The following is a 144,179-nucleotide window of genomic DNA, read 5'->3' as shown; positions in this document are numbered from 1 at the left end:
TGAATTAAATTAGTTACAGCGAAACATGATTTATATGACATGGTATTTTTATAATATTATTTATTATTTTAAGAAAATAAATTTTAAATCGCTTTTGAATCGTATAATGGTTTTTAGAAATTCGGATAACATCTATAATTTGTATAGGTATAATTTTACGGGTTATGGGTGTTACACTTTAGCTACCCTGGTTGCGAGATTCAAGATGAATGAAGAATAAAAAATGATGCCCATCGATATGCAATCTTACAAATTGTCAGCAGCTCATTTCTACCACATCAAAGAATAAGAGGATGAGAACCCTTGGAATTTTGATGTTCATCAAATGTCAAAGCTATTTTGAAGGCGCAACAGAAAATGAAAAAAGAATTATATAAATAATGTTCGTTAGATACCTCATCGACAAAAAAATTCTCTATAAGAAAAGCCACAATTAGATTTTATTAATGTGTAGATACAAAAGAGGCTAAAATGATACTCGAGTAAGTGCAAGAAGGAGTATGTGATACGCACACTAATGGATACACAATGGAAAGATAAATCATGATATTTGGGTATTAGTGATCTACAATGAAAGGGGATTGTACTAGTTATGCTCGTAAATGTCACAAGTGCTAGATTTATAGGGATAAAATGCATGTTCCTCCGTGTCCACTTCATGTGATGACAACACCATGGCCTTTCTCAACGTGGGACATTGATGTGATCAGACAAATTTATCTAAAGGCTTTTAATGGACATCGATTCATACTCGTGGCGATTGACTACTTTATCAAATGGGTAGAGTTACTTCATATACCAATGTGACACAATCAAACATATCAAGGTTCCTAAAGAAAAAGACCATTTATAGATACGATTTTTCAGAGAGGATCATAATAGAAAATGCGCTAAACTTGAAAAAAAATGATGGACAATGTGTGCAAACAATTCAACGTAAAACACCATAACTACACTACTTACCGGCTAAAGGTAAAATGGCCAGTAGAAGTCCTAAAAAATAATATGAAAAGAATAGTGGAGAAAATAGCTTAGACCTATAAGGACTGGCATGAGAAGATGTTTTTTGCCTTGTTTACATATTGAACCTCCATGTAAACTTCGATCGGGCATCACCATTTTCATTAACATATGTGATGGAAGTTGTACTACCCATTGAAGTAGAAATCCCATAACTTCATTTTTTATCAAAAATAAAGTTGGATGATGCGGAGTGGGATCAAGCTCGAATATGACCAATTGAACTTAATTAATGAGAGGAGGCTAAATGCCATCGACCATGGCCAAATATATGAAAAACAAATGATCCATGAACATAATAAGAAAGTCTATCTGAGGGAGTTTCATGAAGGCAATCTGATTTTGAGAAAGATCTACCCATTCACAAAGATTTCTGAGGAAAATGGATGCCAAATTGAGAAAGACCTTACATCGTGAAAAATGCCTTTTCTAGGGGTGCTTTAATCTTGACTGAGATGGATGCACCAGAATTCCATAATCCAATAAACTTAGATTTTGTCAAGATATATTTTGCATGAAATAAAAAAACAAGAAAAGAACTAAAGTGGAAACCCGAAAAGGGTGCTCTAAGTAAAAAAAATTAGAGTGAAAACCTGAAAACGGTGCTCTAGATAAAAAAAAGTTAGAATGAAAACCGGAAAAAAGGTACTCTAGGTCAAAAAAAGGTTCAAGATGAAAACCCACAAAGGGCTTCTTGAAACCAATATAGGTCTCAAGTTGAAAACCCGTAAAGGGTGACTTGAGTAATGATTTAGGGTTTATACAAGGGAAAACCTGAGTAAAAATGATATTCGTTAATAAAGGTGTCAGATTATAGTTGAATTCATCTGAAATTTGAATATGGCATCTAGCATCCACATGAGACTTAATGACCTGAGAAGAATTTCACACTTTTTAGGCATTGTTAAAATCTTCGATATCCTCTCGACACAAGCTAAACTCGATCCTTTTTATAGCATTCCAGTTCAAAGGAATCTATGTCATTGATATATAGGGAACCTACTCTATCTTCTTTGTTTTTCTCATTTTTAAATGGTTTCCAAATACTTATAAAAAACTCCTTTCACGTATATAAATAAAAATGAAGTTTCTTTTCAAAAGTTAATTTTGATTTAAATCTCGATCAAAATTAAGTACACATAGTTTATTTACCTTGAAGAGAGATCATTGAGTATTATTGTACAAAAATTTCTTGAAAAGTGTAGAATTTCAAAAGCCAAAAGTGGCTCTGATATGGGCTAGTGGAAATAGATTCATTATCACCTCGAGCCACTCATGTCCCGATTCTTTGGAAAAAAGTGAACGTTCATCAAAATAGATTCGTGAAGAGATCATGACTTTATAATGATCGAAGTTATTTGCAAGACACTAGAGGTCCTAAAATATGAGAGAAAATCAAGATTAACATAAGAAGAATGAGACTTCTCTTCAAAAGATAAAATTACTAAAATGACACGCTTGCATTTTTGGCATACTCTAAGACATCACATTCATGACATTACATTCATTATGTACACAAAATAGCTTAACTTAATGAAAATGAGTTATTTTACAACCTATGTCTTTAAGTTAAATTTCAACTTAACAATAAAGGATATTGGACTAGAAGAAGACTCATAATCGAATGAAACCTAGCTTAACTCAATGATGATGAGTTATTTTCTAGTTAAAGTTTTTAGGCCAGGTTTCAACTTCACAATGAATGATACTTGACCCAGAGGCTCAGTCAAAATTGAATGCAATTCGGATTAACTTAGCGAAGAGGAGCCATTTTCTAGTAATTTCTTTTCGAAGTCAATTTCAACTCCATGACAAAGGATATTGGTTTCAAAAGCCAATTCAGAATCGACTGCAGTCTAGCTTAACTCGGCGGTGAGGAGCTAGTGTCCGGTTGAAGTTTTCAGGCAAGGTTTCAAATTTATGGCAAATGATACTTGACCCGGAAGCACATTTAAAACATAATGCAAATTGTCTTAACTTAGTGGCGGGGAGCCATCTTCCAGTCAAATCTTTTTAAAGTATTTCAACTACACAGCGGAGGATATTAGGTTTGAAAGTCATTTTAGAATTAATTGCATTCTATCTTAACTCAACGGTGAGTAGCTAGTCTCCAGTTGAAGTTTTTAGCCTAGGTTTCAACTTTACGGTGAAGGATAGTTGGCCATGAAGGACATCCAAAAATTGACTACAATTTAACTTAACTCAGCGTGAGGAGCCATATTCCATTTAAATCATCTATGTCAAATTTCAACCCCACGATGGAGGATATCTGGCTTAAAGAATGATCATCTACTACTTTAACTCAGATTTTAACTTCACAATGAAAGATATCGAGTTCAAAGAAAATACAAATCAACAAGAGTTTGTAATGATTCATCAAGAAAAGTTAAATGTCTCAACATCAGAAGAGAAAGCTTGCTTTCAAAATCCATTTATTATGGAAACAGAACAAAATTTCTTGTATTTATATCATTGTCCTATTGTCGTTACATGTTAATGTACAAAGAGGGGTATTTGTAGAAACTTATTTTCTTCTATGGATTTTGCATGTATGTTTACTACAGATATCTCAATAGGACGAGCCTAAAATATAATTTTCCTTTGCCACACATAGACACCCTGGTGGATAATACTGCTGGAAATTCCTTGTGTTCATTCATGGAAGGGTTCTATGGTTACAATCAAAAAAAGATTTACCTTTAAGATATGGAAAAAATTATGTTTGTCACCATGTGGGGCACGTTTTGCTACAAGGTGATACTGTTTGGGCTAAAGAATACAGGGACAATATACTAGAAAGCCATGGTAACATTGTTTCATGACATGATGCATAAAGAAATAGATGTTTATGTCGATGATATGATTGTTAAGGCCAAGAAAGAGGATGGACACGTACAAAATTTGAGTAAACTCTTCCAAATATTAAGAAAGTGTTAGCTAAAACTCAATCCAAGCAAGTGTACCTTCGGGGTAATGTCTGGGAAACTTTTGGGATTATAGTGAGCAAAAAAGGGGATTGAAGTAGATCCAAACAAAGTCAAATCTATTCAAGATTTAACACCCCCACAAACACAAAAAGAAGTTTGAGGATTCTTCGGGAGATTAAACTAGATTGCTCAGTTTATTTCATAATTAACCGAGAAGTGTGATCCTATTTTTTGTATTCTCCGTAAAAAAACCCAGAAATATGGAATGATGATTGCCAAGAAGCTTTTGATGCAATAAAGCAATATTTGTCAAATACTCTAGTCTTAACGCCACCTATCTCAAGCAAACCATTAATTCTTTACATGTCAATCTTCGAGAATTTAATGGGGTGTGTATTAGGGCAGCATGACCAAACTAAGAAAAAAGAGAGAGAAATTTTACTACCTTAGTAAAAAGTTCACTAATTGCAAGGCAAGGTACTCATCGATCGAAAAGTTGTGTTGTGTTTTAGTTTGGACTACTCAAAGGCTTAGGCAGTATATGTTGTATCACAATACTTGGTTGATCTCTATACTTGACCCTCTAAAATATCTAATGGTGTACCTACTTTATCTGGAAGATTGACTCGTTTATAGATTTTATTGTGTGAGTTTGACATCCAATAAGTGAGCCAAAAATTAGTTAAAGAGATTGATATAGTAGATTTCATTGTAAGCAGGGCTTCTGAAGAATATGAATCACTGAACTTCGATTTCCCATATGAGAACTTGATGGTTGTTTCAGCTGAAGAGGTATTTACTTCTGCTATTGAACATTGGAAGTTGAATTTTGATGGTGCTTCAAATGCCTTGGGACAATTTTGGTCTCACTTGGTGGAAAACACTATCCTTTCACCAATCGGTTACATTTTGATTACACAAGCAACATGGCTGAGTATGAAGCGTGTATTTTGGGTCTCAGAGCTTCCATTGAGTGTAAAGTAAAAACACTCAAAGTTTTGGGGATTCAGCTCTAGTAATATATCAACTTAGAGGTGAATGGGAAACGAAAGGTGCCAAGTCGGTGGAAAATCGTAGGTTGGTTCCGGGAGCTTATCAAAGAATTTGAAGAAGTGACATTCTATTATCTCCTCAGAGAAGATAATTAAATGGTGGATGCTCTAGCCACTTTGGCAGAAGCCTTTTAAAGTAAATAAGCATTCAAATATGATGCCCATTGAGATGCGAGCTTATGAGTATCCATCCCATTCCTATGACATAGAAGAGGAAGATGGTGTAAATCCTTGGTATTATGATATCCTACAATACATCAGATGCCAAATTTATCATGAACAAATAACTAAGAATGACAAAATAACTATTAGAATGGTGGTTGCAGGGTATGTGATTGATAGAGAGATCTTGTACAAAAAAGTCATGATCATTTTTGAGTTAATCGATCGACGGAATCGGCCAAGAGGGAGGTGAATTGGCAATTAAAATTTTGGTGGAAGCTTTTACATAAAATTAAAAGTAATTGCACAACGATTTAGAGTGGTTCGACTTTCTCAATCAAAGTCTACGTCCACTACCTTAGCTATCCACACTAAGGATTTTTCCAACAAATTCACTAATTTGTTCTTTCTTTTGAGGCCAAAGAGATAACCTTACAACTCCCTCAAGAATATACCCCAATTCTTGAGAACACTCTTTCTCAAAGAGAATATTACAAATTTGCAAACTTACAAGGAAATCCTCACAAGGTAGATTGTTTGCACAAGTCTAGAACAAAGAAAAGAACACTAAAAAATGAATACAATTGAGTACAAGTAGTGTTCTTGAAAGAAAAATGAATATTGAATGAAAAATAGGCTTGAAATGCTCAAACTTGAGGTTTGATGCTTTCTCTTTGATTCTATCTGGATTCTTGTTGATTGTTGTTTCTTGTTGTTGATCAATGGCTTCTAAGATTGTTTAAATACACCTTCAAATGATTCTGAACGTTGGGGATGCTTAGTGGAGTCAATAGAGCCGTTTAAGTGTGAAAACAATTAATTAAAGCAGTTGGGAGTGTCAGTGCATCGATGTATACCAATTGTGCATCGGTGTATCCGTGTAAAATTCAAATATTTTGACCGTTGGACCCTTAGTGCATCGGTGCACTAAGAGTGCGTCGGTGCACTAAGAGTGCATCGATGCATCAAGTGCATTCGATGTTTCAAAATAGCCAGAGTGCATCGATGCATGGCTGGTGCATCAATGCATCAAATGCATTCGATGTTTTCATAAAATCCTTAGTGCATCGATGCATGGTATGTGCATCGATGCATCAAATGCATTCGATGTTCAATTTAATTCATGGTGCATCGATGCATGGATTGGTTCATCGGTGCATCACTCTGAAAAATTGATTTTAGGCTTTATTTTGGTTCAAAATTCTTTGTGCAAATTGTTTCAAAAATCTATTAAGTATAAAACATAAGTTTATACATTTAGTAAGGTTTGAATTTGACCTTGAAAAGACTTGGAGTAATTGATTTGAAATTCGAATAATTGTGTCGAATATACTTATAAAATCATTTGTAAAATCTTAAAATTTATTTAACTTAATTTGTTATATCGAAACATCAAAATGTTTTCAACAATCTCCCCCTTTTTGATATAACAAAACATGTGTGTAATTTTAAGATTTTCTTTGAAAATAAATTTTGAAAAATTAAGTTTGAAATTACTCCCCCTTACTTTAACACTTCTTCCCTTTAAAACATTTTAACACTTAACACTTCTCCCCCTTTTGGTTAAATCAAAAAGACTTAAAAATCGATTTAAACAAGGTTTTGAAAAATATAGCCAATTGATTAAATATATATATAACTTAAGCTGCTAAGATCACAATCAAAAGAGAGATTAGCCATTAGTTCCATAACCAATATTCATAAACAAATGTGAAATGGCATAAATGGTCATAATGAAACTAGTATGTAAATGATGCAAAAATAAATTAAGCTCATAATGAAAATTTAAACCAAATATATATAAATATTAAGTTCAGAAATCCATAACACAACAATAGTTCAAACATCCAACAACCATCAAATTTAAACATCCAGAAACATCAAATCAATCCAAGTTTTAAAATCCAAGAAAACATAACAAGGAAACAAATTCACTCCATCGGAGGATCGGGAGGAGGAGGATAATGAGCTCGAACTTCAAGAGTGAGCGCGTCCATACGTTCACGCATCTCCCGCTGAAACTCAGTAATCTGAGACTCCATGGAGGCAAATCTCAGATCAAACGACTCCAAGAAGGATCAAAAATATGGTGGCATTTGATCTTCTTGCCGTGCCAGTTCCGGTGTAGGCTCATCGTCTGGAATGTGATCATCGATATCTTATATAAGTTGTTGAAACTCAGGATCATCGTCAGCAGTCGGTTCCAGAGGAGGAGGAGGAGCACGAGAAGAGCTAGGAGCAGCGCGTGAAGAGCTAGCTCCCGAGATTTTCTTACCGGGTCAAAATATCCAAATACCAGTTTCCTCGTCTTGTTTCCAATCCGTTTTCTTCAAGGAATTAAGATTGATTTGATTTTGGAGTGGGATAAGATTGTCGAGAGAGACGTTTAGACCGAGTTTGATAAAGAGGTTACTCAGAAGACATCCATAAATCAATGTTTCAACATGTTTTGAAGGAACAATGTTTATGATATCCACTAGTTGAGTAAAAATAATGTGGGGCAGATTTATTTTGATCTTATTTTTAATACAATGCATCCACCATAAATGCCTAGCACGAAGAGTGGAGTACCTACCTCCGGATGGTCTAAACCACCAAAGAGATCATCAAATGAAGAAAACGATCGTGATGAGATCATAGAGTACTAACACTGGAATTTGGAACATAGGGATATTCCACATTTTCAGTCTCATTAAATAACCCATCATCATCTAACCCAAAACGAAAAGCTATAGTCTCGGGGTCAATAATAATATATTGGCCTAAAAGATAGGATCTAATGGCTATAGTCCCACATTGAGTTTCGTTTTGAATACATACCGCATTGGAATAGAAAATGTGAACTAACTGTTGATAAACGATAGGTTGGAGCTGAAACATTTTATCAAACTTCCAAGCTTTAAGAATCAGAAGGTATTCAAAGTCAATATCTATCATAGCTTGAAGAGAATGAATACGCTCTTCCCGGATTCTATAAGATTGAAAAGAATTTCTGTACCTAGAGTAGAATTCGTCTCTACGACGCTCAGGCATGTTAAAACAATATCTTAATAGAGATGCAGGTGGAGGAGGAACGAGATTAGGAGGTTGGTTTGAACAAGAACGACTCGATGAAGTCCTAGGGCGTTTGGGATTTGACATGTTTTAAAGATTCAGAAAATGAATGTAACCTGCAATTTGAAACACATGTATGCACAATAATCAATCCAAAACTCAATTGAGTCCTCAATAATTCAAGGTTCTCTAAACCGAATCCTAATGGGCAAGGTTTTGAAAACTATTTGAAAACAATTTTTGTAAAATCATAATATGTATAGTTTTTATGAAAACAACATAATTAAATCAAAAACATCAAATTTAAAAATTAAATTTCAAATTTTCGATTTTCTTTTTATTTCGAAAATTCAAAAATTTCTTTGAAAATTTGTGAGTTTTTGATGAAATTGGTTGTAAAATCTAGTTTGTAATTATCAAACAATCAATGCCCTATAAAATGTTCATCCTAGAACTAATTAAAACTAGTCCTAAGATTAGAATATGATAAAAAGAGGTTTTTAGAAAAATACCTTGAAAATTTTGGATTGATGAGAATGAGAGATGTTGTGTTGCACGATTTAATGATAGTGGCAGGATATAGAGATGAAAAGCTTGAAGATTCCGATAATATTTTGTTGATTTTGAGCAAAAGGAGATTTTTGAATGAGAGAGGGATGAACAGCGGGGTGTTTTAAGGTTTAGACATTTGAAAGAATGAGAAAATAGGGTTTTAATACCTAAAACCCGATGGATGCATCGATGCATGGCCTTATGCATCGATGCACATTCAAGGCATGCATCGGTGCACATTCATGGTGTATCTATGCACATTCAAGGATGCATCGATGCACTGTTATATGTATCGATGCATGAAGCACAAAAATGTCAAAAATCTATTTTAAACACTCAAAATGCTAAATTAATTGGCTCTAGTGGTATTGGCAACTCATATATTGAAAATTAATCATGTTCAATCAATCAAATTAATCCTTAAACTACTTTTGAACATAAAATTAATTTTCATCAAGCAACAAAAACTCCCCCTAACTAATAGCAAAGAATGCAATCAAAAATTATTATTATAAGTAATTTTCATTTATACTTAAAAGTGATAAGATTATTTTAAACAATAAGTGAAGATAGGTCAGTTAAACCTAATTCTCTCCTAAGTGTCCAAAATCTTTCTTTGTCTAAAGATTTTGTAAAGATATCCGCTAATTGGTGCAAAGTATCAACAAATTCTAGAACTAAATCTTACTTAGCGACATGGTCTCTAATGAAGTGATGTCTAATTTCAATATGCTTAGTTCTAGAGTGTTGGATGGGATTTTTAGTGAGAGAATAGCACTAGAATTGTTACACTTGATAGGAATGGTAACTACTTCAATTCCATAATCAAAAAGTTGTTGTTTCATCCATAAAACTTGTGCACAACAACTACCAGCTGAAATATATTATGCTTCAGTGGTAGATAATGCAACACAATTTTGTTTCTTTGAAAACCAAGAAATCAACATATTTCCAAGGAATTGGTAAGTACCGGAGGTGCTTTTCTATCTAATTTGCATCTCCATAATCCGCATCAAGAAGGAATGCAGTTAAAGCTAGAGTCTCTAGGATACAAAAGTCCTAAACTAGGAGTGTCCTTAAGGTATCTAAAGATCCTCTTAACAACTAGTAAATGTGATTCCTTAGGGCATAATTGAAATCTAACACATATGCAAACACTAAGCATAATGTCCGGTCTACTTGCAGTTATATAAAGCAAAGAACCAATCATTGACCTATATAATTTAACATCCACATTTACCTCCTTCATCTATGTCAAGCTTTATTGATGACTCATGGAGTGTCATGCGGTTTCCCATTTTCCAGTCCAAACTTTTGAGCATGTCTTTGATGTACTTAGCTTGATGATGAGATGTCATCTTTTCTTTGCTTGATTTGGAGTCTCAAGAAAAATGAGCTCCCCCATCATGCTCATCTCGAATTCACTTTGCATTACTTAGAAAATTCTTGCAAAGAACATCATTAGTAAACCAAATATTATATCATCAATATAATTTAAACTACTAATAAATCTTTACCTTTATGCTTTAAAAACAATTAGTGTCAACCTTCCCTTTTGAAAAACCTTTTTCAATTAAAAAGTTTGACAATCTTTCATACCAAGCTCTAGAGCTTGTTTTAAACCATAAAGCGCTTTTGTCAATTTAAGAACATGATTTGGAAATTTTAAATCTCCAAAACCTGGTGGTTGTTCCACATACACTTCTTCCTTTATAAAATCATTTAAATGCACTTTTAACATCCATTTGATAATTTAAATTCATGAAAACATGCAAATGCTAATACATTCTAATTGCTTCCATCCTAGCTACGGGAGTGTATGTTTCATAATAGTCTGTGCCTTCTTCTTGAGTATAGCCTTGAGCAACAAGTCTAGCCTTGTTTCTCACTATATTACCACTCTCATCAAGTTTATTCCTAAATACCCATCTAGTACCTACAGTAGATTTATTACTAGGCCTTCAACTAATGTCCATACTTACTTCTCTCAATTGATTTAACTCTTCTTGCATAGCCATAATCCAATGTCATCTTTTAATGCTTCTTTAATATTCTTAGGCTCTAGCATGAGATAAATGCAACATAATTACAAATATTTCTAAGAGAAGATCAAGTTGTTACCCCTTTGGATGGATCACCTATAATCTCACCATCCTTGACATAGTTGTACTTTCTTGGGTAAGATACTTCCCTTTCTTCAATGGTTGGATTCTCGAGAGGATCTTGAGTTTCCTCATCTTTCTTCTTTCTCCTTTGATGATGGTTCTCCAATGCCATGTTCAATGTCATTTATATTTATAATACCTACATCATCATTCAAACAAGAATCATTCCTCGGAAGGGGATTATCATCGAAAAAAACATGTATAGACTCTTCTACAACTAAATATCTTTTATTAAATACTCGATAAGCTTTAGAATTTAAGGAATAACCCAGAAAATTCCTTCATCACTTTTAGCATCAAATTTGCCAAGATTGTCTTTACCGTTGTTTAAAACAAAATATTTACACCAAAAATGTGAAAATAGCTAATGTTAGGTTTTTTATTTTTAAAAATTTCGTATGGAGTTTTCTTTAAGATTGGCCTAATCATTACTCGATTTACAACATAACAAGCGGTATTTGTGGCTTCCGCCCAAAAATATTTTGGCAAATTGTTTTCACATAGCATGATTCTAGCCATTTCTTCTAAAGTTCGATTTTTCCTCTCAACAACTCCATTTTTTTGAGAGGTTCTAGATGCTGAAAAATCATGGCTAATACCATTAGAATTACAAAAATTAGTAAATCTAAGATTTTAAATTCAGTTCCATGATCACTCCTAACACTAGTTATAGAGTAACCTTTTTCGTTTTTGGATTACTTTTGAAAACGTGATGAATCTTTTTAATGCTTCATCTTTAGTAATTAAGAATAGAACCCAAGTATATCTAGAATAGTCATCTACCAAGACAAATGCATATTGTTTTCCACCCAAGCTAGTAGTCCTAGTTGGCCTAAAAAGATCTATATGGATCAATTGTAATACTCTACTAGTTGATACATCATTAATGGATTTAAAAGAAATTCACTTTTGTTTTCCTTTAGTACAAGCATCACAGATTTTATCATTATCAAATTTAAGCATAGGCAACCCTCGAACTAAATTTCCTTGAATTAGCCATTGCAAAACACTCATACTAGCATGTCCTAGTCTCCTATGCCATAACCAACTATCATGCTCATCCTTAGCAACTAGGCATAAATTAATCATATCAATAGTCTAAATGCACCATGTATATGTTTCCTATTCTATGACCAACAAGCATAATCCGATTAGATGCAATGTCAATAACTTTACAACCATTAGTTTCAAACATGACATTGAATCCTTTATCACATAATTTGAATTTGTACGGAAGAGGTATTACCTATGGTACCTATACCTTCGATGTGACCTTTTGAATTATCACCAAAAGTCAATTCTCCTCCATTTTTGGCGTTAAGCTCTATGAACGGGTAAAATAATAAATAATATTTTTATTTCTTTTTTAATAACACTGTCTACAAAATTCATGAGACCATGAACTAGTTGGAAGTGGAACATTTTTAAATACTGTATATAAATAAGCCCTTCGTAAACGACTTTTTGATGTGTGGAATCGACTCGCCAAAATTAAAATAGTGGCGAACTAACATTTTATTATGATAAATATTAATAATTATTTGAATAGTTTAATTGGATAGGAGAAACTTTTTCTTTATTAATATAGAATTATTATAGTGATAGTATTTATTTTTATAAAAAATAATTACTTAATAATTTTAATGTATTTTAATGTATCATTTTATATTTATTATTATTATTTTTATATAATTATTTGTTTAGTTATACATGTCATAGTAGATACGCCATATTACTATTTTAAAGTATTATATAGTATAATAATGTTTTATATCATTGATATTATTTTTATTTTTATAAAAAATTATTTAAAATTTTCTTATTAACTATATATATATATAACATTTAGTTTATAAACTAAATATATATTAAAAGAAATAACACTTAGGCATATGTGGTGAAGGAATCATTGTTATTCATTGAGGACTCAAGTTCGAGCATCATAGATGTCAAGGGTGTGAGCGTTCTGTAACCCCCTCAGACCGATGTGGGTAACCCGATCCGATTTGAAGTGTCACATTAGGGCCACCGGAGCGACCCACTGTAAAAATAGCGGAAAATTTAAACCTTTTATCAAAAGATGTAAACTTATAAAATTATTTATCAATATTAAAAAATAAAACAGATTTTCAGACTCGTATATATGAAACAAAATACAAATACATGCCCCCTAATTACATGCACCATACTCTGCAAGCAATGCCGGAAGAACTCCTTTACTGAAGTCGATAGCTGCACTGGTATAATTCTTTTAACCTGCATTGGTGAGTAATAGAGTGAGCTTCGGAAAGCTCAGTAATACAGAAATACCAGATGATGCTGAAGAACGTGCATATATAGATAAACCTATTTTTCCTTATTGGTTCAGATATTTACAGATTTCTTTGGCTGAGCTGAGGTCCCATTGATATTTCAGGTAGTAACAGATAATATTCAGTTCAGATGGATATATTTCAGATATCTAGGTTCAGGAGATCAGAATAGGTTATCTAGTGTGTTCCCGTAAAACCAGTGAAAAGATATAGATAAAATATTTCATTAAAATCAATTTATGTAATATGTTTTAAAAACATGAACGCTACGCCCATCCGACAAGTCCAAAATGTGTAGGTTCCCCAGAACTATACACCTATCGTCAAGTCCAGAAAGGCCCTAAGCACAAAGCCGAGTAGCCGGTAAGTAAGACCCTGAGCACAAAGCCGTTGAGCCTCCAGGTATACTTCCTCCAAAATTACCCCCCAAATAAAACATGTTCGGTCCGTAAACGGGTATATCAAAAATCAAAACATAATCTAGGTCAAGTATTAGATCAAAATCTAGGTCAAGTATCCGATCAGACTCCAGGTCAAGTATCCAATCAGAATCCAGGTCAGGTATTATAATAGAAATCAAATCAGAAATCGAGTAAAATATTCAGGTGATTATGGAACACACCAGAGTTTACAGAAATTATTCAGAGGTATTGGATAATCTTAGCAGGCAAAGAAACATGAATCTTCAATATACCGATAGGATATCATAATTTAGAATCACTATTGGAAGAGTTCAATAACTGACAGAATCATCAATTATTCAAATTGAGACTTGATCTGAAAAGGAAGAAATGAAGGTTCATGACATTTACAGTCTGTGTCGATCTATCGGATTATCGAAATAACCCAAGCTGAACAACTTCTAGAACTAATGCATGTTGACCGATTCATTCTTTGTCCTTTAGGTATTCACTCTTTAATACCAAAAATTCTTATCCATAGATCATCTTTGGAATCATCGCTGAATAGATCTTAAGGAAACTAATAGATATTCCAATGCTCTTAACTTCGTTTCCACGCTTCCACGATATCATGAAATGCTGACGTGCTTGATTTATAGTTCATGATCCATAAGAACATTAGATCATGTATGCTCATTAACATTTCCAGACTCATCCAAATAACTTATTTAATCCTTAGTCATTGAGGTTACTTATTTCATTTAACAGTCAAATCTATTCCAGTTACTTCAGAATCTCCCATAGTAAATCAAACGCTTCTGAATTTCATATATATATTGTACTTCCTTTCAGTTCAGTTCGGTCTTCGTGGTTGAGTTGTCGAACAAAAATCAAATTCTTACTACTGAATGTGATTTAGAATTGAGTTGAGTTGAATACTTCCAAATTTATCATTAAACTAAACTTGAGTAGACGAACACACAATCAAGTAATATCTATGCAATTCAGGTACTGACATATAATTAAGGTTGATTAACTCACTTAAATTATGTTCCATAACTTTTAAGGGTAGTACAACACCCATATTTACTTGGATTCCTTAATCAATCCAAAACATTTACTTAGTCTAGGTCATAAGGGTATTTCAGTCATTCTGGTGCTCAATTTTATTTCATAAATTTCAAAGCTCGAGGACATCCAATCATTCTTGAGTTGGGTATATTCTTGAGTTATTTCCATTACAGGGGTATTTTGGTCATTTTACAGATCTACGATATTTCAATTTTTCCTTCCATCCGGTCTTATTATTTAATTTATCTTTTCATTTACTTCAATCATTTCAAACAATTCTGACAAAAGACCACCATTGATAAATCATTCTTCAGGTATTTACTTATAACTCTGATATTTTCGGGTCAAGTGCCATCTCAGATTTTACAAACGGAATATTAGGAATTTTTCTGCACTAAGTCAGGATCTTAACAATCAAAACCGTACTTAATCAAGTTAAGTACGAATCCTCAAAGTACTTTCTCATTCATGGCCAACTCAGACTATTTTACCTCTCAAGGGCATTTTCATAATTTCTTAACCAAATAATATCGGTATTAACTCTTAACCAAAATAATATAATTTAGAGATCCTATGATTTATTTCTTTCTCGAACATTCTTTGATCTTGAAATAATTCCTTAACAGACTTCTAGTATCTTGCACAAACCCTCTTGGGTTAAAAACCGGTTATCCAAATTTTTGCAAGTAGAGCTACATTTTTTTATGTACATCAGTAATTTTATCATATCAATATGTCTTTTCAGATTCATTAATCTACTTCCAGGGACAATTCTTATCATTTTCCAGCATAAGGGTAGTTTCAAAATTTTACCTAATCGAAGTATTTCCATACCTTATCAAAATAGATAGATTATAAATTGAATATCCAGTGATGATTCCTATATCACTTAATCTCATAACTTGTAATTGAATTTAAACTGCCCTTCAAATTCTTCTATTAGTCATCTGATCTATATTCAGTTACCGAACTTTATTTTGAACGAGTGTAGAACTTTATTAATTTCCATTCATGCATTTACCAATACCGACATGTTCCATAAAGCATGAAAAGGTAGTAATGTATTACCTTAATTTATGTGCCATACTAATCAACCATTAAATTCCATTTGAACGCCCTCGATCATGAAATCAACTTCCAATAACTCCTCTGATGCATATCAATAGAAATTACATAAAAAACGGAGCTTAATTCTAAAAAATGGATCGAATCGGGTGATAAATCAGTAAAAAACAGCTTACTTTGTTCGAATTTGGCGAAACGGACTTCGGATTCGGATTCATGACGTCGAAAAACATAAGATGACTTTTCAAAAATTTTAACTTTTCGGTTAAAGTCAAAGGGTTGGACTGGCAATTTCGAGGCCTTCGCGTCTAAATTTGGCAAAACGGACTGTGGAATCGAAGTCAGGATATGAAAAAATATAAAATATAACTTTTCGAAAATTTTGACTTTTTGGGTCAAAGTCAACGGTTAACGGCGGTCAACAGTCAACGGTGAATAGTTTTACACAAATATCACCCTAACAGAAATTAATTACAAAATTAGCAACCTTTTAATATTATTTTCAAAACTAGCACCCGAGTTTTACGCAAATATCACCCTAACAGAAATTAATTACAAAATTAGCACCCACTACACGTAGTGGCGGTGCGTGAACAATGATACGGTGTCAGGAAAAATCCCAAAAAATCCCTAAAAATTATTTTAAGGTAATTTGAGAGACTTACCAATCTCGGTTCACAATTTTGAACGGTGGAGAGCTCAATTCCGAAACGTTGAAAACTTTGACTTTATCACCCTTCTATGCGCTGGCGACGATGGAGCCACGAAGATCAACGGTGGACTCAGAATGATGCAAGGAACACGATGGTGAGGGAGGTGTCAAAAAAAGATGGTCGAATAGTCGTGAATCGACGAAAAACCAACTGAAATCGAGTTAAAACTGACGATACTTCCAACTGAAATTAACGACGAAAGACGAACGACGACGATTCACAACGAAATATTTTAGGGTTTTTGTTCAATGGTCGACAATGAACATGATGGTGGTTTTGGTTCGTTAATCGAAGGTCGGATGTCGAGTAGATCAGAGTTGAAAGGAGGGTCAACGGGGGAGGGAAAATTGAAAAATCTCTACTGAACATACGGGGGGAGAGATTTATAATTCTCTCCAAAATAAAAATGGGTAAATCATGGGTTTAGTCATTGCACTTCCTAAAATGGTCTGCCAACTTTGAAATTTTATAATTCAATCCTCAATTTCTCCTAAAATACTAATTAAATTCAATACTTTATAATTTCTTAATTTTAGCCCCTAATTTGGGATGTTATAATTCTCCCCTCCTTAAAAGAATTTCGTCCACGAAATTCATTCATGTCACATAATTGCATAAATGAAACTTCCACCAGTTCTTTCATATCTTTCAGTAGCTTTTACAGAAGTATTGATACTCTATTAATCCTTAACCAGTTGAGTATACATTTTCTTCAGAACTCTCCCTCATTCCAATAAAATAAACAGAACATATTTATCCTAATAGAATCAATTCAACCTTGGTTACGAGAATAGGCTCATAGAGCGGTAGCATATCCCAATTTCATTTCTGGAGTCGGGTCAGAATTTCTCAGATGAGTAACTCTTACATGGCTCGTGTGGTACTTTACAGAATTTAGACAGTCGTTACTAATATTCCTTCATAAAACGATATAGTCCTAACGAATGAAAACTTAGGTTTCTCATTATAGATAGGGACTCAACCTTGGGGTTCTAGCTCAGAGAAGTACGAATATAGTCTAGGGGCATGTACTAATCAGAATTCTTTTTTAAATTCGACCGGCCGGTCTATCTTGAAAATTTTGACTCAAACATAGGTTCTGATACCACTAAAAGTAACCCCCTCAAAAAGATACGGGTAACCCGATCCGATCTGGAGTGTCACATTATGCCCACCGGAGCGACCCACTGTAAAAATAGTAGAAAAATTAAAACATTTTATCAAAACATGTAAACTTATAAAATCATTTATCAATATTAAAAAATAAATCAGATTTTCAGACTCGTATAAATAAAACAAAATACAAATACATGCCCCCTAATTACATGTACCATACTCTGCAAGCAACTCCAGAAGAACTCCTTTACTGAAGTCGATAGCTGCACTAGTACAATTCTTTTAACCTGCAATGGTAAGTAATAGGGTGAGCTTCAGAAATCTCAGTAATAAAGAACTACCAGATGATGCTGAAGAACGTGCAGATGCAGATAAACGTATTTTTCCTTATTGGTTCAGATATTTATAGATTTTTTTGGATGGGCTGAGGTCTCATTGATATTTCAGGTAGTAACAGATAATATTCAGTTCAGGTGGATATATTTCAAATATCTAGGTTCAGTAGATCATAATAGGTTATCTAGTATGTTCCCGTAAAACCAGAGAAAAGATACAGATAAAATATTTCATTAAAATCGATTTATGTAATATGTTTTAAAAACATGAACACTACCGCCATCCGACAAGTCCAAAATGTGTAGGTTCCCCAGAACCATACACCCACCGTCAAGTCCAGTAAGGCCCTAAGAACAAAGCCGAGTAGCCAGTAAGTAAGGCCCTAAGCACAAAGCCGAGGAGTCTCCAGGTATACTTCCTCCAATATTACCCCCCAAATAAAACAAGTTCCATCCATAAACGGATATATCAAAAATCAAAACATAATCCAAGTCAAGTATAAGATCAAAATCTAGGTCAAGTATCCGATCAGAATCCAGGTAAAGTATCCAATCAAAGTCCATGTCAGGTATTATAATAGAAATCAAATCTAAAATCAAGTAAAATATTCAGGTGATTAGGGAACACACCAGAGTTTACAGAAATTATTCAGAGGTATTGGATAATCTTAGCAGGTAGAGAAACATGAATCTTTAGTATACCGATAGGATATCGGAATTTAGAATCACTATTGGAAGAGTTCAATAACTAACAGAATCATCAATTATTCAGAATGAGACTTGAGCTGAAAAGGAAGAAATAAAGGTTCATGACATTTACAGTCTGTGTCGATCTATCAGATTATCGAAATAAACCAAGCTGAACAACTTCTAGAACTAATGCATGTTGACCGATTAATTCTTTGTCCTTAAGGTATTCACTCTTTAATACCAAAAATTCTTATCCATAGAGCATCTTCGGAATCATCGTTGAATAGATCTTAAGGAAACTAACAGATATTCCAATGATCTTAACTTAATTCAACGCTTCCACGATATCATGAAATGCTGACGTGCTTGATTTGTAGTTCATGACCCATAAGAACATTAGATCATGTATGTTCATTAACGTTTCCAGAATCATCCAAATCACTTATTTAATCCTTAGTCATTGAGGTTACTTATTTCATTTAACAGTCAAATCCATTCCAGTTACTTCAGAATCTCCCATAGTAAATCAAACGCTTCTCAATTTTATATATATATTGTACTTCTATTCAGTTCAGTTCAGTCTTCGTGGTTGAGTTGTCGAACAAATATCAAATTCTTAGTACTGAATGTGATTTATATTTGAGTTGAATACTTCCAAATTTATCATTAAACCAAACTTGAGTAGACGAACACACATTCAAGTAATATCTATGCAATTCAGGTACTAACATATCATTAAGGTTGATCAACACACTTAAATTATGTTCCATAACTTTTAAGGGTAGTACAACACCCATATTTACTTGGATTCCTTAATTAATCCAAAACATTTACTTAGTCTAGGTCATAAGGGTATTTCAATCATTCTGGTGCTCAATTTTATTTCATAAATTTCAAAGCTCGAGGACATCCAATCATTCTTGAGTTGGGTATATTCTTGAGTTATTTCCAATACAGGGGTATTTCGGTCATTTTACAGATCTATGATATTTCAATTTTTCCTTCCATCCGATCTTATTATTTAATTTAATCTTTTTATTTACTTCAGTTATTTCAAACAATTCTGACAAAAGACCAACATTGATAAATCATTCTTTAGGTATTTACTTATAACTCGGATATTTTCGGGTCAAGTGCCTTCTCAGATTTTACAAACGGAATATTAGGAATTTTTCTGCACTAAGTCAGGATCTTAACAATCAAAACCGTACTTAATCGAGTTAAGTACGAATCCTCAAAGTACTTTCTCATTCATGGCCAACTCAGACTATTTTACCTCTCAAGGGTATTTTCGTACTTTCTTAACCAAATAATTTCGGTATTAACTCTTAACCAAAATAATATAATTTAGAGATCATATGATTTATTTCTTTCTCGAACATTCTCTGATTTTGAAATAATTCCTTAACAGACTTCTAGTATCTTGCACAAACCCTCTGTGGTTAAAAACCGGTTATCCAAATTTTTGAAAGTAAAGCTACAATTTTTTATGTACATCAGTAATTTTATCATATCAATATGTCTTTTCAGATTCATTAATCTACTTCCAGGGACAATTCTTGTCATTTTCCAGCATAAGGGTAGTTTCGAAATTTTACCTAATCGAAGTATTTCCATACTTTATCAAAATAGATAGATTATAAATTGAATATCCAGTGATGATTCATATATCACTTAATCTCATAACCTGTAATTGAATTTAAACTGCCCTTCCATTTCTTCTATTAATCATCTGATCCATATTCAGTTACTGAATTTTTACTGTATTTGAATCGAGTGTAGAACTTTATTAATTACACATACGAGACCAAACATTTCCATTCATGCATTTACCAATACCGACATGTTCAATAAAGCATGAAAAGGTAGTAATGTATTACCTCAATTTCTGTTCCATACTAATCAACCATTAAATTCCATTTGAACGCCCTAGATCATGAAATCAACTTTCAATAACTCATCTGATGCATATCAACAGAAATTACATAAAAAACGGTGCTTAATTCTGAAAAACATATCGTATCGGGTGATAAATCAGTCAAAAATAGCTTACTTTGTTCGAATTTGGCGAAACGAACTTCGGATTTGGATTCAGGACGTCGAAAAACATAAGATGACTTTTCAAAAATTTTGAATTTTCGGTCAAAGTCAAAGGGTTGGATTTGCAATTTCGAGGCCTTCGCGTCTAAATTTGGCAAAACGGACTGTTGAATCGAACTCAAGACATGAAAAAATATAAAATATAACTTTTCGAAAATTTTGACTTTTTGGGTCAAAGTCAACGGTTAACGGCGGTCAACAGTCAACGGTGAATAGTTTTACACAAATATCACCCTAACAGAAATTAATTACAAAATTAGCAACCTTTTAACAATATTTTCAAAACTAGCACCCGAGTTTTACGCAAATATCACCCTAACATAAATTAATTACAAAATTAGCACCCACTACACGCAGTGGCGGCGCGTGAACAATGATACGGTGTCGGGAAAATTCCCAAAAAATTCCTAAAAATTATTTTAAGGTATTTTGAGAGACTTACCAAGCGCGGTTCACAATTTTGAACGGTGGAGAGCTCGATTCCGAAGCGTTGAAAACTTTGACTTTATCACCTTTCCATGCGCCGACGACGGTGGAGACACGAAGATCAGTAGTGGACTCGGAATGATGCAAGGAACACGATGGTGAGGGAGGTGTCAAAAAAAGATGGTCGAATCGTCGTGAATCGATAAAGAACCAACTGAAATCGAGTTAAAACTGACGATACTTCCAACTGAAATTAACGACGAACGACGACGATTCACAACGAAATATTTTAGGGTTTTTGTTCAACGGTCGACAACGAACATGATGGTGGTTTCGGTTAGTTAATCGGAGGTCGGACGTCGAGTAGATCGGAGTTGAAAGGAGGGTTAACGGGGGAGGGAAAATTGAAAAATCTCTACTGAACATACGGGGGGAGAGATTTATAATTCTCTCCAAAATAAAAATGGGTAAATCATGGGTTTAGTCATTGCACTTCCTAAAATGGTCTGCCAACTTTGAAATTTTACAATTCAATCCTCAATTTCTCCTAAAATACCAATTAAATTCAATACTTTATAATTTCTTAATTTTAGCCCCTAATTTGGGGTGTTATAATTCTCCCCTCCTTAAAAGAATTTCGTCCACGAAATTCATTCATGTCACATAATTGCATAAATGAAACTTCCACCAGTTCTTTCATATCTTTCAGTAGCTTTTACAGAAGTATTGATACTATATTAATCCTTAACCAGTTGAGTATACATTTTCTTCAGAACTCTCCCTCATTCCAATAAAATAAACAGAACAGATTTATCCTAATAGAATCAATTCAACCTTGGTTACGAGAATAGGCTCATAGAGAGGTAGCATATCCCAATTTCATTTCTGGAGTCGGGTCAGAATTTCTCAGATGAGTAACTCTTACATGGCTCGTGTGGTACTTTACAGAATTTAGACAGTCGTTACTAATATTCCTTTATAAAACGATATAGTCCTAACGGATGAAAACTTAGGTTTCTCATCACAGATAGGGACTCAACCTTGGAGATCCAGCTCAGAGAAGTACGAATATAGTCTAGGGGCATGTACTAATCAAACATCTTTTTGAAATTCGACCGGCCGGTCTATCTTGAAAATTTTGACTCAAACCTAGGTTCTGATACCACTAAATGTAACCCCCTCAAAAAGATGCGGGTAACCCGATCCGATCTGGAGTGTCACATTATGCCCACCGGAGCGAACCACTGTAAAAATAGTAGAAAAATTAAAACATTTTATCAAAACATGTAAACTTATAAAATCATTTATCAATATTAAAAAATAAATCAGATTTTCAGACTCGTATAAATAAAACAAAATACAAATACATGCCCCCTAATTACATGTACCATACTCTGCAAGCGACTCCAGAAGAACTCCTTTACTGAAGTCGATAGTTGCACTAGTACAATTCTTTTAACCTGCAATGGTAAGTAATAGGGTGAGCTTCGAGAAAGCTCAGTAATACAGAACTACAAGATGATGCTGAAGAACGTGCAGATGCAGATAAACGTATTTTTCCTTATTGGTTCAGATATTTATAGATTTCTTTGGCTGAGCTGAGGTCCCATTGATATTTCAGGTAGTAACAGATAATATTCAGTTCAGGTGGATATATTTCAAATATCTAGGTTCAGGAGATCATAATAGGTTATCTAGTATGTTCCCGTAAAACCAGTGAAAAGATACAGATAAAATATTTCATTAAAATTGATTTATGTAATATGTTTTAAAAACATGAACACTATCCCCATCCGACAAGTCCAAAATGTGTAGGTTCCCTAGAACCATACACCCACCGTCAAGTCCAGTAAGGCCCTAAGAACAAAGCCGAGTAGCCAGTAAGTAAGGCCCTAAGCACAAAGCCGAGGAGTCTCCAGGTATACTTCCTCCAATATTACCCCCAAATAAAACAAGTTCCATCCATAAACGGATATATCAAAAATCAAAACATAATCCAGGTCAAGTATAAGATCAAAATCTAGGTCAAGTATCCGATAAGAATCCAGGTCAAGTATCCAATCAAAATCCAGGTCAGGATTATAATAGAAATCAAATCGAAAATCAAGTAAAATATTCAGGTGATTAGGGAACACACCAGAGTTTACAGAAATTATTCAGAGGTATTGGATAATCTTAGCAGGCAGAGAAACATGAATCTTTAGCATACCGATAGGATATCAGAATTTAGAATCACTATTGGAAGAGTTCAATAACTGACAGAATCATCAATTATTCAGAATGAGGCTTGAGCTGAAAAGGAATAAATGAAGGTTCATGACATTTACAGTCTGTGTCGATCTATCAGATTATCGAAATAACCCAAGCTGAACAACTTCTAGAACTAATGCATGTTGATCGATTCATTCTTTGTCCTTAAGGTATTCACTCTTTAATACCAAAATTCTTATCCATAGATCATCTTCGGAATCATCGTTGAATAGATCTTAAGGAAACTAACAGATATTCCAATGATCTTAACTTAATTCCACGCTTCCACGATATCATGAAATTCTGATGTGCTTGATTTGTAGTTCATGACCCATAAGAACATTAGATCATGTATGTTCATTAACGTTTCCAGACTCATCCAAATCACTTATTTAATCCTTAGTCATTGAGGTTACTTATTTCATTTAACAGTCAAATCCATTCCAGTTACTTCAGAATCTCCCATAGTAAATCAAACGCTTCTCAATTTTATATATATATATTGTACTTCTTTTCAGTTCAGTTCGGTCTTCGTGCTTGAGTTGTCGAACAAATATCAAATTCTTAGTACTGAATGTGATTTATATTTGAGTTGAATACTTCCAAATTTATCATTAAACCAAACTTGAGTAGACGAACACACATTCAAGTAATATCTATGCAATTCAGGTACTAACATATCATTAAGGTTGATCAACTCACTTAAATTATGTTCCATAACTTTTAAGGGTAGTACAACACCCATATTTACTTGGATTCCTTAATTAATCCAAAATATTTACTTAGTCTAGGTCATAAGGGTATTTCGATCATTCTGGTGCTCAATTTTATTTCATAAATTTCAAAGCTCGAGGACATCCAATCATTCTTGAGTTGGGTATATTCTTGAGTTATTTCCAATACAAGGGTATTTCGGTCATTTTACATATCTACGATATTTCAATTTTTCCTTCCATCCGGTCTTATTATTTAATTTAATCTTTTTATTTACTTCAGTCATTTCAAACAATTCTGACAAAAGACCAACATTGATAAATCATTCTTCAGGTATTTACTTATAACTCGGATATTTTTGGGTCAAGTGCCTTCTCAGATTTTACAAACGGAATATTAGGAATTTTTCTGCACTAAGTCAGGATCTTAACAATCAAAACCGTACTTAATCGAGTTAAGTACGAATCCTCAAAGTACTTTCTCATTCATGGCCAACTCAGACTATTTTACCTCTCAAGGGTATTTTCGTACTTTCTTAACCAAATAATTTCGGTATTAACTCTTAACCAAAATAATATAATTTAGAGATCCTATGATTTATTTCTTTCTCGAACATTCTCTGATTTTGAAATAATTCCTTAACAGACTTCTAGTATCTTGCACAAACCCTCTTGGGTTAAAAACCGGTTATCCAAATTTTTGCAAGTAAAGCTACAATTTTTTATGTACATCAGTAATTTTATCATATCAATATGTCTTTTCAGATTCATTAATCTACTTCTAGGGACAATTCTTGTCATTTTCTAGCATAAGGGTAGTTTCGAAATTTTACCTAATCGAAGTATTTCCATACCTTATCAAAATAGATAGATTATAAATTGAATATCCAGTGATGATTCCTATATCACTTAATCTCATAACCTGTAATTGAATTTAAACTGCCCTTCCATTTCTTCTATTAATCATCTGATCCATATTCAGTTACTGAATTTTTACTGTATTTGAATCGAGTGTAGAACTTTATTAATTACACATACGAGACCAAACATTTTCATTCATGCATTTACCAATACCGACATGTTCAATAAAGCATGAAAAGGTAGTAATGTATTACCTCAATTTCTGTGCCATACTAATCAACCATTAAATTCCATTTGCACGCCCTCGATCATGAAATCAACTTTCAATAACTCCTCTGATGCATATCAACAGAAATTACATAAAAAACGGTGCTTAATTCTGAAAAACGGATCGAATCGGGTGATAAATCAGTCAAAAAGAGCTTACTTTGTTCGAATTTGGAGAAACGGACTTCGGATTCGGATTCAGGACGTCGAAAAACATAAGATGACTTTTCAAAAATTTTGACTTTTCGGTCAAAGTCAAAGGGTTGGATTTGCAATTTCGAGGCCTTCGCGTCTAAATTTGGCAAAACGGACTGTGGAATCGAACTCAGGACATGAAAAAATATAAAATATAACTTTTCAAAAATTTTAACTTTTTGGGTCAAAGTCAACGGTTAACGGCAGTCAACAGTCAACGGTGAATAGTTTTACACAAATATCACCCTAACAGAAATTAATTACAAAATTAGTAACCTTTTAACAATATTTTCAAAACTAGCACCCGAGTTTTACGCAAATATCACCCTAACATAAATTAATTAAAAAATTAGCACCCACTACACGTAGTGGCGGCGCGTGAACAATGATACGGTGTTGGGAAAATTCCCAACAAATTCCTAAAAATTATTTTAAGGTATTTTGAGAGACTTACCAAGCTCGGTTCACAATTTTGAACGGTGGAGAGCTCGATTCCGAAGCGTTGAAAACTTTGACTTTATCACCTTTCCATGCGCCGACGACGATGGAGACACGAAGATCAGCGGTGGACTCGGAATGATGCAAGGAACACGATGGTGAGGGAGGTGTCAAAAAAAGATGGTCGAATCGTCGTGAATCGACAAAAAACCAACTGAAATCGAGTTAAAACTGACGATACTTCCAACTGAAATTAACAACGAACGACGAACGACGATGATTCACAACGAAATATTTTAGGGTTTTTGTTCAACAATCGACAATGAACATGATGGTGGTTTCGGTTAGTTAATCGGAGGTCGGACGTCGAGTAGATCGGAGTTGAAAGGAGGGTCAACGGGGGAGGGAAAATTGAAAAATATCTACTGAACAAACGGGGGGAGAGATTTATAATTCTCTCCAAAATAAAAATGGGTAAATCATGGATTTAGTCATTGCACTTCCTAAAATGGTCTGCCAACTTTGAAATTTTACAATTCAATCCTCAATTTCTCCTAAAATACCAATTAAATTCAATACTTTATAATTTCTTAATTTTAGCCCCTAATTTGGGGTGTTATAATTCTCCCCTCCTTAAAAGAATTTCGTCCACGAAATTCATTCATGTCACATAATTGCATAAATGAAACTTCCACCAGTTCTTTCATATCTTTCAGTAGCTTTTACAGAAGTTTTGATACTCTATTAATCCTTAACCAGTTGAGTATACATTTTCTTCAGAACTCTCCCTCATTCCAATAAAATAAACAGAACAGATTTATCCTAATAGAATCAATTCAACATTGGTTACGAGAATAGGCTCATAGAGCGGTAGCATATTCCAATTTCATTTCTGGAGTCGGGTCAGAATTTCTCAGATGAGTAACTCTTACATGGCTCGTGTGGTACTTTACAGAATTTAGACAGTCGTTACTAATATTCCTTTATAAAACGATATAGTCCTAACGGATGAAAACTTAGGTTTCTCATCACAGATAGGGACTCAACCTTGGAGATCCAGCTAAGAGAAGTACGAATATAGTCTAGGGGCATGTACTAATCAGACATCTTTTTGAAATTTGACCGGTCGGTCTATCTTGAAAATTTTGACTCAAACCTAGGTTCTGATACCACTAAATGTAACCCCCTCAAAAAGATGCGGGTAACCCGATCCGATCTGGAGTGTCACATTATGCCCACCGGAGCGACCCACTGTAAAAATAGTAGAAAAATTAAAACATTTTATCAAAACATGTAAACTTATAAAATCATTTATCAATATTAAAAATAAATCAGATTTTCAGACTCGTATAAATAAAACAAAATACAAATACATGCCCCCTAATTACATGTACCATACTCTGCAAGCAACTCTAGAAGAACTCCTTTACTATAGTCGATAGCTGCACTAGTACAATTCTTTTAACCTGCAATGGTAAGTAATAGGGTGAGCTTCGGAAAGCTCAGTAATACAGAACTACCAGATGATGCTGAAGAACGTGCAGATGCAGATAAACGTATTTTTCCTTATTGGTTCAGATATTTATAGATTTCTTTGGCTGAGCTGAGGTCCCATTGATATTTCAGGTAGTAACAGATAATATTCAGTTCAGGTGGATATATTTCAAATATCTAGGTTCAGGAGATCATAATAGGTTATCTAGTATGTTCCCGTAAAACCAGTGAAAAGATACAGATAAAATATTTCATTAAAATCGATTTACGTAATATGTTTTAAAAACATGAACACTACCCATATCCGACAAGTCCAAAATGTGTAGGTTCCCCAGAACCATACACCCACCGTCAAGTCCAGTAAGGCCCTAAGAACAAAGCCGAGTAGCCAGTAAGTAAGGCCCTAAGCACAAAGCCGAGGAGTCTCCAGGTATACTTCCTCCAATATTACCCCCCAAATAAAACAAGTTCCATCCATAAACGGATATATCAAAAATCAAAACATAATCCAGGTCAAGTATAATATCAAAATCTAGGTCAAGTATCCGATCAGAATCCAGGTCAAGTATCCAATCAAAATCCAGGTCAGGTATTATAATAGAAATCAAATCGAAAATCAAGTAAAATATTCAGGTGATTAGGGAACACACCGGAGTTTACAGAAATTATTCTGAGATATTGGATAATTTTAGCAGGCAGAGAAACATGAATCTTTAGTATACCGATAGGATATCGGAATTTAGAATCACTATTGGAAGAGTTCAATAACTAACAGAATCATCAATTATTCAGAATGAGACTTGAGCTGAAAAGGAAGAAATGAAGGTTCATGACATTTACAGTCTGTGTCGATCTATCGGATTATCGAAATAACCCAAGCTGAACAACTTCTAGAACTAATGCATGTTGACCGATTAATTCTTTGTCCTTAAGGTATTCACTCTTTAATACCAAAAATTCTTATCCATAGATCATCTTCGGAATCATCGTTGAATAGATCTTAAGGAAACTAACAGATATTCCAATGATCTTAACTTAATTCCACGCTTCCACGATATCATGAAATACTGATGTGCTTGATTTGTAGTTCATGACCCATAAGAACATTAGATCATGTATGTTCATTAACGTTTCCAGACTCATCCAAATCACTTATTTAATCCTTAGTCATTGAGGTTACTTATTTCATTTAACAGTCAAATCCATTCTAGTTACTTCAGAATCTCCTATAGTAAATCAAACGCTTCTCAATTTTATATATATATTGTACTTCTTTTCAGTTCAGTTCGGTCTTCGTGGTTGAGTTGTCGAACAAATATCAAATTCTTAGTATTGAATGTGATTTATATTTGAGTTGAATACTTCCAAATTTATCATTAAACCAAACTTGAGTAGACGAACACACATTCAAGTAATATCTATGCAATTCAGGTACTAACATATCATTAAGGTTGATCAACTCACTTAAATTATGTTCCATAACTTTTAAGGGTAGTACAACACCCATATTTACTTGGATTCCTTAATTAATCCAAAACATTTACTTAGTCTAGGTCATAAGGGTATTTCCATTATTCTGGTGCTCAATTTTATTTCATAAATTTCAAAGCTCGAGGACATCCAATCATTCTTGAGTTGGGTATATTCTTGAGTTATTTCCAATATAGGGGTATTTCGGTCATTTTATAGATCTACGATATTTCAATTTTCCTTCCATCCGGTCTTATTATTTAATTTAATCTTTTTATTTACTTCAGTCATTTCAAACAATTCTGACAAATGACCAACATTGATAAATCATTCTTCAGGTATTTACTTATAACTCGGATATTTTCGGGTCAAGTGCCTTCTCAGATTTTACAAACAAAATATTAGGAATTTTTCTTCACTAAGTCAGGATCTTAACAATCAAAACCGTACTTAATCGAGTTAAGTACGAGTCCTCAAAGTACTTTCTCATTCATGGCCAACTTAGACTATGATTTATTTCTTTCTCAAACATTCTCTGATTTTGAAATAATTCCTTAACAGACTTCTAGTATCTTGCACAAACCCTATTGGGTTAAAAATCGGTTATCCAAATTTTGCAAGTAAAGCTACAATTTTTTATGTACATCAGTAATTTTATCATATCAATATGTCTTTTCAGATCCATTAATCTACTTCCAGGGACAATTCTTGTCATTTTCCAGCATAAGGGTAGTTTCAAAATTTTACCTAATCAAAGTATTTCCATACCTTATCAAAATAGATAGATTATAAATTGAATATCCAGTGATGATTCCTATATCACTTAATCTCATAACCTGTAATTGAATTTAAACAGCCCTTCAATTTCTTCTATTAGTCATCTGATCCATATTCAGTTACCAAATTTTTACTGTATTTGAATCGAGTGTAGAACTTTATTAATTACACAAACGAGACCAAACATTTCCATTCATGCATTTACTAATACCGACATGTTCAATAAAGCATGAAAAGGTAGTAATGTATTACCTCAATTTCTGTGCCATACTAATCAACCATTAAATTCCATTTGAATGCCCTCGATCATGAAATCAACTTTCAATAACTCCTCTGATGCATATCAACAGAAATTACATAAAAACGGTGCTTAATTCCGAAAAACGGATCGAATCGAGTGATAAATCAGTCAAAAATAGCTTACTTTGTTCGAATTTGGCGAAACGGACTTCGGATTCAGATTCAGGACGTCGAAAAACATAAGATGACTTTTCAAAAATTTTGTCTTTTCGGTCAAAGTCAAAGGGTTGGATTTGCAATTTCGAGGCCTTCGCGTCTAAATTTGGCAAAACGGACTGTGGAATCGAACTCAGGACATGAACAAATATAAAATATAACTTTTCGAAAATTTTGACTTTTTGGGTCAAAGTCAACGGTTAACGGCAGTCAACAGTCAACGGTGAATAGTTTTACACAAATATCACCCTAACAGAAATTAATTACAAAATTAGCAACCTTTTAACAATATTTTTAAAACTAGCACCCGAGTTTTACATAAATATCACCCTAACATAAATTAATTACAAAATTATCACCCACTACACGCAGTGGCGGCGCGTGAACAATGATACGGTGTCGGGAAAATTCCCAACAAATTCCTAAAAATTATTTTAAGGTATTTTGAGAGACTTACCAAGCTCGGTTCACAATTTTGAATGGTGGAGAGCTCGATTCCGAAGCATTGAAAACTTTGACTTTATCACCTTTCCATGCGCCGACGACGATGGAGACACGAAGATCAGCGGTGGACTCGGAATGATGCAAGGAACACGATGGTGAGGGAGGTGTCAAAAAAAGATGGTCGAATCGTCGTGAATCGACAAAAAACCAATTGAAATCGAGTTAAAACTCATTCATGTCACATAATTGCATAAATGAAACTTCCACCAGTTCTTTCATATCTTTCAGTAGCTTTTAAAGAAGTATTGATACTCTATTAATCCTTAACCAGTTGAGTATACATTTTCTTCAGAACTCTCCCCCATTCCAATAAAATAAACAGAACAGATTTATCCTAATAGAATCAATTCAACCTTGGTTACGAGAATAGGCTCATAGAGCGGTAGCATATCCCAATTTCATTTCTGGAATCGGGTCAGAATTTCTCAGATGAGTAACTCTTACATGGCTCGTGTGGTACTTTACAGAATTTAGACAGTCGTTACTAATATTCCTTTATAAAATGATATAGTCCTAACGGATGAAAACTTAGGTTTCTCATCACAGATAGGGACTCAACCTTGGAGATCCAGCTCAGAGAAGTACGAATATAGTCTAGGGGCATGTACTAATCAGACATCTTTTTGAAATTCGATCGGCCGGTCTATCTTGAAAATTTTGACTCAAACCTAGGTTCTGATACCACTAAATGTAACCCCCTCAAAAAGATGCGGGTAACCCGATCCGATCTGGAGTGTCACATTATGCCCATCGAAGCGACCCACTGTAAAAATAGTAGAAAAATTAAAACATTTTATCAAAACATGTAAACTTATAAAATAATTTATCAATATTAAAAAATAAAACAGATTTTCAGACTCGTATAAATAAAACAAAATACAAATACATGCCCCCTAATTACATGTACCATACTCTGCAAGCAACTCCAGAAGAACTCCTTTACTGAAGTCGATAGCTGCACTAGTACAATTCTTTTAACTACAATGGTGAGTAATAGGGTGAGCTTCGGAAAGCTTAGTAATACAGAACTACCAGATGATACTAAAGAACGTGCAGATACATATAAACATATTTTTCCTTATTGGTTCAAATATTTATAGATTTCTTTGGCTAAGCTGAGGTCCCATTGATATTTCAGGTAGTAACATATAATATTCAGTTCAGGTGGATATATTTCAAATATATAGGTTCAGGAGATCATAATATGTTATCTAGTATGTTCCCCTAAAACCATTGAAAAGATACAGATAAAATATTTCATTAAAATCGATTTATGTAATATGTTTTAAAAACATGAACACTACACCCACCGTCAAGTCCAGTAAGGCCCTAAGAACAAAGCCGAGTAGCCGGTAAGTAAGGCCCTAAGCACAAAGCCGAGGAGTCTCAGGTATACTTCCTCTAATATTACCCCCCAAATAAAACAAGTTCCATCCATAAACGGATATATCAAAAATCAAAACATAATCCATGTCAAGTATAAGATCAAAATCTAGGTCAAGTATCCGATCAGAATCCAGGTCAAGTATCCAATCAAAATCCAGGTCAGGTATTATAATAGAAATCAAATCGAAAATCAAGTAAAATATTCAGGTGATTAGGGAACACACCAGAGTTTACAGAAATTATTCTGAGGTATTGGATAATCTTAGCAGGCAGAGAAACATGAATCTTCAGTATACCGATAGGATATCAGAATTTAGAATCACTATTGGAAGAATTCAATAACTGACAGAATCATCAATTATTCAGAATGAGACTTGAGCTAAAAAGGAAGATATGAAGGTTCATGACATTTACAGTCTGTGTCGATCTATCGGATTATCGAAATAACCCAAGCTGAACAACTTCTAGAACTAATGCATGTTGACCGATTCATTCTTTGTCCTTAAGGTATTCACTCTTTAATACCAAAAATTCTTATCCATAGATCATCTTCGGAATCATCGCTGAATAGATCTTAAGGAAACTAATAGATATTCCAATGCTCTTAACTTCGTTTCCACGCTTCCATGATATCATGAAATGTTGACGTGCTTGAGTTGTAGTTCATGACCCATAAGAACATTAGATCATGTATGTTCATTAACGTTTCCAGACTCATCCAAATCACTTATTTAATCCTTAGTCATTGAGGTTACTTTTTTCATTTAACAGTCAAATCCATTACAGGTACTTCAGAATCTCTCATAGTAAATTGAATGCTTCTGAATTTCAGATATATATTGTACTTTCTTTCAGTTCAATTCGGTCTTCGTGGTTAAGTTGTCAAACAAGTATTTCGGTCTTCCTTAATTAATCCAAAACATTTACTTAGTCTAGGCCATAAGGGTATTTCGATCATTCTGGTACTCAATTTTATTCCATAAATTTTAAAGCTGGAGAATATTCAATCATTCTTAAGTTGGGTGATATTCTTGAGTTATTTCCATTACAGGGGTTTTTTGGTCATTTTACAGATCTAAAGTATTTCAATCTTTTCCTTCCATCCAGTCTTATTATTTAATTTAATCTTATCATTTACTTCAGTCCGTACAAATAATTTTGACAAAAGAGCACCATTGATAAATCATTCTTCAGGTATCTACTTATAACTCGGATATTTTCGGGTCAAGTGCCTTCTCAGATTTTACAAACGGAATATCAGGAATTTTTCTGCACTAAGTCATGATCTTAACAATCAAATCCGTACATAATCGAGTTAAGTACGAATCCTCAAAGTACTTTCTCATTCAGGGTCAACTCATACTATTTTACCTCTCAAGGGCATTTTTGTAATATCTTAACCAAATAATTTTGGTATTAACTCTTAACAAAAATAATATATTTTAGAGATCCTATGATTAATTTCTTTCTCAAACATTCTCTGATCTTGAAATAATTCCTTAACAGACTTCAAGTATCTTGCACAAACCCTCTTGGGTTAAAAACCGGTTATCCAAATTTTTGCAAGTAAAGCTACCATTTCTTATGTACATCAGTAATTTTATCATATCAATATGTCTTTTCATATTCACTAATCCAGTTCCAGGGACAATTCTTGTCATTTTCCAGTATAAGGGTAGTTTTGTAATTTTACCTAATCGAAGTATTTCCATACCTTATCAAAATAGATAGATTATAAATTGAATATCCAGTGCTGATTCCTATATCACTTAACCTCATAACTTGTAATTGAATTCAAACTGCCCTTCAATTTCTTATATTAGTCATCTGATCCATATTCAGTTATCGAATCTTTACAGTATTCGAATCGAATGTAGAACTTTATTAATTACACATACGAGACCAAACATTTCCATTCACGCATTTACCAATACCGACATGTTCCAAAAAGCATGAAAAGGTAGTAATGTATTACCTTGATTTCCTTGCCATACCGATCAACCATTAAATTCTCTTTGAACGCCCTTGATCTTGAAATCAACTTCCAATAACTCCTCAGATGCATAGTACAGAAATTACATAAAAACGGAGCTTAATTCTGAAAAACGGATCGAATCAGGTGATAAATCACTCAAAAACAACTTATCACGTTCGAATTTGGTGAAACAGACTTCGGATTCGGATTCAAGACATCGAAAAACATAAGATATGACTTTTCAAAAAAAATTGACTTTTTGGTCAAAGTCAAAGGGTTGGACTAGTAATTTCGAGGCCTCCAGGTCCGAATTTGGCAAAACAGACTGTGGAATCGAACTCATGACATGAAAAAATATAAAGTATAGCTTTTCAAAAAATTTGACTTTTTTGGTCAAAGTCAACGGTCAGCGGTCGGTCAACGGCCAACAGATTTACAAAAATATCACCATAACAGAAATTAATTACAAAATTAGCACCCTCTTAACAATATTTTTAAAACTAGCACCCATGTTTTACTTAAATATTACCCTAACAGAAATTAATTACAAAATTAGCACCCCCTACGCGTAGTGGCGGCACGTGAACAATGATACACTATTGGAAAAATTCCCGAAAAATTCCTAAAAAATATTTTAAGGCATTTTGAGAGACTTACCAAGCTCGGTTCACAATTTTGAACGGTGGAGAGCTCGATTCTGAAACATCGAAAACTTTGAGTTTCTCACCCCTCCATGCACCGACGATGACGGAGACACTGAGATCACCGATGGACTCGGAACGATGCAAGGAACACGATGGTGCGGGAGGTGTCGAAAACAGATGGTCGGATCATCGGGAATCGACAAAAAACCAACTGAAATCGAGTTAAAACCGAAGATACTTCCAACTGAGATTAACGACGAACGACAATGATTTACGACGAAAGGTTTGAGGGTTTTTGCTCAACGGTTGACAACGAACACGATGTGGTTTCGGTTCGTCGATCGAAAGTTGGACGGCGAGTATATCTTAGTTGAAAGGAGGGTCAGCGGGGGAGGGAAAACTGAAAAATCTCTCCTGAACATATGGGGGAGAGATTTATTATTCTCTCCAAAATAAAAATGGGTAAATCATGGGTTTAGTCACTGCACTTCCTAAAATCGTCTGTCAACTTTGAAATTTTACAATTTAATCCTCAATTTCTCCCAAAATACCAATTAAATCCAATACTTTATAATTTCCTAATTTTAGCCCCTGGGTGTTACAATTCTCCCCTCCTTAAAAAAATTTGGTCCTCGGATTTCATTCACGTCACATAATTGCGTAAATGAAACTTCCACTAGTTCTTTCATATCTTTCAGTAGCTTTTACAGAAGTATTGATACTCTATTAATCCTTAACCAGTTGAGTACACATTTTCTTCAGAACTCTCCCTCATTCCAATAAAATAATTAGAACAGATTTATCCTTGTGGAATCAATTCAACCTTGGTTACGAGAATAGGCTCATAGAGCAGTAGCATATCCCAATTTCATTTATGGAGTCGGGTCAAAATTTCTCACATGAGTAACTCTTACATGTCTCGTGTGATACTTTACAGAATTTAGACAGTCGTTATTGATATTCCTTTATAAAGTGATAGAGTCCTAACGGATGAAAACTTAGGTTTCTCATTATATATAGCGACTCAACCTTGGAGTTCCGGCTCACAGAAGTACGAAAATCGTCTAAGGGCATGTACTGATCAGAAATCCTTTTTAAATTCGGTTGGGCTGTCTATCTTGAAAATTTTGACTCAAAGATAGGCTCTGATACCACTAAATGTAACCCCCTTAGACCGATACGGGTAACCCGATCCGATCTGGAGTGTCACATTAAAGCCACCAGTGTGACCCATTATAAAAATAGCAGAAAATTTAAAACATTTTATCAAAACATGCAAACTTATAAAATCATTTATCAATATTAAAAAATAAAACAGATTTTCAGACTCATATATATAAAAAATACAAATACATACTAATTACATGTACCATACTCTGCAAGCAACGCTGGAAGAACTTCTTTACTAAAGTCGATAGATGCACTGGTACAATTTTTAACCTGCAATGGTAAGTAATAGAGTGAGCTTCGGAAAGCTCAGTAATACATAACTACTAGATGATGTTGAAGAACATGCAGATACAGATAAACGTATTTTTCCTTATTGGTTCATATATTTACATATTTCTTTGGTTGAGCTGAGGTCCCATTGATATTTCAGGTAGTAACAGATAATATTCAGTTCAGATGGATATATTTCAGATATCTAGGTTCAGGAGATCAGAATAGGTTTTCTAGTATGTTCCCGTAAAACCAGTGAAAAGATATAGATAAAATATTTCATTAAAATCGATTTATGTAATAGTTTTTAAAAACATGAACACTACCCCCATCTGATAAGTCCAAAATGTGTAGGTTCCCCAGAAACATACACCCACCGTCAAGTCCAGTAAGGCCCTGAGCACAAAGCCGAGTAGTCGGTAAGTAAGGCCCTGAGCACAAAGCCGAGGAGCCTCCAGGTATAAATCCTCCAATATTACCCCCCAAATAAAACATGATCTATCTGTAAACGGATATATCAAAAATCAAAACATATTCCAGGTCAAGTATCAGATCAAAATCTAAGTCAAGTATCTGATCAGAATCCAGGTCAGGTATTATAATAGAAATCAAAAAAGAATTTAGGTAAAATATTCAGGTGATTAGGGAACAAACTAGAGTTTACAGAAATTATTCAGAGGTACTGGATAATCTTAGCAGGCAGAGAAACATGAATCTTCAGTATATCGATATGATATCAAAATTTAGAATCACTGTTGGAAGAGTTCAATAACTGACAGAATCATCAATTATTCAGAATGAGACTTGAGCTGAAAAGGAAGAAATGAAGGTTCATGACATTTATAGTCTGTGTCATTCTATCGGATTATCAAAATAACCAAGTTGAACAACTTCTAGAACTAATGCTTGTTGACCGATTCATTCTTTGTCCTTAAAGTATTCACTCTTTAATACCAAAAAATCTTATCCATAGATCATCTTCGGAATCATCGATGAATATATTTTAAGGAAACTAACAGATATTCCAATGCTCTTAACTTCGTTTCCACGCTTCCATGATATCATGAAATGCTGACGTGCTTGATTTGTAGTTCATGACCTATAAGAACATTAGATCATGTATGTTTATTAACGTTTCGAAACTCATCCAAATCACTTATTTAATCCTTAGTCATCGAGGTTACTTATTTCATTTAACAGTCAAATCCATTCCAGTTACTTCAGAATCTCCCAGAGTAATTCGAACGCTTTTGAATTTCAGATACATATTGTACTTCCTTTCAGTTCAGTTCGGTCTTTGTGGTTGACTTGTCGAACAAATATCAAATTCTTAGTACTGAATGTGATTTAGAATTGAGTTGAGTTGAATACTTCCAAATTTATCATTGACCAAACATGAGTAGACGAACACACATTCAAGTAATATCTATGCAATTCAGGTACTGACATATCATTAAGGTTGATCAACTGACTTAAATTATGTTCCATAACTTTTAAGGGTAGTACAACACCCATATTTACTTAGATTCCTTAATTAATCCAAAACATTTAATTAGTCTAGGCCATAAGGGTATTTTGGTCATTCTAGTGCTCAGTTTTATTCCATAAATTTCAAAGCTTGAGGATATCCAATCATTCTTGAGTTGGGTGATATTCTTGAGTTATTTTTATTACAGTGGTATTTTGTTCATTTTACTGATCTACAATATTTCAATCTTTTCCTTACATCCGGTCTTATTATTTAATTTAATCTTATCATTTACTTCAATCCTTTCAAATAATTCTGACAAAAGAGCAACATTGATAAATCATTCTTCAGGTATTTACTTATAACTCGGATATTTTCGGGTCAAGTGCCTTCTCATATATTTACAAACGGAATATCAGAAATTTTTCTGCACTAAGTCAGGATCTTAACAATCAAATCCATACTTAATCGAGTTAAGTACGAATCCTCAAAATACTTTCTCATTCAGGGTCAACTCGGACTATTTTACCTCTCAAGGGCATTTTCATAATTTCTTAACTAAATAATTTCGGTATTAACTCTTAACCAAAATAATATAATTTAGAGTTGATATGATTAATTTCTTTCTCAAACATTCTCTGATCTTGAAATAATTCCTTAACAGACTTCTAGTATCTTGCACAAACCCTCTTGGGTTAAAAATCGGTTATCAAAATTTTTGCAAGTAAAGCTACCATTTCTTATGTACATCAGTAATTTTATCATATCAATATATCTTTTTAGATTCATTAATCTACAGTCAGGGATAATTCTTGTCATTTTCCAGTATAAGGGTAGTTTCATAATTTTTCCTAATAGAAGTATTTACATACCTTATCAAATGAGATAGATTATAAATTCAATATCCAGTGATGATTCCTATATCACTTAATCTCATAACTTGTACTTGAATTCAAACTGCCCTTCAATTTCTTAAATTAGTCATCTGATCCATATTTAGTTACCGAATTTTTACTGTATTCGAATCGAGTGTAGAACTTTATTAATTACACATATGAGACCAAACATTTCCATTCATGCATTTACCAATACTGACATGTTCCATAAAGCATGAAAAGATAATAATGTATTACCTTGATTTTCATGTCATACTGATCAACTATTAAATTCCATTTAAACACCCTCGATCTTGAAATCAACTTCCAATAACTCCTCAGATGCATATCAACAGAAATTACATAAAAAACAGAGCTTAATTTCAAAAAACGGATCAAATCGAGTGATAAATCAATCGAAAACAACTTATCGGGTTCGAATTTGGTGAAACAGACATCGGATTCAGATTCAGGACGTCGAAAAATATAAAAAATATGATATTTCGAAAATTTTGACTTTTCGCTCAAAGTCAAAGTGAAAGGGTTTAGCTGGAAATTTCGAGGCCTTCGGGTCCGAATTTAGCAAAACGTATTGCGGAATCGATCTCAGGACGTTTAAAAATTTTAAATATAACTTTTCAAAAATTTTGACTTTTTTGGTCAAAGTCAACGGTCGGTCAACGGTCAACGGCGATAAACGGTCAATGGTCAATAGTTTTACACAAATATCACACTAACAGATTTTAATTACAAAATTAGCACTCTTTTAATAATATTTTCAATACTAGCACCTGAGTTTTATGTAAATATCACCCTAGCAGAAATTAATTACAAAATTAGCACCCCCTACGCACAGTGGCTGCGCGTGAACAGTGATACGGTGTCGAAACAATTCCCGAAAAATTCCTAAAAATTATTTTAAGGCATTTTGAGACACTTACCAAGCTCAGTTCACAATTTTGAACGGTGGAGAGCTCGATTACGAAATGTCGAAAACTTTGACTTTTCACCCTTCCATGCGCCAGCGACGACGGAGACACGGAGATCACTGGTGGACTTGGAATGATGCAAGGAACACAATGGTGCGGGAGGTGTCAAAAACGGATGGCTAGATCATCGTGAATCGACGAAACACCAACTAAAATCGAGTTAAAACCGATGATACTTCCAACTGAAATTAACGATTCACGACGATGATTCACGATGAAAGGTTTGAGGGTTTTGGTTTATCGATCGACAATGAACACAATGGTGGTTTCGGTTCGTCGATCGGAGGTCGGACGGCGAGTAGATCAGAGTTGAAAGTAGGGTCAATGGGGGATGGTCAATGGAGGAGGGAAAACTGAAAAATCTCTGTTAAACATACGGGGGGAGAGATTTATAGTTATCTCCAAAATAAAAATGGGTAAATCATGGGTTTAGTCACTACATTTCATGCACTTCCTAAAATGGTCCGCTAACTTTGAAATTTTACAATTTAATCCTCAATTTCTCCCAAAATACCAATTATATCCAATACTTTATAATTTCTTAATTTTAGCCCCTAATTTGGGGTGTTACGCGTTCAATGTCGAAAGGTTAAAAATTATCTATGAACAGATAATGTCTTGTACTTACCCCAAATTAATAAATATATATCACTTGGAAAATCAAAGTAGAGTAACATTATATAAATAATGTGACCACACTTAGAAATATCGTCCACCTTACTTTTAAAAAGTGATTTTGATATATGGTGTAAAAAATATTTTTAAATATATTTTATACATTAAGTTGTAATTGTTTTAAAATTGAAAATTTTGTGATCGAAGTTTTATTTAATTTAAAATCTATTATGTATGAAGATTTTGAAAGAAACATTTATTTATTAGGACTAATAACAAATACCCTTGAGCATAAGCTGAAGCTTCGTCATTAATCCCAATAAATAAACATTGTCTTAATAATTTTACAAATCATGATGTGGGGTTTTAAAAGGATGTTGATTTACTTTGAGAATCACTAGTGGTCATCCCCAGGCGTACATGGAAGATACACTATTAACCCCATAATAAATTAAAATTACCTTATTTTGAAATCAAAATATGCAATCAATCAAACATTTATTGAACCTACTCATACTAGGTGAATTAATTAGGCTTCCCTCTAACTAAAGTGTCAAATATGAATTTAAAAGGACCTAAAGAATTAAGCCAAAAATATAGGTTCTAATGATAACACTAATCATTTTTAACAAATTATTAAATCGAATAATTAAAATAGAACCTCGAGCAAAAACGAGGACCAAATTCGAACCTCTCCTAAATAAAAGGACTAAAGTGAAATTAAACTTAAGATGGAGGTTGTAATATTAAAACCTGCTCAATTTTAACTAATTATTGAATCGATTAACCAAAATACATCGGCGAAAAATGAGGACCAAATAAAAAGCCTCCTAAATTAATGGAAAAATGAAATTAATCCTAAAATAGAGGGTCAAATATTAAAACCTGCTCAATTTTAACTAATTATTGAATCGAATAGCCAAAATGGAACCTCTGGCAAAAACAATGATCAAATTAAAAACTCCACTAAATTAAAGGACTAATGTGAAATTAATCCTAAAATTGAGACTCTAATATTAATCCTAATCAATTTGTCAAATTATTGGTTTGAATAATCAAAATAGAATCTCGGGCATAAAAATGAGGACCTAATCGAATATTCACCTAAGTTAAAAAGTTTAAGGACTAAATTTAAAGAAAACCTAAATTTAAGGCCTTTACCTAAAAAAATAATTAAACAAACTAGAAATAATTCTAAAACTACCTAAATATAGATTTATAAAAGGACTAAATTAAAATGAATTAAAAATAACTGAAATTGATTGAATCGTGTAATGGGACTAAAATGAAAGAACGTAAATTAAGGACTAGTATTTAAAGGACTAAAATGAAAATACTATAAATTTAAGAACATAAATTAAAAATAAAGGAAATTAAAATATAGAAAATTAAAAAATGGAAGGAAAGTAAAATAATAGAAATTAAAATTTAGAGGATTATTTTTTTAATATTTACACGGACCATTGATAACACGAATCATACTCCGGTACAAGTCATCATGAGATCGTAGAATTAGATCGATGCAAAAATTGTAAAACACTGGTTAATGGTTAAAAAAATAAAATTTATCCGAACCATATAACACGAATCATACCTGAATGGATCCTTGCGAGGTCATAAAATTAATTTGAAATATTTTAAAAGTTAGTAGTTATTGGTTAAAATTATAATCTTATCCAAACCATAATAATGAGCGTCAAATGTTGAGACAAGTTACCGTAAGACTGTATTGGGTATTAATTCCAATAAGAAAGAGTAAAATTATGAAATAAGGACATCGGATTTGAAATAAATAAAAAAAATAGTGAGTAAAATGTAAAATCACGGGAAAAAGTTAAGAGACCCAAATGTGATTAACTTTTTTTTTTCTCACAAAGCACGTGGGCTATAAAGACATTTTTTTTATTCATTTGCAACTAAACCTAAAAAAAACCTAATATATTCTTACTTTCCCCTCCCGTCCACTCATCCACCGCAATCCTCTAGACCCAAATCCCCATTCTCCGACAACCACACTTTGATGGTGATTCTCCCTTTCAACCGCCAATATAGACGATCAAAGAGGCCTAAAATATACTATATGAGACAATTTTATCGAAGTATCACTCGTACTGTTAATAATTACCTATTAGACACTCTTTCTCTTAATATTACCGATCAGTAACCTTTCTGACAAAGCGTGAATCGCCATCGATGCCTTTGCATGGTTCTGTCCGAGCTGGCGCCCCTTCAAGAAAGGTCGGATCGCCATCCGCGCCTTATCCGAGCTGGCGCCACGTCAAGCAAAGTGCGTATGGCCATCCACGCCATCGTGGGATTTCTGACACATACGTAAGGCTCGGATAATGATCTGCGCTTTTCCTTTAATACCCCAACCGTCCACCTCCCACATTTATGGGAAACCCTTCTACGCCCTCCCCTCTTCCTATAAATACCCCCTCCCCTACCCCCAAACACAATCTCCAAATCACACTCAAATCTCAAATTCTCTCATTCTTCCGAGTATCAATCTTTCAATTAAGAAGGTAAAATATTTTTATTGTATTATAATAAATCAATAATTTATTATTTTATTAAATTTTATTATATAAACTTTTTATTAATTTTTGTAATTATAAAATGGAAGGCGGTTTGCTACATTTAAATATGAATCACATCTCGAGACATTTTGCTGATACAATAACAATTTTAAATTCTATTATAATTTTAATTATTGTTAATATTTTATTTATTTAATTTGTTTAGTATTAGTTTATATTTTAATTTCTATAATATTTATTAAATTATGAGAGATAACGTATATTAAATCCATTCATTCGTAACCTTAAGTTAGAAATACCTACTTGTGAATGGCCGTATTTAGTCGAGGTTGCATTCAGTTACGTAACAAAATATGAAGGCCATTGTAACCTTGAATCCAACCTTATTTCTGCATTGGTTGAGAGGTGGAGACCAGTGACACACACATTCAATCTTCCGTGTGGAGAGTACACAATTACGCTAGAGGATGTTTCCATGCATTTTGGGTTTCCGGTAGATGGGGATGTTATTTATGGGGTGGCACATGGTTATTGACATTCCTTGTGCGAGGAGTATCTTGGAGGTGTCCCGCCTAATTTCAATTGTGGTCGAATACCGTTAAATTGGTTGGATACAACTTTCAAACATTTGAGTCACGACGCCTCTGAGCAGCAGGTTAAAATGTATGCACGGGCTTGCATATTACAGCCTATAGGAGGGATCCTTATGCTCGACAAAACACACAACCAAGTTCATTGTATGTGGTTGCGTCACCTTGCAGATTTTCATCATACTGACACACTCTGTTGGGGCTCCATAGTTTTGGCATTTCTGTTTAGGGAAATGTGTCAAGCCACTGACTATAGAAAAATACTATCGGCGGATGTCTCCTTCTTCTCCCGTATTGGACGTGGTATTGCATGCCCTTTTTATGTCCAGTGGTGAAAAACCCGTTGGTATTCCTGCTATTATTGAGGTAATTTTAATACTAATTTCTTATATAAATAATTTTGTTGATTATATAATGAAAATCATTTCATTGAATAGGTGGTCAAGTGCAAGAAAAGATCATCGAGATTTACCTGATGAGTTGGAAGAAATTAGGCTACTAATTGATCAAAAGGCTGGTACAAAGGTATATATTTAAATATTATTATCCACTTTTAATTATCTTTATATAATTAAAATATTATTTTGATAAGAATTATATATATTTGTTTTAGTTTCAATGGGATCTTTATTCTACTAATGAAATGAGGATTTGCATCCCACATCACTTAAGAGGCCTATTAGATATCTGGATGGTGGAGGTCTCTCTGATATGTTATACTATTGTCGAGTGACATCCTACTAATCGTGTGATTTGCCAATTTGGTTTTGTACATTCTATTCCAGAAGCACCTAAGAATATCGACGATTTTCATATCATCGATAGACGGGGCAAAAAAAAGTTGACTGGCTGATGAAGCATATTGAGTCGGTAATGATATGGGAGGATCGACATGTGCATATTCCCCGTACAAAACCTATTTATGTGGATCATTACTTATTGTAGGTGATTATTATGAGTTGTTCAACACAAACAGGAAATGGTTCCTACTTTCCGAGAAAGCACGAGGCAGGAGCATTCATCGACGTCGACAAAGACATCCACCGTCACAACATCATCGTCCCTGGACTCGTGGACGGAGAGCAGACGCTTCTGGATCGTCCTCAGTTGCAGCACCAGAACTATAACAACAACCACCATCTACACCATTGTATATTTCGCAGCCGTTTCATATGCACCACAACCATTTCAGATGGCACCACGGCCGTTTCAGATGGCACCACAACCATTTCATATGCTATTGTAGCTGGGTCAGACACCACCGCTTCCATACCAAATGCTACCATCGCCGCAAAGTGTTTTGACCCCTCCTGGTAGATATTATGTTTACATGCTTGTAGATCCAACTTAGGGTTCATATGTTGGTTATTTGGCGGGTAAAGCTTCACCACATGTACAGAAACCTCCAGTACAATTTTTTCACTCATCGATGTCGGTCTTTTCATAATTTTCAGTGAGTGGTGGGATAGTCGGTCATACACCTCCAAGGTTCTTATTTTATAGAGGTGCTACATTATCATTCGTCCCTCATCAAAAAAATGTATATGCTCCTGATGATGATGATGATGATGAGAGTGAGGAGGCAGAACAAGTTATAAGAAGAAATCCTCATCGACACATACAACTACCGCCCTGCGAAACACAATCAAGACGCCGACATCGATAGAGTTTTTTTTTACTTCGTTATGTTTTTATTTAATTTTGTTTGTTTACCAAAAATTGTAAAGTTTTTATTTAATTATAAACTTTTTATTTATTTTGTTTCTTAATTTTTTATTATTTATTTGTTAGAATTATTTTTATTATTTAGTTCTTTTTATTTTTTTAGTTGTATCATTTTTTTGTTTTTAGTTTGTTTGAATTTTTTTTATTATTTAATTTCTTGAGTTGCCAATTAATCGGTGATACTCAAATGATATTAAATGAAAGTAAATGAAAATTAAATAACAAAAACTTAGATTTCATAAACAACAACTACATCAATCACAACATCAACAGTTACTTGATGACAAAAGAGATGGACATTTTTTCCTATTGTGTCCTAGGTTTCTACAATGCCCACATCTTTTGTTTTCTATGGATGTCTCCCGAATATCTATATCACAATGAATTTGGGTGGATTTTGGACGACCAAGCTCCTTCAATAAGGATGGATCTAGTACAATCAGAAGTTAATTCAAAACCTCATCAGGGTCTTTCTCAATACCTATAGGGGGAACTTAAATTCATATACCTTAAACACTTCTGAAAGTCGGTATACTGGATCCACAAAATGGTCATAGTCTTGAAGGGTATGCGAACAAGCTGCTATGACATGAGAGCATGGATACTTCAGAGCTTGAAAAAATCCAAAGTTACACCATCTGCCTCGGAGATTAACTCTGAATGAGTTAGCTTGAACCCCTCTTGAATTGGTCGCGGCATGTCTATGACACAAAATAATTCATGGCTTCTAGAGAAGCTTGTTACAAACATTCGATTTGATGCAACAATTCTTTTTGTAGATCTGTAACTAATTTTGGGTGATAGACATGACCATTTTGCATCCATGTTTGAGCTTGTCCCCCGAGCTTGGTAAAAAGCGATCCTAAACAAAAATATGTCGTTTTAACCAAATTATTTATTGGTAAATGGAGTGCCCCTTTAAGGAAAAATTGATAACCCCAGCCAAGTTGATCATCATGTGTCCATATCGATATCCACCAACATATGCATTTGTACACATTTATTTGTTGACGAGGCTGATATAATCGTATCCTTCCTCATTCTTTCCTCGCAACTCTTGAAGCGTGGATTTAAATATTTCAGGTAATAGTTTGTAACCTGATCATCAAATTTAGAACTTACTGTTAAGTTTCCATAAAAAAGGAAAATGATTGAGAAATAAAAAACAACATTTTGACATACCCATGCGCACAAGTAATTGACACTCATCATTCTTCTTGAACCTTCCATGATAGTTAGCAACAGTGTTTCAGATAAAGTACCAATGTTGGACATAGGGTGGTTGCCACATTGGGCCCAAAGAATCCATTACTGCTTTGATCTCAGCTCCGCGATCTGAAATGACATATATTTTTTTCCTCGTGACAACATGTAAGCGTAAGTTTTTGAGGAAAAAAGCCCAAGAATCTATATCTTCTAATTCAACAAGGGAAAAAACAACTGAAAGAATGTTGAGATTACTATCTTGGATAACTGCCAATAGTAAAACTTGTTTGTATTTTCTATACAAGAATGTCCCGTCGATTTGGACCACAGACTTGCAGTATTTTACAGCATTAATTCACTATGGGTAAGTCCAAAAAAGTTAGTAGAATTGGCAGCGATCGCAAAGCACTCGATCATTATGGTATGCATGGAAAGTTTTGAAGTCGACAATTGTCCCAGGATTCAATCTGTGCACTACCCTTAACCAACTTGGTAGTTCATTGTAAGATGCATCTCATTCGTCGTGAATTTTTTTAATTGTATTCTGCTTTGCCTTCCATGCTTTCCTGTATGAGATGGTATACCCATACTGCGATTGTATAGCTGAAATCGGTATGGCAATAGCTATATAGGAGCTTGATTTTACCATGGGCATGATGGCTTGGCATATAATGTCGGATTCCAAATTGGGATGATCCTGGTTGATCCCTCCAACACAGTATGTGTGAGGACCATTGTATCCTGCTACTTCCCATATATTATTTTTCCTCTTCCTCTTCCTCTTCGATACACAAACCATCCAATTGCATCCATTATCACGTTGGACACAGTGGTATACATACTTTTCGATGGTGGAACGGTCGACTCTGGACTGAACAGAATTACAAATGTTGTAATTCTTAATTGTCATCATCACTTCTTCTTTGCATGGAAACTCTATTCCTTTATATAACTCACCATCATTGACTGATGCGTTAAATCCGTAGTCACTGACATTAGGCATAACCATAAATTTTGGCCCATATATTTCTCCATAGTCAACTTCATACATGTGTGTTGGAGGTTCAGTGTGTACCATATTTGTGGGAACTTCATCTATATCATCATCATCGGAGTCCATGTTGAACTGTGGTGATTCTGGCTAAACGAGTAGTCCAGTCTCAGCACCATCCACACCTGGATCATGAAGAGATTCTTCTGGTAGAGATGAGGATTCCTCCACGATGTCGACATTTAGGCCTAACAAGATGGTTGTTGCATGCCTTCCCCTTGAACTTTAAGGTATCTCGACATTTAGGTCAAAGAAGCTCACAATTAAATGCCTCCCTTAGAACTTGAAGGCATATTGTCAAATGGGTACATCATAGATTGTTGCGTCGAGAGCATCTTCATATTCAGGTCAAAGAAATTAGCAGATGAACGCCTTTCCCTTGAACTGGACACGATATTACCATACGGATTGTTTGTGGAGCCACCTCAGTATAGATCGTAAGAAGTTGCCGATGAATGTCTTCCCATTAAACTTGATGGGATGACACCATGAGGTGGATTTCCCATTAACGAGTTAAAATCATTACAAGTTACTTAAGTTGGGCTATTAACTTGATTAGCTTGTTGAGCCAGCCCATAGTGGGAGCATAATGACATACCACAAACATCACACACTTCAACAAATTTTGCATACATTTGTGTATCGATGTCTGAATATTGATTTTGAGAGTCAACCATCATAGCAACATTGTCATCGTTGGATAGTTCGAACGCTATATAAGTTAACAAAAATACTGTGGTTAGAAATATATACTAAAGTGAGGACATTCTTCTAGTACTTCCAACATGAACCTTCCTTGAAATTTTTATTATCAGCTCCTCAAGAGTTATGTTTCTCTTGAAGGATATTCTGACATAATGATTTGAAGCGAAGATGTCATCGGTTTCATCTTCCCAAATTTCTCTAACATAGTAAACAATAGATGAAATACACGTCATTCTGAGAGTTTGAAATATTGAGAGTCTTATATCTACAAAAACAATAGCTGAAATATGTCAAATTAAATAAATAGTATATGAATTAAAATATAAACTAATCAAAAAATTTAAAAAGTTTCACAATAATTTAAATAACATAATTTTATATTGTTACTGTAGTAGCAAAACTGTCTCGAGGTATGATCCCACTTTCCAATTTTACAACCATAAAAAAATAATATAAAATAATTAGTATAATAAAATTTATTCAAATAATCATATATAAAATCAATATAATATAATAAAAATAGTTTTACCTTGCAACAAAAATAAAAGGAATTGATAAAGAAAAAATAAGCATGTAATTTTGATGTGGTGTTGTTTGTATAGAGGGGTTCTTATTTATAGGGGAGGGGGAGGGTTTAAAAGCTGAGCTTCTTAGGTGGTACCAATACCGCGAAAGAGCAGATAACGATCCGCACTTTGCTTAACGTGGCGCTAGCTCGGGCATCTGTGCCTTTCATGACATGGCACGAGCTCGGACAGAACCCCGTAAAGACACGGATGTCAATCTGCGTTTTGTCAGAAAGGGTGCTAGATCGGTAATATTAGAAGAAAGGGTGTTGACATGTAATTATTAAATGTACGAGTGATATTTCGGTAAAATTTCCCTCATATGAACCTAGAGTTTCCCCGTTATCCTTTTCTAAGCCCCACCATACCTATTTGCTTTGATATCGACCCATGTCACAATGGAAATATAAAAAATACATTCCTCTTTGCTTTGATTTGTATTTGATTGCTAATAAGGATTTGGGTAACCATCGTGATAAGAGGGACCACTAATCAAGGTTAGTTGGCAGTTGGTATAGGACGATACAAGGGGAACCATCACTTGGTTGCATACTCATGTGGTGAGATTGAGAGATTGAAGATATCATGATTAGGGTTATGGTTGACCAAACCTTAATTAAATATTAGGCTTGCAATGCCTGATTTTATCTTGGGCCTCTGTTGGATTGGGCTAGACAATCTTTAAGGTACAAATAGATAAGTTAAATATGTATTGAGTATTTGAAATTGATTTGGATTCTGGTTTATAAAAGGAATTTTAATCTTGATTTTTATATTGTCAGCTAATCATTTGAACTTTCCCATGTCCCATGCATTTAACTCAAGGTCAATGGACCCATGATTTTATCTATTCTATCATTTCAATAATCATTCACACCATTCATATCAACTTAGCATCAACTTATGAATGTCCACAAAGTTAAACATCACTTGTCCTCGATTTAATTTGATTTATCTAGTCAAAATTGGGTGTCTACAGTTGCCCCTCTTTGCTTATTACTATAAAACATGAATAAAGCAAAGACCGAAAGATAGTCAATTTTGTCTCGTTATATTACAACTTCTTTTTTTGGGAACACTATCTTTCTTCGATCTTCTTTTAGTTTGTTCTTCCACCTTTCAACCGAATGGTATACTCCCTCATATCTGAAAATTTTATCATTTTGTTTTCCTCAAGTCCACATCTGTTGGACCAACAAAAGACACATATGTTAATGATTAGTTCATTTGAGGAATTATTTCTATTATTTATTTATTTATTTATCATTCTTTTTTTTCATTTATTTATTACTTTTTCTTCTTTTTTCATTTTTTTCTCTTTAGAAATGATGTTGTCTAATGTGAAATTGAAAATGATCTTTTTATCTCAAACTCAACAAAATATCCTGAGTGAAAAAATATTTTGTTTCAAGAGAAACAATCTTCAAGTTTATGTTTAAAAGGAATTGTCTCATGTGAGAAAAAAATTGTTTCATGAGAAATAATCTCAAGTGAGATAAGATTATTCTTTCGAGTGAAATGATCTTGAAGTTTGTGTTTTGAGAGAAATTATCTCAAATGAGATGAAATTTTATTTCAAGGGAAACAACCTCAAGAGAGAGAATTTTTTTGTTTAAAGTGAAGTAATCTCAAAGTTCATCTTTCAAGGGAAACTATCTCTAATGAGACAAAATTTGTTTCGAGTGAAACAAACTCAAAGTTTGTGTTTCAATAAAAAAATGTCTCAAACGAGATGAAAATTTGTTTTGAGAGAAACAATCTCAATATTTTGACAAATGATTTGTTCTTTTGTTTGAAGATGTCAAATATAAAGACCTCATTATTCCTTCATGTTGAGGACATCTAGTTGCCTTTGGATGAATTACTCATTCTTTCATTTGACTAGACATTATGTCCTTTCTTAATTGGGCTCTTTCATCTTTAAAGCTCATCATTCTGATTGAAAATCTATAGTTAACATGTGCATATGTAAATGAAATTATATTGAACATTTTAATGAATATCAAGATAAAATTAATCTGATGTCTTCGATCCTTTAATAAAAATGAATTTTTGAATTTATCCTCTTAAAAGGAGAAAATGTTCTTAAGAATGGCATGGTTTCAAGAGAAATTCTAAAGCCAAGCTCATGAGAGGGCAATTCAAAGCTTTTATGTTGCATGATGAAAAGATGAAAAACCATGTATGTACATATCGATGAATATGATTAATGGCGATGAAAAGATGCACAAGCAGACTTGATTCTCTGCCTGATTTGTTCGTCTTCATTCATTTCTCACACCAAAGTGTACCCTTGTAATTCTTTGCAATAATATGTTCTTGTCTCGACAAACATTACCCTTAACATTCAATTTCTTAACCCTAGTTTCTGATTATAAGCTTCTAAGTCTAAGATACCTTTGTTAAATTTCCAAGATATAATTCTAGGGAAATTATCTTGTTTGAAAATATTTCTTGTTTTGAAAAGTTTTTGGAAGAAACAAAATAATGCCTTTTTAGGCTCACAATTGAAGAAAATCACAAAACATGAGTTCACTAAATATCAAAAGAACCAACTACTCTTTCGATCTTTCAAATTTATAACTCTTTGACAAGTGGTAGGATTTGATGGGTTGATTTTAGGTTAGATTCCTAAATTTTCTATGGTTTCATTCATTGAGTTGTCTTTCTTTTTTCAATCCTTGTGAACATTACGACATGCCCCTCTTTTTTGGCTTGGTATTCTAATCGGATGCGAACAAATTGACGCAACTGGCATAATCTATTGTTAGACCTTTTAGAATATTTATATTTCAGTTCTCTGAAATCTTCCATTTGTTTATGCTTCATAGAGTTCTTTAACATAGGTAATGAGGAAATATTGGTATATAAATAGAATGTTTTAGTGCTTGTGTGAATTTAACTGTAGTAGGTGTTTTTCAATTCCCTTAGTCCATTTTCACTTAAACTTTTTATTAGTTCAAACCTCGAACTTTGTCATTCCTTTGAATTTTATTAAATTTGATATCATTTTCCTTTATTTTGGCTTATTTGAGGGATTCATCTCATCACAAAGTGTTCGACCTAACAACTATAGTGGAGCAAACACCGAATTGCAAGTATCCCAATCAATTCACATTTTGAATGTAGCCTAGTCATAAAGCCAAGGCTCTTGAGTTATCTCTTTAACTAATTACTATAGCAAAATAGATCTAACTTTATTATACTTACCTTATGAATATACTTCATTAATTTTCAGGGTATTCAGATTCAAGAACTTGTTGTAGTCTAGGTTTCACTGAAAGTTAGAAAATTTCATTTTTAGAGTTCATTTCTCATAAAATTAACCTAACCTAAATTCATTTACTCAATTATTCCATTTATAAAGATTATGATCATCACCAAACGTCCTCAATAAAGATATAATTTAATCAACTTTGCAATATCATACACAAAAGATGCCACATTTTGTCTGGTCCTATACATACATGAATATCAAGTCTTTTGAATGTCTCTTCATGGGATAAGAAGGCTATCTTAGTCCCTACAAGAGAAGGGTATGATGTTCGAGTGTTTTTTTTAGAGTATGATCAAGGGTTTTTGTTTTCTGAGGGTTCAATCTTGTAATTTCTCAAGTATTTATAACCATCATTCTTCAAATAGCTTTTAGTTGAATTGATATTTAAAGAATTTCAAGATTAAATTTTTTTATTGTTCATAACTTCATAATGCAACATTTTATTTTATATGTTCAAATGTCAAGCGACTTAAAAACCTTTAAACAGATAAAAAAAAGAAAAACAAGTTCAAACAAGACAATATGCTTGTAAAAACAACAAACATTCCTGGTGGATGTAATGGTCTCTTCTTGATCTACATCAGAATGCCCCATTACTCACTAAAGGTCAATACCTATGAATCAATCAACTTTTACACCTTACGCTTCAATGCCCCACAATTCTCAATAGTATCTCCTGAGCTTCTTATGTGGTTGCTATATATGACGTTAACATCATACCCCTGATGAAACGATGGTTCTTTTGGCTTGGACTGAATTAGATTCAAAAGGTTCTTCTCAACCAGTATTTGGAGCAATTCCTCGTATATCATCGAAATTGGATCAATGAGAGTCTTTTCTCATATCATATTATGATATTTGGTCCCACAACTAATTGATTAGGTTCCCACCATATTGATCTCAAGTATTTTCTCAACGTCAACAAGGCCAATTCCCTTTACCTTACCGTTCTTGATAGCTCTTTCAATTATTTCTCCATACATGACGATGTCAAAGAAAATCTTAGTGACATACCCTAGCAAGTAATTAATATAGGAGATTTTAGTGTATCGTTAACAAAGTTGTGAACTCCATTTCAATTACTAGTGGATACACTTGGGATGTACTATCCCTCTATCTTGTGTATTTTATCAGAAGATCTCGTTACGCTTTATCTCTATATTTTGCAACGTTTTTCGATCAAGGGCCATATCAATAATGTGCTTGTATTGACCCAAAAACATGATTTGAATCCTTCCATTAACAAATTTAAATATAACTTAGCATATTATAACATTTGGGAGTGGGTCCAGATAAACTATCTTGGAAACAATAAATTAACAACTTCTATTCTACACATGGCCAACCATAAGTCGACAAAACATGGCTATGTATGGTGATAGGATGGTCTTATCATACTTCTCAAAGTCAGAAACTTTGAATTTCATTGGGATGACCAAGTCGGGGACTAGACTTGGTTATTTGGCATTAAACCCATAGAATGAACCAACCATCTCTAATAATTTTATCATTTTCTCTAAACCTTTTAGTTGTTGGGTGAGCTCATCATTTGATCTCCCCCTTTCAGAGATCTCATTTAAATCTGAGACCTCATTATCAACATAAAAGTCCCTTAGCTTTACCTTAAAAGCAACAAGCTAGTTAAAATGGAAAGAAGTTCTAGTATGATGTTGTGGCGGGTTCTCAGTGGTGAAGAAAGCTTAAGATCTAAATTCCTGATGCATCGAGCTATGCACTAGAATTTGAATAGGTGTAAAACTTGGATATCGCCTAAGGTCTTTTGTAGGATTCTTTCTAACAGTTGCATGCTTTATGAACATTTTTTCCATCTTTTTCAGTAGGTCAAGCTGTGAGCTAGTGATATCAGCCTCAATTTTAGCTAAACTACCTCTTAATTCCTCTTGTAGATATTTTTGGTCTTTCTCAATAAGAGTTAATCTATCATCAACTTCCTTAGTCAATTTTTCGGTACTGTACAGGTGCGGAGTGATCTTGCCAGTAGTAAGGGCCATGATCATTGTGATCATAAATTTTATCTTATTATTTGGTATTTTATTAGATGAATGAATATTTTAATGTATGATTTTAAAATGTAAAATGAATGTATGTAAACAATATTTATCCCAAAATAATTGTTCATAAAATAATTCTTTAAGAACTAACAATGTCTTAGTACATAGGGAAAGTGAAAAATAAAGATTACATATAAAATCTAACCATATCTCCTAGTTGTTCAATTCCTATGAGTAGTTGGATAATGTTTCATTCTTCATCGGAATCTAGCACTACGAGAATCCGTATACCTTCTGCTTTATCCATCATAAGGAATATTTGTCAAGCCAGTTCGAGGCCCCTAGCTTCTAGCTTCATCATTGAATCCTCTTGAGCATGGATCGTCTCCTCAACTAATAGATTATCTCCTAATTCAAGTTGTTTCTGCTCTGTCCAAGGATGAATCTCTAAAACTCTTAATCCCTTACTTTGTGTCTCTCTTAATCCTCATCCCAAGAATATGCTTTGCAGCGCCCAGATCCTTCATAGCAAACTACTTCGATAATTTTTGCTTTAAGTTTATAATCTCTTGTATGTCTGAGCCTGCAACGAGCATGTCGTCAACATACAACAATAAAATAATGAAGTTGTTGTTGAACATCCCAGTAGAGTCGCCAAGCTGTCACAATCGGCCCTTCGAGGGAAAAGCCGACTAGTTGCAATAATGGGGATTTTCTTTTGAAATGATTTTATGAAATATTAGGAGTCGCCATCAATCATTTTCAAGGTGCAATTGGAATACCTAAAATTAGGCAATTTTAATAAAACATTTATTTTATAAAAAATAATAAATTTAAATTTAAGAAAAGTAGAAAATAGTTTTGGGATTCGGTTAAGAGTGAGGAAGGGCTAGCACCCGTACAACGCCTAGAAATTGGACCTAGTTAATTACCCTATATTTAAAAATTGGAAATTTTGAGTTTAATGTTTTAGTTAATTTAAAAATCATCATGGATGCCAAGTTTGGAAAAGGATGCCAGTTTATTAAGACCAATAATGACCACCCTCGAGCATTTAATGTGAAAGCTTCGTTATTAATCTAAGTAAATGGACATTGGCTTAAATTTAAGAAATCATGATATGAGATTATGAAAAGGATGTTGATTTACTTTGGGAATTACCAATGGTCACCCCCTGAGCATAACGCAGAGGATACAATATTAATTCCTTGATAAATGAATATTGTCTTATCATTTTAAAATCAGTATGCAATCACAAAACAATTTCAAAGGAACCCAATTACCAGTTGGGTTAATTAATGCAGTCCCTAACTTAAAGTGTCAATTATGAGCATTAAAGAACCTAAAGGACTAAATTTGACAATGGAGGTTCTAATATTAACCATAATTTTTTAACCAACTATTGAGTCTAATAATTGAAATTGTCCCTTAGGCATGTTAATGCGAGAGCCAATTGAAATTACTCCTTAAATTAAAGTAATAAAGTGAAATTTAACCTAAAGTGGAGCTCTAATATTAATCCTAATTTATTTTAATCAATTAATGAATTGAATAATCAGAATGATCCGTCAGGTATGTTAATTGGAGAGCCAATTCACATTACTCCCTAAAGTAAAGGACTAAAGTGAAATTAAACCTAAAGTGGATGCTCTAATATTACTCTTAATTTATTTTAACCAATGTTTTAATTGAATAATTGAAATGGTCCCTCGGGCAAGTTAATATGAGAGCCAATTCGAATTACTCCCTAAATTAAAAGTTTAGGGACTAAAGTTTGAGAAATCTAAATCTAAGGGCTAAATTTAAAGTCTAAGGCTCTAATTATGAACTAAATTAAAGAGAATTAAAACCTAAAAGATTAATCCTAAAATCTAACTAATTAAAGAAAAGGTTAAACCTAAAGTAAAGTTGCTTAACAATTAAAATCAAAGTCAAATAAAAAAAAATTAACATATAAAAATTAATAAGCTAAAATTATCGATGCAAATTAATAAAATTAGATAATTATTTACAAATTACAAAATAAATTTATTAAACTAAATTAATATTAGGGTTAATTAATACTACAATTAATCTAAGGATTAAATTGTAGCTAATAATTAAATTTAGGGACGTAATGTGAATGAAACATAAAAATTTAGCATGGTGACTATATTAACGTAAAGTGAAAATGTATCATTCGAATTGAAATAAATTAAACTATGTTAGTGAAAAAATAAAAAAATGCTCCTAAATTCAAGGGACCTAAAAACAATTTCCCTTTTAGTGAACCTAAAATATACTAATAGTTAAAAATGCTAAATTATGAAAGCATGACATTATAATTAAAACAATATAAAAAAGGCATCGCATGTGACTAAAACGCAAACTTACGCTAAAGTTTTGAGGGTTGTGGATGATTTTACAATTTCTTAAAAGGAGATATATAGGGACCGAAACGTAAATAAGATATAAATATTCAATGGCTTAAGTGTGATTTATCAATAAATTCTTGCTATTTATACCATATTTTCTGATTTTGGTAAAACCTAACCTTAAATAACATAATCTACCACTGCCTCTCTCTTTGTTTTCTCCTCTTGCTTAAAGTCCATCTTTCTACAGTCGAGACTCTCATTAAAACATAGCCATCGACGATGGCTACCGCTTGACGGGGGCCACTCCCCTCCGATCATCATTAAAGAACATTGTGAAGACCTAAACAACACCTAGACTAAACTGAACCCCGTCTTTCTTCCTCTTCACCCCTTCTCTTTGGTCGAGGCTTCACAAAACTCACAACCATACTCCGACCATAGTCCATGGTGGCCCGGTGATCTTAACCAAACCCCGAACAACTCCTAAAATAACTAAAACTTTTAGATCTTCTTATTTAAACCTAAATCAGAGCCTGAAAATCCATAAAATATCCCAAAACTTCCTAAAAATAATTTCGGCCTTTCATTTAGTCCAAGCTCCAACAACCTCAAATGACCACGGTTTCTTTCCTTACTCCAACGATGATCTGGGCAGCCACGACAAACCACTAAAGGTAAACGTTTCAATTCTCTCTTTACTTTATTTCTTTGATGCGAATAGGATACAAGAAGAAGGAAATGTCATTGCCAGCAATTCGGTAGATCTATATCTTAAGAAATTCTTTATTTTTTTTATGGTTTGCCTTCATATGTGTCAAAAGTAATAAAAAAAATAAATGCATTGTTTCTGATTGCTTCAAAAAAGAGAATGAAGGGGAAGAAGACATGTATTATTTATGGGTAAAATTGAAAGGGAAGATCCCTTTAGAAATCACCTGTATTCGGGTTTTATATGAAACCCCAAAATAAAAAAAACTAAAATCAATTTTCCCCTAATTTTTACAATTTTATGTATTTATTTTGCATGTTGATCCTTTGGAGCTAGTGAGTTGGAGCCAAAACAGTTATTGGGAGGGGCTACATGGGCTTTCCTACCTAAATATCACCCTAAATATTTAATATTCCCATTTAACACCCATTTTCAAATATTTCCCAAACTAGCACCCATTCGTCTGATATAGAACGAATGCGCGTTTTTGGGGTCGTGCCTTCGTGGGATTTGCTGATGTAGAGGGAAGGCATGTTTCAGGGGAGTGCCTTCTAGCTATTGTGGTGCCACGGTGGAAAGAGCGTTTCAGGGGGCGTCTTCCAAAAGCTCTTTTGGGAGAACGTGTTTTTCACCTGGTTTTGAATAGGGTTCTAGTTTAAGGTTTAAGATTAAAGGTAATAGTAGTTTTAGGGTTATTAGAATTTGATAATTTATTAGGTAAAAGGTTTCGATTATGATTTAAGAATGGTCAAAGGTATTTTTTTAATTTTTTATTTAGGTTGGAGTGATTTTAGGTTAAAGTGATATAGGGTTCGTTAAGTTAAAAGTGGTTAAGGATTTTTTAAGTTAAAGTGGTTTAGGGTTTTTAAGGTGAGAGTGGTCAAGGGTTATGTAGGTTAAAGTGGTTTAGGGTAAGGTTCGATTAAAATGAAAATGTTAATCACATGAAGTAAGAGGTAAGTAGGAAATTTATATAGAAAATACACATACATTGGGAAATTGTAGAAAATACAATTACATTGAAATATTATAAACAAAAACATACATTGAAATAGAAAATGCAATTACATAAGGAAGGGTTAACAGTTAAGTGATGATAAAAGAGTTGTACATTTTTTCCTATTGTGGCCGATGTTTCTGCAATGCCCATATCTTTTTTGTTCTATTGACCTCTCCCGAATATCCATATCACAATGAATTCGAGTGGATTTTGGATGACATGAGTCCCTCAATAGCAACTGATCTGGTACAATTGTAAGCCAAGTTTAAATCTCATCTGGGTTTTTTCGTTACCTATGGGGAAACTCAAATTCATATACCTTGAATACTTGTCAAAGTTGGTATACAGGATCAACATAACTTTTCTAGTCCAAATGAGAATGTAGCAAACTGCTATGACATGAGAGCATGAATATTTGAATGCTTAAAAGAAACCACAATCACACGACCTCTCATACAGATTAACTCTGAAAGAGTTAGCTTCAATCCCTTGAAGAGGACGTGGCATTTCAGTAACACGAAATAATTCACTGGTGCGAGAAAAATTCATAACCAACATCCCATTTGATGTTGCCATTTTTTTCCTGTAAATCAACTATTAGTCTTGGGTGATAAATATGATCGTTCTGTATCCAAGTAAGAGCCTATCCCTAGAGCTTTGTAAATAGTTGACCCAAACAAAAATAAGTCGTTTTGACTAACACCGTGACTGGTAAATGACGTGCCCCCTTTAAGGTTGAATTTATTGCTTCAGCCAAGTTAGTTGTCATATGACCATAGCGATACCCCCGTCATAAGCATTTGTCCACATTTCTTTGTTGATATAAATAATGTACTCGCGCCCTTATTATTTTTACCAAACAATTCTTGTAGCATAGACTCAAACCTTTGATGTAAGAGTTCGTAACCTCTATAAGGAATATGTAGTAGTTAATATGAAGTATAAATAAGTAATATGAAAATGATTGAAAAATGGAAAAAAGTAACAAACACATGTGTATGACTAACTGACGTTCATCATTCTTCTTATATTTTTCATAATATTTTGCAGTAATATGACGAACACAATAACGATGTTGAACATGTGGGGGTTTTCACATAAGACCCAAAGAGTCCATTGCTAATTTGATCACGGCTCTTCGATCTGAAATGATGTATATGCGTTCCCTTGTGACAACATATAAACGTAAATTTTTGAGGAAAATATCCCAAGACTCAGTGTCTTCTCCTTCAATGAGGGTTAAACGCAACAGGAAAAATATTGCGATTACCATCTTAGACCATAGACAATAATAAAACTTGCTTGTATTTCCCATACAAAAAATTACCATCAATTTGGACAACTTATGTACAATACTTCACTGCTTTAATACACTGAGGGTAAGTCTAAAAAACACGGTAAAATTGACATCGATCGCAAACCACTCGATTGTTCACGTAATGATGTTGAGTTTCGAACTCAACAATTGTCCCAGGATTAAGTCTTTGCATAACTTGAAACCAACTGGGTAGCTCATTGTAAGAGGAATCCCATTCGCCATGAAGTTTGACAATGACATTCTGTTTTGTCGTCTAAGCTTTTTTGTTGGAGATAGTGTACCCATATTTTTGTTGTATAGCACGAGAATCAATCAGTTCATATAAGTTATTATTCCTCTTCCTCTTCCTCTTTGATACACGAACCATCCACTTATATTTGTTATCACGTTGGACACAATAACAAACATATTTCTCCGTGGTAGATCGATCAACTCATAAGTGAACGGAGTTACGAATATTGTAATTCTTAATTGCCATCATTGCTTCCTCTTTCGATGAGAACTCCATTCCAATATATAAGTCACCATCTTTGACTAATGATTGAAATCCATAGTTGCAAACATTAGGGAGATCCGAAAATTCAGACCTGTACATTTCATCATAGTTAGCCCATACATATGTGTAGGAAGTTCGATTGGTGCTGTATTTATGGGAACATCATCCGCATCATCATCAGAGTGTATATTAAATTGTGGTGAGTCAGATTCAATGAATAATCCGGTTTCACTACCATCTGCACCTGAATCACGAAGAGGTTCTTCTAGTGGAGATGAGGGTTCATCGAATAATCCAATATTGAGGTCAAAGAAGTTGCCACTTGCATGTCCTTCCCTGGAACATGAAGTCATTGCTAATGAATGCCTTCTTACTGAACTTGATGGCATGGTAGCTGGCGTTGGATTTCTCATTAAAGATGTAAAATCATTACAGATTAGTTGAGTCAGACTGTCAACTTGATCAGCTTGATACGCCAAGCCATAGTGAGAGGAATATGACAGACCACGAGAAGCACGAACCTCAATAAAAGTGGCATACATTTTAATAAGAGATTGTGAACTTTTTATATAAGCATCAACCATCATAGTAACATCATCATCGTTGGAAAGTTGAAATGATATATATGTGAATGAAAAAGGTTCAGTAAGAAATCTATACTGAAGTGAAGATATTTTTCTCATACCTTACGAATTTTTTGTGATTAACTCCTCAAGAGTGATGTTTCTCTTCAAGGTTAAGTGGATATAATGATCTGATTCAAAAACAACCCCCTCTTCATATTTCCAAATTTCTCCATTATAGTAAACAACAACATAAATTCGACTCTTTTTTAGAGAATATAGGTTTGAGTGTTTGAGAATTTTAGAGTATGAAAGATTGAAAGGTTGAGAGTAGTTGTGTGTTTTGAAATTTTAGAATATGTTGCATTTAATAATGCCCATAACCGGGGCACCATTCACGTGAAAGTTCTTATTGTGGGATGTGTCTTTCCTTTTTGTCAGAAAATAGGTTATAATTGCCCTACTATGTGTGATGTCCCCCAACGGGGCACTATTCATGTCAAGACCTATTATGTTTGATGGGACGCGACAATGTGGCATGTAAGAGATTCTCTTAAAATACAAAAAGTGCTTCTTGTGGGGCGCGTCTTCCCTTTTTATCAGAGATTCTCTGCAGTTTATCAAGTTATAATTGCCCTATTTGTTGCCTCCCAATGGGGCACTATTCACGTCAAAACCTATTATTTTTAATGGGACACAATAATGTCGTGAAAGCGCTTCTTGTGGGATGCGTCTTTCTTTTTTGTCATAGAATAGGTTATAATTTCCCTATTATGTATGATGTCCCCCGACAGGACACTATTTATGTCAACACCTATTATGTTTGATGTGATTAAAAGCTATTGAAAACACGTTGATATTTTAATATACCAAAATTGTTTGAAAAGTTTTTACAAATTTTAAGATTATATTCGATTAATTTATTCAAATATGAATCAGTCGTTTGAATATATTAATTATTCTTTCGAATATATTAATTATTATTTAAAGTTAAAAAGTGAAATTTACTCCTCATTCTACTACAAAATTGAGTTTTATTTGAAAATATTTTTGAAATAATTTTTACAAAGCAATGTAATTTAAGTTTCAATTCTAATGTCACTTTCATTGTGAACTTTAATTGGAATATGAAATTGACTTTGAATTTCGAATACAATTTTAAATTTTAATTGGAATATTAAGTTGAATTTAACTTTGCATTTTAAAAACAATTAACAAACATTAAACATTTAAAAAACATTACATAATGTAAACATTTCAAGTTGATTTTGAATTTGAATTTTAAAAACTTTTAACAAACATTAAACATTTAAAAAACATTACAAATTACATAAAAATTTGAAATACAACTATTAATATTATCTTTCAATTGATCAACGATGTCGTCTTCTCGAATAAGTTCCACAAGGCCGTGGTTGTCTATTTTGTTGAGGATTACTTTGTATAACTTCCTTTTCATTCTCCTCATCTTCACTAGCATCATCATCATCTACATTTTGTTCATTTGGCATGGATAATGATGAAGGGCCTCTATAAAATAATGACCCTGGATGAGTATTATTAACTATCCCACCGCTCAAAAACAATTGAGAAAACTGTGAAAATATTGACATCGATGTCTGTGATCCATATGGAGGTGGAGGTGTTTGTGGAGGAGAATCACCACCAGCCAAATAAGATTCATATGAACCATATAATGGATCATTAAGCATAGCCATATACGCACCTCTATGGGGTGTCATAAAACCCTACGGGCTAGGAATATAACCTTGCGGGCTGGGTATGTACCTTTGTGGTCTGGGAATGTAACCTTGCGGTGGTGGCATATGAACTGTTGGGTTGGGCATAAACCCATATGGAGGTGGTATCTAAACTGGTGGGCTAAGCATGTACCCCTGTATGCTCATAATCGATGGAGATGATGGATGTTGTGATGGTTATGGTGGTGCGACTGATGCCGAACTGGTAGCGACTGCTCTCCGTCCACGAGTCGGGGGTGATGATAATGTGACGGTGGTGGAAATCTATCTCGATGCCTATGAATTCTCACCCCTCGTGCTTCCTCCGAAAGTAGGAATGACTTCCCATTTTCATTGAATCACTGCAGATAGTCATCCGTAACCATATGACCAGCTTCAACATAACACTGTTGAGGGCGCAAGCGTTGATACCGGTTCTCCCAAATCGCAATCCATTCTCTATGTTTCACCACCCAGTTGACTTCTTGTGTTCCTCGTCTTTCTATGATATGCGTAGTCTATATTGATAGGTGATTCAAGAATATATTGCGTACAACAAAACTGACGGAGCACTCGATCAATTGGATGCCACTCAATAATAGCATAACATATCAGAGGCAACCTTGACATCCAAATATCTAATGGCCTACTCAAGTGGGGTGTGATGCAAGCCTTTATTTCATCGCTCGCATAAGGTATCCACTGAAACTGAAACATAAATATATAATTCTTATCAATATAATATTCTAATTATATCAAGCATTTTAAATTAAATTCTTCATATTTAAAGACGTACCTCAGACTCAGCTTTTTGATCAATAATTAAACGGATATCCTTTAGTTCACTAGGGATATCTCTATGATTCTTTCTTCTCATTGACCACCTATTTAATATTATATAAACATTGTCATTATTTAATTAAAAATATTTAAATCAAAATTTAGTTTTGAAATTACCTTAATAATAACGAGAATACATATGATTCATTAAGGTTCAGACATAAGAAAGGTATGCAGAACCACGCCCATTATTGGAGAAGCATGAGAGATCCATCGATAGCATTTTTACTATAATTCGTTGCACGACACATTTTTCTAAAGAGAAATGTCAAAAATATTAAACATTTTCATAAATTTAAAAAAATATTATCATATCACTAAAATGTCTTGAGATATGATTTGCATCAAATCACAGCAGCATCTCACTTTCCATTATAACTGTAGGCAAACAAATATAATTAACATAAATAATTAATTAATAAATTTAAATATATAATAATTATATAATTATTATTTTAATAAAAAAATATAACATTATTTTTAAACAATTATTTATAAAAAGAATATAATAACTTTTTAAAGAAAATATACTAATTTAAAAATAAATTTCTTATCAACTATTTAGAAAATTTTAACACAAATAAGAGAGTGATTTGAGTTATATTAGAGAGAAAGAATGATTTGGTGTAAAGAATAAGGGGGATACGGGGGTTTATATAGGGGGAGGAGGAGGGGTTTTAGGTGGGAAAATGGTTGGGAATTAATTGTCCAATTAATGGAAGGCGCCCCCCGAAAACACGCCTTCCGACGTGGCACCAGAATCCTACGAAGGCGTCCCCTGCAAAACATCTTCTCCCGCGTGGCAGCCCAGTCAGCAAAAACCCATGGAAGGCTCGTCCCTTGAAACGCGTCTTTAGCCTTGTCAGTAAAAAACCCGTTAAATCGTGCTCCCGTATTAATTGAAAGGTGGAGACCGGAGACACACACATTTCATCTTCCATGTGGAGAGTGCACAAATACACTGGAGGATGTCTCAATGCATTTGGGCCTCCCGTTGATGGAAATGTTGTGTGGTGTGGCCGATGGTGATTGACATTCACTATGCATGGAGTATCTTGGAGCTTCTCCGCCAGATTTCAATGGAGGTCAGATATTTTTATCATGGCTAAAAGCCAATTTTGAAGATTTGAATGAACATGCTTCCGAGGATAAAGCAAAGGCATGTGCTCGGGCATATATACTATGAATCATTAGAGGAATATTGATGCCTGACAAATCTCACAACCAGGTGTATTGTATGTGGTTGCATCAGCTTATTGATTTTGATGAAGTAGGAAGATACAGTTGGCGCGCCGTAATTTTGGCATTTCTCTTTAGAGAAATGTGTCGTGCAACGAATTATAGTAAAACTCCTATCGGGGGATGTCTCATTCTTATCCAATCATGGGCGTGGTTCCACATGCCTTTCTTATGCCCGGTCGTTAATGAGCCATATGTATTCCCGTTATTATTAAGGCAATTTCAAAACTAAATTTTGATTTAAATATTTTTAATTAAATAATGACATAATTTTTATATTATATTAAATAGGTGGTCGATGAGAATAAAGAATCATATAGATATCCCTAGTGAACTAGAGGATATCCGTTTAATTATTGATCAAAAAACTTGGTCTGGGGTACGTCTTTAAATATGAATAATTTAATTTAAATACTTGATATAACTAGAATATTATATTGATAAGAATTATATATTTATGTTTCAGTGTATACCTTATGCGAGCGAAGAAATAAAGGCTTGCATCATACCCCACTTGAGTGGGCCATTAGATGTTTGGATGTCATTTGTGCCTCTGATATTTTATGCTATTGTTGAGTTGCATCTGATTGATCATGTGCTCCATCAGTTTTGTTGTACACAATAAATTCCTGAAGCACGTATCAATTTAGACAATATGCATAACATAGATAGATAAGGAAAACAAGAGGTCAACTGGGTGGTGAAGCATAAAGATTGTATTGCGATTTGGGAGAACCGATATCAACGCTTGCGCCCTTGACAGTTTTATGCTGAAACTGGTCAAATGGTTACGGATGACTATCTGTAATGGTTCAATGAAAAGGAGAAGCCATTTCTACTTTCAGAGGAAGCACGAGGGGTGAGAATTCATAGGCGTCGAGATAGAAGTCCACTGTCATAATATCATTGTCTCCCGACTCGTACACGGAGAGCAGCCACTACTGATTTGACATCAGTCGCACCACCAGAACCATCACCACATCCATTATCTCCACCGATTATAAGCCCACAGGGGTACATGCCTAGTTCACCAGTTCAGTTGCCACCTCCGCAAGGGTATATCCCCAGCCCAACAGTTCATATGCCACCACCGTAGGGTTACCTTCCTAGCCCACAGGGGTACATACCCAGCCCGCAGGGTTTTATGTCACCCCATGGAGGTGCGTATATTGCTATGCTTAATGATCCAACTTAAGGTTCATATGCATCTTATTTGGCTGGTGGTGCTCCTCCTCCATAAACACCTCCACCTCCATATGGATCACAGACATCAATGTTAATATTTTCACAGTTTTCTGAATTTTCTTTGAGCGATGAGATAGATAGTAATACTCCTTCAGAGTCGTTATTTTATACAGACCCTTCATTGTCATCCATGCCAAATAAACAAAATGTCGATGATGATAATGATGATGATAGTGAAGAGGAAGTCATACGAAGAAATCCTCAGCGAAATAGACAATCACCACCCTGTAGAACTCATTCGAGAAGTCGACATCGTTGTTCCATTTAATGATAATATTAATAGTTGTATTTAAAATTTTTGTATAATTTTTTAATTTTTTAAATCTTTAATGTTTGTTAAATGCTTTTAAAATGCAAATTCAAATTCAACTTAATATTCCAATTAAAATTTAAAATTGTATTCGAAATTTAAAGTCAACTTCATATTCCAATCAAAGTTCACAATGAAAGTGACATTACAATTTAAACTTAAATTACATTGCTTCGTAAAAAAAATTCCAAAATTATTTCCACAATAAGACTCAATTTTGTAGTAGAATGAGGAGTAATTTTCAATTTTTAACTTTAAATAATAATTAATATATTTGAAAGAATAATTAATATATTCGAATGATTTATTCATATTTGAATGACTAAATTGAATATAATATTACAATTTGTACAAACTTTTCAAGCAATTTTTGGTATATCAAAGTGTTTTCAGCATCTTCTAATTCCATCAAACATAATAGGTGTTGATGTGAATAGTACCATGTCAGGGGACATCACACATAATAGGGCATTTATAACCTATTCTCTGACAAAAAGGAAAGGCACATCCCATAAGAAACGCTTTCACCACATTGTTATATCTCATCAAACATAATAAGTGTTGAAGTGAATAGTACCCCGTTAGGGGACAACAAATAGGGCAATTATAACCTGATGAAATGCTGAGAATCTCTGACAAAAAGGGAAGACGTGTCCCACAAGAAGCAATTTTTTCATTTTAAGAGAATCTCTTGCATGCCATATTGTCGCGTCCCATCAAACATAATAGGTGTTGGCGTGAATAGTGCCCCGTTGGGGGACTTCACACATAGTAGGGCAATTATAACCTATTTTCTGACAAAAAGGAAAGGTGCGTCTAACAAGAAGCAATCTTATGTGAATAGTTCCCCAGTTATGGACATTATTAAATGCAACATATTCTAAAATTTCAAAACACACGACTGCTCTTAACCTTTCAATCTCTCAAACCTATATTCTCTGAAAATGAGTCGTCTTTAAGCTATTGTTTACTATGAGGGAGAAATTTGCGGAATCTGAAGAGGGGGTTGTTTTTGAATCAGATCATTATATCCCCTTAACCTTAAATAGAAACATCACTCTTGAAGATTTAATCAAAAAATTACATTACAAATTCGTGTTGCAGGTATGAGAAGACTATCTTCACTTCAGTATAGATTTCCTACTGAACTTTTCCAGTCATATATACATTATTTCATCTTTCCAACGATGATGATGTTACTATGATGGTTGATGCTCATATAGAAAGTTCACAATCTCTTATTGAAATGTATGGCACTTTTATTGAGGTTCGTGCTTCTAGTGGTCTGTCATATTCCTCTCACTATGGCTTGCCGTATCAAGCTGATCAAGTTGACAGCCTGACTCAACTGATCTATAATGATTTCACACCATTAATGGCAAATCCAACGCCAGCTGCCTTGCCATCAAGTTCAATAAAAAGACATTCATCAGCAACTGCTTATGATCTCAACCCACGTAGCTTCACCAATAATCTATATGGAAACATCTCTTCTACTTCAAGGAATAGACATTCATCTGCCACCATTTTCGAATTGAACATGGAAATGCCATCGACACAACAGTTTGTTCACAACCCATATGGTACAATGACTTCAAGTTAAAGGGGAGGACATGCAAGTGACAACTTCTTTGACCTCAATATTGGATTATCTGAGGAACACACATCTCCACTAGAAGAAGCTCTTCGTGAGCCAGGTGCAGATGGTGTTGAAACGAGATTATTCGTTGAACCTGACTCACCAAAATTTAACATACACTCTGATGATGATGTGGATGAAGTTGACATAAATACAACATCAATCGAACTTCCTGCACATATGTATGGGGTTGACTATGATGTAATGTACGAGCCTGAATTTCTGGATCTATCTAATGTTTGCAACAATGGATTTTACTCATCAGTCAATAATGGTGACTTATATATTGGAATGAAGTTCTTATCGAAAGAAGAAAGAATGATAGCAATTAAGAATTACAATATTCATAACTCAGTTCTCTCCCGAGTTGATTGATCTACCATGAAGAAATATGTTTGTTATTGTGTCCAATGTGATAACGGATGTAAGTGAATGATGCATGTATTAAAGAGAAAGAGGAAGAGGAAGAACAACTTATGAGAACGAACAAGATACAACGGTCTTCATACGTGTTGTGCAAGAGGTTGAACAATCCCAACTTTGACTTGAACATTATTTACAAAGCTATCATATGCATTGTGAAGCAAAGCTCTCATATAGAAGTTGTAGTGTTGATTTCTGCTATACAATCACAATATGGGTACACTGTCTCCTACAAAAAAGCTTGGACAGCAAAACAGAATGTCATTGTCAAACTTCATGGCGAATGAGATTCCTCTTACAATAAGCTGCCCAGTTGGTTTCAAGTTATGTAAAGACTTAATCCCAGGATAATTGTTGAGTTTGAAACTCAACATCATTACGTGAATGATCAAGTGGTTCACGATCGATGCCAATTCTACCGCGTTTTTTGGACTTACCCTCAGTGTATTAATGCATTAAAGTATTGTAAACCAGTTGTCCAAATTGATGGTAATTTCTTGTATGGGAAATACAAGAAAGTTTTATTATTGGTTATGGTTCAAGATGGTAGCCACAATATTCTTCCTGTTGTGTTTTCCCTTGATAAAGGAGAAGATAATAAGTCTCGGGGTTTTTTCCTCAAAAATTTAAGTTTACATGTTGTCACAACGGAACGCGTATGCATCATTTCAGACCGAGGAGCTGAGATCAAAGTAGCATGGACTCTTTGGGTCTAATGTGGAAACCCCCACATGTTCAACATCGTTATTGTGTTTGTCATATTGCTACAAACTATTATGGAAAATACAAGAAGAATGATGAATTTCAGTTAGTTGTACACATGAGTATGTTACTTTTTGCCATTTTTTTCAATCATTTTCATATTACTTATTTATACTTCATATTAACTATTAAATATTCCTTATGGCTTAGGTTGTGAACTCTTACCTCAAATGTTTGAGTTTATGTTACAAGAATTGTTTGGCAAAAATAAGAAGGGGTGCAAGTACATTATGGACATCAACAAAGAATTGTGGATAAATGATTATGACGGGGGTATCATTATGGTCATATGACAACCAACTTGGCTGAAACAATCAATTCAACCTTAAAGGGGGCTCGTCATTTACCAGTCATGATTTTGGTCAGAACGACTTATTTTCGTTTGGGTCAACTATTTGCAAAGATCGGAGGACAAGCCCTTTATTGGATACAGAACGACCATATTTATCACCCAAGACTAATAATTGATTTACATAAAAAAGTGACACCATCAAATGGGATGTTGGTTACGAATTTTTCTCGCACCCATGAATTATTTCGTGTTACCGAAATGCCACGTCCTCTTCAAGGGATTGAAGCTAATTCTTTTAGAGTTAATATACAAGAGAGGTGGTGTGATTGTGGTTTCTTTCAAGCACTCAAATATTCATGCTCTCATGTCATAGCAGCTTACTCACATTCTCATTTGGACTACAAAAGTTATGTTAATCCCTTATATAAACTTTCACAAGTATTAAAGGTATATGAATTTGAATTTCCCCCATAGGTAACGAAAAAAACCCAATTGAGATTCAAACTTGGCTTACAATTGTACCAGGTCCGTTGCTATTGAGGGACTTAGGTCGTCCAAAATCCACTCGAATTCATTGTGATATAGATATTCGAGAGAGGTCAACATAACAAAAAAGATGTCGGCACTGCAGAAACATCGGCCACAACAGGAAAAAATGTCCAACTCTTTTTATCATCACTTAACCGTTAATCCTTGCTTATGCCATTGCATTTTCTATTTCAATGTATGTCTTTGTTTCTAATATTTCAATGTAATTGCATTTTCTACAATTTCCCAATGTATGTTTGGGTTTTGGTAAGTTTTTTTTATAAAAAAAAATTGGGTTTGGGTCGGGTCGGGTCAGTTTTTTTAAAGGTCATGTTCGAGTCGGGTCAGATTTGGGTTTAGGGTGAAAAATACTCGAAACGACCCGACCCAAAAATATATAATTTTACCTTATATATTTATGAATAATTACAATAATACCCCTCTATATATTATTTTTTTCAATTAAATAACTATTTTTATTGAATAAAAATAATATCTTTTATTAAATAAAAATAATATCTTTTATTATATTAGGTCGGGTCGGATCATGTTCAGATTTTATCTCAAAAAATTGGGTCGGGTGGAGGGTATATATTTTTCAGGTCAGGTCGGGTGAAGGATGTACAATTTTCTGGTTGGGTCGGGTTGGCCAAAACCCGACCCATGCCCATCCCTTATTAGAAGTTTACAAAATAAGACAACACATCTAAATTTATAAAATATGATACATATGACAACATATCTCAATTTATAGAAGATAACATTTTTTTTACAAAAAATAGCAGTATCATGAGTAAGTTTACTTACAAAAATGACAACTGCATGTTAAGTTTACTTACAAAAATATGACATCAACAAGTTAAGTTTACATACAAAAGATGGCAACAACATGTTAAGTTTACTTACAAAAATATGACATCATGTCTATGTTTAGAAAATAATGACAGTAACATGTCCAAGTTCACAAAAGATTATAACATATCCATAAACCACAATTCATACATAGCACCTATAATAAAGAGTAAAAGACAATGATCAATACTAAATTATTCTATAAAAACATAAAATTTGTAATACTCCAAAATTTTGGTTAGTGACCAAAATCTAAATTTTAAAAATAGTGGCCAAAGTATAAAATTGGGAAATATTTATGGACCTAAGTGGTAATTTTCCCAAAAATAATTTTTATTCCACAAATGGATAGTTTAATCTTGCGAGTGGAGTTTTATTGAAATCAGATTCTTGATCTGGAAATTGTGTTAAAAACTAGAAAGTGTTAAAGTTCGGTAAAAATTTGGTAAATTGGATCGAATAAAAATTTGAGAAAATTTGAAGGATGATAAATTAAGATTAGAAATATTATTTCCACATTTTAAAATGATGGGAAATAATATGGACCATTGGATTTGAGAAATTTATTTTCATGTTCAATTTGGACCGTTGAATGAAAAATGGCAAGATTGAAATTTTGAAAAAATTTGCATGGGAAAAGTTGTAAAGGGTGAAATGTTTTGTTCATCTTTGACTTTGGAAAGATGATAAGGTTATGTGACTTGGTATTAGTGCAAATATCAAGTTTCATTAATGGTAAAATGGACATTTCACATGAATTGAATTTTTAATTCACTTAAGTTTAATATAGGTAAACAAACATGAAATTCATTAGAAATTTCATGAAAACTTAACTATTTTCAGCTCCATTTCGTGCTCCCCATGACCAAGATAAGATAAATTTATTTTCCATTTTTGTTCAATTTCCTTTGGATTTTGGATCATGCCTTGAAATAGAAAATTGCTCTATTCGAAAAATTTTATCATTTGGTACCATTACTGCTTGCTAATTTTGTTTGTGTTCAAAGATATCAAATTATAGAGTTTATGTCCACATTAGGGTTTATGGAATTAATGAAGGATTTTGAAGTTTTTGATGTGATATAATCAATTCCAAGCATGATTTATGATTAAAATCAACTATACATGTCTATATAAGCTATGGGTAATTTTGACCTAACCCTAATCTTGGAGGAAGATTATGTTATGATGAAATTTGATTAGGGATTTGATGGTAGAATTTGTATAAGGTTGAATCGATGTTGATTTAATGCTTGAGTCGAATAAAAATCGAATAAAATCATGAAAACTTAGTCTTGAGTATATAAACCATTCGGCCTTGGCCTTAAAGGATGAGGAAAATTTTGAAAAAAATTATGTAAGGGTTGGAAATGATGTAGGAAGTATTCTACAAGCCTTATAAAAATTTAGGGACCATTTTGTAATTTTTGACAAGTTGGGGGACCAAATTAACAATTTTGGAAAAGTTGTGGATTATTATGTAATTATTCAATAGTTGATGTATTATGCTGGGAATTAATGTTTGAGCGTTGAAATTGATGTTAGGATGTGAAATTTGATTATTTTTGAAAGCTTGTACAAGATGATGTTTAAATAAAAAAATATGGAAAGCTTGAGAGTTTAAGTGAAAATGATATGTGAAATTGGGATAAAAAGGAACTTGAGTGGTCAATTAGAAATGTTAAGTTCAACACTTATGTTGTGACATGGAATTTCTATCGAATGAGTATCAGAATATTTATTAGTAAATTATTTTCTAATGTGTGCCTATGTTAGTAAGATTCTAACATGTGATTATATTGTATATGTTTTGTAATGATTCTCATTTAGATTGTGTTCTTGAAATTAAGGTCAAGCAATATTAAAGCTAAGGAAAAGCTTAAGGATGAAATGGGAAATTCTAAGGAAGGTTTGTAGGCTATGAACACTAGATGAGTGCAAATTTAAATTTGTACTTATTTTATCGAACTAACATTGGCTTGCGATGAGCCAGTGAAAGAGTTACTATGGTAAGGATTGACTCCTAAAATGGTATGTTATTTATGATGCATGCTTATATGTTCATTTGGTGAGCTAATAAAATTAGTGAACAAGTTGAAAATGTAAATTGACGAAATCTGCTTAGAATTTATGTTATGGACAATAAGATTAGAAAATCACCATAAATTCTTAAAAAACTTATTAGAGGATAATTTTTATACCATTGGATTCATATATCAATTTAGTTTTGTTTAGAACAAATGGAAACTAATTTCAAGGTGTATACAAAAAGATATGAATTTTTAACCGAGGAATGGTCAGAAAATGGGGCAGCAGATTCTGCTCAAAACATATTATGTTGATCAACTTTGAAGAAGTCACCATAAATTTTACAAATTGAAATAGAATGAGTGTTTTATATGGATATATTCATATTTGAGTCTAGGTTCCATTGGTACAAACGAAATAATTTTTAAAGGTGTATATTAATACATAATAATATTTTTTTAAAGGTAGTGCAAACTGCTAGGATGTGAAATTATGACAAATTTTGGGATTTAACCAAATTAGAAGTAAATGATCAAGTTAAAACTTAGTGAGACTTATATTTTGACTTTCATATAAAGTCTCAAAGTGAGTTCAATGCCTTCATATTAGTATACATGATATCATGTAGGACTTACGATAAGTTTACCTTAATTATATTGTCATGATATTTATGGCATTTATCAGGTAATTGATATATTCTAAATATGTCAAGGGTGAATATATAATGCATTGATCACTGTCTATTACATATGATGTTGATAATAAATGTTATTCGAGAATGAAATGCCCAAAGTTTAAATGGTATTGATATATTTTGCCATGGATGGATCAAATAAAAGTAGACTATATGCCCAAGTATGTTATTGAGGGTTATTGGTATTAATAACATGCCATAGAGTCTAGCACCTGCATATTAGGTAGCACTAGAGTGTCTAGAGAAGGAACATAGTGTAGGCCTCAGAGTGTCTAATGAATACACACTGTACAAAACACTACGGTGTATAAGGTGAGAAGACCCGACCTCAGCACTACGGTGCATTATTAGGTGAGCAAGGTTCAACCTCAGCACTACGATGCATTATTTGACTCCTATACCGATGTCCTCATATGATAATTCTTTGGGCTATGATTTATTGGTAACAAGTGATAAACATGTGAATAAGCTGTTGAGTTTATGGAATAAATGGAAAGTATATTGGTAAGAAATTTTATATCTAATTTATATCATGTTAATATATAGTAACATGGTTGGATTACAGGTAAAATGATCATCATGAATTGAATATTTTCATTCATTACATTTATATAATGCATTGCCCTAAACTATAATTGCCTCACTAAGTTTATACTTAGCGTGTGATGATCTTCATGCGTAGGAAAAAGAAGAAAGGGAGTAAAGAGCTGAGCTTGGCATCAATCACCAAGGAAATATATACAAGTAACAATGATGACATCTTATTGTATTCTAAAAGTTCTAGCTAACATGTATATGAGAATAAAATGTATGTAATTTCTTAATATAGTTAGTATTAAATATAATTAACATTATGAATAAATATTATGATCTAAAATGTAACCCCCACAGACCGATAAGGGTAACCAGATCCGATCCGGGGTGTCACATTTGGGCCACAGGAGCGACCCACTGTAAAAATAACGAAAAATTTAAAACTTTTTAAATTACATGTAAACTAATAAAATCAGTTGTCACTATTTAAACTAAAACAGATTTTCAGACTCGTATATAAATTAAAATACAATTTCATGCCCCTTAATCACATGTACCATACTATGCAACAACGCCGGAAGAACTCCCTTATTGAAGTCGATAGATGCATTGGTACAATTCTTATAACCTGAAAAGGTGAGTAATAGAGTGAGCTTCGAAAAGCTTAGTAATACAGAACTACCAGATGATGCTGAAGAACGTGCATATACAAATAAACATACATATCCTTATTATTTCCAAACATTTACAGATTTTTATGCTGAGCAGAGATCCTACTGATATTTCAGATGGTAACGGACAATGAGCTTTCAGTTCAGACAAATATTTAGGATGACTGAGTTCATGAGATCAGAATAGGTTATCTAGTGTGTTCCCAAAAACCATATAACTTTTCAGATCTTTTTAAAACATATATATATATATATACCCCCATCCCAACACATCATAATGTGTAGGTTCCCTAGAACCATACACCCAACCCAACACATCATATAAGGCCCTAAGCACAAAGCCGAGGAACCTGTGAAACTTCTTCATTCAACAATACCCCCCAATTAAAACATTTTCCCTCCGTAAACGGATATATCAAAAATCAAAACATAAATCAGGTCAAGTATCATATCAGAAATCAGGTCAAGTAACAGATCAGAATCCAAGTCAAGTATCAGATCAGAATCCATGTCAAATATCAGATCAGAATCCATGTCAAGTATCAGATCAGAATTCAAATCGAAAATCAGATAAAATATTCATGTGAGTAGGGAACACACCAGAGTTTATAGACATTATTTAGAGGGACTAGATAATCTTATAAGGCAGAGAAACACGGATCTTCAGTTTACCGATAGAATGTCGGTATTTAGGATCACTATAGGAATATTTCAATAACTATCGGAATCATCAGTTATTCAGAATGTGAATTATCAGGATCATATCTTATTCGGACAGTTTTCAGAAGTTGTATGTAATCAGAAGGGTATTCAGGATCTTTTACATCCATATCAATTGAGTGGATAATCGAACAACTTAACAACGAAGATTCAGAACCTTAACAATCTATGTCGATTGATCGCATTATCGAACAACTCTTAGATGAATAGTTCCCAGAACTAATACTTATCGACTGGTCATTTCGTGTCCTTCTAGGGTATTTGCACTTTAATACCAAAAATTCTTATTCATAGATCATCTTCGTAATCATCACTGAATAGATCTTCCAATGTCTTTATTTCATTTTTACGCTTTCACTATATCATGAAATACTAACGTGTTTGATTTGTAGTTCATGATCCAGAAGAAGAATACATCGTGTATGTTCATTAACGTTTCCAGACTCATCCAAATCACTTATTAAAATCTTAGTCATTGAGGTTACTTATTTCACTTAGTAGTCAAATCCATTCCAATTACTTCAGAGTTTTCCAGATTAATTTGGACGTCTCTAAATTTTAGATACATATTGTACTTCTGTTCAGTTCGATCTTCGTGGTTGATTTGTCGGAAAAATATCCAATTCTTAGTGCTTAATGCGATCTAGAGTTAAGCTGAGCTGAATACTTCCAAAATTATCATCGAGCCAAACTTGAGAAGACAAACACGCATTCAAGTAATATTTATGCCGTTCAGGTACTGACATATCATTAAGGTTGATCGGCTCACTTAAGTTGTGTTCCATAACTTTTAAAGGTAGTTCAACACCTATTCTTATTTGGATTCCTTAATTAATCCAAGACATTTACTTAGAATAGGACACAAGGGTATTTTGGTAATTTTGGTATTCATTTTTATCCCATTTATTTCAGAGCTCGAAGATATCCAATTATTCTTGAGCTTGGTGGTATTCTTGGATCATTTCCATTACAGGGGTATTTTGGTCCTTTTACAGATCTACGGTATTTCAATATTTTCCTGCCATCCGGTCTTATTATTTAATTCAATCTTATCATTTACTTCAGTCCTTTCGAACAATTCTGACAATAGAATACCCCCGATAAATTATTCTTCAAGTATTTACTCATTATTCAAATATTTACGGGTCAAGTGTCTTCTCAGATTTTACAAACGGAATATCCAGAATTTTCCTGCACTAAGTCAGGATCTTAACAATTAAATATGTACTTAATCGAGTTAAGTACGAATCCCCTAAGTATTTTCTCATTTAGAGTCAACTCAGACTATTCTACCTCTTAAGGGCATTTCCGTAATTTCTTAACCAGATAATTTCGATATTAGCTCTTAACGAAAATAATATAATTTAGAGATCCTATGATTAATTGCTTTCTTGAATACTCTCTGATCTTGAAATGGTTCTCTTAACAAACTTCTAGTATCCTTCACAAACTCTCATAGGATTAAAATCGGTTATCCATAATTTCCAAATAAAACTAACATTCCTTATGCACATCAATGTTTTTATCAGATCAATATGTCTGTAAAATCCTCTTATCTAACTTCCATATTCAAATCTTATCTTTTTATAACATAAGGGTATTTTTGTAATTTTACCCTACCGGTGTATTCTCATAATTTCTCATCCAAGTACCTTTAACATTTAACCTTTGATGAAATAAATTATAAGTTGCAGATACAGGGCTGATTTCTTTATCACTAATCACAACCTTGTAATTTAATCTAACAATTCCTCAATTCTTTATATTAGTCATTCGATCCGTAATTAGTTACAGAATTTCTTTAAATTATTCAACTCCACCAAAGTGACCAACATTATCTTGTTCATGCATTTATCAATATAAACATGTTCTATAAAGCATAAAGAGGTAGTAAAGTATTACCTCGATTTTCATGTAATACTGATCGACCATAAAAACCATTCGAATGCCTTTGATCTTTAATTCAACTTCCAATAATTCCTCAGATACATATCAACATAAATTATATCAAAAACAGAGCTTAATTACGATAAACGGATCGAATCGGGTGATAAATTAGTGAAAAACAGCTTACCGGGTTCGAATTTGGCAAAACGGACATCAGATTCGGATTCAGGATGTCGAAAGCATAAAATATGACTCTTCGGAAATTTGGAATTTTCGGTCAAAATCAAAGTCAACGGGTTTGACCGGCAATTTCGAGGCCTTCGGGTTCGAATTTTGAAAAACGGACAGCATAATCGGATTTGGAACGTCGAAAAATGTCAGGATAGGTATACTCGGTCGAAGTCAAAGGTCGTTTAATGCGCGGTCAAAGCGGGTCAAAGTTTTGGTCAACGCCGGTCAATGGTCAACGGGTAAACGGTAAACGGGTCGGGTCAACAGGTCGGGTCGGGTCAACGGGTCGGGTCGGGTTATGACCGGTCAAACCGATCAACTATGCACCAAAACCGGTCAAACCGATCATTTGGACCATCCCCACGCGCAGTGGCGGCGCGTGGGGGCATGTGGGGCCCCTTTCGGCTGCCTAAAAATCACGTAAAAATTCTCAAAAATTATTTTGAGCGATTTCAAGATACTTACAAAGCTCGGTTCACAATTTTGAATGGTGGAGAGCTCGATTTCAACAAATCGAAAACTTTGACCGCTTTACCTCCTCACGCGCCGCCGTTGACGGAGACCAAGGATGACACCGACTAACTCGGAACGATGCAAAGAACACGATGGTGCGGGAGGTGTCGTAAACAGATGACCCGATCGTCATGAATCGATGAAAAACCAACTAAAACCGAGTTATTACCGATGATACTTCCGACTGAAATTAACGACGAACGGAGATGATTCACGCTGAAAGGTTTGAGGGGTTTTGTTTCTCGGTTGACAACGAACACGATGGTGGTTTCGGCTTGTCGATCGGAGGTCAGACGGCGAGTAGATCGGAGTTGAAAGGAGGGTAGTTGGAGAAGACAAAAATGGAAAAAAAATGAGAACCTGCGCACGGGGAGAAGAAATTTATAATTCATCCTATATAAAAAAATGGGTAAACCAAGAGTTTAGTCACTGATCTTCCTGTACTTCTTAAAACGGTCTTCCAACTTTGAAATTTTACAATTTAATCCCCGATTTCATCCAAAAGTACCAATTAAATTCATCACTTTATAATTTCTTAAATTTAGCCCCTAAATTGGGGTGTTACAATATTAAACTATGTGTGGACATTTGTTTTCGCCCAGTTCTTTTATTTTCTATTTTATTTATTTATCTATTTTTTTATTTTTATTTTTATATTTTATCTTTATCTTTATTTTATTTTTATGCATGCCAAATTAGAAGCTCAAATTGGGCTCAAATACAAGTCAAGGGCCAACCGACCCAAACCCTAGCCCAACACAGCAAGCCTAAACCCAAACCCAACAAAATTCAAACAACTAGGGTTTTGAAACCCTAGGATTTACAACCATCACTGGCGCCAGCAGAAGAAGGCCCTCACCGTCGTCATTATTCCGGTCACCGATTCTCGTCATCTAACAACCATCGTTTCAACTACCCAGCATCATAATATTTACAAACAGTGAAGAAGAGAAAGAAATCAACACCAAAACCCATTAAAAAATTCAAAAATCCCAAAAAATTTGGATCTTTGAATGCATGTTTAGGGGAAACCATTCCCCCTGGATTCTAGACTCACCAAACACGTAAAGGAGGTAGATTTAAGAAAGGATATCAGTTTAAAATAAGGAAGAAAGAAAAAAGAAAAAAAAGAGGATTGAGAAAAAAAAAGCAGAAAACAACAAAATAGAGGGAGTTGAATTCGATCAACAACAAAAAAAAGAGGAAAAAGGAAATAAAAAAAATAAAGAAAGGAGAGAGCTTTACCCTTCAAATATTCTTGCTTCATCGGACTTGGAAGACTTCCTTAGCTTCAAAGGTAGCCATCCTTTTTTGTTCTATTTTTGAGAGATTGTGAAGAAGGGGGATTAAATTTGGGGTCTTAGGTTGACTTAAGATTTGAAATAGAGGTGTTTAAGGGGTCGTCAGCCCCTCATCGAGGCCATTCGGGTTGTGGCCGGAGGTAATTGTGAGGAAAATTAAAAAAGAAAAAAAAGAAAGAAATTAGAAAGTTGAGAGGATGAAACGACTGTGAATGAAATAAAATGATGGCTAGGGTTTTAAAAATACTATAATGGGGTATTTATATTAATTCCAAAATGATGTAGTTTTGAGATTAGGGTTTGGAACCCTTGTGCATGTGATAACCCCTTTTATGGCCATCCTGGTTTTTTAGAGTTTCATTTTAGTTAATATAAATTCTTGATTATATTGCTCCAAAGTTAAGATAAATGCAATTTAGTCCTCGTTTCGAGACTTTTTAGTGTTTTAAAATTGGTCCTTTTATTTTGTGTGCCTTATTTTTTTGATCTAGGGTGATTTGTTATTTCAATTTTATATTTATTCTATATTAGGTTCCTAATTTTACAAGTTTATATTTTAGTCCTTGATTATTGTGTTTGGGTTATTCACGTTTCCAATACACTGTTGTGCATTATTTGGATAGTTAATCCTTGATCTTTACTGATTTTGCTTTTATGATCATATGGTTATTTTTATTTTATCTTGATTATCATGTTTTGTTTTTGTTAATATACATATGTATATTTTATTAGCATATGGATATTTTTCCAATATATTTGTTTGACTGAATATGAATCTTTGCTATAATGCTTGTTTTCCCGAGTTTATTTTGCATAATTTATTTATATTTTGCTGTGATTTATTAATCTTGATACATTGTCCTTTAAATTCCTCTTTTTGTATGTTCAAATTATAGCTTATGTGTTAATATGTTAATATTATGCCATAAGAACAAATCCGATTTTTAATCACTTAAAACGCGCATGATGAAGTTTTACTTACTAATTATATATCGTGATATTATAACATATATGTATATGCATGTTTTATATGTTGAACCTATTTAGTATACTGTTTCGGAACCTTATAATATATATATAACAATAATGTATACATGTATATATATTAATAGTATGATAGCATGCTAGAGTTATTAATTGGAGATTTCTATTTTAAATATTTTTGTTTGTATATAAATTCGGTTACTTCACATCATATTGGTATGTAAAATATATGATACCCCGTAAGCATTGACTAAGGGTAATATTCGTTCATTTTAGGATTGTTGTGAAGTGACTGTCTTAATGTATAAGAAAGTTCATTTTAAAATGGAAGTGTATCCCATTAAGTGAAACCTTACAAAATTGAATACATTAAAATTTGGGAACGTTAGAAAAAGAAATATTCGTCTATTTAAATATATCGATAAAAGATCATTAGAACTTATAAAAGGTTCGATCTTGATGTCTATAAACAATCGAATATCATTTTTGTTTCTAAAAGGATTGGTAAATCGCATTTTAATTTGTATCATCATTCATGCAATCGAATAAATAATGAATTTTAGAACGAAATAATAATATTTTTTTATTTCGATCTGAGTAAGAAATGACTATTTTAAGGTATTATAGTTCTTTTCTTTTCGAAAGGAAATAATTAAATATTGCCGATTCCTATCCAAAAATTCAAAGAATATGTTAAAAAAGGATTCTTAATTTTAATTTATTTTATTATTATTTATGCATTTAAATTTGGAATTAATAATGAACTTTAGCATGTAATTGTAATATTTCTTTATTTCAATTGGAGTAATAAATGACTGCTTAAAGGCATGAGAGGTCGTTTATTCTCGACAGTAAATAATTAAATATTATTGTGTTTCATCCTAAAATTTAAATAATATTATTTAAATGGATCTTAAATTAAATTAAATTCGAATTCATAAATTTCATTTCAAAGACAACTAATTAATCGATTAGGTATCGATTTAGGCAGTTGTGGGGTGTTAATCCTTCTCCACGCGTAACCGACTCTTGAACTCAAATTTTTGGTAACACAAACCGTAAAAAATGTTGTTTTAATCATTTTTAAATTAAAAGTTTATTAAAATGAAAAAACATTTTGGGTGCCCAAGCATACCCTAATCAAATATTAGTGTGGACTCCTCGAACCATGTTTTATTTTAAAAGGAAACACCAAATTATTCGAGACGATAATTTTTTAAATCACTTAAAAATTAAATAAATTTGTTTTTAAAAAAAGATCGATCTGATACTATGCTTAAAAAATTATTTGGATTTTAAATCAAATGTGTTAGATAATCTTAGGGTCTGTTTGTTTGGCTGTAATTGGTTTTCTAGAAATTGAATTCTGGAAATTGAATTACTGGAAATTGAATTCTGGAAAATGAATTACTGGAAATTAAATTCTGGAAAACGAATTACATTTCTGGAAATCGTTTTCCGGAAAATGTTTTCCATAAAATGAATTATATTTTTCTGAAAAATATCTGGAAAATGTTTTACGATGTTTGGAAAATGTTGTTTAAACATTTTTTCCACTAGTTGATGAGTTTTTTAAAAATTATTTATTACAAATATTAAATACAATAAATAATATTATTTATAATAAAACTTAATATTATTATTTTTTAAATATTAAAATACTTTATTTATTATTAAATATTATTTTTATAATTTTATTAATAAAAATATTAGTATTGGTATATTTTATTGAAATAAAAATATTATAAATTATATTAATTATTTATTAAAGTAATAGTGTTATATTATATTTAAAAAATATTAATTAGTATATTTTAAATATCATTATTAAAATATTATTAGATTATTATATTAATATTAAATATATCAATAATATTATTCATAATTAATAATTTAATAATATTATTTCTATGAAATTAATAAATAATATAAATTTTATTAATAATTTATTATATATTATTAAAATAAAAATATAATATCTTATATTATTATAATATAATTGATTATTTTATTATAATATTAAAAATATAATATTATATTATTATAAATATTAGTAAATATATTTTAAATATTTTAATGATTAATATTTTTGATTAAAATGATATTAAAATATTTTATTAATATTAAATTCATAAAATAAAATTATTTTGAGTATTTATTCTTTGGAGTGAAAAGTTCGGAAAATAACTTACGGAAAATCAGACCGTAAGTCATTTTCCAGAAAACACAAAGGAAATTTTGTTGACCAGGAAAATGTTTTACGTTGACCAACCAGTTTTCCTCCAACCAAACACTGGAGAATATTTTCCGGAAAACGAATTACGTGAAATAAACACAGGATTTCAGAATTGGTTTTCCCCCAAACAAAAACATAACAAAACTGTCTATACCACTAGTTGAAAATGGTTTTAAATTGGTAAACAAAAATATTATATTATGATTTTTCTCTGAATAACTATTTTATAATAATTGTTCAAGTTATGAAACTGGTGATGTTTGAATGAAACAAAATTTTACTCAGTTCAATTAAAGAAATGTTTTAAATTTCTGATGTGACATCTGTAACTTGTATTGGTTCGCATATATTGGTTATGGGTGTTACAAAATCATTATAAATATAGAGTAAAAATATATTCAAATGTCAACCCTTTTAATTTATCACATTATCGATTCTTTCGAATGTACTATGATAATAATTTCTTTCGGTTGCTTGTCATTATTATGCAATAATTGAAAACTCAAATAAGTTTACAAATATTTTAAAAATAAACAAACTTTAGTTTAAGAAAATACATTTACCCTTTTTTTTCTTTTCACTATATGAAGGGATTTACACCAATCACATGTATACATCAACATTTGCACTGTTTCTGGAATAAGAGAAGACCAATAAGGATCTATTACACATCAACGTTTGAGTCGTGCATCACTTGCATTCAAGTAGTTAACCGTGTCATGAACTTTCTCAATGATTCTTTGCACTTGTTGGAAACCATGTTGTACCATTATAGTAAGAATATGTGCATAACAACGAACACGAAATAGTTTTCCATTGCAAAGAATCCTTTCATTCGTTGTAAAATTGTCCTTTAATATCTTAATACAAGAATCATATGTTGAAGCATTGTCCACTAAAATTGTGAAAACCTATAAAAGAATCAAATAAAAAATTTTAGTATTATATAATAACAACAAAAAGATAAGCAATGGCTGGCTGGCTGTCCCTTGTTCCCATATGTAATGGGGTAAGGGGGAGGTAAGATAGTAGGCTGCCCCTAACACTAGGTTGAGAGCAGCTTCTGTAGGAGACCTCCAAATTATGAAATGCCCTCCATGGGACTCGATCCCACGACCTCAAGATTGAGAACCTTATGCTCTACCAACTGAGCTGGATGGTCATTCCAACAAAAAGATAAGCAATAATATGTTAAAATAAAAAAATTAAGCATACCTACTTTTTCTTCAATTTCTCACTCCTTTAAACATGTTAAAATGCAATAAGCAATATTAGCACCTTTTCTTGGTGGCAAATGAACAAAGTTGAGCATCCGTTTTTTAAGCTTCTAATCAATATCCACAAAATTAGCCGAAAGAACTATGTATTCAATTTTTTTCGGCTTAGACTTCAACAAATCCATAGTCAAGCTAATTCGATCCACTTCAACAAAGTTTTTAACTTTTTCTTCTCAAACTCATAAACTTTGAAAGAGTCACTTCTTATAGTAATTCGAGAAACACTAGTCCATTGTGGCATTCTTCGTTTCATCATTAAATTAAATCATTTCTCCTCCACAATATTAAAAGGATGCTCATGCATTGTTATCCAATGAGTCATAGCCTCTCTCATCTTCAACATGTCAATTTTAACATCTTGTAAAGCACTAACAAATCCAGATTGATTCATACCACTGCTTGAATTAAACTATAATAAATTAATTAAATGTTGTTGCTTAAAGAACATTGATTTCTTTATGCAAGTATCTAAATATCGTTTCAAATGAGAGGTACTCTTAGATTTCAAAATAGAAAGAGGATGTTTTCACTACTTACACCTTACTTTCCATTGTTTGTTTGTGATTTGAGGTTCTAAGACATCATCCCACAGCTTTGATCTTCTTGATCACTAAAAGGCTTGGAAATGATTTTCAACCTCAGTTTGTTTTGTTGTGGTATCAAGAGAAGGTTCGGAAGCTTCTATAGTATACTTTTATTCTTCATTAAGAACATCATCTCCATTAGGTTCATCACCAACATTCAAAAAAAATTCTTCAACTCTTTAAATACCAATGGTTGTTGAAGAACTTTTTGGTTAACTAGCTGTATATGAAAATATAAATAACAATAAAAATAAAAGTATAATGAAATATTTGTTTAAGGATGAACAAACTCATAATAAATAATAAATAATAAATAAATAATAGCAATTAATAAACAATTTTTTCTTAATCGACCCTCATTATACAAATCAAATTAATAATAATTTCATTTAATCATTTATGGGTACATTAACCATTATTCATAACATACATTCAATTTTGATTTTAACAAACGGAGTACTTTAAGCTAATTATTATTATTATGATGGTTCATAAATTCTGAAGTTTATATCTAAAGGGTTGCACTAGATAGGCTAAATTTACTCATTTACTTTATTTCTATTTAATTGTTCTAAGTCTCAATCTAAGCTTTACTAATAGAGTTTACTTTATTCTCGTTTAATTGTCCCAAGCCTCAACCTTTATTCTATAATTGAAAACCTAAAATTATTTTTCGACATGATATATATTGCTTTAGTTCCAGTGCAGGAAATTTTGAGATTGCAAAAAATTCAAAGTCTAAGAGCACTCAACGTAAAAAAAAAGTTATATATCTCTACTAGTATGGAGTAAGAATATATTAACTAGAGAGCATATATATACATATATAATAACATTTGACCACTCTAAAAAATGGATTCTAAGAAAACAAGTTATATTTTGTGAAAGTGAAAATTGGGGATTCCAGAAAAAGGGAAAATTGAAACAATATAAGAGTTTGTTTGTTTCACGTAAAATGTTTTCCTCATTTGCCAGTGTTTAGTTGGAGGAAAATTGGTTGGTCAACGTAAAACATTTTCTTGATCAACTTAATTTCCTTTTTGTTTTCTGGAAAATGACTTATGGTCTGATTTTCCGTAAGTCATTTTCCGAACTTTTCACTTCAAGGAATAAATACTCAAAATAATTTTATTTTATGAATTTAATATTAATAAAATATTTTAATATCATTTTAATTAAATATTAATTATTAAAATATTTAAAATATATTTATTAATATTTATAATAATATAATATTATATTTTTAATATTATAATAAAATAATCAATTATTTTATAATAAAATAAGAAAATATATTTTTATTTTTATAATATATAATAAATTATTAATAAAATTTATATTTTTATTAATTTCAAAGAAATAATATTATTAAATTATTAATAATGACTAATATTATTTATATATTTAATATTAATATAATAATCTAATAATAGTTTGATAAAGATATTTAAAATATATTAATTAATATTTTTAAAATATAATATAACACTATTACTTTAATAAATATTAATATAATTTATAATATTTTTATTTCAATAAAATATACCAATATTAATATTTTTATAAATAAAATTATAAAAATAATATTTTAATAATAAATAAATTATTTTAATATTTAAAAAATAATATTAAGTTTTATGATAAATAATATTATTTATTGTATTTAACATTTGTAATAAATAATTTTAAAAAAATTCATCAAATAGTGGAAAAAAAGGTTAAACATCTTTCAAACATCGTAAAACGTTTTCCAGAAAATATTTTTCAGAAAATGTAATTCATTTTACAAAAAACATTTTCCGCAAAACGTTTTCAGTTAAACAAACAAACCCTAAAAGGAAAACTTACTGATGCATGAAGGCAATCAATAAATAGAGACCGACGAGTGAATATGTATATAATGACCACTGTAAAAAATGGATCCTAAGAAAACAAGTTATATTTTGTGAAAGTGAAAATTGGGGATTCCAGAAAAAGTGAAATTTGAAATAGCATAAAAAGATTTTTTTTTTGGATAATTCAAAATTTTATTACCCAAAATAGCAATGTTGCTACAACCAATCAACCAATCAAAAGAAACTATTAACAACTAAGAAACAAAAAATGATTGGTCATACTATATTCCAAGCATTACAAAATCTAAAGTTAATTTGTCAAGTCTATTAATTGGTTTACCCCTTAGACGAATGGCCATGACATCCTTGATTTCTTTAAGCATGGCTTCAACATTTCTTCGACGTCCGAGGAAGATTCTGCAATTACGTTCTTGCCACAAAGAGTAAATGAAAGTAGACCATGCAAGCTTCAAGATGATAGTGATAAGTGACTTCCCTTTCCAAGAAGAACTTGCCCAAGCAATTAATTCATCCCAAGACATGTTAGAGGAATTCATACCATTAAGAAGCAGAATTGAGCTCCAGAGGTCGACTGCCAAAGGGCAGCGGGAGAAGAGATGGTCATGTGTCTCTTGGAAGGAGCTGCATTTGACACAAATACCATCATAACATATTCCCATTCGTTGGAGACGATCTCTGGTAGGAAGTCTGTCTAGGAGGGTCATCCAAGCAATCATATTGTGCTTTGGAACATGCATTGGAAACCAGATTAGTCGATGCCAAGGAACCTTCTGCTCTTGCGTTCGAGTCATTTCCCAAATTTCTTTAGTCTGCAAATGACCAACAGTGAAAAGAGGAAAAGCAATAGTCCTCAATTTAATAATCCGTTTAATGCTCCAGCTTACAGTTGCTCCAGCTTGAAAATGTTAGAAATATTGGTTCTTTAGGACATAGCTATTAAGCCATGGTACCCAAAGGGATCCGTTTCCTGCTAGGATCTTCCTGATAAGATTAAAAATACAGACTCTGCACCATACTTTTAGATGTTTCAGTCCAAGGCCTCATTCTGACTTAGGAAGACATATATGTTCCCAATTTACTCTAACTTCAGCAGCCTTTTTATCAACTCATTTCCAGAAGAATCGGGAGCAAAGCTGCTCCACCTTGTTTAAAATAGAAGCAGGCAACATAAGATGTCTACACCAATAATTGCAGACACTGTAAAGAACAGTTTTAATCAATTCAAGTCTGCCTGCATAACTTAAGTTCCTACCAGACCAGAGCTGCAACCTTTGTTTGATTTTGATTAATAAAGCTTCACAATCTTTGTCAGTGAGCTTACGAGAGACGAGAGGAATACCAAGGTATTTGACAGAAAGAGGGCCAATTTTAAAGCTAGAGATCCTTTTGATGTTATCCATTATGCTTGAGAGAATACCAGCAGCAAATAGCTCAGATTTAGAGGAATTGAGCTTAAGACCTGAAATTTTATGGAATTGGTCAAGTACACTAAGAACACCTACAACTGAGTCCATATTACCTTTACATAAAATTAGAAGATCATCCGCAAATGATAGGTGAGTGAGTCCTACCTTGTTGCATTTAGGATAGAATTTAGAACCCTAAAACTTAAAAGAAAAAAAGAAGAAAGCTAACCAATGTATAAAGACGTGATCAACAATGATTGGTGAATAATGACAATGATGGGTAACTATTGATGACGGACCAACTACTTCTACCACTGAGTGAGAATTTAAAAATAGAAGTCCAGAGTGTTGGAGTTCAAAGGGCACTCGTAATGTGTCGGATTCAAATTCAATTTAATTCTTTTACCTACTTTTTTTTACTTATCTTACTTTTTTACTTAACTTAAACTTAAAAGACTTGGATTAGTTTTTCTAGTGGGTATCCTTAATTCTCTTATTTCTTGAATCTATCCATTCTAGATCAAAAATGACCCCTCCAACAAAATTTTAAGATTTTGAGACACATTCAAATTCAATATCCAATAATAATAATATATAAGTATAAGTTGCCAAAATGAAAATAAATAAATAAAAACAAAAAATTAGAGGGGGTCCGTCAAACTTCTGTAATATGTAATTAGCTACCGTATTCCAATCATAAAGATCCAGAAAAAATTGGAAAAAAATCAAATACATGTTTGATCAAACATGTGCCTAATTAAATGAGTATTTATTTTTCTATTAGTATGACACAATGCAACAATTGGACTTGGGCTCATTAACTTAAAAAATTAAAATTTTACGGTAATGGCCTTATGTTACTTTTTAATATATTATTTTTTTCGAGTAGCTCGTGAGCTTTTCGAGTCAAGTGTCAAATTGCTCTCTTTTACTCATTAAGAATTCGATTTGAGTTTGAGCTCGAGTTGAACTCATTTGGTTTGAGTGTTGAACGAGCTTTGACCGAATCGATCTTGAATAGCTCGCAATTTGTCTCGTCTCATTTACAGCCATAGTCCATGGTGGTCTAATATCCTAAAAATAACCCAAAAAAACCTCAATCTTCTTCCCTTATTCTTCTAAAAACCCAAAACAAAATAAAAAAAAAACATGCAAGGCCCTTAACCATATGAGGATTCTCGATTCTTCGGTTTCCTCTCCTCGGCGACAATGAAAATGCATGAATCATTAAGGTAACGCTACACCCCTCTCTTCCTATTTTGTTTTGGTTCAAAAACAACCTAGAAAAGCTTCCTAAAAATGTAAAAATTAAAATGAAATACCATCATTTTTTTGTTTTATTGATTTCCTTTTTTCAATCAAAAAGGGGAAGAAGATTCTCCTTTGTTTGTTTTTTTTGGAGTTTTATATCGATCCATGTTACAATCAAAATATAAAAAAAAGTTACATTCATCTTTTCTTTGCTTTGCATGTGATGACTGATATGAATTTGGGAAACCATCATGGCAAGGACCACGATCGAGGCTTATTGCTCGTTGGTATGGGGGTGATGCAAGAGACACAATCGCTTGGTTGCATGCTTATGTGGGGAGAAGAGAGATTGGTGGTGAAAAAAATTTGGGTTAGGGTTGGTCAAAACCTAACCAAACATTAGGCTTACTAGACTTGATTTTATCTTGGGCCTCTACTGGATTAGGCTAAATAGTCTTTAAAGTGTAAATGGGTGAGTTAAATTTTTGTTGGGCTTCATGTAGTGGGTCAAATAGGTAGAAGATTTGGGCCATTTATTTTGTGAATGGATATTTAAATATGTATTGGATATTTTAACTTGGTTTGAATTCTGGTTTATAAAAAATAATTTCTATTTCTATTTGCATATTGTCGGATATGTTAGAACTTAGAACCATACTATAAAATTAACTAACTAGGGTTTAATCATGTCAAACCATCAAGAATAAAATACTAGATGCGGAAGCGTACCTGAATTGATTGATAAGTTAAAATCCTTGAATTTTTCTTTCGTCGTGATCTTCCATGAAGATAGAGTTCCCTTTAGTATAAATTCTCTGATGGGGATAAAAGTAAATACGAGATTGTGTATTTTTTGGAGACCATAACTCCTTTATATAGATGATTTAATAATCAAATATTGTCTACACTTATAACTCTGCCACTGATCAAGTTATAAATACAACTTTTATAGTATCTACACTTTTATTTTCATGACATTTCTAATACCTTATGATTTTATAACATTATTGGTCAATTAATTTATTTCATATTTTATGATAACAATACACATTATACATATGTGCCCATAATCATGGATTTTAATCCAACAATCTCCCACTTGGGTAACATATATTTCCTACTAAATGTATAACCTTAAACTTGTTATCATGCAATAGGTATTCTATAATAATCTCGTCTGTCAACTATATTCATATAGAATTAAAGCGGTCTTTTCCATATTTATCATGACTAGACCCATCAATGATCACGTATATAAACATAGTCAAATGAACTAGATCAATCATGGAGTGTAGCATAGAAATTACATGCAATGTGAACCATATATGTCTATTTCCAACTGGTCCTCTTTAAACATTAGTGAGATCAAATTTTACCAAAACCAGAGTGGATAAACAAAAAAAACCTTTAATTCTGCAGAAAATAACTTTAACATAAATATCCTTAAACTAAAGTAACTGAAATTGTGTTTATAATGAACGAGCATTAAAACTACATACTCTCACTAAAACCGAATATCCTTAAATGATATGACACCCACATGAGTTGTGTGCTCATGAAAAACCTTGGGTGACAGTTCTTTAGTAAGCATGTAGTTATGAGTTTGTACCAACATGCTTTTTAAACACATAATCACTCTGAATTTTCTTTAAAAAACATAAATATAATGTTTATATTCTTAGACTTAAGATGTTTCTGTTAGATATGAAAAAAAGGACAGAAACTTAGTTGTAACAGAATAACTCAAGTGGTATTCCTTATCAATCCATAATTAGCAGTTCATGTGACAAAATTTTGCATTCAAATTCCAATAAGTTAGAGTCCATAAACCTGATAATCTCTTACTTACTAGACCTCTAATATGTGAGCATATAGCAATTTTGTTCTTAAATGTATTGTATTAATCAATTTGGCTACTGTCCAACGATCCATACCCAAATTACTTAAATATTTACTTAATATCCTAAAATCATATGATATGTCTGAATGCGTATAAACCTGAGTATACATTAAATTCTTTATTTATTTTTGAAGCATAAGGAACCTTTTATATTTCCTTAGTTTCAAAACCATAATTAGGGCACTGATCAAGACTAAACTTCGTTCCTTTTTCAATAAGGGGTATTATTTGGTTCATTCCCATTGAGCTTATAATATATACAGTTATCAACCGAATTCATCTCAAAACCAAACAAGATAATCACTTGGTGAAGTTTGTTATATAATTAACGAGAGTAATATTTGAACTTATAAATGGATTTCCTTAATTTCCATATTATTAATTTTGTATCATTAGATACAATTTTCTAATTGCACCATATAAAATATTTTATCAATGTTACCATTGAGAAACACAATTTCGAAATCCAACTTATGTAACTCAAAATCAAATATGAGCAACAAGTATCATAATTATAATGAAAGAGTCTTTCAATGAAATCAAAGAGAAAGTCTCTACAAAAACAATGCCTCATTTCTCAGTATATACTTTATATACAAGACATATCTTATATTTATAAACATCACTATTTGCATCCATCTTGATTATAAATACTCATTTATAATTTTTCTATAAGGGGTATTATTTGGTTCACTCCCATTGAGCTTATAATATATACAATTATCAACCGAATTCATCTCAAAACCAAACAAGATAATCACTTGCTGAAGTTTGTTATATAATTAACGGGAGTAATATTTGAACTTATAAATGGATTTCCATAATTTTCATATTATTAATTTTGTATCATTAGATACAATTTTCTAATTGCACCGTATAAAATATTTCATCAATGTTACTATTGAGAAACACAATTTCGAAATCCAACTTATGTAACTCAAAATCAAATATGAGCAACAAGTATCATAATTATAATGAAATAGTCTTTCAATAAAACCAAAGAGAAAGTCTCTACAAAAACAATGCCTCATTTCTGAGTATATACTTTATATACAAGACATACCTTATACTTATAAACATCACTATTTGCATCCATCTTGATTATAAATACTCATTTATAACCAATTAACTTTCCACCTTCAGGTAGTGGGATAAATCCTAAAACTTTATTATCTTGTATAAAACTTATACTCTTCTTACTTGGCATTAATCCATTTTTGATAGTCATAACTTTTATGACTCGATGAAAGTTGATTAGATCATCTTTCATCATTCTAATGTTATCCTTATTTCTTGTAAAAACATAATAATCTAAAATAACATTTCTCTCATCTCATGTATATTCCTAATGAAATTCTTGATTGTACTATGATATCTGAAATAACCTAAAATAAGGTTACCTAAATGGTGCTATCAAAAATAAAAAATAACTCAAGTCTTTGATTATTTCTGAAGAATTCTTTAATAATGCAACCAATTCATAACTTCATAAATTACCAAACAACATACTAAAATTTCTAATCACGTCATAGTTTGATAAGTGCTTAGTTTAGTTAACATTTTGCTTTTAAATTACTCCTTAATCATTGGTTTTTGTGGCTTAATTGTTCATTTTCATTCATTTTCTATGCAGGACGTTAGATTTTGGAATTGCAAAAAAAAAACACGGAATTCTACAGTTTTTTTATTTTCGGAATCGAAGCTGAACAAGTAGGTGAATTCGGGCATGAAATATCCAATGAGGTGATGACGTTAGCACCTTCTAGAAGATCCAGTCAGCATTTGTAGAAGAACGAATGAATTGGCCGCACGTTTCTGGAATTCGAATTTGAATTAAATTCAAGTTTTAGGATAATATTTTAAATATTATATTTTATCTTTGTTTTAGGTAATTTAGTTTAAAGAGGTTTTAGTATTTTAATTAAGTTTTAGGATATTATTCTTATATTTTATCTTTGTTTTAGTATTTTAGTTTCAATAGTTTTAAGTGTTTTAATTAGGATTTAAGATGTTTTAGCTTGTTTTTAGGAATTTGAAGACTATAAATACCCTCTAAGGGTAAGCCTAGAAACATATATCTCTCATCTGAGAATAAAATCTTCTTTTTCTCTCTGACTTTCTCTCTATTTTGTGCCAAATTGTCCTATTTTCTTTTAGAATTTCATTTTCAATTATGCTAAGTATGACATTGGTTATGCTTAGCTAATTTTCTCACAAACCGAAGACTGAAGCGAAGGCTCAATCCCAAACGTGAGAATTGTAAGGTACTTAAATCGCTTCGTATTTTCTCTATGTTTTATGAGCTTACTTTTCAAATCAAAAAGATTTCGACATTGGTCCGGATATTGTTATGGTTAACGTTTGAGGAAGGATTTGCATATTGAAATATTGAAGAATATTCGACTTCCCGAGAACACACTTAGAAAAATTGTTTGCTAAGAGGAAACTGAGATAGAAATCAGTTATTGTTGAAACGACATAATTCGAGTTGGCAGCAAAGAATTGTCCTTGTAAGCCGACGTGAATCTCGAAGTAAAAATCTATTTCGATGATCCGAGAAATTTGAGGCGAAGCTGAAGTCTGAGGTTGCTTTCACTATAAGTTTTCTTTATCCTAATTTATTTATTTTATTTATTTGTTTATTTAATTTTTATCTCATTATAATTCTTTAAATAATTTAAAACCCCCTTTTTATCTTTATTACTATTTTTAATTCATTATTTATTATTTTATTATTATTTTTATTTATAATCATTTATTTTATTATACATTTTCAACTTTACTGGAATTCTATCTTTTCCTAAAATCAAGAAGCAATTTTACTTAATCACAAAAACCATAGTCCTTGTGGATCGACCCTGCTTCTCTATACTTCCTTTTACATTCTATTTAATTAAGAAGTCGAAATTATTTTGATAACAAAACTACGATTATCAAATTGGCACCGCTGTCGGGGAACTAACTGCAGGTACTGATTTTTTTCTAGTTTTTTATTTATGACCAGAAGAAACCCAGGTGAATTAGTAGATCTAGATCCGGAGATCGAAGCACGAGCATGAAGAATCCACACACAAACGCTTCGCGAAAAGAGAAAAAGATATGAAAAACAAGAGAAGAGTTCAGAAGCAGAATCGAATCCGGAGACAAACTCTGAAGCAGACGCATTTAACATCTCGATGGCAAAAAAAGAACAAACAATCCGAGAGCTACCGTAACTCCTGTCACTCAGATGCCACTATGCATCAATTTTCTTAGTGGTGGGACTCCATTTCAATTAAAGACGGGACTCATTCATCTTCTTCCCACCTTCCACGGTTTTCCCACTGAAGATCCATACAAATATTTGTTAGAATTGCACATGGTTTGCACTAGCATGAAACCACAGGGAGTTACCAAAGATCAAATTAAATTGAGAGTTTTCCCTTTCTCTTTAGTCGACTTGGCTAAAGATTGGTTATTTTATTTAGCTCCTAATTTAGTTAATTCATGGGCTAACATGAATCGGATTTTTCTTGACATGTTATTTCCACCGTCTAAAGCAAGCGAATTACAAAAGAGCATTCTTTACATTCAACAAAAGACCGAAGAAAGTCTTTATGACTATTGGGAGCGATTTAAAAAGCTTTCTGCACGTTGTCCGCAATACAGATTAAATAAGCAAACGTTACTTCAATACTTTTATGAAGGCCTTTTATCAATGGAGATGAAAATAGTGGATGCCACCAGTAGAGGAGCATTAGTCAACATGACCCCAACAACAGGAAGAGAATTGATTTCAATTATGGCAGCTAACTCTCAACAGTTTTCAAGTGAGCCCAGCTGACGGGTTCACGAGATAAGTACATTTTCCCTTGAAAATAAGTTAGATAAATTAACTGAAGTAGTTAATTCACTTGTTGCAGGAAAATCTGGAGAAACAAGAGCATATAGGATATGCACAAAGCTAGCCATCCGACGGATTGCTACCCACTGATACAAGAAGGAGGCAATGCAGAAATCAATGCAGTAGGGAACTTCTCAGGTCCTTCACAAAGTCAATACGATCCATACAGCAATATTTATAATCCAGGATGGTGAGACCACCCAAACTTCAGTTGTGTGTCAAATCAAAGACCAACTTATCAACCAATACCTCCTCCTCAACAGAAAATGCAAAAACCATCATTGGAGGAACTCATAGGAAAGTTAGCAATTTCACAAGAAAAGTTCATTGCATCCCAGGAAAAATTCCAATGCCTAACCGAAACACATTTTCAAGAGTTGGTTAACCAAATAAGCCGACTAGCTCAAACTATGGGAAAATTGAAATCACATGGAAGACTACCTTCTCAAACGAAGTTAAATCTGAGAGAGAATGTTAGTGCCATCACACTCAGAAGTGGAAAAATTATCTCACCCAAAGTTCCAGCAGAAAAAGACACATATCATAAAGAATAAGAGGACACGTCACCTTTAGAAATACAAGGTACGTCTTACTCACATCCTTCTCTTTCTTCTTATGAAATCACGCCACCACCCTTCCCATCAAGGTTGATAAAGCATGATAAAAGAGCTGAAGAAAGGGAGATCTTAGAGGTGTTCCAAAAAGTTCAAGTTAACATACCTCTTCTTGAAGTAATTTGATAAGTACCGAGCTATGCTCGATTTTTAAAAGAACTTTGCACTACAAAGAAGAAATTAATGAGGCACGAAAAGGTAAATTTGAGAGAACATGTCTCTGTAATTTTTCAACGAAAGCTCTCACCAAAGATGAAGGATCAATGTATGTTTGCTATACCTTGCAAAATAGGTGATTTTAAAATTAAACGTGCAATGTGTGACTTAGGAGCTTCAATCAAAGTTATGTCATTCTCTATTTATAAAATGATTACTAACGAGCCTTTGAAGGAAACAAGAATAACCATACAATTGGCTGATCTATCTATGATCTATCCAGTAGGAGTAATGGAAAATTTCTTGGTAAAGGTCGATGTATTATGTTTTCCTACAGATTTCTATGTCATTGGCATGGAACATGATAGGTCAGATTCTTATTCCGAGTACTCTTAGGCAGACCCTTCCTAAGCATATCACATACAAAGATCGATGTTAGAACTGGTATACTAACAATTGAATTTGATGGTGAGATCGTTGAATTTGATGTTTAAAAAGCAATGAAATGCCCTGATCATGTTGAAAGAATTAATTTTGTTGATGTTATAAATCCTTTAATTGATGAATATATTAAATCTAATTTTTCTTATGATCTTTTTAAGGATCCTGAACTTTGTCATGAAGATGAAGAAAGGGAGTTTGAAAATATTAATTCAATCAATTCTAATTTATCTTTACCTTCCTCTAAAACTAAAATATTACCTTCTGTTTTGTAGGCACTTAAGGTAGAATTGAAGCAATTACCTGAACATTTCAAATATTCCTTTTTGGGCGAAAATGGAACCTTACCAGTGATCATCTCAAGTAAATTATTCGAATGAGAAGAGAAAGCTTTGATAACAGTGTTGCGCTCTCACAAAGAAGCCATAGGATGTACCATTGCCGACATTAAAGGATTAAGTCCCTCAACTTGCATGCACAAGATCAAAGTCGAAGAAGGAGAAAAGCCATCACGAGAAGGACAACGCCGATTAAATTCGTCGATGATGGTAGTAGTAAAGAATGAAATTCATAAACTCCTTGATACTGACGTAATCTATCCAATATCGGATAGTAATTGGGTAAGTTCGATTCATGTGGTTCCCAAGAAAACGGGAGTCACAGTGGTCGAAAATCAAGAAGGGGAGTTAGTGCCAACAAGAGTTCAAAATGGATGGCAAGTTTGTATTGATTACAGGAAGTTGAACTCTTTTACTCAAAAACATCATTTTCCTATTCCTTTTATAGACCAAATGATTGAAAGATTAGGTGGGAAAACTCATTATTGTTTCCTTGATGGTTTTTCAGTTTTTTTCCAAATCCAGTGGTGCCAGAGGATCAAGAAAAAATGACTTTTACTTGTCCCTTCATTACATTTGTATATAGACGAATGCCCTTTGGTCTTTTTAACGCACCAGTCACCTTCCAAAGAAGCATGTTAAGTATTATTTCCGACTATGTGGAGAAGGGCATCGAAGTCTTTATGGATGAATTCAAGGTTTATGCTAATTCTTTTAATGAATGTCTTGATAATTTAACTAATGTGCTTAAAAGATGCTTAGAATATAACCTTGTTTAAACTATGAAAAATGCCATTTTATGGTTGATAAAGGGTTAATTTTAGGTCATATTATTTTCTCAAAAGGGATTGCGATTGATAAAGCTAAAGCAGATGTTATACACTCACTTGCTTACCCCACAACAACGAGGGAAATTCGTTCTTTTCTTGGCCATGCAGGATTTTACCATAGGTTTATTAAGGGCTTTTCGAAGATAACACAACTTTATGCAATCTACTTCAAAAAGATCAAGACTTTTACTTTAATTCAAAATGCAAGGAGTCTTTCAATTCATTAATGAAAAAGCATATTTCAGCTCCAATTGTTCAGCCGCCAGATTGGAATTACACCTTTGAACTTATGTGTGAGGAATTGGATACTAGCGTTAGAGCCGTTCTCGACCAGAAAATAGGGAAAGAGCCACATGTCATAGCCAATGCGTCCCGAACTTTGGACTCAGCTCAAAAAAATTATTCGACTACGGAAAAAGAACTTTTTGCTATAATTTTTGCTTTAGAAAAATTTAGATCCTATTTGTTTGGCACTAAAATTACATTTTTCTCTGATCATACAGCTATAAGATATTTGATGGGCAAAAAGGAAGAAAAACTTAGGCTTATCCGATGGATCATGCTTTTACAGGAATTTACCTTGCAAATTAAAGACAAAAAGGGATGCGAAAATCTGGTAGTGGATCACTTGAGTTGAATTCCCCTTTCCACATCTGACCCACCACTTAGAGAAGAATTTCTTGAAGAAAAACTGATGGTGGCGCAAAGCATAACCCCATGGTTTTCAGACATGGTTAATTAATTAGCCACAGGTAAGTTACCATTAGATTTACAGAGAGCTGAAATCAATCGAATTAAGTGAGAATCTTGATACTATATTTAGGACGATCCTTATTTATGGAACCATTGCTCAGATCAGGTAATTTGGTGATAAATTGTCGAAAGTGGAGTAAATTCAATTTTGTCATTCTTACTCTTACAGTGGTCATATTGGGCCAAAACGTACAACCCATAAAATTCTTGAATGTGGATTCTTTTGTCCTAACATCTTTTGGGACTCTTATCTATTTTGTAAAACTTCTGAAAGATGTCAACGTACATGTAATTTAAGCTGTAGGAATGAAATGTCACTTAATTCTATACAAGTTTGTGAAATTTTTGATGTTTGGGGAATCGATTAATAGGTCCTTTTACTTCGTCATTTGGAAATACTTATATTATTTTATCTGTAGATTATGTTTCTAAATTGGTGGAAGCTAAGGCCACTCGAAATAATGATGCTAAAACTATAGTTAATTTTTTGAAAAATATTTTTCCAGGTTTGGCATACCACGGGGTAGAATAAGCGACAGAGGAACACATTTCATAAACCGAGTGATCAAGTCGCTAATGAAGAAATTTGGAGTAACTCAAAGAATTGCTACCGCTTACCATCCACAAACAAATGGATAAGCAGAAGTATCAAATCGGGAAATTAAAACAATTCTTGAGAAAATTGTTAAACCAGATCAAAAGGATTTTTAAAATTAATTGATGCACTTTGGGCATATCGAACTGCTTATAAAGGTCCTATTGGGATTTCACCATACTGACTTGTTTTCGGTAAACCATGCCATTTACCAGTTGAGTTAGAACATCGGGCTTATTGGGCCGTTAAACAATATAACATGGACATGGATGCAATTGGTGAAGCTTGGAAATTACACATTCAAGAACTTGAGGAAATCCGAAGAAATGCATATGATAATGCTCGAATATTTAAAGAAAAAACAAAAGAATTTCACTATAGTAGAATTTATTTTAAAAACATTTATGTCAGTCAAAAGGTTTTATTATTTAACTCCAAATTTAAACTTTTTGCAGGAAAGCTCGAATCAAAATGGCTTGGACCATTTACAGTAACTCAAGTATTTCCTCACGATGTTGTTGAAGTTGAAAATAATTATTGATAAAGAGTAAACAATATAGTGGAAAAGAAAAGGAACTCTTTTTATTTTTATATTGTGAATGGTGAAAATACAACTTTTTATAGGAAACGTTAGGAGTAAGTTTTCTATTAGAAGTAAACTACATAGTAGTTATCCTTATCTATCTAAATTTCTAAGAGTTAGTGTTATATTAAAATACTAACTAATTATCCTTATCTATCACATAACCTACACTCCCCTTCAAGTTGGGTAGTAAATGTTGAAAAGACCCAACTTGGATATAATCTCATCAAAGGTAATTCTTGGAAGTGCTTTGTTGAGAATATCTTGTAACTAATTCTTCGTTGAAACATAATTGAGCTTCATCATTCTACTATTCACCTTTTCAGAGATGAAATGTTTGTCAATCTCCACATGCTTCGTTTGGTTATGATGAACTGGATTCTTTGCAATACTTATTGCAGTTTTACTGTCACTTTGAAGTTCAAACATTTTGTTGGCACATAACCCCAGCTCAGTTAACATTCTTTGAAGCCAAATTCCTTCACAAATTCCAAGTGTCATTGCTCTAAATTCTGCTTCTACACTATTTCAGACACCGCCACATTTTTTTTACTTCTCCAAGTAACCAGATTTCCTCAAGCAAATGAACAATAACCAGTTGTAGACCTTCTATCCGTCAATTCTCCTACCCAGCTTGAATCCAAAAAAATTCTTATTGTTCTATCATCACTCTTTCTAAAAATTAACCCATGTCCTGGTGTCATTTTCAAGTATCTTAGAATTCTATTCACATCCTCTAAATGTTCTTCTCTTGGATCATTCATATATTGACTCACTATACTGACATGGAATGCAATATCAGGTCTAGTAAGTGATAAATAAATTAGTTTACCTACTAGCCTTTGATACTATTTTTTGTTCACATGACTTCCCAATTCTTCTCTCCTTAGCTTAAGATTTGCTTCCATGGGTGTTTCTGTCTGCTTACATCCCTTCATTCCAATTTTTGATAGTAGATCAAGGATATATTTCCTTTGATTGATCACTATTCCTTCTTTTGACCTTGCAACCTCCATGCCTAAAAAATACCGTAAAGTTCCCAAGTCTTTGGTTTCGAACTCTTTCGCCAATATCTTTTCAATCTTTCTATCTCCATACAATCATCACCTGTTAAAATGATATCATCCACATAGACATTCAAAATTTCCAATTTTTTTGTTTGAAATTGTTTTGACAAATAAAGTGTGATCCGATTGACATTGCTTGTAACCATCTTGAATAATCACCTTTGTAAATCTATCAAACCAGGCTCTTGGAGATTGCTTAATTCCATACAAGGACTTTAGTAATCTACATGCTTTTCCTGTATTACTCTTCACACCCGGTGGAATTCGCATATATACTTCCTCCTCCAATTTTCCATTTAGAAATGTGTTTTTTACTTCTAACTAATGAAGCACCCAATTCTCATTAACTGCCAATGACAGTAACACTCTCACAGTGTTTAGTTTTGCTACCAGAGCAAACGTTTCATGATAATCAACTCCAAAAGATTGAGTGAATCCTTTCGCCACTAATCTCGCCTTATATCTTTCAATGCTACCATTAGCTTTGTATTTTATAGTGAATACCCATTTGCAGCTGAATGGTTTTTTATCTTTCTGAAGATTAACAATAATCCAAGTATTATTGTTTTCCAGTTCTTTTAATTCCTATTCTACTGCCTTTTTCCACTTGGGATCTTTCAATTCTTTTTCTATCGTATCTAGAACACTAATGCTATCTACACTTGTTGTAAAGTTCTTAAAACAAGGCGTTAGCTTTCCATATGTAACAAATCTCTCAATTGAATAGTTTATGCATTTTCTTACTCTTTTTCTTTTGAGAAATCGACAAGTCATTATCATCAATTAAAGCATTTAATTCATTGGAAGAACTTTGATTACCTTCTTTATTCTCCAAAGGATTCTCGTTCGGTTCTGGTTCATGACAGTGTCCATGCTGTGTGGGGAGACTCGGGATTAGGTTCAGGGATTACTTTAGAAATTGGTTTTTGTCAACTCTTGTAAATCTACAACTTGGATTGACGTATTTGAGGTGAAGCGATATGTTGATCATGTCAAGGTAAATGGGTTTCCGTGGACTGGTTTGGCAAGGACACATTTTCTGGGTTCGATAGTGTTGTTTGGTCTGGCTGTAGAGATTTTGTAGGCTTATTTGACTGGTTTAACTGGTTTGACGGTGTTGGTTGATCAAAAAAATTGGCTGCAAATCAAGTGACAATTTTTGTGAGTCAACAAACTGATATTCAATATATGACTCCCCTTGAATAGCAATTTTAAGGAAAAAAGGTATTTTTTCAAAGAAAACGTCCATAGTAATAAAGAATTTCTTTGTTTGAGGATAATAACACCGAAAGCCATTTTGAGTCAATGAATAACCCGGAAACACACAGCAAAATACGCGAGGATCTAATTTTGACCTAAAAACAACATTGTTATGAACGAACTCAGTACAACCAAAAACTCTAAGGGGTAACAATGAAGTCATCGGTTTAAAATTGGGAAAAAACTGAAGAAAACCATCTCTCAAAAACTTAAATTGTAATGGTTTACTAGGGAGACGGTTAATCAAATAAGTGGCAGTTAAAAGGGATTCCCCCCAAAAATAATTAGGAACATTTGTGGAAAAAAATAGAGACCGAGTAACCTCAAGAAGATGCATGTTTTTTTCTCAACAATCCCATTTTTTTAGGAGAATTGACACACGAAGTAAGATAAACAATCCCACTTTCCTAAAAGAAAGAACCCAAAACATTGGCAAAATACTAACTACCATTGTCAGAATGAAACATTTTGATAAAACATTGAAATTGGGTTTCAACCATCTTATGGAACTGTTTAAATATTTCACAAGCTTCAGATTTGGTTTTCATGGGTCCAGTTAGTACGAGTGTGATCATCAATAAATAAAATAAACCACCGAAACCCATGTAAAGATGTGACCCGAGATTGTCCCCAAATATCACTATAGATCATGGTAAATTCTTCGGACGGTTTATATGGAGAAGGTAGATAAACACCCTTAGTTTGTTTAGCAAGTGGACAAATATCACAAGAAAAAGGTTTTGGACTTTTATTGACAAACAAATGTGGAAACAATTTTACAAGATAAAAGAAATTGGGATGTCCTAAATGAAAATGCAATAAAATAACATCGGTTGAAGGTTCAAGTAAAGGAAATTATTGTATAACATTGAAGGAAGTATATGGGTGGGAAAATAAAGTTGCTGGAAGTAGGTAAAGACCCCCACAAAGTCTAGCACTGTCAATCACTTTCCCCAAGCTATAATCCTAAAATTCACAAAAATCAGAGTTAAATTTCGTGGCACAACATAAATCAGAAGACAACTTGCTAATGGAGATAAGATTGCAAATGAGATTGGGAACATAAAGAAAATGAGATAACAAAATATCCCGATTTATTCGAATAGACCCATGACCGGCAACACCAGATAGAGAACCATCAGCTGTTCAAATATGAGAGATAGACGAGTCGGCATGAAAAGTGTGAAAGAGCCGAAGATCACCTGTCATATGATCACTTGTACCAGAATCCACAATCCAAGTAGGAGTGGTGGACGTATTAGCCAAAGTAGCAGAAGGAATTTTACCTACAGGTACTGATTGGGAATGAGTGTTTAACTGATTAAAAAATAGTTGTAACTCTTCCATTTGTTTTTTAGTAAACGAACTTCCTTGTAAATCAGTATTCATAACACAGTTTCCTTGAGTATCACGTTGTTGATGATGTTTTGAAAACTTCCCATCAGTAGGCATGCCATGTAATTTCCAACAGGAATCTCGCAGATGGCCAACCTTCTTACAGTAGTCACACCAAGGTCTCCCCTTCTTTGGTCGCGTAGTAGTTGGAGAGTGAGTGAGCAATATAGACCCTTCAGCGGGCTGCGAATAAGGAAGTATAACGGTATGTCGACTTTCTTTGCGTCGTACTACAGAGAATATTTCTTGGATTGAAAGAATAGGTTTGAATCTTAATACTCATCCTTGTACTTTATCAAGATCCTGATGTAAACCCTAAAAAAACTAGAATATCTGGTGCTATTCAACAATTTTCTTGAATAGAGCGACATCTTCTACACGCCTTCATTCATGGGAGTCGAACAAATCAAGTTACAGCCATAGGTGCAACATTAGAGTAAACTACTGAGTCACGATCATGTTTTCTTGTTTGAGATTGGCAAGTTGAAACTCGATCCCAAATAAACCAGCAGAATTTTCCATATTCGAATACATCGCCTTTGCAGCACTCCAAATTTCAGTCGTTGTTTCATACAGAAGAGAGTTTTCCCCTATAGTTGGAATCATGGAATTGATGAGCCATGACATAATCATGGTATTCTCACTTAGTCAGGTTGAATATTCAGGATCCGTCACAACGGGAACTAGTGTGGTCTCCAAAAGATATTGTTGTTTGCGCCGACCGGTTATATAAAGTAGGACATATTGGGAACAAGGGATATAATTGTCACCATTCAATCAATGACATGTTATAGAGGCTGAAGAAACATCAGAAAGGTTTGAATGGGGGAATTAACGAGGAATTCCGAAGTAACCTTCGATGAAGAAATGGCGGAATTCATGATCGACGGCTAGATTTAGGGGGGGAAATCGGCTAGATTTAGGTGAAGGATCGATCACCTAACTGATACCATATTGATAAAGAGTAAAAAACATAGTGGAGAAGAAAATGAACTCTTTTTATTTTTATATTATGAATGGTGAAAATACATCTTTTTATAGGAAAAGTTAGGAGTAAGTTTTCTATTAGAAGTAAATTACTTAGTAGTTATCCTAATCTATTTAACTTTCTAAAAGTTAGTGATATATTAAAATACTAACTAATTATCCTTATCTATCTCATAACCTACAATAACTCAAGAATTTGATTTAAAGTTAACGGTCAAAGACTGAAGTTGTATTATGAAAATGCTCGGATGGTCTAATCGAAGAAATCAATTTAGAGAACTTTGAAAAATCAGGTCATCGAGCTAACGACGTTAAACAAAAGCGCTTGATAGAGGCAACCCATTTTGTTCTATTTTTTATTTTATTTTATTTCATTTTATTTTTGTGTTATTTTTGTTTTATTTTTTAGCAAACTTTATTTTCATTCCTTTTAATTTATTTTAATTATTTTATTTTATTTTTTCTCTGAACAAATATGAATTTCGATCGAATATTTAACGAAAAATAGTGCAGAAAAACTGACTTAGTTCAAACTGTGTAGAAAATTTGAACTGAACAATGTAGAAAAAAAACTAATTTGGTTCGAACAGTGCAGAAAAATACACACCATATTCGAACAATGCATTGAAGAAAAAAACAGTGTAGAAAAAAAACAGATTTGTTTTAAACTGTGCAGAAAAGTTAGAACAGAACAGTATAGTATCAGACATTCTACTCTACAACAGCTCGTCTCGACGTGGCCGTGATCGCCACTAGATTTAGGAGTATTCTTTTTCCTTTTTTTTTTTGTTTTTAAATTTGATATACGTTTTGGGACAAAACGGAATAAGTGAGGGGGGAAGGATAAGCATGTCGTCATAATTTTGCTTGACTTGTTTAATTGTTTGAAATTGAGATATTCTGATATTGATGTGTTGGGATCATTGGTTGCTAGTCTTGAATTTCGCTTTATACTCTTGCTTCCTTTTGGATTGTGATCATGTTTTGATCGAATTTAATTTGCATGATTGGTGATTGGTATAGCCGGTAAATTTTTTGTTAAGTATTGATATTTCATGCTTTTGTTGATAGAGATGAACTTGACTCAATGCACATAAACTTTTCTTGTGAGATTTGAGCCTATTGAGCATTCATTTTCTTTCTTGCTCATTGTTTGACTTGTGTTTGACTTGTGTGTGCTGAACTAATTAGGATGTTCTATAACTTGTAATCACAATGCATATCGAGACTACATGTTGAATGTAATGTTTTAATGTGATAGGGGCACCTATGATAAACCCAATTTTCCCAAAAAGCCTACCAGTTATATATCCACTAGTGAACCATATTTGAGCCTATTTTCCTTTCATTGTTTTACACCTCATAATTAAACTCGAAACCTTTCTTTTTATTTTTCCTCTCTTTTCAAACCCTTACTGAGACTTGAGATCTTGTATCACTCTTGTTCCACGAAAAAAATGATGAAAAAAATCAATGTTTAAAAAAAACAAGTTGTTCACTGTTTCAAACAACAGAAAAAAAAAAAAGAAAAAAACACACCCTTGTTCGGAAAAAAGAAGGGAAGGAAAAATCGATATTTTCAATTGTCTTTCATATTCTTTTTCCATGTTTAGTTTTTCATTGCACTTCAAGTTAATTCGTGGATTGTTCTTAATTAATTTGATCTCTTATTTTGGTATTTTAAACCTTTCTTTTGGCCTTTTCCCTAGCCTAATCTAATCCCCGTTACACCTTGTTTAAAGACCCCTTGATTATTACATTATGTTCATTTTTCATAGTGGAGCCTTGATTGGATTCCAAGCCTATGGTAATATTTTGGTTAGTTTTGGTTTGAGTGATTTTATTTACCCCAAACACTTTGAACGGACATGTGTGAATCTTTGTGAGGTATTGAGTCATGTTTCATTGAAGTTGGCAATTAATTGGGATATCTTGCTTACTTTAAATTTTATTGGTTGTATCTTTGCTTGATTGTTACTTTAATTCAGAAAATATCATGGACTTAGTTCGATTAGAAGTTTGAGGGATAACATGAAATTGAAGATGACAACTTCTGATTTTGATATGTTAATTGATGAATGCTTGAGGACAAGCATTGAATAAGTGAGGGGGAATTTGATAAGTGCTTAATTTAGTTAACATTTTTCTTCTAAATTAGTCCTTAATCATTAGTTTTTGTGGCTTAATTGTTCATTTTCATTCATTTTCTGTGCATGACGTTAGATTTTGGAAATTGCACTAAAAGGACAGAATTATGTAGTTTTTTTATTTTTGGAATCGAAGCTGAACTAGTGGGCATGAATTCGGGCATAAAACATCCGACGAGGCGATGACATCAGCACCTTCTAGAATATACAGTCAGCATTTCTAGAAGAAAGAATGAATTGGCCGCACATTTCTGGAATTCGGATTTGAATTAAACTCAAGTTTTAGGATAATATTTTAAATATTATATTTTATATTTGTTTTAGGTATTTTAGTTTAAATAGGTTTTAATAATTTAATTAAGTTTTAGGATATTATTTTTATATTTTATCTTTGTCTTAGGTATTTTAGTTTAAATAGGTTTTAGTATTTTAATTAAGTTTTAGAATATTATTTTTATATTTTATCTTTGTTTTAGGTATTTTAGTTTAAATAGTTTTAAGTGTTTTAATTAGGATTTAAGATGTTTTAGCTTGTTTTTAGGAATTTGAAGGCTATAAATACCCTCTAAGGGTAAGCCTAGAAACATATATCTCTCATATGAGAATAAAATCTTCTTTTTCTCTCTGGCTTTCTCTCTATTTTGCGCCAACTTGTCCTATTTTCTTTTATAATTTCATTTTCAATTATGTTAAGTATGACATTGGTCATGCTTAGCTAATTTTCTCTCAAGCCGAAGACTAAAGCGAAGGCCTAATCCCAAACGTGAGAATTGTAAGGTACTTAAATCGTTTCGGATTTTCTCTCTGTTTTCTGATTTCGACATTGGTCTGGATATTGTTATGGTTAACGTTTGAAGAATGATTTACTTATTGAAGCATATTCGACTTCCCGATAACACACTTAGCAAAATTGTTTGCTAAAAGGAAATTGAGATCAGAATTAGTTATTGTTGAAGCGACATAATCCGAGTTGGCAACAAAGAATTTTCCTTGTAAGCCGACATGAATCTTGAAATAAAAATTTGTTTCGATGATCCGAGGAATTTGAGGCGAAGCTGAAGTCTGAGGCTGCTTTCGATATAAGTTTTCTTTATCCCAATTTATTTATTTATTTTATTTGTTTTTTAATTTTTATCTCGTTATACTTCTTTAAATAATTTAAAACCCCCTTTTATTTTTATTACTATTTTTAATTAATGATTTATTATTTTATTATTTTTCCTTTTTTATTTATAATTATTTATTTTATTATATTTTTTCAACTTTACCTGGAATTCTATTTTTTCCTAAAATCAAGAAACAATTTTACTAAATCACAAAAATCGTAGTCCCTGTGGATCGATCTTACTTCTCTATACTACCTTTTCCTTTCTATTTAATTAAGAATCCGGAATTATTTTGATAACAAAACGACGGTTATCATAGCTTCTGAAGTAATCCATAATAAGGTCGTTTAAATGACGTTTTTCAAAAACCGAAAATCTGAATATTTAACTATTTCTCAAGAATTCCTTAATCATACATTTACCCAAAAGATATTAAACTAATCCTTATTGTAATGTTCTGGAAAATCTAATACTTCATATTACATAAATAACAGCATGCTCACGATTTCAATTAATGAAAAAAAAATTAACTTTATTTTCATAATTGATCGTAGATGTCTCCATATTCTAATAATAGAATCCAAAACATTATACCATAAAAAAATACGAAACAATGAACTAAAGAACTAAACAAGAAATTTTCAACATATTCCTTCAATGGTGGCCATACACCTTCACATAGTATAATCCAATTCAAACACAAACAATGTACATATTTCATAATTTAGGCATATACTAAAAAATCTAGACAGAATACATGCAATTTAAATATGCTTAATTTTACCGTAGCAGTAATAATCCTTACAAATTTAAAACTTAACCAAATATAGGATTAGTAATAAAATCACCATAAATACTTAATATTATAATATAACAGAACTCGCATGTAGCCACCCACCATAAATAATATATATATTTACCACAATCTTCATTAATCGGCAGATAAGTAAAAAATGATGATTGAATTCATTAATTATAACATCACTACGTGAGGATTTCCAAAGAATTGATGTAATTTGCAAACAAAATTGAAGTAAAATTTGTACGCAAAATTCAATGTCAACTAATTGAATATTCATATCAAACATTAAAAACCTTATTGTCGATTAATATTGCACTAATCCTTAAACGATAATCCCTAGACGATAATTCCTAAATTGATTGAAAAAAATAATAGATTATCAATAAATTCTTAATGACTCAACGTGATGAGGCAATGATACCACTTGTTAGAACTTAGAACCATAATAAATATGAAATTAACTAACCAGGATCTAATCATGTAAAACCATCAAGAATAAAAGACTAGATGCGGAAGCGTACCTGAATTGATTGATATGTTAAAATCATTGAATTTTTCTTTGGTTGTGATCTTCAAAGAAGATAGAGTTCCCTTTAGTATAAACTCTCTGACGGGATAAGAGTAAATAGGATATTGTCTATATCTTGGGGACCATGACCCTTTATATAGTTGATTTAAGAATTAATTATTGTTTGTACTTATAACTCTACCCCTCATCAAGTTATAAATACAACTTTAATAGTATCTACACTTTTATTTCCATGACACTTCTAATACCTTATGAATTTATAACATAATTGGTCACTTAATTTATGTCATATTTTATGATAACAATATACATTATAAATATTTGCCCATAATTATGGATTTTAATCCAACAGGATAACCATCCAAATGTTCTCAAGTCCCATGCATTTAACTCAAAGCCAATGGACCCCTGATTTTATCTATTCCATCATTTCAATATTCATCCATACCATTCGAATCAACTTAGCACCGACGTATAAACGTCTGACAAGCATCGTAATTTTCAAATAAATAAGCTTTTTTTCTCTGATAAATAAGCTAAAAATGTAGTATAGGGAAGAAAGGGGTTTTACACGGATTCAAAATTTTCTATTTTTGAATCGATTTGATCTTGATCAGGAAGAACTGAAAAAAGGGTTTAAATCAATTAAATGAATTGAATAAAATAAAATTAAAGTAATGAAATCATGAAAAGTAAATTGTAAAAAAAATAATTTTGATGAGAGGTTGCCTCTAGCTTCGCTTCACCTCAATTCGTCTCGATCACGGAAATAGAATTTACTTACCAGTTACAGTCTACAAGGTCCAACCCTTGTAACTTAACCTTCTCTTTGGTGAACTAATTTCCAAAACCAGTCCTTGGAATTTAATCCTTGTTTGAATTAACAAATGCTATCGATGTTAATGCCAATTCTTTATTTATCACTGGAAAAGATCGTGCTTGGATTATGGTGTCTCAGTGAGAATCTATCCCGATATTTATTTCCCTTAATGAACAACCGCTAAGTTTGTTCTTAGGGAATTGAATTTTCTATAAGTCGACTCTCCTCCCCAACGATAGATCAAAATGTTAATCAAACCAATACACGCTCTTTGGGTTAAAAGTGTTGAGATGTTTGAAGGAAATGCAAATTGTCGATCCTTGATTACCGAAAATCAAGAAAGAAATATGAACATATGAATTACTCTTTCAATTCTCACGAAACAGATTGAGTCGCCGCTCAGCTATAAGCTAAATAGAAGTTTATCTAAGCATGATGGAAATCATGCTTAGCATGTGGAAGAAAAAAAATAAAGAAGATGAAGAATAAAAATAATCTTTATAAAAATCTCAACGCTAATTAAAGCCAAGAAACAATACATTTGTTAAGCTTCACCCTGATGGGTATTTATAGCTTGAGAAAACCTAAAGAAATACTAACTCTTAAGAACATTAAAACACTTAATTCCTAATTAATATTAAGCTAAAAGTCTTATTAAATAAATAAATAAAATCCTAATCAAAATCCTAAGCAAACTAGAATTCTAATTAATTAAATAATAAAATCTCAAACATTTGAATTTAATTACAAATTTTAATTCCTAAAACAATATGGTTCACCCAACTTTTCTCCTTTGATCTTGCTGACTGGATTAGTTTATTGAAGTTGGCGCCAACTTGATTCCAGAAAATAGGAAAAATATGCTTAATTTATCTTTTAATTTTTGTTTAATGGAAAATAGTTTCCTGCACAGATTTGAACATGAATAACCCAAATTAACACTATTAAAGAGGTAACACAGATTAATTAATAACAAAATAAAACAATAATTAAATTTCCCCTCACTTATTCAATGTTTATCCTCAAGCACGCCTTAATCAATTATTAAATTCTCAAATTACTAATCTTTCACCTCACAATATACCAAGAAAAACCAAACGAGTCAATGATCACATCAATAATCAGAATCAAGGTTACAATTAAGCAAATAGGCACAACTATTAACAAGTTTAAGCAAAAGCAATACCTCACAAGGATTCACTCATTATCTCTCAAAGTGTTTCGGGTAAAAGAAATTGCTCAAAGCCAAGATTACTAAAGACATTACCATAGACTTGTAAGAAAATCAAGTCTCAACCACTAGAATGAACATGATGCATTAAATCAAAGAGTCTTTAATCAGGTTATAATGTGGCTTAGGTTAGGGTAGGGTAGGGATAAGGTCAAAAAATATGGTCTAAACGTCAAGACAAGAGATACAAATATATAAGTCAAGCCACAAATTCAAAAAAGTAAACAAACTCGAAGAAGCGTAATCAAACAATCAACTTTCTTCTTTCTTTTATTTTTTTGATTTTTCTTTGCTGTTTTTTTCGAATGCTTCCTCTTCATTCCCTTGATTTTCATTTTTTTCATGGAACATATCCATCTATTCCTTGACATGGGTGACAAAAGAGAAAAAAATAAAAAATTTTAGGTTTCGGGTTTTATAATATGGTAAAAATAAAGAGAGGGTAGAGACACAAAATTGGTTCACTAATGGATATAAATGGGAAGGAAATTTGGGTAGAGAATTGGTTAATCCTAAGTCCCCTAATCATATTAAAGCATCAAGTTCGATATGTGATCTCGATATGCATTTAATCACAAGTTCCAAAATGTAAAAATTAATCTGGTACAATCAATCAAACAAATGAGCAAGAATGCAAAAGTATGCTCATTTAGGTTCAAATCTCACAAGAAAGTGTATTTTGTTTCGAGTCAAGAAACATTTCATCCAATAGATTCTTGGAACATCAAGCAAAAAAGTTGAAGGAAAAATACTAATCGTGTCATTTTTACTATCATGCACCCTAAATCCGATAAAGACTTGATCACAAACTCATAACGTAATCAATGGAGCAAAGCAAGATTCAAGATTAATAATAAGAGATTTAAACAAATCAATCAAGGCAACTCAATTTCAAGCATGTAAATAAGGGAGCGATAATTCAATGTTAGTGTTCTTTAAGTTCTCTACCCCTTCAATTCCAGCATATTATTCCAATATGTAAAATTAAAGCATATAAGAAGGAAAAATAGAGATACTCCCCGTGTTTAGTGATGGCCGCAACCTCGACCTCAACGAGAGGTACCTGAGTGAAGGTAGGAAAAATCATGGTAAGATTGGACTCGATGGAGTTGAGAAAATCTTGCATCTTGTTAATTTGATGTTTTTAATTCAGTCGCAGATCATTCGTCGACGCCGGTGGTGGTGCATGTCTTTGAAGAAAGACACGCTTGCTGCGAGGAGTGATAGTGGTTGGGGTACAATGAAAATTGCATCAGGTGTGCTGGCAAGTAATCTCACCGTGTCTAAGCATCACAAATTTAAACCATCCATAGAAAAAGCATATGTAAATTGTTCAACATTAAAAGATAATGGGAAAAGTCTAGATGCAAGATGAGTCATGTAAGAGTCGAGAATCAATGGACGATTAGAGTGCACAACGCGCTCTAAAACCCTTGCAAATCAAAATCCTAGATTAACTTTGATACCGGTAAGTATGCACCATAGGAAGAACAACTCAACTTTTCTCAAGCAAAATGTATTGTGTTATGCCCCGAGTAGTTGTATTTAAGAAACCGGTGAATGTAGCGAAGCATGGGGTCGTAGATGTGGCATCCCTTCATTGTCTATGCATTTAAGATTTAACCTGCCAAACCGGTAAGTATAGAATAGGCGTAGTCGGTTTCAAAATCATGTGGAATCTCAAGCAAAGATGTCAAATCGCTTTGGTCCGTGACATTTTTCACAAACCCCATGGAAAAATTAAATTCAGAGATTGAAATCCTAAAATATTATCCTAACAAGCGAAAAGAGATAACATTTAGGGAATTCACACTAACAACTTAATGCTGAAAAAAGTTAAATGTGGTATAAAATTCAAGAACCAATTCATAGTACGTTCTAAATTTAATTTCAGGATATAAAGTCCAGCCAATAGCATTGAAGTAATGTGTAATGGAATGCAAAGTATCTAAAGTACAAGTAGGAATGTACTTACAAACTTAAAAGTTTCGATGCCGAATATCGTTGAATTGAATTTTTCTTCATCATTGAATTGAAAGTACCATTGATATTCGTCTTTGTTCGGTAAGGTATGATAATGTGATGATGAGCATGAGGCCAGTGAGGGTTGATGGTCAGGTTAATGTGAAGGACCGACATCGTCGTGTGGCTAAGAAGAATGAATGGAATGTGATGTTTGTTGTCATCTTTGGTTATGTCAAGAAAGAAATGGTGGAGGATCACAGATTGAATCGGAATCACTTGGTTCAAGATTAAATTCCGGAGCGACAGATTATCGACGTCCATCAAGATTAACCAACGGTAAGGAACTTGATTTTCTTTGACTTACTATTTTCACCATCTTAAAATTTTGCAGCAAAGAATTAAAATGGAAAAGATAGGTGATGAAATACTAACGGATGATGCACAAGCGACAAGAAGCGGTGACGGTGTCGTACGATTAACAATGGTGGTATTGCACAAGGTGGAGGCAGTGGTTGTTAGCGTATAGAAGAAAATAAGAGGATATAGTTTAAAGGTTTTAAAGAAAATAAGGAATGTATTTGTAATTATGGGATTAAAAATAAAAGAAAATACATGTTAAATAGAATGGAAGAAAAAGAGTTTAGAATCAAGTAGAAGTTTTATTGGTTTAAGGATAATAAAAAAAATAAAGAATGAGTTTTAGTAAAAATAGGATTGAGTAGTTTGGTTGGTTCAGGAGTTTGAGGAAAAAAAATTAAATATGTTTAAAAATAATTGGATTGTTTTTGGCTAAAAAGGTCGTAAAAAGATGTTAGAATTTGTTGGAAGTTTGGATTGAGGGGCGGCAAAGGGGGTCTTTGGTTTTAATAGGATTTTATTTACCTGTGTCGGATTGCTAACGTGTGATGCATTGCTTGATTCTTCAAACGAGATAAGATAAAAAAAAAACACCATATTTCTTTAAATTTAGCTTGAAATGAATTGAATAAAACTGAATAGGATTTTATTTACCTATGTCGGATTGCTAAAGTATTTGAGATATCTAAAAACTTCAAACAAAAATGAATATGTATGAAAAAAATTGAAAATAAATTTAAATTTAAATGAAAATGAAAATAAAATTAAATAGAATGGGATGGGATGACTCCCATTAAGCGCTTTATTTAACGTCATCTTGCTCGATGACCTAGTTCAAACTACAGGTTCTTCTAAAATAATATCCTCGATCACACATGCTTGATTATTCTCGTAGTATGGCTTTAATCGTTGACCATTTACTTTGAAACAAACTCCTAAATCATCTTGAATTTCAACTATGCCATGGGAAAATACTTGAGTCATGGTAAAAGGTCCTGACCACTTCGTTCACAATTTTCCTGCAAAGATTTTCAATTTAGAATTAAATAGCAGAACTTTATGACTAATATTAAAAGTTTGAAATGAAATTTGATGATCATGAAATTTTTTAGTTTTATCCTTATAAATCTTAGCACTATCGTAAGCATTGCAACATGTTTCCTCAAGTTCTTAAATGTGTAATTTTCTTGCTTCGTCGATTGCATCCATCTCCATATTGAATTCTTTAATTGCCCAGTATGCTTTATGTTCCAATTCAACTAGTATGTGACATGGCTTATAATAGATTAGGTGATATGGAGACATGTCAATGGGACCTTTGTAAGCAGTGCGATATGCCCATAAGGCATCATAAGTTTAAGGATGATAATTTGTGGTGATTCGTTGAGTGACTCCATATTTCTTCATTAATGTCTCATTGATATGATTGATAAAAATGTTTTCCTCGATCACTAATTATCACCCTTGAGTTTTGAACCTTGAGAAAATATAATTTATTTTTAGAAATTGAGCAGTAGTTCTAGCATCATTATTGTGAGTAGCTTTAGCTTCTATCCATTTTGAGACGTAATCAACGACTAGAATTATGTAACAATTTTCGAAAGATGAAACAAATGGACCCATGTAATCAATACTGCATACATCAAATATTTCTTAAACATGTATCGAATTAAGAGGTATCTCGTTCCGACAACTTAAATTACCTACGCGCTAACAATTTCTATAAGATTTATAGAACACATATGAATCATGAAAATGTTAGGCCATAAAAATCCACATTCAAGAATTTTATCTGCAGTTCTTTTGGTCCAAAGTGTCCTTCACATGAATAAGAATGGAAAAAATACCTTGCTTTCGGGAACTCAACAATGAATTACCTGATTTGAAAAATGTTTACAAAAATATGGATCACCCCAAATATAAAATCTAGATTTTCGTTAAATACAATTTACCTTAGAATGGTTTAGATCGGATCAAAGTAACCCAGTAGCTAAGTAATTAACCATGTCAGCATACCATGGAATAGTTTTTTCTTGCGTCAAAAATGATGTTCCTCAAGGAATTCTTCTTGAACTTGCACATCAAGCTGAGATATGAGGCAGTGGCTTAAATGGTCTGTGACTAAATTTTCACATTCTTTCTTGTCTTTAATTTGAAGATTAAACTCTTGTAAGAGTAAAATCCATCAGATTAAATGTGGTTTTGCCTCTTTCTTATTTAGCAAATATTTCAAAGATGCATGATCAGAATTAACAATAAAATTAGTATCAAGAAGATAAAAATGTAATTTATCCAAAGAAAAAATAATAGCAAAAAGCTCATTTTCAATAATTTCATTGAACTGAATCTAGTGTCCTAGACATATAGGCAATAACGTGGGGGCTCTTTGTCGAATTCTGTCTTAGTACGACTCCTACGCTTGAATCGTAAATAAGTTCTCTTTTAAGGATGCCAAAAGCTTCTTTGTATTTGTCGTAAAAATCAAAAGGTGTATCATTTTCTAAAAGCTTGCAAAGCGGTTGCGCTATCTTAGAAAGATTCTTTATAAACCTGTGATAAAAACATACATGTCCACGAAAAGAATGAACTTCCTTCATAGTTTTAGGGTATGGAAGTGAGTGAATAATATCAGTTTTGGCTTTATCGGCCTAAATTCCATCAGCAAAAACAATGTGACCAAGAATTAAACCTTTATCGATCATGAAGTGGAATTTTTCATAATTAAGCACAAGTTTATATTCAAGACATCATTTTAACACATTAGTTAAATTCAAGAGACTGTCATCAAAAGAATTACCTTATACCGTAAAGTCATCCATGAAAATTTCAATTCATTTCTCTACGTAACCAAAAAAATGCTAAACATACATCTCTGGAATGTAGCATGGGAGTTACATATGCCAAATGGAATTCATCGATAAGTGAACGTACCAAAAAAACATGTAAACATCATTTTCTATTGATCTTCCAAATCGAATGGTATCTGAAAGAAACATGAAAACCCATCTAGAAAACAACAGTGAAATTTACCAGCGAATTGTTCAATCATTTGATCAATAAAAGTAAATGGAAAATGATATTTTTGAGTAAGTGAGTTCAACTTCCTGTAACCGATACAAACTCTCTATTTATTCTGAACTAGTGTAGGAACTAGTTCACCTTCAAAAATTTTAACTTCCATCACTCCAATTTTCTTAGGAACCACATGGGCTAGACTAATCCAGTTATGTTGGATATTGGGTAGATGATGACGACGTCTAAAATGTTTTGAATTTATTTCCTCACCACCTCCATCATTGGAGGATTAAGACGCCTCTGGCCTTCTCGGGATGACTTTACGTCTTCTATAATTTAATCTTATGCATGCATGTCGATGGACTAAATCCTTTGATGTCGGCTATAGTCTATCCGAGTGCTTCCTTGTGAGCACGTAAAACTGTTACCAAGTCTTCCTCTTCCTTTTTTAAAGTTTATTTGAAATAATAACCGAAAGGGTGGCGTATCTCCTAGAAATGCATATTTGAGATGATCCGGTAACTATTTAAGCTTGATTTGTGGTGCCTGCAAAACTGAAGGTTCAAGTTTATATTTAGATGGAGTTAGGTGTAAATCAGAATGAAGAGACAAAATATTTTCTGACTCCCTGATTTCTTCATCGTAATTTTCTAATTCCCTACACAAATCATCATATAAGTTAGTCTCAACAAAAGCATCAACCAAAGGTTCAATAACATCAATGAAATCAATTCTTGTAACATTATTTGGATACTTCATCGCTATGTAAACATCGAATTTAACAATCTCACAATCTAATTTCATAGTAAGAATTCCACTTTTAATGTCAATTTTGGTTTAAGTAGTGCTTAGAATGGTACGTCAAGAAGGACTTCAGAAGAAGTGTTATTTCAATCATTTTCCATGTCGGTAACATAGAAATCAGATGAAAAAATTAACTCATTTGCCTTAACAAGAACTTTTTCAAGAAGCCCCTCTGGATAAATTATAGATCTATCAGCGAGTTAAATCGTTACCCTAGTTGTAAACAGAAAGAAGCATAACATTAATTGAAGCACCAAGATCACACATAGCTCGTTTAATTCCTACCTTGTCGATTTTGCAAGGTATAACAAACATACCTTGGTCCTTTAATTTTAGTGGAAGTCTATGTTGGAAAATAGTTGAGACATTCTCTCATAAATTTACCTCTTCATTACTGGTAAGCCTCCCTTTGTTTGTGCAAAGATCTTTAAAAAAAATCTAGCATACCGTAATACTTTTCGCATTACTTCAATAAGTGATATATTATTTTCACCTTTCAAAAAACTTCAAGAATCTCTTTTTCCTCGGCTATTTTGTCGCGTTTCACTAAACTCGAGGGAAATGGAGGTGGCGTGGCATAGGGAGATAGAGGAGTTGGCGTTGAATCTTTGTTTTTTATCTGGGATTGTGTGTTAACTCTCGCTTTCCCTCCTAAAAATTTGTTTTCTTTCTTTTTCTTTCTCTCACACGTCACATTCTTCTTGATTTCTTTGGGATCTTGGTTATTCTTTTTCTTTCTCTTTATTTGATTCTACCACAACGTCTTTAGGTATTGGTACGACCACGAAGCCTCTCTGAAGTGTGATGTACTAACGTTTTCTCATGGGCTTGTCTCAATTTGAGATGCTAGTTTTCCTTGCGATTCCATGCATCCCACAGTCTGAGCCAATTACCCACTTTCTTATCCAAATTCTATAGATGTACTTCAGTTCAGTTTTGAAACTTCTCTCAATACAGTGCCAACCGCTCTACAATGAACTCTAGTGAGGGTTTTAGTAGTTGGTACAATTGTTGAGAAGGCCTTGGTTTATAATGTTGTTGTTGAGGAGGCCTTTGGGTCTATGCATAGCTAAATTTGAAATGGTCCCTCCACCCCAGATTAAATGTATTTGTGTTAGGATTGTATGGTCTCTGGGGAGGTCCTAAAAATTTACAATTGTGTTGACTTGTGCGACAAAATCTTCTTGTAACATCAGACAACAATCTGTGGGATAGTATGAAATTGTGCATATCTTTTAAATTTTAGATGTACTTATTTTACCTACAACAAGAGTTTGAACTATATCAGCCAATTTTTCAATTTTATTTTCCAATTAAATTATACTTATATCGTGAAATCGTCAAGTAGGTTCACTAGAAAAGCCAAATTGTTGAGAGTTAACGGCCATAGTTGAAATCAGATTTCTAGCCACGTTTGGAGTCATATTAACGAGTGCTCCTCCACTAGTTACGTTAATCATGTTCATTTCCAAAGGAAGTAATCTTTCGTAAAAGTATTGAATGAGTGTTTTCTCTGCCAGTCCATGTTGTAGGCAATTAACATAGAGTTTCTTGAATCATTCCAAGTAGTCATATAGTGATTCTTCATCTTTTTGTTTCTCTGCTTAGTCCAGTAGCTTTTTGAGTAGAGACGAACTTATCATGAAAAAATTGAGTCATATCAGCCCATGTATTAATAGAATTATGAGATAAATAGAATAACTAATACTTACCAAATTCTGATAAGGAGAAAGAGAAAGTACATAGTTTAATTCAGGATTGAGCTTTATCCGGGTACCGAACCTTTTTCTATGGATCCGTAAGAATGACTCTGACTGAACTGCAAGAATTAAAAGCCCAACTGTAAGAACTACTTGATAAGAGGTTTGTAAGACCTAGTGTTTCTCCTTGGGGAGCACCTATTTTTTGTGAAAAAGAAGGACAGGTCTATGCGATTATGTGTCGATTACCTTCAGTTGAATAAAGTCACAATAAAGAACAAATATCCTCTTCCTAGGATTGATGATTTATTTGATCAATTGAAAGGAGCATTGGTGTTTTCTAAGATAGACTTAAGGTCGGGATACCATCAATTGAAAATCAAAGACAATGATATTTCAAAAAAATAGCTTTTCGAACTAGGTATATGCATTATGAATTTGTAGTGATGCTATTTGGTTTGACTAATGCACTAGTGACATTCATGGACTTGATGAACCGAGTATTCCAATATTATTTGGATCAATTTGTGGTGATATTCATAGATGATATCTTGGTATATTCCAAGTCAAGAGAAGAACATGATATTTATATTCGAGTAGTTCTTCAGACGCTTCGCGAGAAGAAATTGTATGCCAAATTGTCAAAGTCCAAATTTTGGTTAGTCGAGGTTGCTTTCCTTAGTCACATAGTCTCCATAAAAGGCATACGAGTAGATCCAAGAAAGAACCAAGCTATAGTGGATTGGCAATCTCCAATGAATGTTTGAGGTTCAGAGTTTCTTGCGATTTACCAGTTATTATAGACGGTTTGTGAAGAACTTCTCAATGGTATCCTTGTCGCTAACTAAGCTATTGTGAAAGGATGTGCCTTTTTTTGGACGAAAAAGTGCCAAGAAAGTTTTGAAGGGCTCAAAAGAATATTGACAAAGGCCCCTGCACTGGTACAACCTGAGTCTGGAAAAGACTATGTTGTGTTTAGTGATGCATCTCATAATAGACTGGGGTGTGTGTTGATGCAATATGGTAAGGTTGTGGCTTATGCTTCAAGACATTTAAAGAATCATGAGAAAAATTATCTGACGCACGATTTGGAATTGACAATAGTTATGTTTTTAATTGAAAATATGGCGTCATTATTTGTATGGGGAACGGTGCCATATCTATATTGATCGCAAGAGTTTGAAGTATTTATTGACTCAGAGAGAATTGAACTTGAGGCAAAGAAGGTGGATTGAGCATCTAAATGATTACGATATAATTATTGATTATCATCCTGGAAAGGCAAATGTGGTAGCATATGCGCTAAGCCGAAAGAATTTTACATCTTTACGGACTTTGGATGCGCAAATGTCATTGAATATAGATGGTGCCTTAATTATGGAGCTTAAGTTAAATCTGATGTTCTTGGATCAGATTAAATAGCTACAAAGTCAAGATGAGAAATGCTTGTTGAGAATGGCACAAGTCGAAAAAAATAAGACTAAAGACTCCGAAGTAAGAGATGATGGATGTCTATATTATAGGGGAAGACTTTGCGTTCTGGATAATGATGATTTGAAGAAAGATATTCTTTATGAAGCACATTATAGTCCTTTGACGATGTATCCCGGAGGTAATAAGTTGTATTAGGATTTTAAAAGTTTTTATTGGTGGCCTGGTATGAAAAGAGCAATATCGGAGTTTGTGGCGAGATATTTGACATGTCAGCAAGTGAAAGCTGAACATCAAGTACCCTCTGGATTACTTCAACCGATATCTATTCTGAACTGAAAGTGGGAGCGAGTTAGCATGGATTTTGTTTCAGGGCTACCTTTATCGCCTGGTAAAAAGGATTCCATATGGGTTATTGTAGATCGATTAACCAAGACACCTCATTATATTCTGGTTCAGGTAGATTACTAGATGGATAAGTATTTGGAGTTGTACATTAAAGAAATAGTCAGGATGCATGGAGTGCCAATATCAATAGTGTCCTATCGAGACCAAAGGTTTACATCAAGGTTCTGGAAGTCGTTGCATGAGACATTGGGTACCTGATTGAACTTCATCATAGTTTTTCATCCACAGATAGATGGGTAGTCAGAGTGAGTCATCCAAATACTTGAGGATATACTAAGGGCATTTGTGATTGAGTTTAAAGGATCATGGGAAAGGTATTTTCCTTTAGCCGAATTGACGTATAATAACAGTTACCAGTCAAGCATTAAGATGGCCCCGTATAAAGTATTATATGGGAGAAAGTGCCGTACACCATTAAATTGGTTTGAATTGAAAGACCGATACATATTTAGGCCGGATTTTATTAGAGAGATGGAGGAGAAAGTAAAGATTATTCAAGGGAATCTCAAAATAGCTTCGGATCAGCAAAAAATCTTATGCTGATTTAAAAATAAGAGAAATTGAATTCCAAGAAGGAGATAAAATGTTCTTAAATGTGTCGCCTTGGAAAAAAGTCTTGAGATTTAGGCGAAAAGGAAAGCCGAGTCTGAGATTTATTGGACCATATGAAATTTTGAAAAGAGTCGGATCAGTAGCATATCAGCTAGCCTTGCCTCCGGATATGGACAAAATTCACAATGTTTTCCTTGTATCGATGCTCATAAGATATCGATCTGATCCATCCCACGTTATTAATCCAGAGAAAATAAAGGTCCGAACGGATTTAACTTATGAAGAAGAACTAGTGCGGATCTTGGATAGAGAAATCAAAGAATTGTGCAACAAACAAATTCCTTTAGTTAAGGTACTCTGGAAAAAATCATAATGTTGAAGAGGCTACTTGGGAAAGAGAGGAGGACATGAGAATGCATTTTCCCTACCTTTTTGCTTCAGGTATTTATCTAAATTTGAGAACGAATTTTCTTAAGGGGAAGAATTGTAATATCCCAAATATCAGATCAGGGACTATATCGAAAAGATTTGAAAATATAAGATTTAAATTTAATAAGTGGTAAAAGATGAGAAAAAGGATTTGGAATAGTGTTTAGACTAAATTGTATCAATAGATAAGTTAAGAGGGTATTTTGGTCTTTTAAGAGAAAAATGAAATTAAAAATAGATAGGGATTTTAAATAGGAAGAAAGAGGAAAGTAAAGTATTTATACACTTCTTCTTCTTCTTCTTGACGTGGGTGTTCACTCTGCATTAGCCTAAGGTAAATTTCCATTAGCTAGTGTTTTCGTTAAATTATGGGTTGATTTGGTAACATTAAGTGATATATATGCATAAGGAAGGATTAGATGGGGTTAAAATGAGGAGATAAGGGAAATAATGGGGATTTTATAAAATGGGTTTTGAAAGGATATGTTAATATATGAGTGTTTATGTATGTTTTATGGTAGATTTGACTTGTTATAGAGGAAAATAGGAGATTAGAAGCATTGGATAAGATTAAAAACACATTAAAAAAATGGTGTGATTATTAGAACTTATGTTCTTGGTAGATGTTAGATGTTTTATGAAACAAAATGAAGGAAAATTTGTATGGATAAGTAGAGAAGAGTTAGATAGCATTGTTGGGTGTAAATATAAAGAAATTTGGCCCCATTTGGCTAATACTCGGGTTAAAAACTGTAAAATCTGAGCAAGGGTATCGATACTGATAGAACAGTACCGATACTATAGGCTAAAAGAGGATGAATTTGCTGGATAGTATCGATACTGATTCAATCAATATCGATACCGTTGAGGCAGTATCGATACCATAGTAAGGGTATCGATACCAAGCAAACATTGAATCTAATATTGGTATCGATAGCGTAAGGGGGTATCAGTACCATAGTATGGTAGTATTGATACCAGGAAACATCGAACCTAATATTAGTATTGATACCAGGGTAGAAGTATCGATACTTTGGAGCCATAAATGTTAAGAATAGGTTGATATTGAATTAGAAAGTTAATAATATATCCTTTTGATTATGGCTTAAGTAAGATGGTTAGGAAATATTCTAACATTTGGTATGGTACATATTTTAATGGATACTTGAATAGATCGGAACCAAACTCCCTAGACAAGCAAAACTAAGGGCAAAGGCAAACTACCGGAGTAATCAGCTTTACTTTTTGGATACTTAGCGAGGAAAGCCAGGTGAGTACATTTATTGTATGCAATCTATTTAAGTATAATATGCAATAAAAACAATTAGAATGTTTAAATTTTAAAGTACGTTTTACAGTAGTTACTAAGTTTTATTTAATGCATAGAAAGAATTTTATGAATGAGTTTTAGAGTTTGAACTGCTCTAAAATAGATGATTAAAAGAATAATGCATATGGGTGCATTATTGGCATGAAAGGATGCCTTAGCTGAAATGCATATGGGTGCATTATCGGCATAAAATAATAATGCATATGGGTGTATTATTGCCATGAAAGGATGCCTTATTTGAAATGCATATGGGTGCATTATCGACATAAAAGAATAGTGCATATGGGTGAATTATTGGCATGAAAGGATGCCAAAGTTGAAATGAATATGGGTGCATTATCAACATAAAAGTATACTATAATTACAAATGTATAATGGTGTATAATAAACGTGAATGGATGTTACTAATTAAAATAAGGAATAAATACCTATGACTATGACAATTATGAATGTAATATAGTTTAACTAAAAAGGATTAAAGAATCCTTGAATAATATACAATTCTATGTGAATCAAATAATATGACATACTTATGTGAACATAAAGGTTTCTTTACAATATTGTATCTCACTAAGTATATACTTAACGTGTGTTGCTTTCACGCATAGGTAAAGCGAATATTAATCTAGTAAGGAGTGCAGCCACCTCATAAGATATCATCCGTTAAGGTTGACTCACCAGTAACATTAGGACAATAGTACTCATTTTGGAACTTTGTTTGGCATGTAATTAAATTTAACTAAATATTATGAAATATAACTTAATGATTACTACTTATTATGTTAACTTATGTGGAGTTAAGTTTTGCAACAAAAATTTTAAAGTTTTCTTAAATACGATTATACAGATTTGAAAAATTGATGTGACATCTAGATTCATATACGGAAATGTATATTGTATATGGGTGTTACAAGACAACTCTCCTCCCCAACGATAGATCAAAACGTCAATCAAACCCACGCACTCTTTGGGTTGAAAGTGTTGAGATGTTTGAAGGAAAGGCCAATTGTCAATCCTTGATTGCCGAAAATCAAGAAAGAAATCTAAAGGTATGAAGTACTCTTTCAATTCTGACGAAACGAATTGTGTCATCGCTTAACTATCTGTAAAATAGAGGTTTAGCTAAGCATGATGGAAATCATACGTAGCATGTGGAAGAAAAAAATAAAAAAAAGAAGATGAAGAAGAAAATAATCTTTATAAAAATCCCAACGCTAATTAAAGCCAAGAAACATTACATTTGTTAGGCTTCACCCTGATATGTATTTATAACTTGAGAAAACCTAAAGAAAATAAAATACTAACTCTTAAGAACATTAAAACACTTAATTCATAATTAATTAATAGTAAGCTAAAATCCTAAGCAAACTAAAATCCTAAGCAAACTAAAATCCTAAGCAAACTATAATTTTAATTAATCAAATAATAAAATCTCAAACATATGAATTTAATTACAACTTTTAATTCTTAAAGAATTATGGTTTTCCCAGCTTTCCTCCTTTGAACTTGTTGACTGGATTATTTTATTGAAGTTGGCACCAGCTTGATTCCAGAAAATAGGAAAAATCTACTTAATTTACCTTTTAGTTATTGTTTCATGGAAAATAGAGTCATGCATAGATTTGAACATGAATATCCCAAATTAGTACTATTAAAGAGGTAACATGGATTAATTAATAACAAAATATTAACAAAATAAAACACTCATCAATGTCCACAAAGTTGAACATCACTTGCCCTCGATTGAATTTGAATTATCTGGGCAAAATTGGGTCTCTACAAACCCAAAAATGATTTTCCACAAAAAAACCTAGAAATAAATGAAGACCTATAAGGATCTATTACACATCAACTTTTGAGTCGTGCATCACTTGCATTCAACTAGTCAACGTGTCATGAACTTTCTCATTTATGCTTTGCACTTGTTGGAAGCCATGTTGTATCATTATGTTAAGAATATGTGTGCACAACAACGAACATGAAATAATTTTCCATTGCAAAGAAGTCTTCCATTTATTGTAAAATTGTTCTTTAATATCTTAATACAAGAATCATATGTCAAAGAATTGTCCACTGAAATTGTGAAAACCTATAAAAGAATCAAATAAAAATCTTTTAGTTATATAATAACAACAAAATGATAAGCACTAATATGTTAAAATAAAAAAAAATTAAGCATACCTACTTTATCTTCAATTTCCCACTCCTTTAAACATGTTAAAATACAAGAAGCAATATCAGCACCTTTTCTTAGAGGCGACAAATGAACAAAGTTGAGTACCCGCTTTTGAAGCTTCTAATCAAGATCCACAAAATTAGCCTTAAGAGGCGACAAATGAACAAAGTTGAGTATTCGCTTTTGAAGCTTCTAATCAAGATCCACAAAATTAGCCTTAAGAACTACGTATTCAATTTTTTGTGGTTTAGACTTCAACAAATCCATCGTCAAGCTAATTCGATCTACTTCAACAAAGTTTTTAACTTTTTCTTCTCAAACTCATAAACTTTGAAAGAGTCGCTTCTTATAGTAATTCGAGAACTACTAGTCCATTGTGACATTCCTTGTTTCATCATCAAATTAAATCATTTCTCCTCCACAATATTAAAAGGATTCTCATGCATTGTTATCCAATGAGTCATAGCCTCTCTCATTTTCAACATGTTAATTTTAACATCATGTAAAGAACATTGATTCAGATTGATTCATACTGATGCTTGAAATAAACTATAATAAATTAATTAATTGTTGTTGCTTAAAGAACATTGACTTCTTTATGCAAGTATCTAAATGTCGTTTCAAATGAGAGGTGCTCTTAGATTTCAAAATAGAAAGAGGATGTTTTCACTACTCACACCTTATTTTCCATTGTTTGTTTATGATTTCAGGTTCTAAGAAATCATCCCACACCTTTGATCTTCTTGATCTCTAAAAGGTTTGGAAATAATTTTCAACGTTAGCTTCTTTTGTTGTGGTATCAAGCTCTTCTTCTTCATTAAGAACATCATCTCCATTAGGTTCATCATCAACATTCACAAAAAATTCTTCAACTCTTGAAATACCAATGGGTGTTGAAGAACTTTTTAGTTAATTGGACATATATAAAAATATAAATAACAATATAAATAAAAATGTAACGAAATATTTGTTCAAGATGAACAAACTCATAATAAATAATATATAAATAATAACAATTAATGAACAATTTTTTCTTAATCGAACCTCATTGTACAAATCAACTTAATAATAATTTCATTTAATCATTTCTGGATACATGAACCATTATTCATAGCATACAATTCAATTTTGATTTTTACAAACCGAGTACTTTATGCTAATTATTATTATTATTATGGTTCATAAATTATGAAGTTAGTATCTAAAGGGTTACGGTAGATAGGCTAAACTTTACTCGTTTACTTTATTTCTATTTAATTGTTCAATTCTCAATCTAAGCTTTACTAATAGCGTTTACTTTATTCTCATTTAATTGTCCCAAGCCTCAACCTTTATGCTATAATTGAAAACCTAAAATTATTTTTCGACATGATATATATTGCTTTAGTTCCACTGCAGGAAATTTTGAGATTGCAAAAAATTCAAGGTCTAAGAGCACTCAACGTAAAAAATAAGTTATATGTCTACTCGTATGGAGTAAGACTATATCCACTAGAGAGCATATATATATATATATATAATAGCATTTGACCACTCTAAAATATGGATCCTAAGAAAACAAGTTATATTTTGTGAAAGTGAAAATTGGGAATTCAAGGAAAAAGGAAAATTGAAACAATATAAAAGAAAAACTTACTAATGCATGAAGGCAATCACTAATGACGATGGACCAAGAGACCGACGAGTGAATATATATATATATATTGACCACTGTAAAAATTCGATCCTAAGAAAAGAAGTTATATTTTTGTGAAAGTGAAAATTGGCGATTCCAGAAAAAGGGAAAATTGAAACAATATAAAAGGAAAACTTTTTGATGCATGAAGGCGATCATTGACGACGATTGCCCGTAGAGACCGACGAGTGAATACAACAACAAATGGCGTTCGATAATCTGACCTACCGTGAAGAGTTTAGAAAAGAAAACTCGTAGAGATGGAGTTTAGAACCCTAAAACTTAAAAGAAAAAAAGAAGAAGAAAGCTAACCAATGTATAAAGACGTGATCAACAATGATTGGTGAATAACGACAACGATGATCAACTATTGATGACAGACCGGCTACTTCTACCACCGAGTGAGAGATTAAAAATAAAAGTCCAAAGTGTTAGAGTTCAAAGGTCACTCGTAATGTGTCAGATTCAAATTCAATTTAATTTTTTTACCTACTTTTTTTTTTACTTATCTTATTTTTTTACTTAACTTAAACTTAAGAGACTTGGATTAGTTTTTCTAGTGGGTATCCTTAATTCTTTTGTTTCTTGAATCTATCCATTCTGGATCCAAAAATGACCCCTCCAACAAAATTTTCAGATTTTAAGACACATTCAATTTCAATATTCAAAAATAATAATAATATAGAAATATAAATTGCCAAAATTAAAAAAATAAAAAAAACAACAAATTAGAGGGGGTCCGTCCCTTCACCTGATGTGTATTTATAGCTTGAGAAACCTAAAGAAACTAAAATACTAAATCTTAATAACATTAAAACACTTAATTTGTAATTAATTAAGAGTAAGCTACAATCCTTAATAAATAAATAAATAAAATCATAATTAAAATCCTAAGCAAACTAGAATTCTAATTAATTAAATAATAAAATCTCAAACGTTTGAATTTAATTACAACTTTTAATTCTTAAAGAATTGTGGTTCACCCAACTTTCCTACTTTGATCTTGCTGACTGGATTATTTTATTGAAGTTGGCATCGGCTTGATTCCAGAAAATAGGCAAAATATACTTAATTTTCCTTTTAATCGTTGTTTCTTGAAAAATAGAGTCGTGCATAAATTTAAACATGAATACCCCAAATTAGTACTATTAAAGTGATAAATTAATTAATAATAAAAATATTAACAAAAAAACACTCATCAACATTCACAAAGTTGAACATCACTTGCACTCGATTTAAATTGAATTATCTGGGCAAAATTGGGTCTCTACAAATCGAAAAATGATTTTTCACAACAAAAGGTAGAAATTTGAGCTTTGATATTAGATTGAATTTTTTTTTTTGAGTATTTAGCATTGTTTATGGGATGAAAAATCATTTTTCCATTGCCAAAAAATATTCTCAAACTGGTCCTAAAAAAAGCATTGAGGAATAGTTTAGTATTACTTTTAAAAATTAATTTAAAAAGTAATGTAAAAAAGGTACTTTAAAAAGTATTTATGAAAAATGCAATTTAAAATTTAAATATTTGTGATTATAGTTAAAAACTTATTTTGAAATGATAAAATGTCAATTTTAGACATTATGTTATAAATTAAAAATATAGTATTTAAATTATATATACACTTATTATTATTATACTATTTGAAGTATATCTACTTAAACTCTAATAAATATATATATATATATATATATATATATATATTATAATATTTCATTAATAATATTTTTATATATGAACTATTTTATTAAGAAAAATCTGTTATCAATATTGTTTAATATGTGGATTTAAAATTACTACGAAATAGTAATTTAGATATTTATTTTGATAATATAAATAAATAATATATATACCGACAATAAAATTTTGTTAAAGTTCTATCCATTTATATTTAACAATAAATTCGAACATTAATAAAAATAATAATTAATAAATAATTATATATGTATGCATATTAAATTAAAAAATTAGTTAAAATTAAATAATTAAGGATAAAAATATAATTTCACCCAAATTTTCCATAGAAAAAGCTAACCATTTAAGCTTTTTGAAAATTGGTTGAAAATCATTTTGCCAAACCTTTCTTAAGGGGAAAAAACATTTAACTAATTTAATATCATATAAACTTTTTAAATCAATATAAAACTTCTTGAATTTTATTAGTGGATCCTACCTCTTTGATGTAAAAATGAAAGTAAGAGAATGAATCTTATTTTAACCGAAGTATACTTTTGACCCTACAATCTCAAAAGAAATATATATTTTAAAGCAAAATTCATAAAATAACCCCAAAAAAAGACGGAAAATAAAGATTGTAAATCAAAGGACCATAAAACTAATCTCTTTACACAACAATACAACACATGAAGCCGTTCTGAAATGTCAAGCAGCAACAAAGCAGATAGCAGCAAACTTATGGGACTCAACTGGTTTGAATGTGATGGCAGTGGTGATGGTGTAGGGCTTGGAGTTCCAACTGCAGTAGCATTTTCCTTCGTGCATTCGTAATTGCACCGAGTCGGCGGCACGACTCGATAAACTCCACTGCTGGTTAACAAGTAAATGTCTTTGCTATTGTCCTCACCAAAAGAGAAAATGTAACCCAATGCTGCACTATCACTTCCTGGCACATTGGTGCATTGTAAAGGAGAGTCTATTGCACAACCGAATTGAACCGTGCTCGTCGAAAAGTTTCCGCTGTTTTCCGGGTCTTCAGTTGCTGCCCAGATTGCACCAGAATACAAATCTGCATACAGGTATCTTTGAAAACATACACAATCAATAGCAAGAACTAATTCGAGATAATGAAGGTAAACATTGTCATCTGTATGCAAAAACCTACTCCTTTCCTTACCTTCCATACATACAAGGATTGGTTTCGGATCGGTAAAAGTAGCCTCCTATAATTGAGGCTGATCCTATTTTCTTGTTTACTTCAGAGTGATTGTATCCCATAACTGGGAAAATAGGGTTTATGGAGTTTGCAGATGTGTTCCCTCCAGGTGATGATTTAGGATTAAAACGATAGGGACCCTCATAAACACGCCAACCGTAATTTCCACCTTTGCTGATGATGTCAACCTCTTCGTACAAATCCTGTAGATTCATAAACTTCGAAATATCAGCACTGGCAAAAAATATTCTTAACTCGGAATTTGATCTAGCATATTACACGCCCTGCATTTTAGTTGCATCTCAATGAAACAAAGACACTGGTGATGGTAACCAAATAGAACATGATATCAACAGACAACAGGTTAAAGCTAAAGACATCGTTGGAACTTCAAAATGGTCTGATATCAAACAATTTGTAAGAATATCAAACAATTGGTTTTCTGTCCATGGTCAGAAGAGAAGAATCAAACCTCGCCGACGTCGCCACACATAAAATAGGAAGGCCTCTCTGAATCGAAACTGCAGCGCCAAGGATTTCTGAATCCAAGAGCCCATATTTCAGGCAGCAAGTTTGAGTCTTCGCTAAATGGATTGTCTCTGGGGATGTAGTTTCCCCATAGACCAAGTCTATTAATCTCTGTTGCACCTAGAACAGCATTCTGAGTGTCAATTGAAATGAATGCCATATAGCAAAGTTCTTGAAACATTTTAATTGCTTTAAAATTGCAGGTGTAAATGAATTAAAACTGGAACGCACTTGGTATATTATCTACATCAAGCCTCATGTTTTTGCCAAGAACTGATTTCTTGTTTTGAGCGAAATTGTTCGGGTCACCACCACCGCCACCATCCCCCATCATAAAGTATAGATACCCATCTGTAGGTCCAAAAATAATCTGTCCACCATGTTGAGAAGTATAAGGAAGTCCCATAGTGAATATCCTTCTCACTTCTGATGGCCTAGCATTTGCTGCCTGAAAAAGGGTTTAATTCATTTAGAATATTGGATCTAAAATGAAGTTTCAAGTGCATAAAGATGTGTACCGAGGAAGACTGAACTGAAGAACCGTTGGCAGTATATTCTGCAATAACACTTTGATACTGACATGGCTGAGCACCATTGTCAGTACCGAGCTTTGAGGGATCACAGTTCACATCCGAGTTACAAGAACATCTTCCGGTGCATCCAGGTGATTTACCCTTATCGCAATTGAATGAAGCAAAGAATCGACCATTCCGTGCGAAGTTAGGATGAAACGCTATCCCCATCATCCCAAATGCAGTATCAAAATGAACTTCATCAGTAAGATCTATGAAGGGGTTGGATTCATCAAGCTCCAACGCTCCTCTTGATCCCACTTCAGGAATAGTCGCCAACCAAATCTTACCTTGTTGATTGGAGAAGAATGCACGGTTTGATCCGTCGGGGTGAGCAGCCATATCCAAGTAACTCCCATTCCCAATTTTCTCAAGGCATAAACCATGTGGAGCACTAGGAGTTCCAGTCTCATTTAGTTTAATGGGTCCGCCATCATAGCAAACTGACCCATTAGTTGTTGCTCCACCAAAAGCATTACAGAAAACAGTTTTGGACTGCCAAAGTTCAGTCAATTTGTTGATGTTCGAATTGATAGGTGCTCCAGCTTGCCCTTGCAATGAAGGTGCAAAGGGGGAATTCAACACAGATACATTTTGACATGTATCCCACACATTAGATCAGAAATCACTTGTTGCTTGGTTCGACTGAGATGAATTTGCTGAAACTGTAGCGTTGCAAAGTAGAGGCATCGGTCGAGGCACGGAATCAACTGTGAATAAGTTCGCTGAAAACGATCACATCTCTGGAAATCATAAACAGGATGTAAACTCAGAAAAACCTTTTTCTGACTGAATAGAGAGCCTCATCCAAGCTCATTAAAGAAGTTTCCTTTAAGCAAATCGATCCTAGTGATGAGGAACCAGAACAAGTTACCAGTTGAGTTATCATAATACTGTTTTTTCTGTAACATTAAACTAAAAAAATCCATCTATTTCTACTAGGAAAATTAGAAGCATCTATTGGTAGCCAAGGGGATTTGATTGTGCACTTGGAGATTCATTTTTCTCATCTTTCACATTATTAGAGCCCAAGTGACAGTAATCTATGTTACTTAGACATCAGGAATAAGCGTCAGATACAATAATCATCACCTCATCAAGAGGGGAAAATGAAGAATCTGCAAACCTTTTCACAAACACTCTGGTTACATGAATTATCACCTCGACAAAAGATTAATAGTTTCACGATTTGCGAGTAACTGAAAATACTACGTCAACTAAAAATTCCCTTATGAAGTTGCAAACACATGCTGTCGATCAAGAACTCAACAGGAAAACACCAACACAAAAAATTCCATTTCAGTTGTGCATGAAGGATCAAACAAAATGATTAGGTTAGGGAGGAGATTTCAAGCCTATATCAACAGCCATACACTAGAAAACAATGCAGTGTTTAAATGAAAACTCATATTCCACTTCTAAAAAAAAAATCATTGATTTATTCTAGATGACTACAACAAAATCTAATGAATCAAGTGTAAACAATAAAAGAAATGAAGTATTACTGCACAGAGGACTGATTGCAGAAGTGAGGCACAGCCAGAATCAGAGATATTCATAGCTTGAAATTGCTTTTGCAATTGTGAATCTTGAGTGGAGTTGCAGCAGCTGCTTCCATTGTAGGAACAAAATTTCAATGGAGTCTTCAAGGCGATAGGCGCCTCTACATCAAAAGAAAAAAAAAAACCCAGGAAGACACGTTAATAAACATATAGAAAATTAGTCTATGAAATCGAAACAAACAAGTTTGAACTTTGGGTTAAGAAACTTACCTGAATTTGTGCACAAAGGAAAAGAAGTGGAGGGATAAAGAAGCAACAGCAAGTTGAAGAAGATGAACACAAGATTAAGAGCAGAAACAAGTTTCATTGAACCAAATTGAAAGAGAAATTTGGCCATTGATATGACACCCCTTGTTTTATCTACGCTTCAAAGCATCTCTGATTAGGGGAAAAAAGGCAACTGAAGTTGACTTCAGCTACAAAACATGTTCCCAACTTCAATACGATAAAGGGTTTTCTTCCTTCCTGGCATCTCAACATTCTTCCCACTTAACCATCGATTCATATATCAAATCTCTTTGACTCAGCTTGCTGAAAGATAGTCTTTTTTTTCCCCGAAAATCATTGCGATCTTTTATTCTACATCAACGGGAATATTTTTTTTTAACAAAACTCATTGTTTATTTATTTATTATTTATTTATGGTAACTATCACTTTTATTTGTCTTTAGTCATTCAATTTTTTTAAATAAAATTATATTTTTATTTTATTTTAGTCAATCATTATTAAATAATTAATAAAATATTAACGTAATACTTTTTATTTTTTATAATAATATAACATTTATTTTATGGTGACATATTAACATTACTTTTAATTTTTAAGTAAATTATATGTTTACTCACTGAACTTTATTCTCTTTTCTATATCATTCATCGTACTTTTAATTTTTTTTAATTTCTTCACTAAATTTTAGACATTAAATTTTTTTGTCACTCTATGTTAATTATCTAACGGTTTTATGATTTGGTAACTTAAATTATTTTTTAGGTGTTTTTCCCGAAAAATTACCGGTGATCGGTATATTTATCGATCTAACACTGGTCAGATTATATTTACCGATCTAACACCCGTAGCAGTAAACGCGCCCCCTGCCCCGTTCTATATGTTGATTTGGTACCACGTGGGGTATAGCGCGCCCCCTGTACCGCTCTATACGCTGACATGGGTTACACATGTGTATAGCGCGCCCCCTGATCCGCGCTATACGCCACGTAGGGGTATAGCGCGGATCAGGGGCCGCGCTATACGCCGTATCAGAATTATATTTAACGCGGCCCCTGGTCCACTCTATCGCGCTATACGCCACGTAGGGGTATAGCGCGGATCAGGGGCCACATTATACGCCGTATCGGAATTATATTTAACGCGGTCCCTGACCCGCGCTATATCTTTTATGAATAATTACATATAGCGCGGTGTAGGTACCGCGCCTTATATGGTTATAAATACCCTCCTCCGCCGGTTAAGTTTCTCACATCTCCTGGCATCTCTCCTCTCAACTTATAAATTAATACAACAATTCCGTCAACGAGTAATAATTCAGGCAATCTTCTCATATTTGATTTAGAAGTTCGTGCGATTTTTCGTTATAAGGTAATTTTGTTATAATTTTTTTAATTATACTTATTGTTTATTATCATTATTTGAAAAAATATTATACTAATTATTTTCAATTAATTTTTATGTTTGTAAAATTAAAAAGCGGGAGCATACGTCGAAATAGTTTTGCGATGCATGTAATAATATAATATTATATTATTTAAATTATTTACGTTGATGTGTAAAAAAATTTATTGTGTTATATTTTCGTTCATATATAATTTATTTAATCAGGTTTGTTTCAGTTATTTTTTTTGCAGATATAATATTGCCGCACTTTTAAAATCAAAGAATGGCGCGACTTTCAGCTATTGTTTATTATGATGGTGAAATTCGAGAAGATGAAACCGGCGTTGTTTTCGTATCAAATGAGAGTGTTAAAATATCATTCAAGAGAAACATAACTCTTGAGGACCTGATAACGAAGATTTCGAGGAAGATTCATGTTGGAAGTAGTAGAAGAATGTCGTCGTTGCAGTATAGATTTCCAACATCATTGTTGCCATTAACTTATACAGCGTTCGAACTTTCGAACAATGATGATGTTCAAATGATGGTTGAAGCTCAAATTAATTATTCAGACGTTGCTATTTAGATGTATGCACATTTTGTTCAAGTGAGTGCTGTTCGGGGTCAATCATTAAGCTCCCACTATGGGTTGGCTGAACAAGTTGATCAAGTTGACAATCCGACTACAGTAATGTGTAATGATTTTAATGCAATAATGGGGAGACATTCATCTGCAACTCCTTACGATATGTATCGAGGTGGGTCCACGAACAATCCGTATGGCAACACCATGTCCAGTTCAAGGGGAAGACATTCATCTGCAAATTTATTTGACCTTAATATGGAGATATCATCGACACAACAATCTGTGCAGTTTCCATTTGACACGATGGCTTCAAGCTCCAGGGGGAGGCCTTCGACTACGAGCTTTTTCGATCTCAATGTCGATATGCCTTCTAGTTCAAGGGGAAGACATGCAAGTAGTAGGTTCTTCGACCTAAATGTGGAGCGCATGGAGGAACCATCATCTCCACCAGAAGAACCGCTTCGTGAGCCTGGTGCGGATGGTGCTGAGACTGGACTATTCATTCACCCAGAATCACCGCAATTCAACTCCGATGATGATGATGTAGATGAAATTCCAGGAAATGTGACACAAACTGACCCTTCTGCACACATGTATGAAGCTGATTATGGTGCAATGTACGGGCCAGAATTTGCGGATATGCCTAATCTCGATGACTATGAATATTACTCATCAATAAATAATGGTGAGTTATCTTGAGGCATGGAGTTTTCAAGCAAAGAAGAAGCGATGATGGCTATCAAAAATTACAATATCCGTAATTTTGTTCAGTCCAGAGTCAACCGATCGACGACCGAAAAATATGTATGATATTGTGCCCGACGGGAAAACGGGTGTAATTGGATGGTTCGCGCATCGAAAATGAAGAGGAAAAACAACATATGGGAACTAACAGTATACAACGGTCCTCACAAATGTTGTGCTGGAGGGGTCAACCAAGATCATCCCAGCTTGGACTCTGAAATGATATGCCAAGCCATCATGCCCAAGGTAAAAGCAAGCTCTCATATAGCTGTTGCAGTGTTGATTTCAGCTATACAATCGCAGTATGGGTACACTGTCTCCTATAAAAAAGCTTGGTTGGCAAAACAAAATGCCATTGTCAAACTTCATGGCGAATGGGATGCATCTTACAACGAACTTCCAGGTTGGTTTAGGTTGGTGCGGACGTTGAATCCTGGGATAATTGTGGACTTCGAAACCTCCTATGCATACCATAATGATCGAGTTCTTCGCGATCGAAACCAATTCTACCAGGTTTTTTGGAGTTACCCATAGTGCGTTAATGCTGCCAAATATTGCAAGCCTATGGTCCAGATCGACGGGACTTTCTTGTATGGAAAATACAAGCAAATTTTATTATTGGCAGTTGTCCAAGATGGCAATCGCAACATTCTTCCAGTTTCTTTTGCACTTGTCGAAGGAGAAGATATAGATTATTGAGTTTTTTTCCTCCAAAATTTATGTGCACATGTTATCACGAGGGAAAACATTTGTGTCATTTCAGATCGCGGAGCTAGGATCAAAGCAGCAATGGAGTCTTTGGGTCCAATGTGGCAACCACCCTTTGTCCAACATAGGTATTGTCTCCGACACATTGCTGCGAACTATCATGGAAGGTACAAGAAGAATGATGAGCGTCAATTAATTATACGCATGGGTAAATGAAAGCAAGTTAGTAAGTTATACATTTTTTTGATCATTTTAATTTTGCAAAGAAAGCAAGTTAGTAAGTTATACATTTTTTGATCAGGTTACGAACTACTTCATCGAACGTTTGAATCAATGCTTCAAGATTTGCGGGCGAAGAACGAGGAAGGATACGATTACATCAGCCTCATCGATAAAGAAATGTGGACGAACGCATATGATGGTGGATATCGATATAGACACATGACGACCAACTTGGTTGAGGCAATCAATTCAACCTTAAAGGGTGCACGTCACTTACCTGTAGCGGCTTTGGTAAAAACTACATATTTTTGTTTGGGGGGGCACTTTTTGCGAAGCTCGGGGGACAAGTTCAAACCTGGATGAAAGGCGGTCATGTCTATCACCCTAGATTAGTTGCAGATCTACAGAAAAAAAATTGTTGCATCAAATGGAATGTCTGTAACAAGCTTCTCTAGAAGGCATGAAATGTTTCGTGTCACAGAGTTGCCGCGACCTCTTCAAGGGATTGAAGTTGTGTCGTTAAGAGTAAATCTAAGGGACAGAACGTGCGACTGCGGGTTTTTTCAAGCTATGAAGTATACATGCTCTCATGTGATAGCAGCTTGCTCGCACACACGTCAATACTATAACCATTTTTGTGGATCTCGTATACCAACTATCTGAAGTTTTTAAGGTATATGAATTTGAGTTTCCCCCATAGGTAATGACAAAGACCCTGATGAGGTTCATCCGATTGTACCAAATCTGAGTTTATTGAGGGAGCGTGGTCATACAAAATCCAATCGAATTCATTGCGATATGGATATTCGAGAAAGATCTAGACAAGACAGAAGATGTGGGCATTGTAGAAACCCGGACACACGAGTAAAACATGTCCACTTCTGTTGTCATCAAGTAACAATTGATGAGGAAATGATGTATTTGTTTATCAAATAATAATTCTTGTACTTTAATTTACATTTACTTCAAGTTAATGATAACCAAATTGGTATTTGAATATAATTTTAAATACAATAAACTTACAATAAGTATTAAATGATAACTAAATTACAATAACTGATATTAAATGGTAATAAACAAAATTAACTGAAATACATTAAAAAAGTCCAACAAATTTAACAAAATAAAGTATGTATTAAATGAGAAATAATAAAAAAATACAATTTAACAAAATAAAGTAAATACAAATATAATAAAAAAATCTATCGATGCATGCGACGTGAATGTGTTCCGCAAGGTGGTGGCTGTCGGTCTCGAGGAGGATTTCTTCGTATCACTGGTTCTGACTCCTTGCTGTCATCATCATCACCGTCATCGCCGCCGTCGTCGTCCTGAGCAGATACATTAGGTTGACGAGGAGCTGATGACGATGAAGCACCTCCATAGAATAAGGACCCTGGAGGTGTATGACTGACTATCCCACCAGCCTGCGAAAACTGGGAAAACCCAGACATCGTTGAGTGTGAAAACTGTACAGGAGGTGTCTGTACTGCGGCCATGAGTGAAGAGGCTGAACCTGCCAAATATCCAGTATATAAACCCCAAGTCAAATCTATAAACATAGACCCGTAATAGCCTCCAGGAGGGATCATCTGTGACGGTGACGGCGGCGGGGTCATAAAACCAGGTGAAGGCGGCAGCTGGTAATGGAAAGGCGATGACGGCATCATATATGGCTGCGACATCATAAATGGCTGTGGTGGCTGCTGTGAAGGTCCCACTGGTGCAGCTGAGGATGAACCAAAAACACCTGATCTCCGTCCACGAGTCGGGGGACGATGGTATTGTGTCGGATCACGTCTCTATCGACTTCGCGGAAAGGTTTTCCCTTATGCATCCTCGGGAAGCAGAAATGATTTCCCGTTACTGTTGAACCACTCATAATAACCATCAGCATACATCAAGAAGTCAGTAAAAATGGGCTCTCTACGGGGAAGGCGCCGATGTCGATCCTGCCACAACACGACCCACTCATGATGCCTCACCAGCCAATCTGTATCTGTCTTGCCGCGTCTATCTAAGCTATACAACTCGTCCATATTGCGAGGTGCTTCCGGAATTGGTTGAAAACAACCAAACTGCCGGAGCACGCGATCAGTGGAGTGCCACTCGACGGTCGCATAACAGATCAGAGGGACCATCGCCATCCAAACATCTGATGAACCCCTCAACTCAGGTGGGATCACTGCCCTCACATCATCAGTAGAATATGACACTCATTCAAACTAAAACAAATAATATATATTTTTTTATCAAAATAATAATCTAATTATATAACTATAATCTAAAATCAACTTTTTAAACATTAAAATTCATACCTGTGTGTCAGCCTTCTGATCGATTAGCACCCTAATTTTTTCTAAATCATCAGGTAGCTCCTGATGATTTTTCCTATCAGTAGACCACCTATTCAAGGAAAATATTTATTATACGTTGTATAAAATTATTAATATACAAAATCAGTTTTATAATTACCTCAAAAGTAGTGGAAATACGAATGGGTTCTTCACAACGGAACATAAAAAGGGCAATCGATACCATGCCCAAGACTGCAGCAGTAGGGGACATCCGCCGATAGCATTACGCCTGTAGTCAGTGGCTCCACACATCTCCCTGTACAGCAAAGCCAAAACTACCGAGCCCCAACTGAATGATCCGACGAGACGAAAGTCGCTAAGATGTCGCAACCACATGCAGTGAACTAGGTTGCGCGATTTTTCCGGTATCAACAACCCTCCTATCAACTGCAATATGTATGTCCATGTATACATATTAACCTCATCCTCAGAGGCGTCTGCACTCAACTCCCGAAAATTGGCATCTAACCAATTTAACGGTATCCTACCTCCGATAAAACTTTCCGGGACACGTCCTAGATTATCCTGGCACAAAGTAGTCCAAGAACTGGAAGCTATCCCTGATATCACATCTCCATCCACCGACACAAGGTCTGGTTCTATCCTACAGTGACCCTGATATCTACCTATGTAACCAAATCCAGTCTTTACTAAATACGGCAAGACATGGCTAGGTATCACAAACTTAAGATTCCTAATAAAAAGATCTAATACACGGTCCTTCTCCTAAAAATAAATAATTACAAAAATTAATTCTTAATCTAATAATCATGCATTAAATAAATCAACTAATTATTACTAATAATTTAAATTAAATTAAAATGTTAAAATGTTACCGTATCAGCAAAGTATCGAGATATATGATTTCCATTCAAGCGAAGTAGACTGTCTTCCATTATATATCTGTAAAAAAATTATATTAGTAAAATATTAAATAAAGTAAAATACTTAAATAAATTAAATACATAATATTAAAAATATTATAAAATATACCTTAAACAGTGAGAGTATTTGAGAGAAATTGAGAAAATTTGAGAGAATTTGGTGTGATGAAAGCGATTGAGGATGGGGGTATTTATAGGGAGGATTGGGGTGTGAACGAGTGGGTAATTAAAGGTATAGCGCCCCCTGTACCGCGCTATACCTCACGTGTCAGATAACCAGGTATAGTGCGGCCCCTGATCCGCGCTATACCCCTACGTGGCGTATAGCGCGGATCAGGGGCACGCTATACATACGTGTAACCCATGTCAGCGTATAGTGCGGTACAGGGGGCGCACTATACCCCACGTGGCTCCAAATCAGCATATAGCGCGGGGCAGGGGGCGCGCTTTAATGCTACGGGTGTTAGATCGGGAAATATAATCTGACCGGTGTTAGATCGATAAATATACCGATCACTAGTGATTTTTCGATAAAAAACGCCTATTTTTAACCATTAAATTTTAGATTGGATAAAAAATAATTAAATTAAAATATTTCTTCACTTTTTCTTTTTCCCCTCTTCTTCCCTCTTCTAAACTCATTCCCTTCCTTTTCTCACTCATTCAACGACCCAACTTATCCTCTAATCACAGCCACCGTCACCTTCTTTTTTTTTTCCTTTTTTTCTGAGTCTGGAATTAACGACAGGAGAGTTGAAGAATAAGAATTAAGATAAAGAAGAGTCGATGCTACATCTTTGATGATACGAGTAATGAGAAAATAAGTAGGAAAACCAGAGAAAAACAATAATGGGGAGTGGGGGGGATAAGCGTGGCTGAGATGGATCTTCCTTTCCGACCCATCCTTTCCTTTTCGGCTACCTTCTGGCCATCATCGTTATGCCTAATTTTATCTCATCGTCCCATCAACATCTAATAAAACCCCAATTTTACCCATCACTAAATTTAACCGCAACCTTAATCCCACACCTAATCGACAACAACAATAACCATGATAATCACAGCAACGATGGTAGCAACGAAAACAACATCAAGATTATAATAAAGACCAAGCCGATTGGTTTGTTGAGGTTAGGGAGTAAGGGGATAAGTGCGGCTAAAATGGGTTTTAGGAGGGTTTTTGGAAGGTGAGAAAAGGAGATGTGAAGATAAAAAGAGATGAGATTTAGATTAAAAATGGAGAAAAGAAGAAAGTTTTGACATTAATGATGGATTTGAGTGAGGTTGAAGAGAAAATTATTAGAGGAAGATAAAGGTTGAAGAGTTGCAGAGGAATGAAAAAATGGAAGTAAACTTTGGAGAAGTTTTATTGTTTATTATTTAATGAAAATATGATGTAATTAATTATTTATTGAAAAATTTTATATGACTATTTTAATATTAAATAATTTCATGTCATGTAGTTATTATTAAGTAAATAGAAGAGTGATAAAAAAATTAAATATATAAAATTTAGTGAGTAAATTGAAAAATTAAAAGAACAATGAGTGAAATATGAAAGAAAATAAAGTTTAGTGTATCCTTAATTTTTTAACAAACTAATATATAGTCAAAACTAAATATTAAGTAAGATTTAAAAAATAATTTATTGATAAAAATGAAATAAAATTAATAGTTGAAATATTAAATGTATAGTCTACCTATGTATTTATTTATTTCATTGATTCTGAAAACTACTCTTCTTTGGAAATCACGGTTTTTAGAATCAGACCAGTCAGTGAATCGGTCGTGCTACCGGTTCATTGGTTCAATCGGTCGAATCGGTCGTAAGAACCGAAAGATGTCATAATTATTTAAAAAATTAAATAAAAATATCAAAAACATTTAATAAAAAATAAAAAAATTTAGGTTGAATCAGTTCACGGTCTGGTCTGGTTCGAGCGGTTCAAAGCCGGTTCGAACGGTTTTTTACGGTTTACTAGAACCGATTCAACCGGGATAGAATGAACCGAACCAGACAACGATTCCCGGTTAAATCGATTAAACTTACCGATCTAGTCCGATTTTCAAAACACGGCTGGAAATAAAGATTTCAGCCTTTTGTCTTACTTTGCTATTACTTGTGAAAACAAAAAACTTTTTGTCATTTTGTAACTTAAAAACGTTGAATATCATGAATTCATTATCAGAAGCTTTCCATCAAATCATAGGGACATGTATGCATTAATTGATGTTTCCTCAAGCTTTTTGTTTGGGATCAAAGACACTGGGTGAGACTTTTAAAGGTAAGATTAGTTTTGAATAAATTACATGTTTAGTCTCTAAACTTTATTCATTTTAAAATTATATCTAACGATTTAATTAATGTCTCAAATTTAATAGTAATGTTGACTTGTGTCATCATAAGATAACACATCATCATTGAAAAAATTAAGATATCACATCAATAGTTATGTTAGTTTTATAATGTTAGAGTATCAAATAAAAATTTAAACTAAATATTATATATTGTTTTGGAAAAAAATAAAATTTAAGTACCAAAACAGAATAAAAGTAATAGCTTAAATACTAAACTTGTAGTTTACCCATTAGATTTTCATTTTTGCACTTATTGTTGCTTACCTAACAATCAAGTTGGCAATGTTTTTAATTCATTGTTATCATCCACTATTCAGAAACATTTTAAAAATGGAAAAAATACACTGAAGGGATGACGTCAAAACTAGAAGAATGGAACAAAGAAATAATTAGACTTTTGCATAATAATAAAATAAAGAGTTGCGTTTATGATGATCACGAATGAATGTTGAAAACGGCAATATTGATATTATTCCGAATAATGGATTGTTTTTTTTAATACAAAATCAAATGCTGTATTCTTATTTTGTTTATTTACTTGGCTCAGAAGTAAGAACGGAATTAAAATTAAATATTTAGAGTGATAAAATATTCAAGTTCAAAACAATAAAGATTTATATTTAATTTAGAATTAGAACAACAAAAATTTATTTTTACTTAAATTTAAAGGGATAAAAACTCCTTACACACCCTATATAGTTCTGTCCCTGCTCGGTGGTATGTTAGTATTGCCTTGCAAGTTTTGTTGTTGGGGTTCCATCTCCCCTTACCCTCATTCTTTTCCAAATCTAATATTTCTCAATTATTTTCAGAATTCAGCTATTAAATCAACTTACGTGTCAGATTTGAAAACGAATAAGGTGTTTATGAGTTCCTATAACTTTATTATACTCCTTATATCTCTTTATTAACATTTATTGACACAAGATATAAAGAATCTAGAATCTTATACTCCTTAAAAAATCACAATCTTTTATTTATAAAAAAAATCTTAATCTTTTGATATAATTCTTTATAGATCTTATTTGATATATAAAAGTCAAAGTTAATTGATAACCGACCACATCAATCATATCATTATTACTATACACCTCAAAGATTGTTTGGTTCAAAGTTAAAGTTATTTGATATATAAGTATTAAAGGGGTGTTTGGTTCAAAGATTGTAGGATTCCCATGGGATGGAACTAAACGCACCCTAAATGTCAACATATAACATGTAGAAATTGGTCTTATTCTTTCTCATGTTGATCTTTATTTTTTTGTATTCTTTTGATATTTTTTATCATTAATATTATCGACAACGATTGATATATTATTAAGTACGAATCTCTATCCAAATCAGAATGAATGAATTGTCTATCATCGAAATAATCAATTTATATACATTAATAATTGGTGCAACAAGCGTGGAGCACTTCTCATCATAATAAACCCTCCAAATCAACCATTTCCCAAACCTGTTTATTCTAAATAATTACATCAAAAAATCAATGGCCAAGCAGAATATGGATCCTTTTTATCTTTTTACGACGCCTTTAATCACCTTTAAACATTATCCTCAGTCACAATATTAACAAAACTCTTATTCCGACAAACAAATCTCATATGCACACCCTCTAACATCTAACATCTAACGTCTAACATCTAACATCTAACATCTAACATCTAACATCAAAGGGCCCCGTCAATAGGAGTAAATTGTTCCTTGCCTCAATACCCGAACAGTTGGGGCACCTACTTTTGAAGTCACCAGAAAAACAAAGAGAACATATTAACTATAGGTGCACGACATAAGGTGGAAAAGAGAGTCATGATACGATTGGACCTTTCTCCTTCGAATTATGCCAAATCTCATCTACCCTTCACACGAACAACGCCCAAGGCATACAATACCCAATCGTGGTAATTTTAGTTTATATGGAGCATAGAACAATAAGAGAAGGTCTAGATAGTATGGAAAGACTGACTCGTTCGAGAAAACAATGATTAATGCTGAGCACACAATTACAACACAATAATATGATAAACCTCACACGAATGAGTGGAGAAAATTTTACTTATACACGTGGTTTCATAATACAAAAAACGTGATACAGAACTTATGGAAACCATACTCACTTGAATTCATCTTAGAATGAAAATTCACATGCAATAGCACACAATTACAACAAAATAATATGATAAACCTCACACGAATGAGTGGAGAAAATTTTACTTATACACGTGGTTTCATAATACAAAAACGTGATACAGAACTTATGGAAACCATACTCACTTGAATTCATCTTAGAATGAAAATTCACATGCAATAGCACACAATTACAACACAATAATATGATAAACCTCACACGAATGAGTGGAGAAAATTTTACTTATACACGTGGTTTCATAATACAAAAAACGTGATACATAACTTATGGAAACCATACTCACTTGAATTCATCTTAGAATGAAAATTCACATGCATGAGCACACAATTACAACACAATAAAATGATAAACCTCACACGAATGAGTGGAGAAAATTTTACTTATACACGTGGTTTCATAATACAAAAAACGTGATACATAACTTATGGAAACCATACTCACTTGAATTCATCTTAGAATGAAAATTCACATGCATGAGCACACCATTATAACACAATAATATGATAAACATCACACGAATGAGTGGAGAAAATTTTACTTATACACGTGGTTTCATAATACAAAAAATGTGATACAGAACTTATGGAAACCATACTCACTTGAATTCATCTTAGAATGAAAATTCACATGCATGAGCACACAATTACAACACAATAATATGATAAACCTCACACGAATGAGTGGAGAAAATTTTACTTATACACGTGGTTTCATAATACAAAAAACGTGATACAGAACTTATGGAAACCATACTCACTTGAATTCATCTTAGAATGAAAATTCACATGCATACACATCATGTTATAATGGTTATTCACAAGCCCTGATTGACAATTTATTAAATCGATATTCATATAAGGATACTGTCTTTGTTTTATCACTTTTTAAAATATCATTTTTATAAATATTTATACTTATCAACTTAGTAGATCATATGCCTAAACCTTTCAAAGCATGGACGAAGCCAAGATTAAAGGTTGACAGGGGTCAGAATATTGGACTTCTTAAGGAAAATATTATGTTTATTAGGTATTTAAACTCAAAATTCAAGAGATCATGCTTAATATATTTAATATTTAAACATACAATGACCTAAATTGTTATTAGACCAAAACTTTTGAGAATATAGAGTCAACCTTATTTAGTTCGATCCCTATTTGATTAAATATTTAATAAATTATTGTACTTTTTAAGTTTAAATACTTATTTTTACATGAATCAAAATACTATTAGGTCAAAATTTATCAAATACAATTTTTTTAAATAGGGTCGGGATCCCTTTGTACTTCGAGGGAGCTTTGTCTCTGCTTCAAAGCCTTCAAGCAGCTTCAGACTATCTTTTAGGAAAGATTGTGAGATTTTCTTGAAACACATGAAGTGTACATAACAACTCTGTTGGGAAGAAACCAAACAACTAAAATCAAGGGAAAGCACAACCGGTGTTCTTTCTCTTCCAATAAATCTCGTCAAAAATTATGGCAAGTACAAAAGCATAATATATATTCTCTAGCAACATTAATCAACCACAAATCAACCAATGCAACCACAATACAAATAAATAGAGACATTAATATTTTTATGTGGAA

General features: G+C 33.0%; 1 pseudogene; it reads right to left on the bottom strand.

The window, feature by feature from the left end:
• Positions 1 to 85,738: 85,738 nt before the first annotated feature.
• Positions 85,739 to 131,328, bottom strand: LOC120171935 (annotated as a pseudogene).
• Between the last annotated feature and the right edge of the window lie 12,851 nt (positions 131,329 to 144,179).

Source organism: Hibiscus syriacus, unplaced genomic scaffold (genome assembly GCF_006381635.1).
Source record: "Hibiscus syriacus cultivar Baekdansim isolate YM2019G1 unplaced genomic scaffold, ASM638163v2 tig00111837_pilon, whole genome shotgun sequence".
Classification (NCBI taxonomy): Eukaryota; Viridiplantae; Streptophyta; class Magnoliopsida; order Malvales; family Malvaceae; genus Hibiscus; species Hibiscus syriacus.
Note: the sequence above shows the minus strand (reverse complement) of the source record. Positions and strands in the feature narration are given on the sequence as shown.